The sequence below is a fragment of the Physcomitrium patens genome, chromosome 20, assembly GCF_059467195.1.
Source record: "Physcomitrium patens ecotype Gransden chromosome 20, ASM5946719v1, whole genome shotgun sequence".
Classification (NCBI taxonomy): domain Eukaryota; kingdom Viridiplantae; phylum Streptophyta; class Bryopsida; order Funariales; family Funariaceae; genus Physcomitrium; species Physcomitrium patens.
Window position 1 is genome coordinate 4,888,753 of NC_143429.1, and position 143,508 is coordinate 5,032,260.

A 143,508-nucleotide genomic window follows, 5' to 3' on the forward strand; every position below is an offset into this window, starting at 1 on the left:
CAATTTGTATCTTTCAAATATATGTATTAAAAAGACATTGATATTGTTATTAAATTGTAAAAGTGTTGTCATCCATTTGTGAAACTTTTAAATCAAAATTCAAAAAGTCTCTTATTGCACTTCATAACAAAGTTAATTATTTGCCATAATGTCTAATGATTAATTGAATTGAGCATCAATTTCTTTACATCATATTATAATTTATAGAATCATTGGCTAATAAGTGGAGCATCATCCTACTTGATATTAGTCGCAAATTATTGAAACTATGAAGTATATAATATTATTCATGGATCTTGTTGATTGCAACATATATTGCATCATGCAAAAAATTATACTTGATTGATGAATCTTCAAAACTTTGATCATATGCCATCAAATTTCTCAAGAAGATCAATTATTGGTTCTCTAATACTTAAATGGTGTTGTGTGGTAACACAATTATATTGTAAAATATAAAAAAATATAGATTTTTTTTTATAGAAGAACATAATAAAATGATATAGGAGCAAAATAAAAATAAATGATAAGAAGGAAGTAAAAATTTAATTTCAATATTTTCTTTTTGAAAAAACAAACTTCTACTTAGTTTGTAGGAGCATAAATAAGCCAAATCAAAGTAGATGAGACAATTAATTGATATAGGCATCTTTAAAAGAGAATTAAAAATAGGATTTAGTAAAAAATATCTCAAAATATCAAGAATTGATATTAAGAGAGGTCTGATTGTTAATCAAGGTTAGAATCAAATCTTAATGCATAGAATTATAAAATGATGGTATTATGATACAATTAATTTAAGTGCATCAAAGATATTTAGAAGATAATTATTTTCATTTGTAGAGAGGGAGGAATATAATGCTAATATATTTATAAATTTGAATAGAATTTAAAATATGTAATTATTTCTTTAAATAGATTATATAAGATTTAAAGATATATTTTTTAAAAATAGATATCCAACTCTATAATGGTTTGAGATAAGTATTGAAAGAAGATTAGAATAGGGATTTTTGGCATCAAAGGATTTTTTTTGCTAGGATCAAATTTTGTAGGAGAGAAGAAGAAGAGGGGGGAAGGTTTTGCTAGAAATTTGAGGCAAAAAATTTCAAGTCTAATTTGAGATTTTTGATACCACTAATTAAATTTTCTTCTTTTTGTCTTGAGATTTTGAGAGAAGCTAGATTTCATTGTTAGCTTTTCAATGAATCTAAGCATGCAAGAAGAAAATTTGTGATGAAGGAGATACATACAAATTTGTGGGTAGAGGATTGCCAAAATTTTTGGACAATGACATTCAAGACTAGTTTGAGGTTTTCTATGCCATTTTTTGGATTTTTATCTTTTTGTGTTGAGATTTTGAAGAAAAATAGATCTTATTGTTAGATTTTCAATAAATCATAGTACACAATAAGAAGAATTATGATGAAGGAGATCCAAGCTAACTTGTCGATGGAGGTTTTGAAGGTGTGACTACAGTAAGTAGCAAACTTTTTTTCCTTAGTTTGGCTCTAATTTTTTCCAAAATTTGTTTATTGATTTTAAAAAATTAATTTTTTTAGCTTGATTTAAGCTTAATGAGCTTAACTTTTTATAAATTAAATTAATAATAAGTAGATTATAGATATTTTAATAAGGGATTTGGATTTGAAATTAAAATTAGAAATTAGGTGCATCTTGGCATAAGAAAAAAATAATCTAAAATTTGTACTTAACCTTTGGATAATTTTTTATGTTTAATTTTACTTAAGTGATATTATTCTTTTTACAACCCACTTGCAATCAATGACCTCATGTTTTTTTAAAGAGATTCACTTTCTTAACAATAGCAATTTTGAGATTTTTTGGTTGATTAAAGAATGAATGTTGAAAGCAAATTTATGAAAAGATTTTTGAAAATTGGTTTCATCTACTTAAAAGATATATTAAGTTTTTGAAAGCTTTTCAAAATGAGAAATGTACTTTTTAGTTTTGGATTTTTCGAATTTTATAGCATATATATAAGTAAATATTTTTGTAATTTTTATTGTGCTTGTTTGGAATATTTTCAAAAAAATTGATGTCAATGAAATAATTAAATTGAAGGATATGAGAGTTTTATTGGTTTAAGATCTTAGATACTTGAAAATTAAAGTTAGTGAAGATTTTTATAATCTTGCAAAATCCACCAATTTAATTGAAGCAATAATTGGTAAAGACTATTTAGACTTATTAGCCAATTTATTTCTTACACAACTAGATGCCTGGTGCATTTTGAAGGAAGAATTTATATTATAGAACAACACTATTCTACTATAGGAAAAGTAACATGATTTGATACAAATATTGAAGTAGCTCCAATTATCTCTATATCTTCACTTCTTACTAATCTTATTGCTGTTTATGGTGGTAAATGAGTTGATGCATTACAAACATTAATTCCATCAATTGCTATTGTATTTGTATCATTGCACTCTTCATTTCAATAACCTTTGCCATGATAATTCTAAAAAATAAAAGATGTCTAATATTTCTCAAAACAAATAAAAGAGATGACTTGAAAACAAATAAAATATTAAAAATAATATCAATTTAGAAGAAGATATTCTATAATTTCTAATATGCTTATATCTTATAATGAAAAAAGAATAATCCACTCTTAATAAAAATAAGACAAAGCTTTGATATTATAAGTATATTTTAGTTAATTTATCAAGTATAAGAATTTAAAAGAGATACATAAATAATTAAAATAAGTATTAGAGAGAGATGATAAAATGATAATAGAAAGTATATATATTCAAGAAGAAATTGGAATGGCTATTTTCAAAGACTAATAATCTAAAGACTCTTGAAACTAAATTAGAAGTAAGAAAGGAATTGATAAGAGTAAAAAAGACTTCATTTTAATATCTATATATACTATCTAACTAAGAGCTATATAGCAACATTCTATAGGACCTCCAACACGTACTTTAACTTATAAGGCAAGTTTCTTATATGCATGTTACATGATTAGCATACACCACAAGCTACCAATACGTACAACATGTGGCTAACTTATTGGCTAAGCATTCAACCTATTAATCACTTTTAGATATGTATAAAGATAAAATCGCATCTACAAATATTTTAAGAAGCTTCTCTACAAAATATTATCAAATTTATCTACTTTTATCTACTCCTACCTATTCATATTATCTAGATAACTATTGGCATAAATATATATGTTTGTGATGGATTTTCAATAATAAAGGTAAAAGATAATAATTATTAATGGTATTATTTTTTAAATTTATAATAATTTATATACATTTACAAGGATTTTTTTTCTTTAAAAAAAAGATTAATGTATCTATAAGAGATTTTAAATGTTAGATAAAATCTATTGCAAGATTTTCATCAATGTATTCCTTTTAGCAACACATTCAATTTGCAACAAGTTGTAAATTGGTTCAAATAGTGGTTGAATTTCATCTATAAAATCAATTGCATAACTATAAGATTAGTATTTTGGCAATACATCAATATTATTTTTTTTAAAGATAACTTAATATTTAATATACTATTCTTAGATTCTATTATAACTTTCATTTAAATAAAGGCTAGATATTATAAAAATAAATAATTATATTTTTTTATCTTCAGCAACTTGAAAAAAATGCATTGGCTTTTAGAAATAAAGGACATGATAGTTTGATGTTATAAAAATTAGATCTGAAATTAAACTTTTGTAATTTCTAATAAATATTAAGATTATATAATTTAAAATAAAAAAGCCATTTATCAATAGATTTAAAAGATACTAAATGATATTAAAGAAAATATTAGATATTTAATTTTTTAATGTCACTTTTAATATTTTGGTTTCTTTTATGACATCTCCAGATGCAAGTGGTTATCTATCAATAACTTCTACCAATTGTGGCTATATATATATTTTTTAAATATTAATTTTGTTGTAATACAAGGTTTTTATCTATAAAATATATTGAGACTATCATGTGATATGGCATTGAGTGCCAAATCCCATCAAACATATGTAGTTTAGTTTGGTTCATGGTTTTTCATCTATTGATAGTTTTTTTTTTAATTGACTTTGTTTATATCAACTAGGATTTGAATACTTTGGTGAAAAAAATCCTTGTGAGTGATTTTTGAAAAAGAGAGACCTTGCTGTAAGGATTTGCTTAGCTATAGTAATTTAGCCATTTAATAAAGCTTTAAGGTTTTTTTTTATCTTCACATTTGCATTCTTAAATTTCTTTTTTGTGGTGTGAAAGATTGCTTAATTTAAGTTGGTATAGATTTATTATCTTTTATTTGACAAGAATCTCTTCAATTTTTAATATAGTAAATTAAAATGGATTAGATCAAAAAAAAAAAAAAAAAAAAAAAAAAAAAAAAAACTCTCATCTTCACTATTTTTTAGGTGTTCCTATTTTGGTTTAATTTTTTACTATATTATAGTACTATTGTAATATATGTTGTTTCAAATATCACACATATTAATACATAATGATTGTAGAGCTACAATGTATAGTTACAAAGTGCTGCATAAGAAGATCATAAGAAAGATATAGTTGTAGTATGGAATTACACAAGTACAACTTGCAAAGAAATTGCAAAATTGAAGTTGCAATGGTATAGCAGTAGGTGGATTATTATCTTAATTAGGATTGCAAAAGGCAATAGGGGTCACAAGGTCTTGAATTACAAAAATGATACAACGTCATGGCTGTGAATAATAAAGTGCAACTATAGTGTGGCAAGATTTGGTTGCAATAAGGTAGGCATGGTGGTAGAGTAGCAAGATTGCCTAGATTGAATGTGCAGTACTAAAATTTTGATCACAGTCAAATCTTTATGTAATACAAGACAATAGTGCAAATTTTGTGTTTTTGAATGTTTTTGTGCCAATTATTAGTTACCATAATGCTTCAAATTGATGCATTGACTTAGGTGGTACAAATGCAACATGTGTTGTTGCACAAGAGCTACAATAAAGAAGCATCTTTATACTGTGATATATCTAGCATGACGCACAAATTGAGCTATGGTTGCAGGAAAAATTGAATAAAAAGAAAAAAAAAATAGAGCAGATCCATTATTTTATTATGTGAAGTCTTGCTTGAAAATGCATCAAGAACTTAATTGTAGAAGGTAAAAGAAAATTGCAACAACAAGTCCTAATAATTCTAATAGAATCATATATAAATTGCAAATAAAACGTAATAAATATAATCAAATAATAATGAAATTTAATTAAAATTTCAAATAATAATTAAAAAAATATAAAAAAATCTTAAAAAAATCTTAATTGAATTCTAATCAAATTTTAGACAAATCATAGAAAAATCCTAGACAAATCCTATATAAATCCTAATAAAATCCTAAATAAATCTTAATCAAATCTTAAAAAAATCTTAATAAAATTTTACAAAAGTTATAATTAAATCTTATACAAATCTTAATAAAACTTTAGACAAATCTTAATCAAGTCTTAAATAAATTCTAAAAGAATTCTAATCAAATCCTAAACAAATCTTAATCAAATTTTAGACAAATTTTAGTCAAATCTTAGACAAATTTAAATCAAATCCTAAATAAATCTTAAAAAAATTTCAATCAAAGTCTAATAAAATCATAACAAATCTTAGTCAAATCCTAGACAAATCATAATCAAACCTCCAAAAAATTTAATCAAATTTTAGAAATTTTTTAATAAATTCCTAAACAAATTCTAATAAAATCCTAGACAAATCCAAATCAAATCCTAGATAGTAAATAAATCCTATTGAAAATTAAAACTTTCATAATTAACAATCAAACTATTGATTTCACCTCAAATTTTGCACACCTTTCAAAAACTAAGCTGACAACAAATTTAAACATTTTTAGGAAGATTAAAATTATTAAATAGAAGATAAATCCTAAAATCTACTTTGATATTGACTAGCCTCTTCCTTCAATTTAATTATTGATCTTCTTAAGTCAAAATTTCTTAATTCTACTATTAAATATCTTTCAAAATTTACATATACATTGGAATTTAAGTCTATTACTTACACATATAAATTTATTTTCAATCCAACTAAGAAATTACTAAAATTTTTAGAAATCCTCACTTATCCTTAAAATCCGATTTTTTAAACTTCAATCTACTTGAACTTCAATAATATTTAATTAAATCATTTAATCATAATTAAATTTAAAATATATAGTAAAAACAACTATAATCACAATCCTACAAATTTTCACTTGTAGATCTATGACCAAACTTATAAAATTCCTCCAAATATAAATATTTTATTTTAATTAATTAATTAATTAATTAATTCCACAAAACAAGATTCACCAATAAAATCCTAAATTTATAAAGCTCTTACAAAGTCATTACAAACTTAAATTGCCTAAAATCCAATCTTATAAATATTCTATAAAGTTTTCTGTTAAATTCCATTCTTTGATTTGCAAAACAATTTTGGAGTCACTATAGATACGCAATTTTGTGCCTCAAGGTCTGATTTCGACCATGATCAATAATTAATTTTTTTTTAATATCAATTATTATTTTTTAAGGTAATTTTTGCTAAAATAAACTTCCAACTTCCTTGTATATATGCTCTTATCTATTATTTTTCTAATAAATCTTATTTTACCTTATTTATGGTCCTACAAAATAAATTAGAGTTCACTTTGCTACAATATTTGAAATAAGATCTTTTATAATATAATATTTTTTTTACTTTTTTACTTATTAATTATATTTCATCACAATACCATAGTAGTGAGTAGTGGCATGTGACTTAAGATGTCAATTTGTAGTTACAAAATTCCATAGTTGTAAGAGATGTAGAGTAACAAAGCTACATATGATAACAAATTATACTTTATTTTGACACTCATAGATCCACATGGTCATAAGATTAGCTTGATCATAACTCCATTGAGCTATAATAAAATATCAAAACTTCACTGTTAAGTTTGAAAACTCACTCCAAATATATATAAAGTCCAAATTTGATTATTTTTGAATCAATTTTATATGGAAGAGAATCAAAGAATTTATTTACATGGTATCAAGAATAAGAACTAAATAAAAACAAATAAATAAGTGAGATTCTTTCAAAGAAATATAAAAAAATAGAATAAAAAAGTATATATATTAAAAGAAAATTAGAATGGCTATTACTAAAAGATAAGGAAACTAAAGACACTTGAAACTAGACTTGAAGTAAGAAAGGAATTAACAAAAATCAAGAAGCCTTCACTCTTACTTCTATATAAACTATCTATCTAGAATCTATATGGAAATATTCTATAGGACCTCTAAAAATGTGTTGACTTTGCATAATACATATCTTAACTTGCAAGGCAAGTTTTTTATATGGATGCCACATAATTAGCTTATTTCATAAGTTACCAATACATGTAGCTTATGGTTAGCTTATTAACCAAGTTCTAACCTACTAATCAATTACAAATACATAGAAAGTCAAAACAACATATAAGAAGCTTCTAAGAAGCTTTTTAAAAAGGTATTATAAAATTAATCTACTTTTATTTATTTCTACGTATTCAAATTATCTAAGTAATAATTATAATATATATATATATATATATATATATATATATATATATATATCTCTGTGATATTATCTCTCTTTTTGGAGATAAGTTCCATAAAGAAAGATGATGACATATTGAGGAAGCCTAAGATGCAGCAAATTATATTTGCTATGTACTATGATCTTTTTTCTTTGAAGGTAGTTGATAGGTCCTTTCAATCATTGATAATATCCCATTCTAGGGCGAGAAGACCATCCTATTATTTGATCATTATTGAAACCATTCTAACTTCCTTCAAATAAAATATTTGTAATACTATCAAGAATCATTTCTACCACTAATAAAATTTCTAAACATTGACAATCTTTTCTTAAGTCGTGATATCAAATGCATTGTATCTCATCATTTATTTGAGAAAGAACATACTTTTTTTTTGAAGAACTTCATCCCTATTATATCATCTTGAAGGTTGTAATAATCACAATGTTTCATCTAATAAGTGAGCAAATGATGGCTATTGAGTTGAATTCATTAATTGTTGATTCTCTATCTTTGGTTGTTTAATACTACAATCGTACAAGAACTACAAACAAGGATAAAAGATAGAATGCAATCTTTTCTAAATTATGTTTCTTTAATAATAAAGATTTGATATCCTTAAACTTGATTTTAATAAATATTATTGATAAAAAACTTTGACATTCTTTATTACATTTATAAGATTTTTAACCTAGTCTCATGTATGTTTGCTAATATTGTATCTGTGCCAACAAATAAGATATTTTAACCTATATTGATGATGCCTTGAGTTTAATACTTCTTCCATCTCAAATTTTTGATTATTATCTATTTCTATAGAAGGTGGTATTGTATTATAGTTTGGCTACTATCTAAAAATAATATATATATATATATATATATATATAATATAATTTATTATATAATGTAGTACAAGCCATGTTATTAAATTTAAGTTGGTTACAAAAAATGTTTAGATTATTGCTATAAAGTGGTTAGTTTAAAAATACTATTATTGAAGTTGATTTTATATTAATAATAGTTATATATATATATATATATAGATCTACATTTATTAGATATTGATGATCCTTAGAATCTTATATTGTTTTTTTTATTTGATATTTAGAGCATATATTATATAATTCTTATAACAAAAAAGATTGGAAAAGAATTTTGATAGCAAAAAGAGTAATTAGAGCATCTATATAGATGAATGGAGATGGATGATAAAAATCTCCATTACTATTAGCCAAAAGGTATGCCTAATGAACTTTAAGAAAGTAGCCTAAGGACCTATTAGGAATTAGGATTATTCTTTTGACGCAATTTGAACTTAAGAGGTCAAAATCAAAGAGCTCAAGTTTTTTATTATAGTTTTGGTACAAATTTTGGATGATTTGGAGTTTTTATGAAAAAAATATAGACACTCAGAGTTAAGGTATGGATTTTGTAACTACTATTACTCTTTTCGATATAACATGCACATATAAAATGCAATAAAGAATTAGCAACATAGAATGAAGAGACTACTTTTTTTATTACACTTTTTAAATATTTTTTGATGAATTTTAATCCAGGATAAAAGAAATATAGGAAGTTGAAGTCAGTACTTGCAATCCAAGTACAATAAGTAACTCAATTTACTAGTAGTTGTGTTTTGAGTCATATTTTGAATAATTTGACAAAAATTTAGACTTTTAAAAATATATATTATTATGTTAATAAATTTAATACAAATATTTTGTGGAATTTGAAATTTGGATTTTTGAAATATGGAAAAAATAGTGTTTGAGTACTTGTAACTTAAGGTTTAAAGCATTTTCTAGGATTTCTAAGATGCCAAATGATTTGTAGTAAGTTTATGATTTATTTTTTTATGATAAAGCTTAAGGATAAATTCTATATTATTTAGAAATTTGAAAAAATTTGAATAATTAGATCAAGAGATATAGATTTTTAAAGTTTGGAGAGAAAAAATTCTTTGATGGAAAAAAAATGATTTGAAAGGATTTTGCTATAATTTGAATAGCTTATTTATATTTTTTTGGTCTTATCTACTTTATGTGATATAAATAGTCAAGAAATAGATGCCTTGCTAGTCAGACCATCTCAATTAAGTAGTTTGTAGAGACGACTCCGAGATGAAGACTTGCTTGAACCACAAAGATGTCGAAGGATACCTAGTAATAGGTCATTGGTAATTATATTTGAGGTAAAATCTACCTATAAAAGACATCCAGAAGGAGTGTTTATAAGATAATTCGATAACAAAGATATCAAAGTTCATGCTTGGTCTTAAGTAGAAGACTTCAAATACTATCAATAGTTACAAGGGCCTATGAATCATTTTCCATGCAAAAAATAATTAGAATATATAGAAGATACCATGCAATAGATCTTCAACTTCTTATATATGTATTGACTTGCAGCAACATTGTTTCTCTAAAACCTTGAAGCTAGAGGAGGACGTGATGTCATCGACATATAACTGAAGAAGGTTCTAAGAAGGCTCTTATAGATTTTAGAATATTTTTATAGGTTTTAAGAAGGTTCTAGAAGGTTCTAATAGATGCTTAGAAAATTTGAGAACATCATAGGAGATCCTAGAAGGTTCTCAGAGGCTTTAGATGATTTAGGAAGTTGCCAAAGAAGGATCTCAAGCTTGCTTTGTTTCCAAGCCTCATAAAAACTTATCAAAAAGCTTCCTAGGACCTAGTATATATAAGACTCAAGGTTGAGAGGATCTTCAATCTCAACAAATCACTTCTTGTAGTCTAACCAAGACCTTCTTGCCTTGTATGTAGTTATTGTTCTAATGTTGAGCTAATTCCATTTCTTGATCTTGAATCCTTGTCTTGTATATGGCCCCTAACAACTACTTATACTTAATCTTTGCATGTTGTCATTGCAAAAGTCCACTTTGAATAGATACAAGGTCCCTCTTTGCATTCAAGTTGGATCCAATATGCACAAAACTTTCTTAAATTCTCTTTTGAGTATTTACAAAACTATGTTTGTAATAAACCAACAAACTTAAAGTTTAAAAATGTATAACCCAAGATCTAGTCGTTCAAATAAGCTTAAAATTTAGGAGTACAAAATTTACACCTTTGATCATTGTCACACAAATTCTTAGCTACAGATTTGTTACTAATCGTCTGATATCACCAAAATCTTAGCAGGTATTTTTGTTAGTCAAAACCAAACTGGAAACTTGAAAATTCATATTCCAAGATCCAGCCATTTAAATAAGCTCAAAATTTGGGAAGTAAAAAAATTACATCTTTAATCATCATTACACAAATTTTCAGTTACAAATTTGTTACTGATCATCTAATATCACCAAAATTATAGTAGGTACTTTTGAAAGTCAAAATCCTAGATACTTGAGAATAAATTTTACCATTTCTCTTAAGTCAGAGTCTCATTTGATATGAGATTTTAGACATAGGCTTTTTATGTTATAAGTGACATTTACACAAAAAATGAGCTTTAAATTCGTCTTTAAGCTCAAGTTCTAGCTTAAAACCAAAACCCTCTATTTCTCTAATTTCTTCAAAATCCTAGTTTTAGTTTGCTGGTTTTAACCAACCATATTTCACTCATTCTAGACTCAATCTTATTCATTCTTGAATGTGAAATATTTAGCTTGAAGTCTAGTTTTTAATCTAATTCTTTGATTTCTTGTTAATATCTTAAAACTCCTAATATGCATGGAAAAATGATAGTAGGTATCTAATTAGTAGCTTAAGTTTAAACAAGCATAACTCTATCATCCAAGATCCAATTCATGTGTATTTTCTACCTAAATTCATGTCAAGAAGCTCCTTTCTTTGAATACCTCTTCTCAACTTACAAAAAAAACCTCTCTTCCTTGCTTCCATACTCTCCAAAGAAGTCGTAGCTGAAGTCTTCAAAATCCAAGTCAAAAACTAATAGTTTAAAGTTAAACAAATACCAAAACTAATCCTCCAAGTTAGTACTATTAATGGCATCCAACTAATGCTATTCAAACTCCCATTTTTCTTTAATAAAAAACCTAAATACAACCTCAAAGTCAAAATTCTTTTTACATCTATAAATATAACTCTGAATCTACTAAAACTAAAGATCAAAAAGAAAGTAAAAGGAATAAAAGAATTTTTTAAGGCTAAACCAAAGATAAAATTAGGGTTAAAGATAAAATATAATTTAGCCAAAATTTCAGAAAAGAAAAAAGAAGAAAATAAGAAAACTTTTCCAAAATTATAAAAAAACTAGATTGGTAAGAAGAAAAAAGAACTTAATAAAAGTTCAAAGAAAAGTAAATCAAGTAAGGTTGTCATACATGAATGTGTTTACATCACAACAACAGTATGCTAGATTTTAAGACTTAGCCAATTATGATTAATAAGCAACTTATTCAAAAATTAGATCTCACTCATATAAACTTGGTGCAAGTTATTAAATCGACTCATTAGTTATTTTAGAATGAAAAGATGAATTTAAAGTGATTAAAGTCACAATATATGGTTAGTATTATAGAAATTCTTAGAAAAATAGAAAATTAAAATGTTAGTTGTAGAAATGGAGTCTTAGTAAGTCTTGGAGGTAATTAACTTAATTGATTTAATATTTTTACTTATTATTGAATAATAAGGATTATTTATTAAGATCAATATTTACATTGGCCTTCTACCTATATTTTTTACTTATAAAAAACTATAAATGTTAGTTAATAGTTAAAAAAATCATGAAAAAAAAACCTTATATCTATTTAGTTATTTACATTGAAAGTAAGATTTATAGTAGATTAAATTTATTTTATTATTATAAAAATTTATAAAAATAGAAAATTATAAATACAAAATAATATTAATATTATAAAACTATTTTTAAAAGATTAAGAATTTATTTAGAATTTATTTAAATTTTATTTAGAGAGTAATTTTTAAGACTTTGGTAAAATGATTTTTACTACTTTAGGAGCCATTATGAAGAAATAAAGTAAGAATTGAAGGCCATACAAGATTTTAGAGTAATTGGATATTTTTAAATACCATGATGAAGTCAAAAATATAAAAGTATTGGATCTATTAGTAGAAAATAGGAAGACCAATAGCTAGTATAGTCCTTATAAGAAAAAAGGTGTAGAAATCCCACATGGATCATAGCACTTTGAAGGAAGTTAGAAAGATAAGACTAAGGCCTTATGGCATCTCTTAGAGACCATATATACTATATATAATAATCTATAATAGATAGTAAGAATAACTTAAAAGATTCTCTTTACTTCTTTGATCTAAATGTAATATCACAAGAAGCAATAGTCAATGTAAAGAAATCAAAAACATTTCTCTAAAATTATGAATCCAATTCTCCTCAAAATTCCAAAATAATAAAGAAAAAAATCTTTACAAAGAGATTTTTTTTATAAAAAAATGAAAAAGGCCAAAAATTCTAAATCTTAAATATAATATTTTACTTCTATTTAAAACAAAAAACAAAACAAAACAAAATGGGATCATATGATTTATAGGAGGACTTAAAAAAATTAAGATAGACATTACAATTAATTAGTTATTGGAGGTTCTTTTCATAATGAAAAAGAGCTTTAAAAAAAGCCTTTTTGTTAAGGGCCGCCAAAGATCTAAGGCAAAAATTTAATCTCACGTTAGAGTAATTCAAGTTGTACAAGAAATAAAGGCAATTAAATTAGAAGTGTCTATTTTCATGGATATACATATGTATTTTAGTAAATATCTATATGATTAGGTAGGACTAGATAAAAGTAGATTAATTTCATAATATCTTCTAGAAAAGCTTCTTGTAAGCTTCATGTGAGCTCAAAATTATACACCAAAATTTTAGTTAGTTAATTTTTGGTTTTTTGATAAAATATATTATTATTTATTTATTAATTGTGAGAAAATAGAAGATTCTAGGAAAAATAAAGTGAGTTGTAGTCAAAATATGGTAGAAGAAGATAGAAAGTTATTTTGCTCTTGAAGCCACAAGTGATGGTGAAGGAAGAAACCAAAGAGCTATTTTGTTCTTCAACCATTACTTCCACAACAACAAATCAACTTATTTCCTAAAGTATCTCTTTCAAAAGTTAATATTTCTAAGTTAGTAAAGTTTTGGCTAGTTAAGTTATTAGAAATTAAAAATCTATGCATTGATTGATATCCATGGTGAATGAAAACAACATTATTTAAGATACATGTTTTATAAATTAAGATACTTGTCTTACAAAGTCAACATGTTTTGGAGGTCTTCTAAGGTATCACCACATAGCTCTTTGTTAAGAATATATATGGAGGCAAAAATGAAGCCTTTTTTACTCTTGTTAATATATTTTTAGTCATTAGTCTTGTTTCAAGACTTTATAGTGTTATTATTTTTGGAAATAGCTATTCTAATTCAATACAATATCATCATTGAGTGACATTCTAGTTTTTTTCAGTAACACAAGATTGTATTGAGGAATTTTTTTTTTGAGATTCATGTCCTTGATAATTTGATAAGATTACTAATTTACTATTTTTATCTTATTTTAGAAGTGAGTAGATTATCCCACTTCTATTGTTGTATTTTAAAATTTATAGAATATCTACTTATAAATAAATAATCTTTTTTTTTAATATTAATTTTTTTCTTAAAGAAATTAGATTATTTTTTTTTATAGAAATTTTTATTTGATATTAGAAGTTGCAGATTGTTTTCTTCTAATTTGACTTTTTGAATTTATTTAAGTTTTTTATAGAAGAAAAAGTTATGGATGCTACTCTCAATAAAAGTGAAAATAGATTTGTAACTATTACAGATCTTCATAACCTTATCAACACTCTAAAAGTAGAAATTTTACGTATTTTCAATAAAAATCATAGAAGTACTATTCCTACATCTATAGAAGAAGTTCAATATGGATTATAGCAATTTGAAGGTAGTTAGAAGGATAAGACTAAGGCCTTATGGCCTCTCTTAGAAACCATATATATTACGTGTGAACCTTGGTGAAGCTCAAATCCTTGATTTATAAGCAAGTTATGATTGAGGTAAAATATTTTCACTTAATTCTTTATTTATTTATTTATTATTTTTAAACCTTTATAATTTATTCATAATAACTCGGATTTATATGTTTCTTATACTATTGAAAAGGAAAGAAAATTAAAAGTTTTAAAATAGATTTTTTATTTTTATTTTTTATTTTTTATTAGATAAAAACTCAATGAATAGACTGTGATCAAGTTTTGGATTATGTAATTGCTTGATTTTATTTATTTAATTTATTTTAAATTAGGTCTTTTTTATTATTATTACTTGCTTCCTTCATTTCATACCACCAATTACAAGTAATTCTTAATTGAGGCTATCTTGTAATTTGGATTGAGGGATGAAATTTACCTTCATATTAGAAACCTTATCCTTTCACTATCGTCACTTTATTAGGAGATACAAAATAAGCTACCAACTATACCAAAAAATCTTTGTAATTAATAATTTGCACTAGATTTGAACCACTTTATTCACACTAGTCTCTAAAGTGTACAGTGATTAAAGCCACCAACTATAGTCTTTTAGTAGGTAAATAGGACCTTTATTCATTTGATTTTGGCTTAAATAATTATACTAAAGAAGCATAGATTTGATCAATATGGACTATTGATGATATAAATAAAAAATTCATTCAAATCACATTAGAAGAGACATTAATATCTATATCTCATTTTTTAAGACTAAATAATCCTCTATCTTTAAAATTTTATGCAAGAAACTACAAAGATCCATCTCTTCTCTGAAAAATATATAAAACTTTTCTGCTAATATGAAGGGATATAATTTTTATTGAATATATTGAAAATATAAAATTCTTCTTTCTTACCTACCTATGCCCAATTTATTTGTTAGCATCCTTGAAATGAAAGTATTATCCTTATAAAGCTCTTTGCAAATATTGATACATATTTGACAGTACTATTAGAGGTTGGACTTACTATTTGATGGTGTATTTATATATACATATATATATATATATATATATATATATATATATATATATTAGAATTATATCTAATAAAGCAACCTTATATCAAGATGTTGCTTATGTATCTTAAATAATTACAATCTATTGCCAACTTTCTTGTGATGTCTCCTTCATTAGTGATGAAGATTTGAAGAGATTAGACAATGTTGACTTTTTGATTATTACATAGCTTTATTAAAGTCATTCATGTATCAAAACAGATCAATGGTTAGATGATCTTTAATCCAATTTATTTATAGATTTGATGTAACTTATATAATAGTAGTTTATGCATTAAATGACACCACTTAAAAATATTTTTGAAAATGTACTATCATTGAATGATATTTGAATATGATCATTGGAGTCTTATCAATATATCAACCAATTCCTTGATCTTCCAACCTTTGTAGATGCTATAGCTATAGGCTCTTATATTCATTGACCTTGTTTGATTTGGACCAACTTGGCATTGTCTCACAAGCTTACAAAAATACTTTTTAGAATTAAATAACCTCTTGAATGCCATATTGATAATATCTTAGATGATAATCAAATTTCTTTGATTGCCACTAAGATTGATGAACCTCCTCTTTCCTTAGTTAATAAGATGGAATCACCTTGTAATATATTTCTTATATTTGAAATATTTCTAACATCATTTGTATTTTGAGCATGAAGACATGACATGGTTAAATATTACAATTCACAAACCTATGAAGAACCTAATAAAAATAAAAAGAACCTTGTTATGAGCTTTTTAACTAGTACCATAGCTACTTATGATTTCACTAAAAGACAACATTATTTTTTCTTAAGTCAAGCTATAAACTTTAACACTTTAATATGGATTTTTGGCATATACTATAATATTGAAATGCATTTTCATGACCATATTAGTACTTTGAAGTCAAAGAACAATGGTCAAGGAGCAATAAATCTTAAACTTATTAAGATTGAAGAATTTGAGTCATTTTTTTTGCTTACAGAGACATACAATTGAAAAGCTTCAAGTTTAATAATTCTTTGCAATTTTAGGCAAAGACTTAGAAAAAAAATGCTCAAGAGATTCAATAACAAGTTTTTTTTTGGAAGACATTCTATATTCTACCTATATTTCTAATTCATACAAACATTGTAGTAATGAAGTCCTTTATTTGGCTAAAAGTCAGGATGTTAATAGCATAGGAGTTGTTTCTTCAACAAATTAGCAATTAAAGGTCGTGCTAATATGTAGTCATATTTTATTGGTGAAGAAAAAAACTACAAATTTTGATGATTGGTTGTTGAAGTTAAGGCCACATCTTATTGATGTTAAAGCATAAAAGGTATAAATTTTTATTTACTCTTATTATAATTATTATTAATTTAATTTTAAAGATATTAAAGATTATTAAGGCAAATTTATTCACATCTAATTAGAAGATAATCATCTAATCTTCTAACAACCTTATAACCTTAGTACCTAAAAAATTCTAGTATTTAAGTTTGTTATCAAAAGTTATTAGCTACAGCTTTGATTGAGTTTTCCAATGGTAAGTATACTTGTACTAGAATCATGCCTTCAAAGAAGGATTTTTTTGGTAATTAGAAAAATATGCAAATATGTAGAGATTATTGTTCAATTAATCATAAGATTAAATTTGTTTGATATCCAATGCCAATGCTAAAAGAATTATTTGATGTAGTAGGATTTTTTTGAATATTCAAAAATTTGGATTTAAGATTTAGTTATTATAAATTACCATTATTTCTTGAAAATCAAGTAAAGATAGCATTTTTAAGAGCTAATCAATTCTATCACTGGATGTTTGTTTTGTTTGATTTTAAGAATGCATCAATTGAATATCAATAGATAATGGATCAAGTTTTATTTGGCTTATAATTTATTAGATGCTACATTAATAATATTATTATTTTTAATAGTACTCCATAAGATCATGTGAAGCATTTATAAAGAATATTTGAGCAATCATGGCAATTGATGTTAATACTTGCATCATAAAAAGTATAAATTCTTTCATGAATGGTTACCATATTTATGTCATATGATTAATTTAAGAAGTCTTGGTATACAATAAGCAAAGATAGATGCATTGTATAAAATTTCAATAATAAGTGATGTTTTATGACTTTAGATTTTTTTAAGGTTAGTAAACTACTAAAGATTTGTTAAAAAAATTTAATATCATTGCTAAATCTTTAACTATTCTTATCAATAAAGACCAATCATAGACTTCATGTCATGAGTAAAGACATACATTCTATACATTGAAGCAAAAGTTGGATTCAATTCTAGCACTTAGATGTCTGGATATGAATAGACATTTTTAACTGTACATAGATTAAAGTGCACTAAGATTGAGAGCCATCTTGGTATAAAAGGATTATGTAAGATAAGAATTTATTATTTTATTTATTTTTAGAAGTAATAACAATGTAAAGTCAAATTACTCATTTTATAAAGAAGAAGCTTTGGTAACAATTTGGACCATTGCTTACTTTTTATCTTACTTATATGGTCAATACTTTATATTAGTAATTAACCATCAACTTTTGAAGTGGAAATAAACAAGCTTACTAGCAAGCTTGTAAGATGGACTTTATTGCTTCAAGAATATCACTTTGAAGTTATGCATCAAGTAAATATTATTAATTTGAATATCAATAGACTTTCTTATAATCCATGTTTTTCAAAAAAAGACTTCATTGAAGTTTGGTAGCATAGAGATTGTGATTAAGAGGTGTTCTTTGGATGGCATGCAGTTACATACTTAACTTTAATATCAGATTCTACAACTATAATTCTTGACTAGAATTCAAATGAAGAATTAGATAAGAATCAAGTGATTAGTGATATGTAGAAGATCTTACATTCTTGCACAAGCTTCAATAAAGAATATTTCTTTTAGCTATCTTTAATATGAAAAGAAATAGAATTAATCACCAAATAGTAAGATTTTATTGGAAGAACAATTTTTTATTTTATATGTGGCTTGATGGAATTAGGCACATAGTTCTAAAGCCAAATCAAAGAACCTCTTTAATATAAAAATTATATAAAGAACTTAGATATTTTGAGGTAAGTAAGTCACATTTAATTTTGTATAATAAATATTAGTAGAGTGATATATATCATTAAGTGGCTACATTTTTTTTCAATGTAAAGTATATGATTAAGTTAAACCAAGCTTTAATACCTTATCACCTTAGTTGAAGCCATTACCTATCATGTAATTGTATTATCATTGATCTTTGGACTTTATTAAATTATTTATTATTACTTCATATGGAGCTAATTATATATTGGTGATGGTAGAGCATTTTAGCAAGTAGATTTAATTTATGACTTTACTACAAGATTCTTTAAAATTAATAGCTATGGCTTTTTTTGATCAAGTATTAGTATGTTTTGGAGCACCTATTGAAGACTTAATGATTTAATTGAGTTCTTTGGGAAGTTTAAACCTTTTTGTACTAAAGCTTGAATAGATTATTGTATCACGTTTAGAAATTATCATGAAGGAGATGGTCTTGCAAAGCGAGTTGTTTAGACTATCAAAGATGATTTACAATGTCATATTATAAAATAACTATATATTGAAAATATGAATAAAAATTATATTATGATTTTTATTCTATTATCTTGATTCAATAATAATTCTAGATATTTAAATAAGACTTTCATGAAAGCTTCTTATTTTATTTTTTATTTTAATAGCTAGTAGATTAAAGTTTGGTTAAAAAATTTACCTTTTAGGTTATAAAATATTCTTCTAATGTCTTAAAAAGGCCATAAATTAATAAAAATAAAATATATTAAGTAAATATTTAATATAAGTAATTCTGAAATAAAATAAAAGATAAAAAAGTGCTAAAATGATCCTAAAAAATATTGAATTAATGCCTAAAAGACGACCATTTATGGATCAAGGTCAAAAACAAATCTCTGGCCACTAAAACAGCTGCTTAAGATAAATTAGGAGAGATTTTGGAAATTCAAAAGTTGAATCAAAGAACTTGATTTAAGTTTGTTTTAGAATTATAAAGCTTATTGTATTATTTTAATAGCACAATTAGAAGATATTCAATTATTAGTGCAAGAAAGTATTTGAAGTTAATAATTAAGAATCAAATAGGATTTTTGTAATATTTGAAGCTCTATTTATTAGAATAAAGAGAAATTTGGTGTAGTTTTAATAGACTAATATATCAAGCTATCTACCAATTTGGAATTGAAGTTAATAATTGGAGACAAAAAAATTATTGCTCGAACTTCATCATCAATCTTCAAATTAGTGGTTGAAGAAGACCAATACGGTTCTTTTGTATTTTTTTCATAATTTGTAAGTTAGATTGGATTGAAATTTTTGAACATATAAAAGACATATTGATTTACTAATATGTAAAATTTTATACTAATTAGATGATTAAATCAAGAATTATAGCTTATTGAAGTTCACTACATAGATTAGCATTTGGAAAAAAAATTGGAAGTTACAAAAAAAATCAAATAATAAGACATTAGGATTTGTGTTTACTTGAGGTAATTAAAAAGAATTTTTTTAAGCACTTTTCATTGATTTTAAATTCTTTTTCATTAAAATTTAAATTACTTTTTTTTTAATGGTTGAAACCTATTAAAAAAATTTAGATAATTGCAACATATAACTTCACCTTCTACAGCTAGGTACCTTGTACTTTTTCAAATAAGAAGATTTACAATATAACAACAAAAGTATGGATTATTTTATGGAAACCATTGTAATTGAAACTTCATATTATCTTGGATTACAATAGATTATTGTTTTAATAGATAAGCATCTTTGGCATCATATAGTCCTTATTAATTGGTATATAGATAAGAATCAATTCTACCTAGCTCAATATATGAGAAACTAAAATAAACTTATAGCAAGTTCTTTGATTCAACTAACTTCAATTATAAATTTATATAATCTTGGAATTTGGACTCAATATCTATATGATCTAATAGAATTTTTTAAACAAGCCATGCTTATAGTTATAAAAAACTTATCTATTATTCAATATCGTAATACTTTATAATATACTTGCATTCATAATAGAGCTTATCAACTTCAATTGTAAAGATTCTTCAAAGAAGATTATATATATTTATAACATGAAGTGCCTACAATACTTTATATTAATATGGGGTGCATAATTCTACATGTAAAGGATGTGTTGTCTAGTAGTATTTTGTTGTTGGAAGGCAAGGATGGATAAGAATGTTAGAAGCATTCACAAAATTAAATTCTTTGTCATCTTCTTAATGGTAACTCTATACATCTTAAATTAGCAATTGTACTAATTGATCTTTCTTATTTTGCATGTGGTAAAAAAAAAAAAAAGGTTGCTACCATACTTTTGTATGATCATCTTCAATAATGTGTATTTTGTAGTCTTTTTTGATTGGAGGGGCTTTTAATCAACTAAAGAAGGTACTTGAAGGTGTATTAGGTATATATTTGTATTTGATTTAAATTACATACTTTGTAATTGATTTATATTACTCAATGTGTTGTATATAATGATCTTTATTCACTCAATAGTTGTCACATAATATAGCATTAGATACCAAATTCTATTAAATAGATATAATTTAGTTAGGTTAGTGGTTTTTCATCTATTGATAGTTTTTTCATTAATTGACTTTGTTCATGTCAACTAAGGTGTGAGTACTTAGGTAGAAAAAAATCCTTGACTTAACATTCTTATGAAGTCAAATCTTATGCATGATTTTTGAGAGAGAAAAAATTTATTGTGAAGGTTTGCTTGGCTATGGTGATTTAGCCATTTAGTAAAGCTTTAAGGCTTTTCTTATCTTCATACTTGTTTTCTTGGATTTTTCTTTTATAATGTGATAGATAGCTTAACTTAGTTTGGTATAGATTAATAATCTTTCTTTCAAGATATATCAGGTATATATTTGTATTTGATTTAGATTACATACTTTGTGATTGGTTTATAGTACTCAATGTATTGTATGTTATACTCTTTGTTTACACAACAAAGTACTAATGTCTAAAAGTGCTTGAACTAAAAATATATAATTTGAAGTTGCAATAACTATAAGAAGTTTCAAACATAGTATTATATTTGATGGTAATACAAGACTAATATTTGATAGACTAAAGTTATTCAACTACAAGATCTCTATTAGAATTGGATATATTTGTATTTTGACTTTTTCATATTCAAATTTATATTCTTTATTTTGAATCAAGTTAATTTGATGTAAAAAAATTATATCTTAAAAATTTCTTTTCTATAATATAAATATAATTTATACAATAATGTTGGTCTTTTTTTAAAGTGACAATTGCTTGATTTAATTTTTTTTCTTTAAATATCAACTACTTCATTTAGTTGTATCAATTTACAAAGATTCTAACCTTGATGAATAAGCACTTGAAAACTTATAAGCTATTATGATAACTTGATTTGTTCTCCTCTAACCAAATCTTTATTCTTTTCTTCTTTTAAAAAATCAATTATTACATGCAAGGACTTAAAAAATAAATTATTATAATTAATTTATTTTATATATTAATAAAATAATTTTTTGTTATTATATTTATAATTTATATTATAAATATAATTGAAGAGAGCTTTATCATTCAAATCCACATTACAAATAAGATTTTAAAATTTTGTAATATGATTGATAATTTATTGTGATTCTTATCATAAAAATTAGAATTTTATTTTTGTTGTGAGTCATTCAATTGACTCATTAAGAAATTTATCACAAAAAATGAACTTATGGTGCCTAAAATCATAGATTTAGTGAGTTAATAATAGAATTTTTAGTAGAAATAGAAAATAGATTACTAATAATAGATATATAATCTAGAGTAGAATTTATTAAGATAATTTCCATAACAAATAGATTTTTTATAGCAAACATAAGATGATGGCGAATAGGAGTATTTATCATGGACATATGCATGTAAGCCAGTAATTACATGTATAAATAGATAGAAGTAAGTAAAAGTAGGTAAAACTAAATTAATTCTATAATATTTACTATAGAAGCTTCCTAGAAGCTTTAAAGATATTACTTTGATTTTATAGGTGTCTTTAATTGACTTTTTGGATTAAAAACGTCGTCAACAAGTTGGCCATGTGCCACACATGTTGTTAGCTAAAGACCAAGCTAACTATGTAGTCCACATGTAAAAAAACTTGCCTTGTAAGTCAAGGCATGTATCCTACAAAGTCAACACATATTGGAGGTCCTATAGAACGTTGCCACGTAGTCCCTACTTAGATAGTGTATATAAAGACAAGAGTGAAGCCTTCTTCACTCTTGTCAATTCCTTTCTTGCTTCGAGTCTAGTTTCAAGGGTCTCTAGTTTTCTTGGCTATTGGCAATAGCCATTCTAGTTTCTTTCTTAATATACATATCAAGTTATTTCTATTTTGTCATCTTTCTTTGAGAGAAGTCTCACTTATTTATTTATTTTTATCATATTCTTGTCCTTGACAACTTGACAATAGTAAACTTATAATATTAGAACTTTATCTAATCTTGATTAAGAATAGATTATTCCTTTCTCTTTATAAGATATAAGCATATTAGAAGTTGCGGATTACCCTCTTCTAAATTGATATTGTCTTTAGTATTCTTTTTGTTCTCAGGCCCTTTCTTCTATTTTTCTTGAGCGATATTAGACATCTTCTCTATTTTGAATGTTATTATGGCAGAACTTATTGAAATGAAGAGTGCAATGGCACAAATACAAGAGCAATTGACAGAGTTCATATTTGCAATGCATCAATTCAATTTACCACCACAAAGAGTAATAAGATTGGTAGGAAGTAAAGGTATAGAAATGATTGGAGCTGCTTCAACAACTGCACTAAATCATGTCCCTTTTCCTATGGTGGAACGTCCTTTCAGTGTTAAAAAACTAAGAATTGTCGTATCCGAGAAGTTTGATAGCACCAGATCAAAGTTTAGAGGATTTATCAATTAAGTACAACTTGTGATTGAACTTCAACCTCAAAGCTATTCAATTCCAAGATTACAAGTTAGATTCATTGGTACGCTTCTTTCAAGTTCAGAATTATCATGATTTTCATCTTTTCTTGAACGACGAGATCCAATATTGGATAATCTAAAGGCTTTTTTGGCAAAATTTTGATCCATGTATGGAAAAAATGATGTAATTCATGTTGCAACCAATAAGATCTATATTTGCGACAAGACAAACGATCAGTAACATTGTATGCTTCACAATTTTGACAACTTGCAATTGATATTAAATAAGATGATGCTACACTTATTAGCCAATTTCTCTACAGATTATAATATGAGGTAAAAAAATTAATGCTCAACTTACTTGATCTTCAAACAATGAGTCAAGCAATTGACTTTGCAGTGAAGTGCGACAATCGTCTTTTTGAATTTTGATCTGAGAACCACATAAGTGGACCTCAACGTTATTATAATTCAATGGCAACACCAATATCTCATCAACACATATATTCGGAAGTAGAAGATATGCAAATTGATGCGGTACGTTTCAAACCTCTTATTAAGCAAGAAAAGATTTGTTGTTGTCAAGAAGGATTGTGCTTATATTGTAGAGAATCTAAGCACATTGCTCAGCATTATCTAAAGAAGCAAGGCAACCACAAAATGAGGAGTACGGCGATCAAAGAAGATAGCATGTCGAAAAACGAATTTGTCTAAGTACAATAGGGACTGCGCGGTTGGAACCTTATACAACGCCTAATGAAGGTCCTATCCTCTCCTCAAAATTGTCTCCATATTTTACAATGAATATTATTTTAGGACCTAAACATTACAAAACCTCTGCCTTGCTAGATTCAAGAGCCTCAGCATGTTTCTTAGATGAAGAATTTGCTAAAAGACATAGCATATTTTTAGTGAAGAAAACTAAACCAGTTCATGTAAAACTCATAGATGGTCATCCGTTGTCTTCAAGAGATGTTACTCATAAAATCCTTCCTATAGAAATAGCAACTAAAAGTCATAGTAGCTTTGTAATATTTAATATCATTAGATTTCTTTCTAATCTAATTATTTTAGGTTTATCATGGCTAGAAAAATATAATCCTAAAATAGATTGGACTTCTCATAGTCTTCACTTTTCTGAAAGTATAACTAAGAGCATAATTAATCAAGTAGAAAGTTATAAGTCTAGTATAATTAAACCTATATTTGTAAGTGCAAGTACTTTCTTGCATGCTGCAAAAGAAGGATCACCTTATGTCATTTATGCCACACTTGTTTCTACTGGTGGAAAGACTTCAAGTTTCATTCGAAGCCAATATCAAGATTTTCAAGATGTATTTGAGAAGAAGAATGTGGATACTCTTCCAGAACATCGTTCCTATGACTGCTCAATTGACCTTCAAGAAAGAACACAACCACCATTTGGACCAATCTATAATTTATCTCAAAATGAGTTGGTTGAACTCAAAGAATATATTGAAGAGAATTTGGCCAATAACTTCATATGCCATTCTAAATCTCCAGCAGGAGTTCCAATTTTATTTGTGAAGAAAAAAGACGGATCATTGTGAATATGTGTCGATTATCGAGGACTCAACAAAATCACTATCAAAAATAGGTACCCTCTATCTTTGAGATCTGGACTCCTTAATCAATTGAATCAAGCTAAGATCTATATAAAAATAGATCTACGAAGAGCATACAATCTGGTATGCATCAAAGAAAGAGATTAATAGAAGACTATGTTTCGAACAAGGTATGGACATTTCGAATACAACGTCATACCTTTTGGACTTACAAATGCACGAGCAGCATTCCAACATCTAATGAATGATGTCTTTTGAGAGTTTTTAGATGATTTTGTTGTTTATTACCTAGACGACATCTTAATCTATTCTAAGAACATAGAAGAACATGAATTTCATTTTCGTCATGTATTACAAAAACTAAGAGATGTAGGACTCTATGCCAAGATAGAAAAGTGTGTATTGCATACTACTCAATACGTTCCGGTTTTCTTCCAGGTATTAGCAGTCGACAGTAAGGTTGAAGTGGTGCGAGTGTTTTGTTGTCCTCCTATAGCTACGGTGATTGGAGAATCAAGGTGGAGTTTGATTGCGATTGAGATTCCTATATTACTATTGATCCTCATCGAAGTCATAGAGTCGGTGGTAGCATCAACAGTTCCAATTACAGGATGTCGATGGAGTTCTGACCAAACAACTAGAGCATCACTTCGAAGATAACTGCATTAGCATAAGTTCATCATGCACAGTATAGAGCATAGTTCTGTAGCTATAGAAGGCTATTATCATATATAGGATTAGACTACATATTAGCCACCGAATCTGTCGCTTGTGACGAGTGAGGCTTGTGGATTGCTCAGACCGTCACCTAATAAAAGCTTATTTAAATTAACGTGTACCTAGTCTCAAAGGAATCCTGCTTGCAAGCAATGGTTTTGTGTCCTCATGTTCAATATTATAAATTGCAACAGCGGATCTTTTAAGGGTAGCGGCCGTAGTGACCTCCATTTTTTCGACCAAAGCCTTCTGTAACTGCTTAACTTGCTCGCTCATGCTCGGACGAGATTCTTGACGACTAGTAGCGTGAAGAAGCGCTGGAGTCAAAGTTGGAGAGAATCATGGAGCTGCGGCCCTGGTAAGTTCATTCAGTAGTAGAATAACTCCCAAGTGTGCATGGCAAGTTCATTCAGTAGTAGAATAACTGCTAAGTGTGTATGGTAAGTTCATTCAGTAGTAATGTTGTGTGGCTTGTGATTGCTTGAGAGTGAATTTAATTTGTTAGATTGGTTAAATTCTCTTAACAAGAAGTAGGAGGAATTTTTATTTAATCACTCATAAGTTAATTAGTAGTTGTGAATTAGATGAAATTACTTATTAGGATGGTTTGTTTTATTTTACAATTGGTATGTCATTGAAATTTTTGAATATCAAATAAAAAATTAATCAACAATTATTAGAACATTTAAGTAATTAAATTGTTGTGAATTAGAATATGCTTTTAACTAATTGGGATTTGTTTTAGTTCACATTTGCTATTGTTTCTTAATTTTTCTTACCAATTTTGGCCTAAAATACTTCCAAGAATAAATTTAGATCATATAAGAATAGAAAATTCTAAGCAATAAAAAATACAAATCAAAAAAAAATCATAGATAGAAATGAGCCTATGAATCTAACTTGAATAAATCCATCAAAATATTAAGAAGGATTTAATCTTAAATAGAGCTTAACTTGTTATAAAAATCCCCACAATTTTGATCTTATTCCATTAAACCTCTCTAGTACACTAATCTTTGCATCTTTTATATTTGTAGTAATAAGACTTATTCAATTCATTTGTAAAATTTATCTACTTGTTTCTCTTGATTGCATAAATTCTTAGCATAAAAAATTAAATTTTATTATTAACTTCTTCTATAGCTATAGGAATAATATTTTTATAGTTTATATTAGTAGTATGTGAAATTTCTACTTCACTAGTATTGACAAGCTTGTAAAGATTTGTAATAATTACAAATCTATTCTCATTTTTTTTTCCCTTTTATTTCTATGATAGAAAACTTTAAAAAATCTTTAAATTAAATTAAAAGAAGGTAACTTGTAATCTCTAATATTAAATAAAAATTTCAACAAAGAATAATAATTTACTTTTTTAAAGAAAAAAATGATGTTAAAAAAACAAAAATTATTGGTTCAAAGATGTGTAGTCCAAAATCTTTAAGACACAATAATAAGAAGTCTGATAATCTACTCACTTGTAAAATAAAAAAATAAAAAAAGAGATAATCCACTCACTTATAAAACATAACAATAAGAAGTGAAATAATTCACTTACTTCTAAAACCAAAAAAATATAAAAATTAAAATTCTTATTAGATTTTGAAAGACATAAATTATAAAAAAAATTAAAATAAATATATATATTCTTTTATATAAAATAAAATGAAATAAAATGAAAAACTAAATTAAACTATATTAAATTTTAAAAATTTTAAAAATTAAAATAATAGATATAGAATTGAAATTATAATTGCTATTATCAAATGCATATAGAACTATAAAGTCTTGAACTAAGATAGAGGACAAGAAAGATTTCAACAAGTGTGTAGAAAGCTTCACTCTATATATACTATCTACTAAAGAACTATGTGACAATGTTCTATATGCTATATGACATGAATCAAACTTGTAAGACATATGTCTAATTTGAAGGATAAGTTTTTGACACATGCACCACATTACTAACTTGTAATACAAGAGACTAAATACACAACATATAGCTAATTTGTTAGCCAAGTTATTAACCTATCAACTACTTATAAACATGTATAAAATTTACAAGGCTTCTAGAAAGCTTTCGAAAAAGATATCAATAATTTAACATAATCTTAACTACTTCTATTAAGTTCTACTTACCTAAGTAAATATATTAATCAATATGGCTATTTATTAGACATGTAAAGCTAGTCAATCTATGTGTATTAGTTTTTAAGTTGCACAATTTTTTATGGATGTCATTCTCAATCATTCTAAATTTAATCTTCTATAACATTAATCTTAATAAGTGGTTGCTTTACTAAATTTCTTTTTTTGTTTATTTGTTTTAGATTTAAAGCTTAATATATGTTTTTATATATATATATATATATATATAAGATTAAAAAAATATTAAGATTTTTCTATAAAAAAATAGGCATGTATATTAGATATGTGGTAGCTTCAATAGTGGGAAGTTGAATTTTCATCTTATCATATTGTGCATATATATATATATATATATATATATATATATATATATATTGTATGTAAGAAGCACTCTTAATATATGGAATGGAATAGCAAATTACATTATCAAAACAATTTCACAGATATAAAACAAAATAAAAGAATTGTAAATTAAATTAAGTTTTTATTTCATATTTCTTCTTTTATGTAAATTTTGATTTTTCATGGCTCTTAACTATAGATATAAAAGAATTGTTTTGGAATATTACTCAATAAATTTTATTTTTTTTCACATTAAAAATAAATAAAAATAAAAATTATATTAGAAGTTTATAGATAGAACATTATATAAATAATAATTACTCATTTGTCACTATATTACAGATCATTGAACAAATGTAGATTCATTGTGATTTCATTTTAATTTTAGTTTTTTCTTTCCTTTTTTATAATTTAAAATAAACTGAAATAATTAAATATAAAATAAAACAACTTCAATTTGATATTCTTTTTTTTCTATAAAAAAATATAGATTCATTGCGATTTTTTATTTTTTTAGTTTTAGTTTTTATTTATTTATTTATTTTCTTATAATATAAAATTAATTAAAATAATTAAATATAAAATATACATCTTCAATTTGATACTCCTTTTTTCTTCATTTCAAGCTGTAATATTGTTTCTTGACATTGCAACAATCCAAACTTATGAATTGATTATATATATATATATATATATATATATATATAATTTTTTGTGATGGTTTTTTTCATTAAAAATATAAATCTACATAACATAATATTAAGCTTCTTCTAGCATCCACTATATTTTTGAATTATATATATATATATATATATATTTAAAACTATGGTCACGTTTTTTTTTAATGATTTATTTACAGTGTCAGAAAATTTAACAAGAAAATTCTGAAATTCGATAATGGAAAATTTTCACTAGGTTATTTCTTGGAGAATGGAGTTGTACTTAATGACAGAAAGTAATACCGGTTCGGTATAAGGATGTTATGAAATTCACCCTGCCGGACAACATATAACCCAGTGCAAGGGTAACTTTTCTCTCTTGCGGTAACGTTCGAGCCAGGTCAGCAAGCCAGCTCTGCCAACATGCTGTGCTGGCCGCGTCGTTGTTCATTTTAAAAATATTTAACCGATATGGCGCCTTCAGCTTTGACTCGCAGGACTTGAAAATAGAGAACGTTGAACTGCCTGATTTCAAATCCTTGCCCGGACGGTCCGGTCATCTCCTACCTCTTTCAAATCCATCATTCCCTCACCCTTGCGTCGTCTCGTTTCGCCCCTCCTCACTTTCTCTTCCTGTCGAATCTCTGCGTTTCTACCGTGTCTCGTGAATCCATGGAGCTCCGTTTCTCTCCGACACCGCTTATTTTGCGCGAATCCAACCGTTGTTGAGAGGGTATGAAGGAATTTGGAAGTGGAGCTTTGGTTCGGTGATTCCGGTACACTTTGTGTTCATGATGAAGTTGCTTGGAGGGGATTAGTGAGTGCTTAAGGATGGGCGAGGATAGCTGCGATTGGGATTAGGGTCGCGCGGAATTTTTCTGAAGTGTTTTAGGGAGAAGACACGGCGCGAGGCAAGGAGAACGGGGTATATAAGAAGGGGGGCTATGGGGCGGCCGAAGAAAGCCGCAGTGGTGCGCAGGGCATTGTTAAACAAGGATACTAATTTGCCGGCTCCCACTGAGGTTAAGCCAGTCGAGAATGTTGACGAAGAAGTAAGCGATTTCGAAGAGCAGCTGCGGATTGTGAACCTTGTCTGTAACGCAGTTGACCAGGAAGGTAAACTATCTTTAGTTTTTTCTCTCCCACCCCCCCCTTCTTCCCTCATTGGAGTAGACATTGTATCGTTTTCATTATGTAAGGACGTGGAGGTATGTAGAATTTTTGCTGTATGGAGTTGTTGTTCTCATTTCGACAGTAATTGAGCTCCAGAATGAAAGGGACCATCGTAAATTAGAAACGATTTGCCCCTCTCTTTTTTTCTTGGAATCAAATCAAATTTTCAGATACCGCATTGATTGGTTTTCTGTAGGAAATAGTGAGGGGTGTTAGCCTTTATCCATGTGTTTGAGTTCGAGGAGGCTTCAAAGTTGCATAGGTGAAGCTGGTGTAAGTTCATGGTAACGTTGTGCTAATGAGATTGTAGCGGCCAATGTTTGGAGGAACCGTGTGGTGTAAGGAAGCAGAAGTGTAAAGGGCTTCGAAGTATATCTAATTGCCTATTCTCCTTCAACGAGCAATATATCTAGGTGTTTACAGCGGCTGATGATGCTTTCCTGTTCTGAGGCATCGATACCTCGCGATGACTTTTCGTCGTGCGATGTACTTCCGGAATTTTAGGCTAGCCGCAGGCTGGATAACAAGGTCCGTATGCCCTGGTTACTCTTGCAATCAATGGGCAGTGTGTAGCTTCACAAGATTCGTGACCCTTGAAATTCAAGGGATGCGCTTTTGAGGGTTGCGTCTTTATCACTGCAACATTCACACAAGTGGCGAAATCGTGGGATACATCTCACGTAGCCAATCCTGTTATTGAAGCTGTGCGGTTCTCATTTGGGAAGATGCAATGTGCCACCGGCCTCATGGATCTAAACTATTGTCTGTTTTTAGCTGCAGTTAACACACATTTGAATCATGGTTGACTGTGTGTCTGTATGATCATATTAAGGTTGAGTCTACGTGTACGAGGGAGGGGCACACGATAGTGCAGTGGCATTCCATTTCTCATTTTGGACAAATGATCTAACTCTGAACATTCAACTGGTGACACAGTGGAGTCAAGATCGGCGGCAATCGTAGCCATCGGGGATGGGCACATGGCTAGCGCCACTACTCAACTTCAGTTGATGATGTCCAAGTTTCCCGAGCACATACGCAAAATGCCTTTGAAGAAGTTCTTAAAGCAGCACTGTCCAAACACAATAGCCAACACTCGATCAGATGGAACTGTGTACTTTGATCCTGTGCTGGAGTCAGAACCCTTCCTAATCGGCAGGTTTCAAGCTCCCGGCGGAGGCGTTCTCAACTTCAACAGTCTAAACTTCAATAGTCTTAACTTCAACACCGGTTTTGCATCTGTTCAAAATACTCCGGGCTTTGGTCCATCTAAAACATGTACTACATCAAGTTACCCTTACTGTTTCACGTATGAGTACTTTGTCTATTTTTTCGATACAATACTTTTTAGAAATACGAGGTGTCCCAGTGTATATTTGAGTAAACATGGATGGAACGTGAACAAAATTTGTGGCCCTCTGTGTTTCGTACGTTCATAAGGTAACCTTACTCTCGGTTTCTAAAATTTTAGGTTGATACAGCTTCTAAGGGTGCCTCTTCTGTTTGCAGTGAGAGAGCAAGTTGGAGAAGGTGTCAGCAATGAAATAGCTGGTCAGGTATAGATCCTTTCCTCGCATGTGTTTACTTGGCAGTTCTTTTCGTTGTTAGTACTCAATTGGGTTCAGAAAGTCTTTATAGATAAACACCAATCAAAGGTATTCCCGTTACATATGTACCTACACATTGTGCAGAAGGACATTGAACAACTGAGTTGGGATGAGTTCCTGGCTTCCTATCGAATGCAGTCAGCCATGAAAGGCCCATCTGCCTGGGATACTCCTTCCTTGCGAACACCCGGCATGGTAAGTTTCAGTGGTAACGTTATCGTATCGGTCAAGTAGCGATTGTCATACTAAGAAATATTGAGCCTGCAGAACCGTCTTGAACCTTGTCATCTTATGGTATGTGAACTGGTGACCATATGTTGTCGATTAGTCTAGTTTGATGCTTTCGTTAAACCTCGAAATCAAAGTTGCCCCCAAAATCTTGAACTGAGCCAGATCATCCGTTCATTCAGTGATCTTTGTTAGCCCGGCTTCTGTATGTACACTAAACACTTGCCTGAATTCGTGAGTCTTAACTTAATTGGTCATGGCCATCCGCAGAACTGGAGGGACACTATGATCACTCGAAATTACACTCCCATGACAGAGAAAGTCTTTCCTTCAATGCTGCCATCGCAAACTGGTACGCAGCGAATTATTGTATACTATAAATTAGGGTGTAAGGCGAAGTTCATTTGACCTTACGAATTAGTGTGCCCAAACATGTCTTTTCCAAATTCTTGTGTGTAGGTGCGCAGCTACTTATCTTGTCAAAGAAATTGAATTAAAAGATATCTTAACTATTGACTTTTGTCTGATCAAGTGATGGTTTCCATGATGTGGTAATTGTATCTTGTGATGATTGTTAGAATTGTGACAATGGTATCTGATTTACAGCTACATGTATATATGTGTATAGATTGACAGATAGATTGACAGATAGATTGATACCCTTTTTTGTAAAGAGGTGATTATTGTTTTTCATATCTGAAGACTGTTTTCATGTGTACTTCCTGACATCATAAAGCGTATCTGTTGCCAGGGAAAATGTCAGTGGGAGGAACTAAGCGGAAGGCTCCTACCTCTCGTGGGCTCCGAATGTAGACCATACATCACACTCAAGATCTCGCAGTAGTTCCTAGTATTTTATACCCTCATGTAATGGTAAAAATGCAGACCTGGAGTGCGTACTCAATTATTAATTTACCTGCGCCTTATCTTCTCTAGGTTACGCTGTTTTCATCCATTGTGCCACTGGGTGCTCTTTGGGCTGAATCAGATTTTTAGCTTGAACCAAGTTTCATTGGATTGTGCGAGACTGACGTTTTCTGTTCTCTCAGGATTCTCTGTCTTGATTGAGATATTCAAATTGTTGCGCCTCTTGGAAAATGGATTGAGAGCAGGTCGAAAGAATAAAGGAAACCTCTCCGCTTGGACTTGGTTCTGAAGTTTTCGTCCTCAACGGAATCATGCGTCCTTGTATGTATGTGTATATATATATATATATGAACATATATTGGTTCGCTAATATCGGGCTAATGGTGAAGAGGCAGTGCATCTTTGGTTGTTATACATCAGCTGCTATCGAGGGGAAACAAGCAATCCTTCATGCGTGCAATTCGCAAGGTTGCAATGTCTGTGAACTTTCGCTTGTTTAGATAATGGTCAGAATGCAAGCCTTGAGTGTAACACAGAAGATTTGCGCAGAGAATCTGAAATTCTACGGGACGGTGTGTAGTGCCAAGAACGTGCACATTGTATCCAAATCTGGAAATTTCCCAGGTTAAGATAGTAAGTAACGCAGATGTGTTTTTTTGAGCTATCATGGGACTTCTGCAAGTCTACCTCATTGGGAAGCTTCAGTTGTGAAAACCCAGCTCTTTCAACAGAGGGTAATGTCCTGGGTCCATTGATGGCAAACCGAAGTTATTCGAGACCGCCATCGGCGACAAGGATGAGATTTCCAGCACATGCTTAGATCCGCCGCTAAATTTTGTAGAAATTCTGGGTAGATTCTCCGCGATGGGGCAATTGCTCAGTTGGTCAACGTCCGTAGTTCTTTTCTTCGCCTGTATCAAAACTTACCCTGCGTAATTTCCTTTAGATTCTAGGGGTCGATGTCCTTTTCTTCACCAGCACGGATGCGAAGATATTCCAACTTCACCATATTTGCTGCAGGCGTGGCTATTGGTCTTGTGCACGCTAACGACTGTTTATTCCAGCAACAGTCGGCTGAGACATCGATACACGACGATCAGTCATGTAAGTCTTCAGATACTCCACCCAAGGCGGCCTGAGCTTCAAATATGGCGGTCACCTTCAGGCAAAGATTCAGTTTCGCCGAGATACTAGGATGATGTGGCGATGCATTAAAACAACCGCAACTTTCCGAGGTATACTCTCTTCGGTACATTCAACCCATCAATCCTCCATGGCGCTCCAGTCAAAGCTGCTACTTCAATATGGCATTTCTTCAATGCTTCTGTAACTAGAACAGGAATATGCCTTCAGAAGCAGTCTGGGGGAATCTGCTAGACAGGCTAAGAAGAGCAATAAACCCATGAATATTTGGCTCAGTCGATGAAGTGAAATCACTCCGACCAAGAGCCACTGATCGACCGTTGCGAAACTTGCACCCACATGGTTACCAGCTTGCTCAAGCTCATCAGCATGCAGACGACCACCAAAAAGCTCCACACATGAGAACTCTTTTACGACAACCTCTTCCAACGACATCAATACACTCGCACTCGGCCGGTAACCCATATTTTCACATTACTTCACGGCCTGCAGATTAGTCCAACCAGCAGCACAGGGTTGTGAGCACCCACGCAACAAGACATTCACGGCTTCAATCGCTTGAAAAGAGGTGAAACTAGTTGGTCCGGGAGCGGCCCTGAGCAACTCGCATCTAACCATCACCGACTCCTCGATAAAAGAGTCACCGACTTTGTCGGCCGAATTGGTAATAGATGCTTGGTAAGTATCTTCTATTGTTGATGTATGCCAAGAATCATTATACCCTGTATACGTTAAATATTTTCTTCTTGTGCCACAAAATCATATCAGGTATGTATGGATGTATAATTTATTTAATGGTCTTGATGGTAGTTACAAACATGAACATGTCAACTTGTATAATTTATTCTACTGCTTGAGACTAAACTTGCAATCAAGAAGTTTTATATATATATATATATATATATATAATTTTTATCTAACAAGTAATTAGTTATAATAAAAAATGTGCTTTGTAATTCTCTTCCTTTAACATTGTTATAAGTATAAGTAGTTTGTCTAAAACCGAAACAATAATATACTTTAAAAAAAATTGTTACTTAAGAACATATTCAAAATACAAACAGTATTCATGTTCTTATTCCTAATTTTTTGTTTACATTATAAAATATACATATGTATATTCAAATACATGCATTTTAATGCCAAATATTATGAAATAAAACCAAAAAGCCAAACACTTCATTAAAAGCAAATTCTCAAATGTTCTCAAATTTGAAATAAAATACACTCCTATCAAAAACTGATACATTATTTGTTAGCTATTTTATTTCATTATTATTTATGTCTAATAAGGAAGCAGGCAAAAGTAGTTTTCCAGTACGAAAATACGAAGATACTTGGAATTAACATATTCTCGGTGCATACTTGTATTCCGATTAATTTAACACACTCATTTGCATCAATTTAAATCCTGCATACCAGGAGCACAGTCCGACTTATTTCCACATGACAATACGATTATACAAATTCCAAGGACAACATTAGTACCTCACCTATTTAACTGAGCAAATGTGCAATAACTAAAGGCACCATGAATCTATGTGAATAAAACCAAGGAATCCACCCAGTGGATGAATAACGTGGATGAACCGAACGAATGCGCGAAGGGAATATGTACAAAATCAAAAAGTAAAAGAATGGTATGAAATACACGGATGAAATATATGGATAGATGAATGTACGACGTACATGAACAGAAGAAGCAAGGAGATGAATAAAGTGAATGGGTGTACTCGACGGACGGATGTAGTCGATGAAAACATGGGATGAAGTATCCACAACCCCGCCAGAATGGAGCGCGGGGGCGGGATGCGGGAGGAGAGGGCCGAGGAGGGAGAAGAGGGGGTTCCTGGTGACGAAGATCCCCCCGTCTTCGCCCTCGCCCGCCCTCTTCTTCTCCTGGACCACTCCCCGCACCGTTCGGCGGAGGAGGAGGAGGAGCTCGGGGAGTGGGGGGGTCATTCTTGCCACTCTGCCGAATTTCATGTGCAGTCACCCCGTCTCGTTTCAACTCTCGCTGCTGCGTTGTTCACCTGCCATCCCGTCCCCCCTGCTCACCTCACTCGCCACCTTCTCGCCTCGCCGCTGCTTCTTCACCCACCTCGTCGGGTCGCGTACGCGACTGGGTTCGCGTGTGCGATCTGCTGCATGGTCGATTTGGTGGCGTGGTAGTAGCGGTGGCTGTGACAGTGGCATGATTCTGTCTTGTTGAGGCTCGGTTGATTCTAGTGATTGGAGCGGATTTCCTTTTCTGATGATTGTGTAGACTTTAAATTTTCTGTGATTTTTGATTTTTGGTTTTTTTGGGGGTCGGCTTAAACCCTAGGTCGTTGTGTAGTTTTCTGACCTAGTCCCAAATATTGTCTCTTCCAATTTACATGCTTGAGCGTTTGAGGTTGTCGTTGAGGTGTAGGTAGGTTGTTGATGAGATGAGGGACAGTTGCAAAGAGTGGAGTAGGAATTGGGGTAGGTAGGTCTATTTGAGAGGTTTTTTTGAAGGGGTGAGAAAAGGATGGTTTAGTGGGGTAGGTAGCTTCGATTTCTGCAGCTGGAGTTGGGGATTGCAAACAAGGAGAGTGGTTCTGATTGTGAACGGACGGTTTCGATGGAGGCATATAAAGAATGGGTCCGGCGCAACCGCTTATGGCTTTCCTCTATCGAAAGCCTTGCAAACGTAACAACCTCTCCGTTTCGTCACTTTTATCATGCTTAACGACTTGTATAGCAGTCCGATGTTGCACAAATCTTAGCGTGTATGAATTTGTGACGTTCTGGGCGTTGCGAAACTCTTGGAAACGTCGGTTTCATAATCAACCAGTGTCCGCGATTGATGGATTACTCAGATGTTCGACATTACTGATCATTGCACACGAATATTGAATTGTACTGTACGTTGGTATCGTTAAGCTAACCAGTTGCCGCGGGTTCAAATTTGTGACTGATTTGTAAAACTGGTTTCTGTCGCCCATGCTATTTGGTTCTCCTGATCGTGGCGGACTCTCATTTGTGTTGCTGGGATCTTGATATGCAGACAATGACATGGTTCTTGCCGGAGCGTTTAACTTCTTCGGAACTCGCTCCAGAAGCTTGTATGTTATGCCTCTGAATTGATTAGCTTGTTCATGGTTGGACGGACATTTTTTTCGGGGAGCACACAGTATGGGATCCCTCTATGTCTGGTTGTTCTTGTGATGCTTTTGTTTCAGTGATGATTTTTGAATGAACATCCATGTGAAAGATTCAATCACCTCTGTTGGTTACTCACTCCATTAATCCGAATGGAATGATTGCGGTTGATACAGTGTCTACGATGGTGGGCCTGGTGACGGTCATGAATGAACATATTGTTGCTACGGCTCCGGAAATCTCCTCTACGGAGTTTCAAGTACGACCACCTGAGGATCCGACTTTCCCGTGGCCACTTCTGTTGTCAGTTGTGAAAGAGGTAGAGGTTCTTGTTGAAATGAGTTCAGAACACTTCCTCGGCAGAGACCAGAAATGGACTCCGGTAGCTGTGGTCGAGGCTCTCAAGTAAGCTCGCCCGGATTTTATTTAGAACACTATGCTTTTTTGTTCACCTTCTTGTGATGATATATGATTCCAACTTTAGCTTTTGGATACTGGCATTATGTTTAAGTCATCTTTTACCTGCCCTTTGTTTAGTTTTGATGGAACGCAATATCTATTTTGAGCTGTTTTAAGTTGATGTGTTTTGAAATTCTTGATGAAGGGCTTTCATGCGCCTGCTGGTGCTGCATAAGAGTGGTTACAAAATGCTGATTGATGGAGGCGAAACTCTGAACCGTGAAGAGAAGCCTGAGTCCTCGCACTGTGACGTACTAGGCAAATCTCAAATTCGGGGAGCCACGCCTAGTTCTAGCAATCAACCCAGAGCTATACAAGCTATGAATAAGTATCGAAACAATGTTGGCACTAGGCCTTCTTGGCTTGTAGCTAAACCTGTTGCAACTCCACCACCACCACCGCCAACACAACATTGTAAGTCTCACATTGTTATTCCTTATTTGTTAGGTGCAACTGTAGGAAGGTTAATAGTTTTTACTTTGATAAATGTGCTGGACATTTGAAAGTAGAACTTCAATTTATATTGTCTTTTTGTATTGCAGTTGAGCCCAAATCGTCAGCACCAATAAGAAAATTTAAGATTCTTGGAGAGGTTCTTTTGATTTTGAGGCCTTTCCTGTATGTTATGATGATCCGACGCCATGGATTGCGGTCATGGAGGCCGTGGTTATCAGCATTGGCTATAGATGCAACTGGTATGGCAATTTTGTACGGTTCTACTCTGTTTCCTGACTACGTATTTGGCAACAAATCAATACCCAGATGTGTTCCCTCCAAACAAGAGAAAAATGAGGTAAGTAGGAATTCGAGGTTGTTTTTGCTGATATCTTGGGTGAGGCAGATTATTGTGTGTTGATTTTATGTACATCTATGTGCTGCATTATATGTTAGGCACATATAGTCCTTGTTTTGGAAAGTTCAATTTTGATTGCTTTGATCGCCTTGGATGCTTCATTATTTGTCTTATTTGCAGTCGTCGAATATCTTACAACTGGTCAAAACATTTTGTTATAATGTACTGGGATATCACAGGATTGAATTTCTTCCTTTGCACCGAATGTGGCAGATCACGAGGAGGCAAGTGTTGTGGGCTCTCTATCTTATGCGGAGCCCTTTCTTCGATCTATACACACAGTAAGTCATACACAGGAAGCTTGATTTTACTCTATATAATGTGTAATATTGGAACCTTGATTTCGCATGTCAATTCAATGCGTACAGAGTCTTTCTGGTTGCACATCGCAAAAACAATTTAAGCAAGAAACACCTCCCCTCCCTCTCTTGCGTAACGTGTGGTGCAACTGTTTGGCTTTGCAGTCGGCGTTTGGAACGTGTAGAAAAAACTCTAAAGCCTGTGCCTCTTTTTGGTTCTCTTGCTGGTAAGGCTGCCAATTTGAGACCGTTGAGAAGATTGTCAAATTTGAATAAAGATTTGAATTTGAATTTGAAAAAAAAAATTAATTCGATATCAGGCATCATTGATTTTGTTGATGATAACGCGGTAGATGCTCTGGCTTCCTTACAGTTATACATAAAAGTAATTGTACCCTAAACGATTTAATTTGGCTCTTTTCAGGTAAAGCAGTGGAGCTGATACAAGGTGTCCAAGCTTTTTACACCTACACAGCTGGATCCTGATTGATTTCAAGCTGGCAGGATATTTTTACGTCTGTTTCTCCTGCCTGCTGATCTTCTTGGCTGATTTGAAGTGTTGTAACTACAGTTTTGAAGGGGATGGGGTTTAACTGTTAGTAGTGATCCTTTCGAATGCTACATTACTGGTTATTTGCAGAACTTTCAAGTGCCTGCTGATATGGTGAAATTATCACTTATTACAGTTCGGGCCTTACAATGGGGTGGTGCTGATTAGGATGATGATGCAGTTTAAGGTATTTTTAATCTGTACTTGAGGTTTTTCTGGTTATACATTTGTAACCTAGTATTTTCTGAAGGTGCATGAATGTAAGAAGTATATTGCCTGGGACTGGGAGACTATGTGTAAAGTATAATTGTTAGTAGTTGCTAGTCTTTGTAAAAGACTTGGTCAATCGATTTTCCTTGAGTTGTGTGTTCTTTTCTAATACTGGCACTTGTGACAGGGCATGGGGGAGCTAGCCTTCAAATAGCAAGGTCTAATGAAGTAGGAGGTCATCTACTGCGTATTGTATCATATTTTCCTATCGCCCAACGTAGTGTCGATGTAGTTTTTAGTTTTATAGGGGAAACAACTGTCAACCTGATTTGTCTACACATCTGGTAAAATTTATTTATTATAATTTGGTTAATTGATGATTCAATTCATAAATCGAAATTAATAAGAGGGTTTTTGTCTTCAGTAGCTTTATGTTGTGTGACCATTTGTATCATGGACGCATCCCTATCTTGCTCTATTTAGACATTTGTTGCTTCTTGTCGAGGACTTTCGGGCGTTGAATCATTTGACATTCGCACAATCGCTGAATGTGGACTTATGGTTACTCGAATTATAGCCCTTTTACAGAAATGTAGTTGTGTCTCACTGCCTAGCGTAGCTTTGTGACGTGAGAAACATATTGTGCTTAGTAGGGTATGGTATAGTAGGAAGGCATGAAGTATATTCGGATGATATCTTTTGAGGAATAGGTATGTCTATGCTGATCTGCCAGATGCGGATAGCGTGCGAACTGTCACGGAACCGCTAGTCTAATCACTCAAGATAATCCTCTAAAGCCAAAGCTTGTGTGCATGGACTAACCACTCCAGTAAGCTTGTCAACGGAAACCTCTTTGGAAATACATGAGTGCTAGAATGAACGCCTCACCAGCCAACCAAACATGGGGCGCAATATTCAGTATCTACTTGTACCCAGTAGTTTCAAACAAGGAGAAGCTAGCAGCATGATAATATTCTTTACCAGGCCTTGTCAACTCATCTGAAATACCTTGTATAGATGAGAAGCTGATTCCCAATTTCAAAACAATGACGGTTTAAATAAACTTCAACAGATAATAAACGCCGATCCCATCAATATGAGATGAAAACATAATAACAAGTTTACACAAAGAATGGCTGAATCATGGGGATTGGGTGGTGAATCATATGGGAAAATTTGACAAATGATTTCTCCTGGCAGGCGCTTCCACAAGGTTACTGTTTTTTCCAGGAATGACAATGAACAAACCTAATACAGCCTTTTTCTGCAACTCCGGGTACCACAGTGACAATCCTTCTTCTTCAGATTCCCATGTGAATCATAGACAGAGTTAAGGGCATAGCCATAGTCATACGTCAATTCCTGAAAGGGACTAATGTCACTACCTGCAAAGAGCATCACGTGAGGGAGATCAAGGTCACCGTGATCATAAAGCACACATTGCACGAAAAGGTTTGGCGTACAACTGTGGTTGACAAACCGTGCAACGCCACCAAATTTGCTGGCATCGATAACATACTTCGGAGAACTCAGCTTAAGTGGAGGCATGTCAGAGTCGTCACTGTCAAAGACGTCCGATCGTTGAACTCCCCAGCGTGCCTCATTACCTTGCTTAAAATCCAGGTTGAAGAGGTAGTCATCATCATCAAGCTCATCTGCAGTCTTTGTGTCCATGATCACGCCAGTATATTCGCAAACAAACCCACCGGACGGAATGAAGTCCCATGACCTTACCGCCCAGCCTTTTTTCTCAGTTTTGAAAATCTCGAGGCGGTACCGCAGTCCTTTCTGACAGACCCTGTTATGGCACTCTAGAGAGCATTTGCACCGACTACCGCACTCGTACACAGCTGGCACAGCCCGAATCAAATGTCCATATTGATTGTAGGGCAACATTTTGCCGGAATTCTTAAGCACACAGGAGCACCGATGACCTACGCTGTGACATGAATCACCCTTGCAAGAGCAACCTGTAGAGGAACGCAACGACACGCCTTTGGGATAACGCAGCTTCGTGGTATATTCGAAAGAAGAAGGGGGTCTAGTATCATCCACGGTATTGACAACAGAAACGGGGATTGGTTCCTGCCCTCCTGACAGGTCTTCTATCACCACGCCAGTGCGTATCGACGGTGCCTTGTTCAACTTGCCCACGAAGGAAACCAACCTAGACCCTAGCTCTCTCTGGTTGGGGAGCCGTTCAAGTTTGAACTTGAACACCTTGAAGCCGGATGCTCCCAGTTCTAAGGATTGATCTACGACCTGATACAATCCATCATAAGAATATATCTTCTTAGAAGGGCTTTGGCTGGTTGGAATGTCAGAGTGGCCACGTATCACGCGCACAGGCTGCTTATACTTCAAACTATTCAGGAGGGCAAGGTTTCCTCCCTCTGGTTTCTGGTCCTTCACTTGCCGTCTGTCGGCTTTATTGTTTCCACCGTGTCCAGTGTAAATCATTGTCTCACCATGATCTTCATCGTCTTCGTAGCCGCCAGAGGCTACTATGCTGCACCCAATCTTTTCCTGCCCCACCTCAGTGTAAGCAATGCCTGCTTGCATGGCTCGGTGTAAGCCCAGGACAAATAGCTCAGTTCTATAGAAGAAGAAATCGCCCACAATACTACCTGGAACATGCCCAACTCCTTTCCAGTCAAAGTTCATTTTCTCCTCCTGCATTTTTTTGGTAGCTTCAAGATCTGGTCTAATTCTCTCATTTGACTCTCCCTTCTCCTGCAATTGTTGGTAGAAATGCAAGAGATCAGCATACCTTTTTCGTCTCTGTCGGTATAGCTCAGAATCTAGATCATTGGGTTGAGCTTCGTCATTCAAGGAGGCCTCAAAATTCATCGGCACGTCGATTATAGGTCTATTCAACTGCATTTTTGCTCCATTTTCTCGACCCTGGGCCCTAGAGTAATCTGTCCTGTTCCTACGGGTAGCTGTCAACTGTCCTTGTGAAGGTAAACGGCAGCATCCAGGAGGATAATCCCGCACAGCGACGGTTGATTTATCCCTGTCCATGGTGGTTTATTCCGGTAACCTTAGTTCCCGGAGGCTATGGTCGCTCCAAGATGTGCATAGATTGAATCCAATTCCTTGGAAGCTACAATTGTCGGAGTACACCCGGTCTCAACCAAACTCGTCCTTGATTCCAGAGATATCCCAAAGAGTGGCGTTAGCACAGTTGTTGAAGCCTGCACATTCCTCACGTTATTTAATTCAGATCCACACACACTACCAATCAAACCATGGCTTAAAGCTAATGGAGAAGTGCAACCCAGACTTGAATATGATCTAAAATTTCCTTGCCTGTAACAAAGACCAGCCGACAGCAGCTTAAGCCATAAAAACAGTGAGCTATCAATTCACTTTGCAACAACAAGCTAAGCTGTCCAAATTCGAGGCGGAATATTGAATGTTTAGAATAAAACTGGTCGAACTTGACTTTTACCATACGTATCCATAATTACAGTACTCAACACACTAAACAAACATGTGCTTCCAAGCTGCCACAGCAGCTCACTATCTGCACGAGGTGGGATCAAAGGATCGACACGGTTGACTAATGGTTATTATCATTCATTACATCGCAGCAGCTCATGTTCTGAACCGATGAGTAGCTAAAGGCGGAAATGTAGGAGACAGACCTCCGTGGCCTTGCCAGGACAGCCATGCAAATTTCGTATTATCCACTCAAGAATCCCCTAAATTATGCAAAAAAATTGATGGGGACCAATACCGCGAGGATACTGTTCAGTAAAATACAGACGTCGGTACAGTGACGAGGCCTTCCACAATAATCAGAGTGGCACAGCTTCATGATATCATAACACGCTCTCTTACCTGCCTGAGGTGCATCAACGGCAGCCTACTCACCGTGCTGAACCGGAGAACTAAATAAAAGATAAATACAATGTTAGGGCCTAACCAGAACAAGACATCATCTAAACTCAAAGACGACCTCGCCAGCAACCTTGAATTCGCCGCACGAGCTGCGATACACTCAAGACAATCACCACTACCAGAAGAGCCAAACCTAAGAATACACTCTGAACAAAAAGCACAACTACTCTGTGATAATCAGAACACACAGAGCGTCGGTGATGCTTCGTAGCCTAGACGTGACGAATCAATACCGCTCCCACCCTCCACTAAGAGAAACACCGGAAGATGAAAGGGCTTTCGGCTTTAGATCTTCTAATTCAACCTCTCTCCCACACATCGCCGGCTCACCGCAGCAACTCAAGACGCCATACGGCGTGCACAAGCTCCGCTTCTGTCACTCACTCACTAGACCAAAACCAACGACAGCGGAGCATTGATAGATAGACTCTCCCAAGCCTCCCGTCCCTTTCAACCAACGATCGCAACAAGCCACCAGCCTCCTCCCCTAAAACCTAAGCCCTCGTATTCCGCGTCCTGGCTATTAAACTCGGTGAGGTACCAAAACGCGCGCAAAGACCCTTGAAAAATCTAGCGGAGGAAACAAACACTTACAGACTCTGCCTGTCATCGGCGTACCTCAATCCTCCTGCCCTCCCTCCACACAGCACAATCCTCCTCCGCGGCGGCGCCGTTTCTGTTTGATTTCAACGAAGTAGGACGTGATGGCGGAGACGGTGTATGCACGAAGCTAGATTTGAGTTTTGCTGTTGCCGCAGAGCTCGCATCAGCCATAGCCGAGTCAAATTGCCGCTTCAGAAAACCAATATAAAACGAAAAAAACAAAAAAGTGAACAGTGTGTTAAAAAGTTACTGCTGTCGATTGGCATTTCCAAGAGGACCCTTCGTTTTGATCCAAGATCCACGTCTAGGGTTGAATTTGTGCTTTGCTGAGGTTTTCAAAGATTTGGATTCCATGTTTGTATCTTCTAGAACCAAGGTGTTGAATCATGCTAAGTTGGGAAGCTAAACATGAACATGTGAAAAAGTTTATTACTTTCACTTTTACTACACACTTTCATGGTTTATTTGAAGATTGTTATCTAAAATTTTCCAATGTTAGTATTTGTAGTAGTCTTGTTTATTACAAAAAGTAACAAATGAATAATGCAAAAAACTAGTGGCTATCAAAACTCCTCTAAGAAGTTTCTTACAATTAAGATTTTACTATAGAAGCATCCTACAACTTGGACACTTGATTTGCATGCTTCATGGTTCTTGCATGGTGTCAAGGACATGAATCTTGAAGAAAGAAATCCTCAATATACTCATGTATCGCTCAAAAGAACTAGAAAGTCATTCAAAGATAATATAGTATTAAACTGGAATGACTACTGCAAAGACAAGAAGACTAGAAAGACTTGAAACAAGACTAAAGACTAAAAAGGCATTGGCAAGAGTGAAGAAGGCTTCATTCTAACCTCTATATTTATTCTTAACTAGGAGTTACATGGCCATATCCTATAGGACCTCCAAAACATGTTGACTTTGCAAGACACATATCTTAACTTGCAAGGCATATTTTCTACATGTATGCCACATAATTAGTTTATTCTGCAAACTACCAAAACATGGTTAACTTGTTGACCAAGTTTCTAGCTTATCAATCAATTACAAACACATATAAAGTCAAAGCAACCTCTATGAAGCTTCTAAGAAGCTTATCTAGAAAATATTATAAAATAAATATACTTTTATTTACTTCTATTTAATCATATAGATAAATATTAGAGTATATATGTATGTCCATGACACATAGTCTTCTTCTTAGTAAAGATATATGGAAGTAAAAGTGAGGTTATTCTTAGTCTTATCTATATCTATCTTGTATTCCAAGCTAAGTTAAAAAAATCCCTAATTCTTTGTAATTGACAATAGTTGTTTTAATACTTGTTTATTATATATTGTCAAGGACAAGAACTTGATAAAGACAAATAAACAAGTGAGACTTCTTTCAAAGAAAGATGACAAAATAGAAATAATTCAATATGTATATTAAGAAAGAAACTGAATGGTTATTGTCAAAAGACAAGAAAACTAGAGATCCTTGAAACTAAACTAGAAGCAAAAAAGGAATATATACTATCTAACTAAGAGCTACGTGGCGATGTTTTATAGGACCTCCAATATGTGTTGACTTTGTAGGACACATGCTTTGACTTACAAGGCAAGTTTTTCTACGTGTAGGCCACATAGTTAGCTTGGTCTTCAAGCTAACAACATGTGTGGCACATAGCCAACTTGTTGATTATGTTTCTAATTCAAAAAGTCAATTAAAGACACCTATAAAGTCAAAGCAGTATCTTTGAAGCTTCTAAGAAGTTTCTATGGCAAATATTATAGAATTAACTTACTTTTACCTACTTTTAGTTACTTCTACTTATTTATACATGTAATTACTAGCTTACATGCATATGTCCGTGACATTACCCTCCCTTCTAGAGACGAGTTCCATGAGGAGCAATCATCATATGTTAAAGAAATCTATGATGCGACAAATTGTGTTCGCGACATACTCTGATCTTTGTTCTCTTTGAAAATGATTGATAGGGCCTCTCAACCATCGATAGTGTTCCATATCAGGGCGGGAAGACCACCCAGTTATTTGATTGTTGTTGAGGCTTTCATAACTTCCTTCAAAGAAAACATTTGGAATACTGTCAAGAGTTGTTCCTACCTCTAGTAAAATCACCAAACATCGGGAGTCCCTTCCAAGGTCGTAATACTAAACAGGTTGTATCTCGCCATCTATTCAAGGAAGAACATTGAGTCAAGAATTTCTAATCTTCTTGTCTTTGACAATAGTCATTTTATTCTTAATGTTATATCAACTTTGACCCTTTGATTCTTCATGATTCATATTCTTGACAAATAACCATTCTAATTTCAATTTCATAACTATCTTTGAATAAATATTTACTCATTTCTAGTAACATAAGATTATATTGAATCCTAAGTTTTTTTTGTAATTCATTTCTTTGACAAGGTTTTATACTTGACAAAAAAATATATATATTATTATTATTTTTGAAGCCTTCATTTTTAGAGATAGTATATTATAACAAGATGTCATAAAATAGACTAAACTATCATATTACTATAAGTTAAGATATCTTAGCTAATATCTTGATTTTAAAATTTATAAAATTATATAAATTTTGATTTTTTATTTTTTATGTGATTATTTATATTGGGTTGATATAACTTTTCAATTCTTAGAAAACTTTCTCTTGATATAGGCTCATTATAAATTTAAGAAAGCAATATTATTTATGTCATATATGAAATAAAATTGTATTCTATTTCATTTTTTTAATCTTTAGACATTTGAGTTGATTTTTTTGAATACAAAATCAAATAAATAATTTTTTATTTATTTTATTCAATAAAAGAATTAAAATTTTGTGACTTCTTGCATTTTCTTTTAAGTATGAAGATTTGCTTATTATATTTTTATTAAATATTATAAACATTTGTTTGATATTTTTAATGATTTTTTGTAATTTTTTATACATATTATATTTTTAAAATTATCTAAATATGATTCCAATACTTTAAAATTTTAAATTTATTGTACAAAAATCATAATTTTATCTATTATAAAACATTACAAATAATTTTAAAACTAATCTAAATTTTAAAGAATTATAATTTCATTAACTATTTCATAAATTTTATAATTTTAATTTAAGTCAAACTATTGTATTTAGATAAAAATTGGTATCATCTAAGAGATTATAATATCAATAAAATAACTTAATTTTATAATATTATATATATATGCACATATATAAAATAATATAAGAAGTTGAAATTATTTATATTTTTATGTTATGGTTCTATCAACTTTTAGATTTTTGTGTATTTAAATTCCAAAAGCAAGTTCCTAGGCTTAGTCCACATATACATACTGTCTAATGAATTAACAACTATATGAGTTGTTCATAAGGCAAAGGTTCCAATACCTCTTGTTGGCCTTAGAGGTCTACTTTTCATAAGTTATGTAGTAGAAAGTCAATATTATATAATAGATGAAATGGTTTACATCACAAAAAGTCATTAATCTAAATTTAGCATTCAATAACACCTAAAGGACAATCTATAATGGCTTTTTAATTTCAAAACATATCATTTTGAAAAATTGAATCTTCTCTTAAAAAGTTTTCAATCATTTCATGATAAAAAAAAAAAAAACACCAATTCAAACAAGCAAATTGAAATTTATTAAACATCATTACCATCTTTGTTTGGATCAATACAGATCTCAAGAATTATCCTTCCTAATGCCAAGTGTAGAGATTGGTTCTTAGTGACCATATATTCCAACTTGCTAAACCCAATTATTACCTTATCCTTTGTTGCCTTACAAAAAATAAATAATGACTACAGCCTAAAGGCATTTTCACTAATTGCATATCTACAAAAATCAACAATAAAACTAGAATAGTAAGTTATAACTTTAGGGGCAAGCACAGATTATATACAGTAAACTTCAGAATGAGACACTTTCTGCCACATGCTTCGGAAAACTGTTTGATTGCATGAGAAAAATCCAAGTTTAGATTCAAGTCCCATGGAACTCACTCACTGCAACGTCGTGTTCCACACCCTCCTCCTCCTCCTCCTCATGCCTCCTTCGTCTGTCTGCCTGCCTGCCTGCCTGCCTACCTTCACTCATACCCAGCATTTCACTCTCGCTCTCACTCACATATCCTCTTCTCTTCTGCTGCACTTGAGCTGTGGCATTTCCTGGTGTCACACATTTCTTCTCCTTCCCCGCACGGAGAGTCAGTCCTTACCACATGCCCATCCTCCTCCCTGAGGAGCTGTGCAGTCACTTTCCCTTTCCCCTCCAACAATCCACTCTCCTGCAACAATCCTCCTCATCCCCCCCTTCCCTCCCATGTATTGGTTTCTGGAATGTCGTATGCTTGTGTTCTTGGTGCCGATCTAGCAGATTTAATGTTCCCTGCTACCTCGCCCTTCCCACACACAACACACAAGAAACGAGTTGTGGATCAAAGCATCTGGGTAGACCCAATATCTAAATCCAGCCAAGTCAGCGGCTTATCAATCAAGCCAAGTCAAGCGTGTTGGTGAAACTGCAAAAGCACAATATGTAGACTGCGTGTTCTTTACACCCCTAGAAGCATAACATGTCCTCGCTAAAAAAAAAGTCAGAAGAGCTTTAGGAAGCACCATTTAAACCATCATGTCAATAACAACTTGTAGAACAGACAAACGACCGCAACTGCATTGGCCCACAAAAGAAAGCCCCAACTAAGCGAACTGAGGTCCCCGTCACGCTCAGGTCATGTACAGGTAATAGAAGCGGGATCCTGTAATAATATTGCAGAGTTTCCCGTAACCTTCCGCCATCACAGGCTTCGAGACATCTGTGTTGCCAGGTTTCACATGAACGTCCACAACTAAAATAATAAAATACAACACTGACAAACTCATCATTGCATAATCTGACCATACAGCTAAAACGAGACAGACTCTCTGACTCTGCAGAACTTAAGCAACCATCCTCATCTGACGAAATTCCTGCCGCACACATGGCACACGACAAATTCAGAAAAAAATTCCGAACATTAACCCGACATCCGACTATCCAATGGCGTCCATGACAATTCTACAGTGCAAATTTCCAACCAACAGTTCATCTTATGTGCAATTAACACGACTCCCTCAAGTAAGATGAAACAAGCCTTCCAGTGTTCATACTTTGACGATCTTCTCATGTCCAGCTCTTAACATGGAACCTTCAAGGACTTTAACCATCAAGGACATTAAGACTGAAAATGCCACTTACTTCTACCGTACAATTTCTTTACAGAGTCTATCCTGTTGTTGGCCGACTGTGTAGAGCGGCAGCCTCTGAACGGAGATCCAGGCCAACAGCTCGTGTCTAAAGGTCACCCATGGCCATCACACTACACTACACTACACCACTAATTCAAATAGTAAATGAGCAAAATTCGAGATCAATATGCCTGATAGAAGTCTGGACAGGCCGCTGCGAACAGGAGGAAATGATATGCACGCCTGAGAAACTCTGGCACGCGAGGCGGCATCCATGTGTTCAAAGTGGGCACTCGTATGCTGATTCCTTGGCTGCGAATGCTAGAGAGTCGCCAGCACTAACCTAAAAAATCATTATTATCGTCCATGTTTTGAGATCCTGGTGAGAGCATGTCCCGATCCGACTCCTCCATCATGGCTTTCGCCTCAGCTATCACCGAGGGCTCGTCCTCTGCTGCATATAGAATTCTTTGCACAGCCTTAACAACCTGCACTCCGTGCGAATCCCACAAAAACAACCGTCAAATAGTGTATGATCATCCACCTCTTTCACTCTAACTCGGATGAAATAACGCAAAAATAGTGAGACCGTCACATTTAATAACCGCACAAACAAGCCCTAATGTACTTGTGGGCAACCACGAAACAATAACAGCGCGTGCCACAGAACACCGACCGGTATGTGGCTCAGCTCCGGAGCTTGACATAGAATCTCGATGTCGCGCAGCTTCGTGAAGTAAAAGTCGCGCTCCTTCTCCAGACTCTCCACCGACAGCTTCAGCTCTGTGATCTGCTTCACGTAATCCTCATTTACAGCAGACACCTGAGGAGCAGCCACCCATCCCAACCATTCCACGCCTGAGAATCCCATCTTCACCCAGCCCCCCTAAAACCACACCCTCACTTATTACACATTGTTGCAAGTGATCGCACGCACGAGACAAAGAGGTGAGATCCCATCCGATACCTGCTCCTTGCCAAGATCCTTCATGTGCTTCGCCGCATTCACATTCGTTCCAGCCGAACCACCACCTCTTCCATTTCCATTCATGTTCGGGTTCATGTTCTCAGTGGTCACCCGCCGGGCTGCACCAGAACTCGCCTTCACACTCGCACTGGATGCAGGCTTGTTGCTGCTCTGGCTACTATAGCCCATCCCCAGCGCCCGCCTGTTAGTCTCCTTCCCTCCCTTGCACGCCTCCCTCCTCTCCGCCGCATTATACGCGGAATTCACCTGATTGTCGTTGATCTGATCGCAGTACCGCTTCATCCACTGTAGAAACTCCAGGTTGTCCAGGGGTCGCCCCTTCACCAGCTTGCTCACCTCGATATGCCGCCCGATCTTCAGCTTGTTGAAGACATCCTGCAGCACCTTGTAGTTCTGTATCATCTCATACTCCGACTTCGCGTCGAAGCTAACCTTGTGCATGGATACCATCCCCGGGTGCACCACATCCATCAGCTGGCAGTAAACCGCCCCCGAAGCCGCCTCCTCCACCTTGCTCAGCGACAGCTCTAGCGTGTTATTGACCCAGCTCAAAATCTCGTTGCGACCCACAAAGTAGGCCGCGTCCATCATTCCTATGGTCGTCGCCCCCATGCTCTCAACTTCACAAATACCCCGAAATTCCTAAACCCACACCACCACTTTAACACAGAATCCCCAACCAAGAGCAACCTCTTAACCCAACCCACATACCCACATATGCGATGACCCTGAAACCCAACCCCAGATCACTTCACCCACCACAAACACTCCCCAACTCCCATACAACCACCAACCAACTAAGACTGCGCCACAATGCAGGCCTTCAAGTCTCGACTCAAGATCCCCTCGTCGGTGGGGCAAAACCCGAAACCAGACAAACCAAAACCAAAAAAGAAAAAGAAAAAAAACAAAAACAAAAACAAAACAAAACAAAAAGGGAAGGCAAATTCCAAAAAACTGTAAGACAAGGAGGGATTGGAAAAAAGAGCAGAGCAAGGAGAGCCAACTGCAATACTTTCAATCTACGAGAACAGCATCAACACTAAGACACTCCAAGAAAACAGACACGCTACTACTCTTCAGCCCAAATGCGCGTATTCCTTCACCTCCTCCTCGTTTCTTCGTCTTCTGGTCGCTTACAGAGACACACAGTCACGTAGAGTTCCCGAAGCACAAATGCAAGCAGGGATCAGACATTGGTAGCAATGCAGCAACATCTTCACAAACAGAAGTGGTGAAGGAATATACAATCCCGCCCTGGATACTGCGACGCGATGCGGTGCTGTGCTCTGCAGAGCCCGGGTTTGAATGCAGCGGGCCGGGCGGGGCGGGGGAGGGGCAAGAAGGGCCAGGCCCGGGCCCGCGCTGCCATGCAACGGGGGCTCAACGCTTCGCTCCCTCCCCCGTTCCTCGTTCCCCATCTTGCACTCCTCCTCTTGAACGCGTTCCCCGGATGACTCCCTTGCTTTCGCTTTAAAGTACTCGGACCTTAAGGGGAGAAGGTAAAAGTTGAAGGTTGTTCTGCTTCTCCGGAAATGGCTTATCTCCTTACGCTCATCCTCGTTTTTGCTATGGCACTAACAACAACATGAAACTAATAATAAATTATTGTTATTATCCGGAGTTTTCATACTTAGTTTCTATCTGGGTTTTACTAAATTTACCTGTTGGTTCTTATTTAAACTCTTTTTTTTTCTTTTTCTTTTTTTCTTTTTTTTGTGTATGTGTGTGGTTTCTCCTAGTCCATTTTGATGTGTTATATTTCAAATATATTTGATTCATATGTTGAATTATTTATATTTATATAATAAATTATTTTTTACTTGATATATTTTTATTATTAAAAATAACAGCTTAAACACAGGCATACAATATATATATATATATATATAGTCAAAGAATTGGTGGCTGCCATTGAAATATTCTAATTGGCTAAATTCAAAATGATTTATGATTGAGTAAAATTATTAAACTTTTATTTTTTATGATTTTTTGCAATACTGTTAACCAATACACATTTTTTCTATTTTTAATTTTTTTTAAAAAAATGTTTAGAAAAAATTATGGCAGGGTATTTTTGAATAGTTGAAAAGAATCATTAAAAAGGATAATTTTTAAAATTCAGGTGATCACACATCAAATGAAATTCTTATGAGACCTAAAAACCATTTAGCTTGCTGAACTGGTCTCCTTCTCTGGTGTGTGCGTATATTGTAATATATATATATATATATATATATATGCTAAAAAATAATATTTGATGCGGTGATTAAATGCTACAAAATGAATTTCAATCATTTTCAAATTACAAAACTTTTGTGGGAATTGACAAGGAAATATTTAGGCAACAGTTCAATTTGATGTTAACAACTTTATACTCTTTCTATATTTAGATAATATCTACATTAAAAAACATCAAGAAAAAAATTGTATTATACTTATTAGACAATCCATCAAAGTTGAGTTCATTCTGTAATGGATTTGAAAGTATCCAGTTTTTAGTCCAAATGTTTTTGTTAACAAATATTTAGATTAATTGAACCAACATGGATTAGTTTTCAAAATGTTGAAAAAAAAAAACAAAAAAACAAAAAAAAAAATCATTATATTGAACTTTTGGAAAAAAATGTTAATGGAACTTGTGTATCTTCATTAAATTTACACAAAAGGAAAAAAATGAAATTGCATTCAAAATAAAGTGGTATTTCTGATGAAATTGAGTGCATAACAAGGGTTATAGTTTGATTGTATATATACATTGAAATATTCAAATGCAATTTCTTGTGTGTATATATTCAAGGATTTAATTTTGACACCATTCATAATGCATGATTTAAATTATGGTCTGTAAATGTAATTGTATTTCATGTCGCCTCATTTGAATTGTAGAATGTTTGATTTGATGATTTAACTTGCTAAACAGTTTGAAAAAAAAATTAAATAGAAAAATCAATCGTGATCATCATTATTGTAATAATACATATAAACTTTAGAATTTTCGGTTAGAATTGAATCATTTATTAGAATAATTTGGTAATTTTTTATGAATAAAAATTATGATTTTTACACCCAAAATGTTGATGCATTTTAACTTTGGCTTTTTGACTAAAATATTTCATACACAAGATCATTCAAGTATTACCAAAACAAACAAAAAAAGATTGAGAAGAATTTATCAACATGGAGGAAAAAAGATCTTCAAGAAAGGTTTCCATAGTATCAATTCCAATTCCTAAAGTTGAGAGTTCAATGAAAGATAATAAATCACCATACACGGCTGCTATGGAGCTTGAAAAAGCCCGAGAAGAGGAAAAACAAATATACAAGTTGTTTTTAGAACATGCAAATGTATTGGAGCTTCTCAATACATATGAGCATTTAAAGAATTCAAAGCCTTCACCCACTATTATGAGTGCATGGATGTGGCATTCATGGAGGAAAGAACCAAACAATTTAGAAAGCTTGGAGAAGAATGGTGAAGTAGAAAGAGTAAGAAATAGCAGAAGAGGAGCACTTGAGAAGGTTATGGTTGAAGAAGAACAACAAGAAACAAATTCCAACAAATTTGTTGAAGGAGAAGGAAAGGCTTTTTTAGGGATGAATATTTATTATTTTGGTGGGTTTATGATCATTGCTCAATGTTCTATATATATATATATATAGCATATTATATTATCCTATTTTATATCATTATATTGATATATAGATATGATTTTGAGTGAGAAGATGCCATTTTTAGGTAGTTTCAAGCATGGTTTTTTGCATGGCCATGGTTTATTGAAGTGGAAGTCCAATTTTGGAGAAGATCATTCATACTTAGGGACTTTCTTTTATAATTGCTTGCATGAAAGTGGAAAATATGATTGGGATGGAAATGGCACTTACATTGGCGCGGTATTGTTTCTAATGAGTTTATTTATGTATAAATGAATACTTTTTGTCCTTCATTCATTCATTCATTCTTACATATATATATATATATATATATATGTGTGTGTGTGTGTGTGCGCGCGCATGCAAATAGTAAATTGAGGTGGAAACTGAAGAAACTTGTAGATGCATGTAGATCTTTGATGGATTCCCAAACAAATCAGGTAACATGCGAAAGGGTACTTGTGGAGATGCATATCGTGGAAATTTTGCTCATGGTTTACGAGAGGGATTGGTATTTCCTAACCACATAACAGTTTTGAATACTGCTTCTTCTTATTTTTCCTGTTTTTTCTCTCTTTTTTTTCTTTCAAAACCATTATTTTTACATAAATAAATCCATCAGATATGTCAACCACAAAACAGTTTTTGAAAAGAAAAGAAAAAACATCTATATATATATATATATATATACACATATGTATATAATCAAGTCTCAACTACCAATACATGGTACTTTACGTGTGTGTATACATATATATCCCACTTCAAAGAAATGCTTCAAATTTTCATATTCTTATTTTTAATACATTTTGTTTGACTGCTAAGAATGTACTCTTCCATAAAACACCAGTCTTCTGTATATTATTTGTGCATGAACAAGTGTTTGATTGCTGTTCAAATTCATTTAAATCATATTGTACAGTCTGTTTTGTAACTTACTGTAAGCTTCCCTTAATTTTTTTTTAATTGTATCAATTTAAAAAAGAAAAAAGAAAAAGAAATCAGCTGAGTATCATGTGTGGTAGTATTTATAAATTGGTTTTCAATTCATATGTAGGGTGAAATGACATATAACGATGGGATAAATAGTTTGAATTATATGGGTGAATGGATGCAAGATCAAAAACATGGTCATGGAAGATTTCTATACTTACATTCAACTTATGAAGGGGAATGGAGGCATGGAAAGCATGATGGGATTGGCATCCAAACTCAAATTGTAGACAAAACAAAAAGCAATTGTTTACAGATGCCTGTATATTCTGCTACTGTTTATGAAGGAAGCTGGATCAGAGGCTTTCCACATGGAAGGTTATTTATATATATGTATCAAGAGAGAGATGATGCATTAATTTTCATTTTATATTATCCACAATTGTGAAGAAAATAAAGGATTGTTTACATGAATCATTTTTTTTCTTTTTTTCTTTTTAATTTTTTATGTTACTTGTTGCTATACTATAATGTTACATAAAATAATTCCTCTTAATAGTGGACAATTAGTTTATACTATTTCACATATGATGAATTTTGAAATTTGTAAATGATTGTCCATTTCATAAGAATGAAGAATTTACGTAGTTTGTGAAGTTTTTAAACTCACAAACTTGTACATTCTTAAAGCATTTATGTCAGTAAAATCAACCCAATATATGTTACATTAACATCTAAATTTAATGTGACACAAAAATTATGCTTTGTTTGGTTTTGTCTACAGTGGGAAACAGTTATGGATTTGGGACCAAAACAAGGAGATCCTTGGTGTTTTGCATAATGCCTATATTGGAGGCTTTGAAAATGGAATGAGGTCCAATAGAGGCACTTTTTACTATGCTAATGGTGCAATATATCAAGTATTAAAATTATTTAAAATAGAAAATAGAAAAATTATAAAAATAAAATGTATAATATTTGATAAATTATTGCTCAAAGCAAAAAAAATAATTGTGATACCTGATGATTTGATTAGCATTTTCTGAAGCAATAATTCATTCTGCTTTAAGCCTTTAATATTAAAAAAATATTAAAATATTAAATATATATTTCTTTTGAAGGGATATTGGAAAAATAATTTAAAAAATGGACACGGTTTGTATACATATGAGGATGGAAGATTGAACAAAGTCATTTGTAATTTAGATCACTTTGACATAAACAACAACAAAGATACAATGATTCTAATCAGACATGTGAACATTACTAATAAATTATATATCCTTCATAAAAATTGACCACTGTGTATTTTTTTTTATACCATTAAATTATTCTGGATAATACATAAAATTAAATTCGTATTATTTTATAAAAAAATTATTATATGTAAAGTGTTTAAAAACATAGATTTTTATTGTTAGTGTAAACATTTTCAGGCTTTGGACAATGTCACAAACAACACTGATGACATGGACAGGCTGAAATTAAAATTGTTGTATATAACCCTAAGATTTGCTAATGCCTTTCGAACTACATTCCACAACTACAGGTTAGTAACATTAAATACATGTTTTTTTTTCCTTTTCTATGAAGTATGTTTCAATAAATGAACTATGTTCTCTATTAAAAATCATTTGTATCTTTCTTACGCTAGCAATAAATCATAAGCATGCAAGATTTTCTATGTCTGAGTTGAGTTTTTTGAATATACCAATACTTAGTTTTCTCTCCCATAATAACAATAACAAAGTCACTGTAAACATGTTTATTGAGTTTCTAAACCCCTCAAAGCAACGTTACAATAATTTTTAATTTTAAGTTTGAATAAAGCATTAGATAAACAGCTCATTTGATATCATTTAAAATCCAAAGATTAATATATTAAAAACTAGATGTATTACTACTCTTAATTACATACAAGAATTAACATAGATTTTTTTGCTTTATTATAAAGTCAGTGCTCTAAGCATGCAAGCAAGTGAAAACATCCCACAAGAAAAGCAAGAGCAGGTTGATTCCACACCAACATTTACAAAAGTGAACCAGAATTCTTCTAGGAAATCAAGCCTTTCAAAACGTGATGGAGAAAAGCTTTTGTCTCCTCAACTCCTCTTGCCGGAAAATAAGAACTTAGAACAACAATATTCAAATGAAGGCGGCATACCATGTGAAATTGACCAATCTTTGCTTCTTTTAAATGCCATCTTCAAAAACCATGGTTTGCCCAATTCCACAATTACCAAAGGCTCAGAAAACAACTTTTCTAAAGAGTATTTGGAGCATATAGCAAAGTATGTGCAAAATGAAGGAAGTGATGTCACTTCTATTAGTAGTGGATTTGGTGATGTCAATGACAATTTGTGTAATATTTATAAGAACATGCGCTTGGAAGGCCAATCGTATGCTATGACAGTGGAAAGTTTTTGGCATCTGTGTTATAGTGCTCATGTATGTGTTTGTGTAACATTGTTTGATGAAAAGTAATCAATACTTTAATTCAGTCTTTTTATTTTTTATGTATTTTCTACACAACTTAGTATCATTTTGTGTGAAAAAATAGAGGATTCCCCAATTTAATAATCAAGCTTCAAGTTCATATGAGAGTTTCATAATTTGTGTGTATGAGGAATAAAAGAAACCTATTGTATGATTGTTTTAATTGTTATACTTGTAAATGAGTAAAGCATACACAAAAATTATGTGGGTGTATTACAGATTATGGAACCTGGACTTGGATTAGCTCAAATAGATGTGATAATCTATCCTCCATCAAATGCATGGGATGATGCTTTTGACCTGTATTGCCCGGTAAACTTTTTAAATAATTCACTTTTAGTATTTGAAATCCATTTTTTGATAAATTCATATGAAAATAACTCTACTACACATAATTTAAAACTCATGTAGTTTAAACTACATAAAAATACAAATTCGAAACATATTTGAGATTTTTTCATATGATGTTTTTCAGAAAAGAAAACTGATTCACCAAGAAGTAGTTGAAAATCTAATAAAAATTGGTTTAACCAAATGTTTTGGGTGTGGAATTCAACTTGAGAAGAAGGTATTTAATATAGGTCTCCTAAAGTTTCTTCCAATCAAATCATGGTTTTTCCAGTCTGAATATTAAAATATTATATACAATATTACCTCATAAAATAAATATTGATAATCTAATTTTTTTTATTTTTTGTTTTTTTCTGAAATACAAGTTGCATGAGTTTTTTGAGAGTTGCTTCAATAAAATTGGGAACAACAATGAAGATTCATTATATAAGTTTTCTGTGGACCAACCTACTCAAGCTGTTCTTCTTCAATACAAGCAACATTTCAAAGTTTTATTTGGAAAGTTTATTTTGAAAAGTAAAACAAATGGGTTTTTTATTAAAATTAAGCACATATTTAATTTTTTCTTGGTAAAATTAATATTATTATCATCAACTCTAACTCTAATATCCTACCCATTGTTGTTTTTATTACAATCATTACTAATGCACAAAAATCTTTTTGGTATATTGCACAACTCATTCATCATTTTATTTGTTCAAAAAACTCAAAATTTAAGATATTTCTGATACTAAAAAAAAAAAAAACAAAATTCTACAAATATTCACAAAGCACAAAGTTATAATTGTACCATTTTGTTACACACAAATGCATCAAATCAAATATAACCAACTATTTGATTTAATTATAGTAACCATACCACTATAATGAAGATTTCTATGCATTATTACTTTTTACTAGTTTGGAATGTTATTAAAAAAATACCAACATGCTGTTTCTATTTGGTAGAATGTTGTGTATAATTTTGAAGATCAAAAACATTTAGATGGCAGTGCTCCAAAGGAAAGTAATCCTATTCCACAAAAGCGGCCACCATCTAAAACCGTTGAACAAAAAGTTCATCAAGATGAGAATGTTGCAGATAATAAAACAACTGGATCATATCAAATTTTATTGAAAACAATTTCAGAAACATTGTATCAAATTAAATATCAAGATGGGGATCCAACTTTGTATTTAGAACTTGAAATCAATTTCAAGGAGTTTGAATTGATATTGCTGCAACTTGCAAATTTGGTATGTAAATTTGTTCTACTATTTCAATTACACAATTTGTTGAAGAGATTCCTCATTATTCTTTTAATTCATCACTCATGATTTACTCACTATCTCTCTTTCTATAGACATATATATACACACAAGTTATTATTTTAAAATGTGTATATCATATAATTGTGTCATATGAAAAAAAAAGTCATTGATTGCAAACAAAATTGATTTTCTGGAATTATAGAAACTCGGTCCTTATAAGTACTATGCAAATGAAAGTCCTGTGAAAACAAATGCTGAATTAATACAAAGTTTTATGAATGAAATATCACAATTGTCTCTCAAAGCTAAAGTTTCATTTGAAGACAAAGAACTCTCATCCAAAAAATAAGAAATTTGATTGAATAATAAGGTAAATAATTTATAGTTTGTATTAAGTCTCCTCTCTCTCTCTCTCTCTCACACACACACACACACACATATATATATATATATATATATATATATTTTATATATATATGCATATATATCTTATATCTTAATTTTTTATTCTTTCTCTCTCTATATATAATTGTTTCCATTTCATCATGTTCCAGATTCAAGCTATATCTTGCTATACATATACATACAATCATGCATAAATAAATACATGTTTGTTTTGATCTTATCCTGAAATAGTTTTACAAGGCTATCAAATGCTTTAGGAACATAAGTAAAATATGTGCAATATCAGTACCTTCATTGTAAATATTATGCAAAAAATAAATGACATGTTAAAAAACAACAACATAAATTTCATGAGTATTAAATCTTATAACATTGTTAATGTTTTAATTTAACAATTTGCAGTAGGAATGCCATAAAATATTGCTAGCGAGAAAACATAGATGAAACATGAATCATGTTACAGTTCTTTAAATCCAGTACTTATAGATATAAAGGATAACCATCTAAAATTTAATATAATTACGTCAAAAAAACATATTAAATTCGGCAATGCTATGAGGATGGAATTGCATTAAGTTTATTATATTATATAATCTGATTTTTATTGAAGTTTTTTAGAAACTTTTATGCCACATTGTAAGATTTTCAAATCAAAAACCATTTCAACAAATAAGGACACTGTTTTGAAATTTTATCAGAAAAGTACAACATTCACTATTGTATCTTTTTCAAAGGTTGTGATGTGTTCTAAGCACAGCAAGGACTAAAAAGTACATTTGAACTTTAAAGTAGCCATCATACATGATTACGCATTTTGAATCAATTTATTGGAATTATTATTTTTCCTTATTTATATATGATTGTGTATTGTATCACTGGTTCCACTACAGTCATTTAACAGCTGTGAACAAATTATGATTGTGGAAATAAATCAAAAAACAAGATCACAAGACTAGACTCATCTATATTCACACTGGTAGTTTAAAACATGCTTCAATAAATATCATATTAAAAAAATTACCACTTCTGAGGTTCCCAGATTTTTATGTCTTAATTTAGATTTAAGTTTCTTGTATTTTTTCATTATTTTCAAACAAAAATATAAACCCGTTTCAAAATTTTATATATATATATATATATATATATATGTACATTAAATGCATGTATACTTAAACATAATGCACTTTTTTCTTTTTTTTTCCTTTCCTCTTGACATGGCTGGGGTATACCCAATGCATTGATTGGAAAGGTAAGTCATAATGCATACTTTTCAATTGTAATATTTATAAAACAATGTAATATCTATGTACTTACATACAAGACTTATATTAACTATCACATTAAAAGTATATAAATTTTGTTATTGGCAATCAAAAGAGACAAAAAAAAAAAGAAAAAAAAAAAAGGCTGGCATATGCATTGAATGGCTGATTGCATGCTAGTTTTTGTAGAATAGAAGAGCTTGGCTATGGTCGTAAAGAGGATACAATTTTGGGGTGGAGGGAATTATAAAAACAACAAATGGGTCATATTCTACACTTCCAAAAACTAGCATCTTGGCTTATCATCATCATTATCATCAAAATAATAAATAGTAGTAATATATATCACAAGGAAGAAGGGATACCACAAAGAACTCTAAATGAGACAACCCTACCCCCATCCATGAGAAGGAATAGGACGTAGGGAACCAAATGGGGACACAATATTGCACCCTTGTGGTGCAATATTGTTGTTGCGGCCGTGATGGTGGAGGTGATTGTTTTCATTACCCCCTCCACATCAACCCCCATCCACTATTGTGGTCTTTTTGATGTGAATGTGTTTGAGAATTGATTGGAATCCTTCACCAGCCATTTTTTTGATTTGGGTGGCTCACTCAATGAAAAAGAAACCACTTGATGAAGGAGGAAGAAAAAAAAAAGAAAAAAGAAAAACCATAATGGTTTCATGTGAGTGCATGTATATGTATGTATGTATATGTATATATATATATATGGGGGTTGAGGGCAACGATTGCATGACCAAATGAAATGTAAATCAAAGAAGGAGACATAAAGGATGTAGTGTGTACTAGGCTTGTGGCTTTTTGAAATTTAGATGTGTTTAGTGCTAAATAAAGTTCAATTAAAAAAGGATATATATATATATATATACATAAAAACTAAAATGGTCTTTTTCTTTTTCTTGCAGATTTGGTGAAACACTGAAACATTATGTTAGAAGAAAAATATTTTCGTTCATTTTCAAATACAATTTAAATAGCTATTGTGTGTTTCTCAAAGTTATAAACCCCCTACATTATATATGTTTTATCATGGTCAAGTAGATGTAAGGTAAAAAAATTGAACTGAATTAAAGTTGAAGTGATATTCTTTAAGTATGGATTCAAGTTACATTCATTTTTCAAATTCAAACATCCATTATATAAAAATTCACATGTAACAATAAAAGCACAAGTATAGTTTTTGTTTACTAGTTTGTTGTAATTTAAAATCATGAACATTGAAACCGAATGTAGTTTATAACTTCGTCTTTTTGTAAAATTTCAGATAGAATTTGAAATTTGAAACCTAATCTCTGAAGATGATTATTATTATTTTAGAGTTTAGATTACTGAATATAACATGAAATTGGCAAGTTATGTAATTTCAGAAATAACTCACTTACATAAGATGCCAAATATATATATATATATATATATATATATGAAATATACCAATGTCATTGAAAATAACCATTTGTTTAAACCATTTGTTTTGATTAAAATTCTTGTTACACAACAAGGGATATGATGGATTTAAAAATGCTACATACTATATTGTAATGTAGTCGGAGTTATTATAATTCTATTTTTTCTAAAATTTTGGTGTAAAAAAAATCATAATCGTTTTGTTGAATCTTTATTTTTCCAATAAATCCGTATTTTTTTTGGTATGTTTAATGGTATGTTTCTATATTGATTTTATTTTCAATCATATGATAAATTTTTAGATTTAATTAAATAAAAAAAACATGTATGTGTGTGTGTAATTATGTATGTATATACCTACACACATAAGAAATGATACATGATTCTCTGTGTTATCAACTAACCTTAAAAACAATGCATAATTGCAATGAACTGGACACTGTATTGAATTTACAAGTTGAAGTTTTTATTAAATTGTATTTTATTATTTATTATTTATTTATCTTCTTACATTGAGAATATAATGTGGATACAAATTTTAAGAAATATGTTTGAAACTTAAAATGATACAAAATCTTAGAATTAAAAGTATTGATTGATTTGAAGAACACAAAAAGAACTCATTCACACACACACACACACATGTATATATATATATATATACTAGTGAAATCTTGTGCTGTTGGACACATAAAAGCTATAAAATGATTTGTTGTATGGGTAGTAAATTGGAGATCTTTTTGATGGGTATGTAGGACTTTTTGCTGATTGACAATTTCTTTGATTTTGGCCAATGAGAAGGCTACTTTATGTCTTTGTTTTACACCTAATCTTATAAAAAAGTGTTGTAAACTAAACTAAACAAAGTGAAGTTTAGTTTATATATATATATATATATATATTTAAAATTAACAATTAAATGAATAATTACGTACACACATTTCAACATATTTTCAAATCTAAAGAAAATCACACGTAATGGCTGATTTGAATTGAGGCAACGGGAAGAGTTGTTCGAACTCAGACCACGGAAAAACCAACAGCAGGAAGGGACACCTATATCCGCGGCGGGATGACGTGGAGGATGAAACCTCACAGATGAAGACACCTCCGATGAAGATCCGAGGTGGACACAAATTTGGCGCCAAATTGCAATTGGCGCCCAACGCAACTCCGGTGGTGCCCAGCAATCAGGCCTCGCTCGCTCGCTCGGTCCGTTGCCATCGCCTGCCCGCCCGCTCGCCCGCCCTCCTCGTCCTCATCCTCCGATGCTCGCATTGTCCCCGCCCAAAATCGAAGCTCGTGACTTGGGGTTGGATTGTCGCACCCAATTGTTCAGTTGCGGAAACCCAAGTTGGAATGCGTGAGAGGCTCCGTCGCCCTCGCGGGGAGCTTGTAAGTGTAGTACCGTAGCGTGTGGCGAGGGAGGGTTTTAAAAGCCTGGGGTTGTGGAGGTGGAGGTGAAGGTGAAACATTCCTTTCGCGAGCGACCATGGACATGAATACGGAGAGCAGCGCTGCGTACAAGCGCACGTTCTTGGACTTCCTTGATCCTGATGTGAGCTTCCCTCGTGCTTCCTTGTTGCTGTGGTTGTTGCTGTGATTTTTTTTTTTTTTTTTTTTTTTTTTTTCCTTTTTTTTTGCATGTCTTTCGGGAGTTTGAGTATGTTGAGGTTGAATGCGACCATCTCTGGGCCGTTTTTGGAGTTTGGTTTCGAGTTACATGATTGTTTAAATTTTTGTTTTCGAAGATGTCGGGTCTCGTAGCTGCCAGCTGTTTCGTAGTCACAGCATTGTTTGGTCTAGTCAGATTGGCTACCAAGGGTCGGAACTTCCTCCTCCTCTCTCTCAACATCGTATCTTAGGTTTAAATTGTGTGCAGTCCGTAGACAATCGACAGTGTCAGGGTGGCTGAGCTTACTGTGAACTTAATGCATCCATATGTAGGAAAAGCTTAGCTCGTAATGTATTGACCCACAATCAAGAAAATCATGTCGAGCATCTGGTAGAATAGCGGGGCTAATTTTGCCTGCCGTTTTGTGTCCACGGAAAATGCCTGATCGAGCATGTTGTTTACAGATGGGTCAAGGTGTGTACATGGAGAAAATTCGCAATATGTTCAACACATCTAGGAAACGGCTCCTTGTAGACCTTACCGACCTTCGAAACTTCGACCCCGACCTCACCCGCCGGTACATCCAATGCACAATCATCATTCACATCATCTGTTCTTGTTCATATTATTTTCCAATACATGGAGCACCCACCTCGACATGACTTTCTGTCGATACCAATCACGATTATTTCATCAAGATGTCTGCTTTGCAGTTGTTGTTCTTTACAAGTACAAAGGTGTTGGCATTGATTTGATCGCTTGGCCTACATTGCACAGATTGCTTCAGAGACCTGGTGAAATGATGCAACCATTCACCGAAGCCCTGGATCAAGCAGCTAGGAATGCGAACCCAAAGTACTTAAGTGAAGAAGAGGAGGTCCTCCTTGGTTTCGAGGGTCCGTTTGGGTTTCACAGACTTACTCCACGAGAACTTCTGTCACCCTTTCTGAGCACTATGGTGTCTGTGGAGGGCATTGTTACCAAGTGTGAGTGCCTTTACTGCCTCATTAGATATGCCACGGTCTAAATCTCCTCATGAATACAATCCTACAGATATAATTTTTTCATTTCAAAGTATCATGCTTCATGCTTGATGGGTGCCTCTGATGTCCGAGCATATTTCAACAGCCGCGTTCACACTCCACTTGACTTGTGGTGATCCATGACAGGTTCTCTGGTGAGGCCCAAAGTGGTTAAGAGCGTTCATTTCTGCCCCACCACAGGCGAGTTCTTGAATCGTGAGTATCGGGATATAACTTCTGCGTCTGGCCTTCCAACGGGTTCCGTGTATCCCACTCGGGTAATCCTTTCACCATCTCTATTTTTGACTGCCAGATGTTTATTTTACATATGACATCTTGGTGTTCGTAACCTGCACTGCAGTGATTGGGTCCTTACATGACCGGTAGTTGAATGTAACTAGTATTTGGTATACTTAATCTAAATTATGCATTGGCAGGATGACCAAGGTAACTTGCTAGTAACAGAGTTTGGGCTCTGTAAGTTTCGAGACCACCAGACTATTGCTATTCAAGAAATGCCAGAGAATTCTGCACCTGGTCAGCTGCCACGTTCCATCGACGTCATTGCAGAGGATGATTTGGTGGATGTTTGCAAACCTGGAGATCGAGTTGCCATTGTAGGGATCTTTAAAGCAATCCCTGGTGCTAACAAAGGGAGCATGAATGGCGTGTTCCGGTAATGCATGTCGGTTGTGTGTAACTGGCGCAGTAGTTGTTGTTAGCAGGTGTATTGCTGGCACTGCAGTAGTGCCTGAGTCACGAACATAACATCGAATAGTCAAGTGTCGATCTAGCTCCTTGCTTACTTCTGTGGTCCGAAATATTGGGCGACGTCTGTAAATCTTGGTTCTGGGCAGCTCAGCGGGAATTCCATATCAGGGGTGTTGATTCTTCATAAAACACATACCTGTGTGCAGGACGGTACTGATTGCAAATAACATATGCCAGCTGAACAAAGAAATCAGCGCACCTATTTTTACTGGTGAAGATCTTAGTAACATCAAAAAGATTGGAAAGAGGCAAGATACCTTCGATCTTTTGGCAGAATCGCTTGCACCATCCATTTATGGCCATTCATGGATAAAGAAAGCAGTGGTTTTACAGCTGCTTGGAGGGATGGAGAAAAATTTGAAGAACGGAACTCACATTCGCGGGTATTTCTATCATATCCACCTCTGGTCTTCAAAACTATGATCCAGATTTACTTACTCTAATCTGAATAGAAACTTATTATATAATTGTAGCAAGATTATGCTGCTTTAAATATTGAGATCCATTGATCAGGCGTTTTGAATCCATCTTGAATTGTGGCATGAGATCGTGCTTTATCGATTGCAAGTATGCTCATGGCCGTTTCGCTGCAGAGATGTGAATATGATGATGGTTGGAGACCCCTCGGTGGCCAAGTCACAGCTTCTACGTGCAATCATGAATATCGCTCCGTTAGCTATATCCACTACAGGTCGAGGGTCTTCGGGCGTAGGTCTTACAGCTGCTGTCACCAGTGATCAAGAAACAGGTAAGATATGTACTCCATTCTCCTTAGTTGTAGCCCTAAGGAAGTGATTTCATACTGACGATACTTGGCGGATGGGAGATTATCGTACCATTCTCACAACCTATCAGACTTCAAATTTCTATACAAGTTGGTCTTGTAGATCACATGACTATTCTGAATGTGGTATCTCTACAAACAGGAGAGAGGAGGCTAGAGGCAGGGGCGATGGTTTTAGCCGACCGCGGCATAGTGTGCATTGACGAGTTTGATAAAATGAGTGATCTTGACCGAGTTTCTATCCACGAAGTTATGGAGCAGCAGACTGTTACTATTGCTAAAGCTGGCATTCATGCGTCTCTCAATGCTCGGTGCAGCGTCGTTGCAGCTGCTAATCCTATTTTTGGCTCGGTAAGTGCTAAGTATCTGCTTCGGAGTCAGATATTTACATCCAAATTCACGGATAGCAAAATGTATGTGGAGGGAAAATGTGAATGTATGTTCTGGCATACATGATCTCTGTAGATGCAATTAACACGAAAGTTGATGGTGTACAGTATGATCGATCGCTTACACCGACCAAAAATATTGGACTGCCCGATTCATTGCTGTCACGATTTGACCTGCTTTTCATAGTGCTGGATCAAATGGATCCAGATATTGATCGCCAAATTTCAGAGCACGTGTTGCGGATGCACCGATATCGTTCTGCCGGAGAGGATACAGGTCCTAAATTCGAGACTCATTGCCTTGAACACACTTAAAATATATTGCTTCCTTATATTAGTATCATTTCTTTGCCCAGACTTACCGATTCCATAGTTTCCAATTACTCTGATGAGTATCGCTATACCATTTAATTAGGCATTTGTTTGGAAACCTCAATGCTTTATGAACATGCTTCATGCAGGCATGCCAAGGGGAGCTGACACCAGAGATGAAGACGAAGAAGCAGAACATGCAACAGCAGTATTTGTGAAGTACAATCGCCTGCTTCATGGCGAGAAGAAAGTTACTCGACATACCAAGCGCGATAAACTCACTACTAAATTTTTGAAGAAATACATTCACTATGCTAAGAGCAGAATCATGCCCGTCCTTACAGAAGAGGTATGCTGCACTAACATCAACTCAAGAAACCAGAATGCTGCATCATCCTTAGCCTGCTCTGAGCTCCTTTGGAGTGTCAGGATTTACTAACATATGGATTATGAGAATGATTACTAAAACTGAATTTTGTTCCAGGCTTCGGAGCAAATTGCTCAGACCTATGCTGAAATGCGTAACAACGGCTCAGACAAGGTTATGATCCACTCCTATCAACACCTACTAATGCTCTCTGTGCACTTGCTAGCTTCACTCTTGTGAAAGTGACAAATAGTGAGAATGACAAAATAGACAGATCAGAGAATGTTTTCATCGTAGTAGTAATTTCTTCTTCCTTCGACGATGTTACTAGCATGCCTGGTAAGTGTCGATACTCTGCTTTGACGCGTCTGACTAATATGCTTGGCGATGCAGGGTGTAGGAGGGGGGACACTACCTGTCACTGCTCGAACGCTAGAAACCATCATCCGACTCTCAGCTGCCCATGCAAAACTGAAGTTGAGAAACCAGGTGTCATGTTAGCAGTCCTTATAATCAAGTTTTTCCTCATTAATGCATGTGCTTTGAAGGTTCAGAAAAGCTCTATTTAGCGGTATGCGATGAACGAGCTTTATTTTGGTAGTTCTCCTTTCTGACGCTGGATAGTCGGACTTTCTGTTTTCAGGTTACGAAAGCTGATGTGGATGCAGCACTAGGTGTTATGAACTTTGCGATTTACCACAAGGAGCTCACGGATATGGATGAAAGGGAAGCCGAAAGAGATCGAGAACGAGAGCAAGAAGCTCAGAAGAAGCGCTCGGCAGAGAACAGTGGTGTGGAGACTCATGATAATGCTGATAATGAGGAAGATTTATCAACTGATAACAGGTTCAAAATATCACTTCTAGATATTCGATCTCTGGTGTCTGTTAGTACCTGCTTGTCAAATGGAGTGCTGGTTTTGGATGTGATACTTCAATTGCGTAAGCCAATTATGTAGTGCTTAAACTTCTGCAACATCTTTCAGGAGGACACCAAGGAAAAGGCAAAGGAACACTAGGAGCCAAGGCACTCCGAAGAAGGGAGGGGATGTAGAGATGGAAGATGCAGAGTTCATATCAACAGATGAAAGATTAGGGACAGCTGCTTCCACCAGGTGATACATGTGGCATCCCCTTGACTTTTCTGTGAGTAGGGCTTCTCTGGCCAGGTTATCAATGCGAGCTAGTTATCATGATTGTTTACGATCAAGTGATTTGGGGACTTGCAGGCAAGATGACGGTCTAGACAGTGAAGCTTTTGACAGTGAAGAACAAACAAAGCCTTTGATTGAAGTATCTCCACAGAGGTAAGATTTTAGTGAGTTTTCATTGCTTCAAATCAGAGAATAAAAATTCGATATGAAATGAGGATTTTCTTCACCAAGCATATATTTTTACTGCTACTTTATTCCACTACATCAGTGTAGGATATTATTGAATTCTGGTTTGTTAGGTTGTGATTTGTATACCACGTTTAGGTGGAGAACCTTTTAATGTTGATTAGGAAATGGCTCATTACTTCCCGAAACTATTGGACATTCAAGTTAGATTTTGGTTATTCTCGTGTGACATTGTGGGGCTCTGGTCTCTTCACTTTTGTTATTCGTCATTGAATTAACTATTTTTTCTTTTCTCTTTTATCCCATTTTTCGCTTCTTAGGGAGCTACAATTTCAAAATATGTTCTCCCAACATACAATGACCAACCGCCTGGAGTTTGTCCAATTGTCGGAACTTGCCTCTATTGTGAACGCCAACAATCCCAGACCTTTCTCTGCCGGAGAGATTGAATGTGTCCTGCAGGTACTTGTCGACGAAACCTTCGTGCTGACATTTTTCTTATTTTTTATTTTTAGGAGCATAATTATCAAAATGAACCTCGTCCGAACCCTAAATCATTTCAGTCTGCTATTTTGTTGTGAATCACATACATGCTCCTGGTACGAATCCTGGACATAGTGAAGATTTCATGCTTATATGTAGTGGGAGAAGGCTCCATAAGCATCTTTCCTCACATGCACAATGCCTCTGGTTTGCAGAAAATGCAAGCAGCTAACCGAGTGATGGTTGCTGAAGACAAAGTCCACCTAATTTGAAGGTCGAGCCTAATAAGCCTTCTACAACTTGGTTCAAGCTTCTGTGAGACATTCCCGGTGATTTATCACAGAAAAGCTTTCAACTGAAAAGTGTTTTGCGTTATTGAAGGAAGACCTTGGTCTTTTCTTTGAACATGACTGCTATGATGGATCATGTGTGACTACTATGATGGGTCACTTCCCAGTGCTGCAGAGGACGGCAGTTAGGTATCACATGTCTAAGGCGTGATATTGCTAAGAATAGGGATCATCAAAACCTTGTAGCTTATGGCACACCGCCTATTGTCAGGCTGAATTTTCTGTTCTGTCAAAGTATGAGGATCCTTCTGAGCTTGTTTGACTGAAACAATTTGCACCATCTAGACAGTGTGTACTACAGTAGGAATCTGGAATTGTACATCTTAGAAGTTTATGAAATTTCCACATTTTCAATCTTATCCCAGACTGACTAGTGAGGGTGTTTGTAGGTTAATGAGGAATAAATTGTTTTTTGGGTTGCAGTTGAGTATTAAATTGCAGTTCAAACCATGTAAATTTTTTCTTGCACCTATAGTTTCATGCCCTTGGATGCACATCATTTCGAGAATCCAGAAAAGAGTATCTAAATCCCTATCGTAATATTGGTAAAGTGAAAAAGTGGCTCCACCACTTTGTATGTATAATGCGATAGGTGCGCATTCAATCGGGAGTAGGGGCACTCTGGTTTAACTCTGCAAAGCGCATGCTGACCCGCATAGAATGATTCAAGTATTTCTCAGCGCACCACTTGACACATGTCTCTTCTTGCTTGTCTAAAGACTTCCTCCGAAAACTCTCTACACAGTGGCAGAAGCATTTCTCTACTAAGGAATTGTACATCTTCAAGCTGGAGAACACATGAGAAAACCCAGATCAGGGACGTCGCTGGCAAAAAATTGTACCACTGTGATTTCTTGCAGCAGAAATGGCAAACGAATGACCAGGCAGATAAAAGTATGCAGCAGAATTCCACACATCGCCAGAGAACAGCAGAAAAACAACTAATCAACCCACTTTAGAGTTCCCAAAACCCTATACAAGCCCACAAACTCCCAATCAAGTGCGCCTCCCAACTTCCTCCACCAGAAAGAAGATGCAACCAATCCATCTTAACACGATCGAATGCCGCCAAAACGCAACACTTCAAGCTCAAGCCCACAATACCGAACCTTCAAAACCAAACCATACATTGCGAAGGAAACAAAGAATACAAACGAAGCCGCAGGTTGATAGACCTGTCTCGAACTTGAAGATGGTCGATCATGGTCGACATGCGGTGTTTGTCCTCTTCCGGCAACGCCTCAAAATCGGCCGGTTCCATGGCTGATAGATGCTACGCAACCCCTGGAACGAGAAATGTGGCTATTCAATTGATGTCAAGAATATGGCAGCGATGAACAAATGAATCGACAAATCCAAATTCGGCGCCAGGGCGAACAATAAGCAAGCAAGAGTCGCGTCAATGAAGTACGAAGCGTAAAACTCAACCTCTGACAACCACTTCGACCTCTCTTTGCAAACTTCGCCATCACCCCCTTCGAATCAGGGCTAGGATTAGGTTTAGGGTTAGGGTTTCTTAGGCCGTGGTTATTAAACCCATGTGATACTGTGATGGTGTGCTTGCAGTTTGAGCGTTGAATTGTTAGTTTAGATATAAGGTTTCCAGTAGAGATTTCAGAATACCTTACTATAGTGTCATTTGGAGTTACCTGATTTTGTAAAAATAAATAAATGGAAAAATTCATGGGTTGTGATCAGGTATGTGATATAGTTTATTTTGGGGATCTTGATAAAGTTTTTTATGCCACCTAATTTTTTAGTATATAGTTATTTATGAAAAATTGTTATGGTTTTGTGGAAACAAATGGAATGTGTCATATACTTAACAATGAAATATGGGTAAAAATCATTTATATATCTTGTAAGGAAAGTTGAATTAGCTTGATTGTGTAGTTATTGGTTGGTGAAACTATTGGCAATGTAAACATGCAAAATGTATCACATGTGGCATGTAATTGTATTGTACATGTGGATTACTGTTGTGCAACAAGTGAATTGCAAGTCTATTCATCCACTTGAGCATGTAAAGCATCAAATGTATGTTTTGGAGTGCTTGGAAGAATTTAATGTTTGTATATTAAATATTAAAATTTTATTAAGAATATTCATATAAGTAAAATCGCAATAATTAAAATTAAAATTTTTTTACAAAATAAAATAGGATACTTTTTATTATACTATTTTTAATTTTTTTTATCATGAATAATACTGAGGAGAATTAGTTTTTCAAAAATAAATTTTAACTTTTTTAGTTATATAAATGGAAATATGTAGTTGTGTGCATCTCTCTGTCTGTATGTGTGTGTATATATATATATATATATATATATACACTCTCTGATTCAATGTATTTCATACATACATAACACAATAAAGTTGATCAACACATGGAGATTTTATCAATTGAATATTCTAATTTCAAAACCAGAATTTCACTAATTCTGTAGGATATTGAAGATTCAACTTAAAGCATAATGTCAATGGTGTTAAAATAAAACTTAATGATAAAGACAACATCATATTTCAATAATACCAAATGTATTATCTTATGAATTATTTTACATTAAATATTACACTGACAATTTATATTTTTGATATGCTTGTTAATTGAACAAAGTTCATATAAGTACCATTGATTTACATACACATTTTTTTCAGTTGTATTACAAAAAATATAGAGAAGTTATACAAATTGATGATGACATGATGATATGTATCAGTTACAAAAACCAAATATTTAAAGATAAATTGAGTATGGAATCATAAAACTACTGTTGTTGGCCACAGTAATATGTTTGTAATGTTGTGCACAATTACAATAATAACAAAATGGTTCAAAATGGTATACTATTAAATTCAACTTTGAATTTGAGTGGTCTCTACAGAAGCCATCAATTTTTCATTTTCAAAATCAATGGATTGTGTGTGCATAGAAGATGAAGGTGGTTGAGGAAAGCATGAAGAATTCAATTGTTGTGTAAATGTTTGTCTTGAGCTATTTAATATTGGATCATGTGGCATTGCATTGGGTATACTTGCACTTTCTTCATTAGAAGGATGATGTGCAGTGTTTGGAGGTTGGTATTGTATATCATGACTTGTTGATTTTATGGTTGACACCAAGTTTTGTGTAGATGAAGGATTAGGTATTGTAGATACTTGTGACACCAATTTGATTGATGATTTGGGAGTGGGTGAGTCAATAAGGCTACTTCCGGAATGGAAAGTGGGTGGGAGAGGGGGTGCTTTGTTTTGATTAATAGGCCACAATTGTGTATTATTTGAGTTAACGGGTTGCCAACTTTGTGGAGGCATTTGAGAAGTTGACAAATCCGGGAATTGTTGCAAGGTCCCCATGTTGGGAGCCACAGATTGTGGGCTAGCACAAATTGGGGTTTGCAAGGAGTTGGGTTTGAAAGCCCCATGAAGAGGAGGTTGATACAACAATGGTCTTTGAAGGATTCTATAGTCATTTGTTTGATGGGGCCTAACAATTTGGGCATGGACTACATTTAAGGAATTCATCATTCCTTTTGGAGGGGGCCCATGTATTATTTGGAAGGGTTGGCCTTCCATAGATTGAGAAGGTGGATTAGTAGGAGCATGCATTGTGGTTTGGTAGATTGGTCTCATCATTTGATGCGGATGTATGGCAACTAAGTTAGGACTTCCTACCATTTTTACTGAGTTATATGGTACCAATGGACCATTTTGGTTGCTCCCAATTGTTAGGCTTGGGTTTGAAACATACGTGATTGGTGTCTCCAATTGTGGTGGTTGGCTTGAATTGTTGGGATTCTTTGTGTCATTCCTTGGTGTTGCTCCACAAGGTCCATTTTGTATGGGAGCCATACACATGGGCCTTTGTTGCACACAACCTCCATTGGCAATTCTAATCAACTTTGTTGGTGGTCCTCTTGGTTGAAGCCCCCCATTGTAACAAGCTCCACCCCACACAGGTGGACTCCTTATGTAAACAACTTGTGGCCGATTCAACATTGTGGGTGGTAATAATTGAGGAGGAGATGCAGTGGCACTGTTTGGCATTAAAAATTGCTTGTGGATTGATTGAATTTCATTACTGTTTTGTGGTGCATCTGTACTTGCTAATCCTGCATGTTGAAGTTTTCATTCTAAGATAATAAGCTCCTAAATATGTATCAGTGTTTACAATTATTATTGTTAATTTTGCAGTTCAAGTCATAAGTTATGATATTTTCAACAATCTGTGTGTAGTAGTTCACATGTTAAAATATGAAAATAAGGTATTAATTTAGATAATGGTGTTTAAATCAAAACATTCACCTGGAACACTTGTGTTGGTTGTTGTGGATGAATTAGACACATTAGTGACAAAACCTAATGAACCATTGTTTAATTCTTTCAAGAAATTCATATATTCTGTATCAAGAGTTTGTCCCTGCAAAGAAGGATGACATTGAAAAAGCAAGATGATTAAAATATGTATGAATAAATGATTAAAAGATGGCTTTTGTTTTTTCTAAAGCAGAATGGAAAATTGGTGTTAAATCAACCTGTGTAGTTCCAGGTTTTGATGTCTTTTGCAAGCAATCAATGGATGGATGACCACCATTTCCACATATTGAACAAGCCACCTAATAAGATTTCAATGTGTTCAATATGAGTTGAAAAAAAATAATTAAAGGTAATGTGATTACATACTGTACTGATTTTTTTAATGCAAGCTTTAATTAATTAATTATTTATTTATTTATTTATTTATTTTAAACCTTTTTCTTGGTTACTATGCAAAATTTTAACCACTACATCAGGAATTATTATTTAAAATATCCAATTATGATAAATGGTTTCAGGTATATCTAAATCTGGGTTTGTGGCATTTTAAGATTTTATTAAGTATTAATCTTTAATATTATAAAATGAAGCACACCTTAGACTGAAAAGTGATCAAAGCTTCTTTAGAACATTGCCACTCTTGATGACCCACTTCACCACATATGGAACATATTTTGGGAAAATCTCGCATTGTTCCTATTTTTTAATTTGATTATTGTTATTTTTTCCTCAGAAATATATGCTCCACACATGTGTAGACTATTACACACACACAGAAACACACACACACACACACACACATATATATATATATATATATATATAGACACACATTCTCTCTTGTTTAAATATCACCAACAAAGCACAACACATAATGTTATCTAATGCAGTACCTGAAGGCAGTATTCAGCAAATATCTCTCAATGGAAAATTAAAGTGGATGGTGTTATTTTAGATGCATTTTAAACATGTGCTAGTATTTCCTTTAGATTGAATAAGTTTGTTATTGTTACCATTCATTTCAGCTAGTTCTCGAAGTTGTTTGCGCTTATGCATATTTTGAATTTCCTGCAATAGTGTTACAAAGTACAAAATGGCAAAGTATAAAAATACAGAAAGATTCAACCTGTAAGAAACTTCATCAATACACATACTTATTTATATGGTGGGTGTTGTAGTAAATTATTATTTTGTGTTGAAATCAAAACAAACATTGTCTTACATCAACTGGTGTCAAAAGAGGTTCAATAAGAGCAACAGCTGCATCCACTTTCTCAAAACAATCCGCTGTTATGTGAACATGTAAATCATCATGAACACTTTCCAGATCTTTGTCACGGCGACCTGATATGAGTCGCTAACAATCCCAAGAAAAAAATAAAATAAAATGTAAGTATTTCATATTCCTGTCAATACTAATTTATTTTTAAATTTATTTTTGAATTCTATGATTAAAATCAGGTGTCTCAAAACAATTGATTTACAACAGTGGGGTTTGTTTTTTTCGAAGGGACTGTATAATACCTTTCCTTCTTTAACTGCACCTCTGCCTCGTATGGCTATTTTTGTTCCAGTTTCCTGAAAACAAAATATCATGTGATGTTACATTTTATTTTTCATATGTGTTTCTTTTCAGTCAGGTTTGTAAGATGCAATAACTATTTTAAGATTATCCTTTAATTTTTCATAATATAACTCAATAACATGATACTCAAATAATATTTTTTGTAGACCTGTTCCATGCGCTTTTGGGTGTTTCCTCGTGGGCCAAGAATTAGGCCAATGAAATTGTAGCCAGGATATTTTTTAACCTACAAAGGCATGAGGGCTCTGTGTCAAAAAAATGTTTGATTTCATCTTTGTCCAAAGGATATCTCCACACATTTTACCAACATTTGTGATTGAAACAGAAGCGTATTTCCTATTAATATTTTCATAATTTTTGAAAAAGCAAGGTCCAAACACTAGGTCAAGTGCCCTCAATTATATACTCACAGGAATGAAAAGTTTGGCTTCTTTATAAACAGGTTTGTAACCCACAGGTGGCTTGTACAATGGATTCAATTTCATGCACTCACCTGTACATTTTAATGCTTATTTCAAACCAATCTTAAAACTAGGTATTAAATAGATGGATTTTTTTTTTTTTTTGAATGCAAGAGTTAAAAGTATACACATATAACTTCCATCATATAACTTAAATGCACCAATTTTATTTATTTATTTACTCATTTAACAACCCACAATGCTACTATGCATCATTCATGTGTGACAAGCATTTCATTTAAGGAAATTCAAAATGACTTTGAAGTATGATCTACCAATGGCTTCACGCCTTTCTATTTCAAGTTGCTCACGTCTCCTTCCCTATCACAAGTTCAAAGAGGCAATCAATATTGTACACTTCTTGACTTGTTCTCCTAATCAAGTGATCATACATTGAAATGCATTCCACATAATTATTTGTTATTTGAAGCGTACAATAGAAATAGGTATAGTTGAGTGAGAATTTTTCAATGTGTACAATGGGGATGGAGTTAGTCATAGAATTTGTGGGGAGAAAACATTAAAAAAATCATTGGGTGGGTTTGCACCTCACGGGTGTTGGTTCGTTGGCCGTTAGAGTCATAAATGGGGGGAGGCGATGGAGAACGGGGACCATCCAATGCCTCAATGTCCCAAAAACTTGAATCCAACTGTGTAGCAATTTGCTCCGCTCGAGTCTGCTCAAAACTCGTCCCACCAATACCAGGCATCCATATCACTACATGCCTTCACCTGGATATGAGCATTTTATGTTTTTGTCCCTCTTAGGTAGAACATTGCCACATTCTTTTATACATTGTTCACTCCTTGCATGCCATCCCATAAAAAATAAAAATAAACTTTTTTTGTTTTTTGTTGATTTGTTTGTTTTGTTTTATTATTATTATTATCATTATTAATATTTTCTATTTATAATTTCTAATTTTACTTAGTTTTAATATAGTTACAAAAGAAATTATATATTTTAAAATACTACTGTGTTTACATAAAAAGTTGATAATATTACACTGTGTTGTAAGCAGTTATGATATAATTATTCTGAATTGATATACAACTTCAATAAGATTTTAGGTTCAATTTTTAAAACTCATTATTGGAATACAAGCCAAAAGAAAAGAAAAAAGTTTAGACAGTGAACATATTAATGATGTTAACTGCAACACAGCCAAAGTACCCTGTTGAAAACCAGATCAACTTGTGGAAAAGAGTGGAAACAATTTGCAAGAGGCACATACTTGCAATGCAAGTGCCAAACCCCGCTTGACAATGGGATCCTCCAGCGGATCCGGAGCCCATTGGGTAGCATTCTTGTGCTTTGCAGCGTCCATATCATCCTTTTCGTCCATGCCCTCCTTCTTCACCTTCCTCACAATGGCACCATTCCCTTTAGATGCATCGTTTTGATTCACCGCAACAAGAGCCCCAAACAATTTGTTTTTAGGTATGACAAAAGTTGTGGTGGCTCCATTTGCAAGTTGCAAAGCTTTGGAGCCCATTTTGGTGCTGGCAATTGTGCTGCAATGGACATTGGGTGTGGTCGAAGTGCACTTGGACGAGGCCCCATGAGCTGCCATGAGTGCCGCTGCCGTCTTTCGTGCAGTGGCCGTGGCTGCCGCAACAGTGAGCTCAAAGCTTGACATGGTGGTGCTTGGAGCTATGTCCTCCTTCTGAGCTTCTGCTACATTTTCTCCTTCATGCATGTCCATGTTTTCCATTGCACTGATTCTTCCAATGCTCCTTTGGAAATTCTACAACTTTATGAAGAAATCAAAACCAAAAACCAGAAATTAAATATCAAATTTTGGGCTCCCTTGCATCCTGTTCTTGAAACCCTAAATGACTCCTTTCATTTGATGTAGAACAATTCTCCAATGCAACCCAATAATTTTCATATCTCTAATTCATGTAGAACTTCAATAGCTTAGCAATTGTGGTAGTCATGGATTTGTTTATTTTATTTATTTTTTTACTCAGGTGAAGTATGGTTTGAATATTATGTGACATACTTGGAAAATCAACATGTAGCTTTCATTAATATTATAAATTCTTTTGACACGTTTTTGAAATGAAAGCAAATTACCTGGCACAATGCATTAACTATCCTTAATTAATGTATTTCTATCAACACAGGAATACGTTGCTAAACAAGTTTGAATAGTTTAGCTTAAACATTGTACAATATACTGTTATGGGCTCACATTAAACTCATATAATTGTAACTGTATATTAAAGATACTTATAAACTAATTTCTCATGATTAATGCTGTGTAAAAACATGAACTTTCAATATTATTCCTTTGAACGTAAAGTAAAAACAAAATAAAATATCACTGCAATCAGAATCACTATTAAATATCTGAAAAATTCAAGAAAACATTTATCACAAACAACACAACTATATTCAATTTGTAGCTGCTACTTTATTATATTTTATTTTAGTTTCACAGAAAGTAGTTAGGGTTTGCAAACAAGAATAGATGACTATATTGCAGTGGGATGCGAATTAAAAATAAAGAAAAAGTTCCTCACTTTCAAATTAGTATTCAATGATGGAATTGTTTGTGATCAGTCCCTTCAAACAGCCAGTGCTAATCCTCAAATTTAATGAGAATTTGGTCTGTAAACGACGTAGAAATTTTCAACTGAAAGTGCTAGTGTTCAATGGTTTACACAATTAATTTGCCTTGAGTGCTTCATTGTTGAAACAGTTTAATTTTAAAATGTTGCGTGCTAAACCTAAAATGTCCAAATGCAGAGTGCCGCTCAATACATTTAAATAAATTATTAAAACTTACAAAAATAAAAATAAAAACACTCACATGTGTAGTTGTGTGTACTTATAAAATTAAAAATCTATAAATTAAAATCTATCAAGTATAGTTCAAAATTAAAATTTTGGTTTGTAATCAGATGCAAGTAATAGTAGAGGATTAAAGACGGTCAATTAACTTCTTGGTTTAGAACTCACTTTTAACAAATTATTGTGTCTTCTAAGTAAAAATTTCTTCTGAAGATTTTTCCATTCATATCCTTTTTATGTCTATAGATGTCTATGACAAACAGAATCTAAGTTGTTTTTATTTGTTTTCAATATCACTCAAGACTGTAAGCTGTTTTTATTTAGATTACAGATTACACCTCAGAAAGAAATAAACATAGATTTTGAATTAAGTCAGTTTAAAAATTGAAAATGTTAATCATGGTAATCAAAACTACATGTAAATTAATTGGTAATATTATAGTTTGAAAAAAATTACTGTATCATGAGACCATTAGTGTTGATAATAAATACTAAATAAAATTTAGTTATCTTTGGAGTGTCAATAAAATTATATATATATATATATATATAATATAAATAAAAATTGAAAAATTTATAAAAATTTATCACTGAATAATGAAAAGGCTTGATTTTGGATATTGCCAATGGTTCAATATCAAAAGTTCAATTCTCAAAGTTAAATTCTGAAATCATCAAAAAAATCATTAACTTGGCTTATATTATATATGTATATATATATATATATATATATATATCAAATTTCTACTGACTCTTCACTGAAGCACAATTACTTTTATTACATTCAAGCATCTTATGTATTTCAAACAATGACATCAACTCAAAGTTTCATAATTCAAACTAATGCCACATCCAAACTTTCTGTAGGTGGAAGTAATTCATATTCTCATGTTGTAAAAATTTGATTCTGATTATTATTATTATGATTTCTTTATGTGTATTTTCTAATAAAACATCTTATAAAATAATAATAATCAAAATAAAAACAATGACAACAACCTGAAATAATTTTAAGCATCTATTTGAGTCATTGCAAAACTGCCAACACTAAAGTTTAGCACCAACTCAATTTATTTATGTTACACAGTTTAAGTTGGTGAAAGAATTGTAGTAAACTGAACCTTTTCTAAAAATGCAGAGAAAGTTGAAATCTATCATCCAATCAACCATCACCTCACCTTTTGTTTTTTTCTTTTTTAATTTAAGGAAGGAAATGTGGGGGAGTGTGTACATTATTATGGGACTGAATGACTGATTGAATGAATGAATGAATTTGGATGGACCTGTCATGTTTGCATCTGTTGCATCGTTTTCTCTTTAATTAAAATGAAATGGTGCTTATGTATGTGTTTTTGTATGTATGTATGTATATATATATATATATATGTGTTCGTTTGAGTTTAGTTTTTTATTATTAAAATGTATTAATATCATTAATTAAATAGTGTGTTCACTTATGGTCTATTTTTCTATTTGTCTACCCATTGGAACACCACATCAGTCCAATGAACATGAAATGAAATGTACCCAATTCTCAATATTTGAATTTTTAAAGTATACTGAATTGTGCACACTCCAGTATGATGGGTCCCCCCTCTGATTGATTGCTTGATTGATTGAAATATGTGTATATATATATATATATATGCACACACTAAATTACAAAAAGTGAGTATAGAAGTCAAATGTGGTTGCATATGTTACTTGTTTGACATGTACAAACAACACTTTTTGCAAGATCACCTTGACATTTCATCATTTGTTTACTCAAGCTGTATTTTCACTGACATAGAATCTGAAGTAAGAAAACATGCACCACTCAAAAAAAAACACTGCCTAATAATTGTCAGTAATAAACAAAAAGGTCAGTGGACATGATGGGATTTAGATGATTGTATGAAAGAAAGTATGCATGTACATGCAAAGTTTGCCCTAATGTTGTATTTATAAAATAAAAAATTCCCCAAAAAACTAAAAAAATTATACTGAAATGAAATACTCATGTTGGATTTGGCTTTGTGCAATTGTGTTGGAATTGTAAATAAAATAAAATAAAATAATAATAATAACACAGAGCATTTTTATTTTTATTTTATTCTTTTTGTTTGAGTTATTTTAATCTGCTAATGAAAAAAGTTTTTTTAGATAAAAATCGAATTTATATTGAGTAACTAAATAAATGAGCTCTCTTATCCAACAAGCTGCTCAATATTCATCAACAAAATTAACTTATTTTATTTTTAAATATATATTTTACATTGTAATGGTTCATCAATGAAAACAAAATGTTGTGGCTTCTGCAATATATAATTTGAGCATTCAAATAAATCATAGCCTTATTAATTTCAAAATTATCATCTGTATATTACATGTTTTAATATTTTGATGGTTGTGAACAACATTCCAATCATAATGATAATAGAATAAAAATTTGAAAACATGCTAATCGAATATCTAAAAGTAATCACAAGTATACCCACCAATACAATGGCAATCCAAGGTAAATCTAAAAAATATATAAAGATAAATAAAAATAAACGTAAAAGCATGAAAACATGCACAGCAATAATCATATTGAAAAAAATAGTCATTCTCACAAAATTCAAATATATATATATTTTGCAATCTAATGTGGATCAAACAAAAAAGAAGAAGAAATAAGCAATAAAAAACAGGAAAAGCTAAACAGAAATCACCTGTCATTTTTTTTTTTATAAATTAAAATAAAAATCCTTAATTAGGTATAAATAAACCTTAATACTATCCCATAATACAAGTAATGCTTGCAATTAAAAAATTCTAATTGCAAAACATGTTAGTCTATTGACAATGAAGCCAACCTTCTTACACCAGGAAAAGTCAACAACAACAACTGTGAATGGCAAGTTGAATGCACAACACTGGAAAACAGTACAGCATGGAGCTCCACATCTAATCACATTCATATATATTTATATTTAATCTTATTTATTTATATAAAACTCCACCAACATGACAAGTATGTGGTGGTGTTTTAATTTAAATTAGTTGCAGCACTGTGGAGAAAGGGGGAGAAGGGGATAGAAGTTTATTTCCTATTGAGAACATTAAATGTAGCTGGCACTCTCTATAATATTAACTGTAGTTTGTAGTAAATATTGTAGCTATAGTATTTGGAATGTAGTAAAGAATTTTTTTTATCTTTTCCCCTTCTCTTTGTATACAAGAAACAACCATGTCAATACATAGATAAGAAGCTTTTTCCTTCTATATACTCTCTTGTCTATGTGTGTGCATATTACTTCTAGCTACTTTTGTGTCTCTCTAAACATTTTCAACACCTTATCAACAAAATTGCTCCTATGCATTAGTCTTGGTTCTTAAAAACTTGTGTGCACCTTGGCCTTTATCTTCTCCTTGATTTTTTTCTACATTGCATCACTCTATATCTTGTATTCAGCCTATTGCATTGCATGTCTTACTTGCCTTCACAACCTTATTGTTGAATTGCCACATCCTGCCAAATTGCCATGCCCTACTATTGACTACCATGCTCTGCTATCTGCTGCTACCATCAATCATTGCCACCATAGTTTGCCGCTACCATCCACCACTATTACTATAGTCCACCGTAGATCTTTTATAAAAAAAAAATAAATAAAAATCTCTCCAAATTATTATCATTTTTGATTTCAAGTTTAATTTTTATCATTTTATTTGGTTTTATATTTTTGGATGCATTTTACTCAATTTTTTTTTTACTTGATCTTGTATTTTCTTTATAAATTTATTTATAATGAGTACTTCAACATCATCAACTGCCTCTACTATAGTTCCAAAATCACGAATGCATTCCAACATTTTCAAGCTCTTCTATTTCTACCATTGGATTGTAATAGAAATAATTATTTATTATGAACAAAATGACAAAAGTAAATTTATTTGCAAAACAATTCTTAGATATAATTCTATTTGAAGAATCTCTTACTATAAGTACTTCTATTCCTCTTGCCATTTGTTAGAAAGCACTTCTTTTTCTTCATTGTCATCTTGTATCTACATTGCAATATCAATACTTGAAATTAGAAGATTCAACTAAGCTTTGGAGAGAATCTTAAATCTAGGTTTGATTATCAAAAGACCATTTTCCTTCCATATGCACATCATAATTCGATACATATGTATGTCTTGAATTTTTCAAATTTAAATGCTTTCAACTATAAAATGTATCGTATTGTCTCACAACTACAATTGTGTAGACAAAGCATTTCTAAAGAAGAAATGATTGATAAAGCTCTTTCTATATTTCTTCTAGTATCTGATGTGTTTGCACAACAATATAGGAATATGAAATTTTAGAATTATTTTAAAATCTTATCGAGAAAAAAAATGAGCTACCCTTGCATAATGCCAAAGCTTGTCTTATTGGAACCACAATTCTAGAATTTTATGTACAAAATATTTTAAAGTCTAAAAAAAAATTATATAAATATAAAAAAGGTATTCATAAGCACCAAGGTAATTATGGTTAAAACTAGTTTTGTCTATATAGAAAGAATAAATATTCTACTATTAATTATAGTAGAGAAAAAAAATCAAAGATGCATTCTTGCCATAAATATGGAATGATTGGATATTTAGTACATATATTCCATACTTTAAAATACTTTGTTAAAATGTTCCAAAAAAATAAGAAACTTTGAGTTAAAACTCATGAAGTTTATACCATGGATGCATCCATGGATTCAATTGGTGTTGATGATTTAGAAGCTAATATGAATGATAAAACCTCTAATCATGAATCAAATAATGTGCTCATTGATTCTGCAATAATACATATTATCCTATTGGATGGACAGTTTTTTACTAAAAAATCTTTAACTTGATAAACTATCATGGAGCAAATGTGTTTTGTTTCCAAGAGAGAACAATAATGGTAAAATTACTTGGGAGCTCTATCATAAAATATAAACATGCAATATTTGCACCTTCAGCACTTTGGAGTCTATTCAGCTATTGAGATGTGCATGCTAATAGTTATTACCTTTCAATTACCATTGTAGATAGATGAGAGATTTTGGTTCTTGTATAGAATCATAAAGTTGTTAAAAAAGTTGTGACAAATAGTTTGTTTTGGATTACAATCTAACCTTTCATAATATTTAATTTTGTATTATCTATCAAAGAAAATCAAGTTTTTCTCTCACATGGATGATTGAAACATCCAAGATTTACATTATTTTGGAAGATAATCCTATGTATAATTGGGCATAATTTAAGACCTATAAATATAAATTCTAAAGAATTATGTTATGCATGTATGTGTCACGAATTTAGAATACTGACTGGAAATCTAAACAAGAAGCTCAAGAAGAATCGGTAAGAACTAGATTACTCAATTGAGTACAAGAACTAGATTACTCAATTGAGTACAAGAACAACACTAGAGAGGTGAGCTAGAGCTCCAAGAGGTCTGTTGTCGAGAGTGAGGATCCCCTCAATCTTGGTTCCTATATATACTACAAGCTAGGAAGCTTCTTAAGTAGCTCCTATAAATTAGGAAGCTTTTCAAGCAGCTTCTACAAACTAGGAAGCTTCTCTAGCAGCTTCTACAAACTAGGAAGCTTCTCTAGCAGCTTCTATGAATTAAGAAGCTTCTCAAGCAGCTTCCACGAGCTTGAAAACTTCTCAAGTAGCTTCTACAAACTATAAAGCTTCTCTAAAACCTTTTAAAATCTTCTACAACTTCCTAGTATATGTCCTTGATATTACCTACTCCTTTAGCTTCGAGGTCTCCAAAAAGCACTCCTATTGCGAGTCAATACCAACGTAAGAAGTTGAAAATTTGTCACATAATGTCTGCAATATACTTTAATTATTGTTCATGCGACAAGTAGTTCATTGGTCCTTGTAACCAATGGTAGTGTCTTACGTCTTTGATTTATGACCAAGCATGAACTTTCGTGTCTTCATTGTGAAAATGTTCTGCAAACACTCCTTTGGGAAGATCACTATAGGCAGGTTCTATCTCAAACACAATCATTAGCGACCTGTTTCTAGGTATCCTGCGTCATCTTCATGATACAAGTGGTTCTTCATCTCGGGGTTGTCTTCGTGAAATACTCGGTTGAGAAGACATGATTGATATGCTATCTATCTCTTTGCTATCCATATCAGACCAAAAAAATAAGGATTAAACATAGAAGAATGGACTCAAGTTACAAATTTATAGTCTCTAACTATATCTTTTAGAGGTTCCTTCTCTCCCTTCTTTGTAAGGCCAAAGATTAAGAGGCTTCAAGGAGAAGGGACTTCACTAAAAAACTTTCATCGAAAGAGCTTAGGTTTTTCAGGATAGCATCGATGAAACTCCTGTATTTTTTGCGACGCATTGATAAGTTTTTTCGTTGGTTTCCATGTGCACTCATTGATATCATAGCCGCTCCAATGCAATAAATATTCTAATTTTTCTTATTTATGCCACAAATCTAGTACCTTTTCCACCTCGTATTCCTCGTGGTTCTCAATTTTAATACTAAGTGGCAGACATTACACTCTTCCGAGAAAAGACGATTCTCAATAAGGCTCCAACAAAGAAACATGAAAGACTAGGTGTACCTTCATAGTAGCTGGTAACCTCAAACAGTATGCCACTGGATTGATTTGCTTCTTGATAACAAATGGTCTCAATTTTTAGTAGTTCAACATATCACATACCGGCTTGGTTTTGATATTTCGTCAAAGCAGCCATATTTTATCTCCAATTTTGAAAGTAGGTGCCTGATTTCGAAATTTATCTACGAACGTATTGTAAGCTTCTTGGACAGTTTACAATTGAAGCTTCAACATAATTTGAAGCTCCAATAGTTGTTTCACAAATCCTTCAGTTGTCGGTTTGTTATTGGTTGACGAATTCAACAAATCAAGCTTTGAATGATATCCATAGTTGGAAAAGAATGGTGTTTGTTGAGTCGATGCATGAAAGGTGTTGTTATATACAAACTTGGCTAACGATAGATATGCAGTCCAATCATCTTGCTGATAGTTGATGCTGCATCGTTAATACTGCTCCAAAGTTTGATTCACTCGTTCCGTTTGGCTAATAGTTTGAGGATGGAAAGCCGAAGAAAGCTTGATATCCACCTTCAAAATCTCAAAGAGAGATCTCCAAAACTTTAATACGAATTGGGTTCCTCGATTCGACATGATATCATCTAGTAAACCATGAAATTGATACACACTATCAAAGAAGAACCTTACTACGTCTTTGCTTGATGATGTTTTCTTGCAAGGGACAAAGTCTGCCATCTTTGTAAGCCGATCTACCACAACAAAGATGCTGTCAAATGAATTTGATGGCAGCAGGTCCGTAATGAAGTCCATAGAAACTGAAGACCATGGCCAACGTAGAATAGGCAATGGCTGAAGAAGACTATAAAGATGATGCCAAGGGTTCTTGGATCTTGAACAAATGTCACAGGAGAGGACAAAATCCTTGACATCCTTCCACATTTGGGGCCACCAAAAATCTCAAGAAATAAGTTTCAAGGTCTTATTGAATCCAAAATATCCCGTAGCTAGAAAGTCGTGTCAAGATTGGAAAACTCAAAGTCATGCTGGTCCCTTTGGAATATACAACCACTCATCAAAGTATAAAAGATCTCCTTCCACCTTGAACTTATCATTATTGATACATTGCGTAATATCAAGCGCTACAAAATCTCCAATAGTTGCAATACGTACCTGGTTGAGGAAGTCAGCATCAATTGGTACTATAGCAAAGCAAAGCCTGAATTGTTTCGACTTCAACAATGTTATACACTATTGATCAAACGTTGCTTCTCCAGCCTTTGGTGCTAGATACGATCTCCTTGATAATGCATTGGATAGTCCTTGTTGCTTTCCAAGTAAATAAGTAATAATAAAGTCAAACTTGGATAGCAACATATTCTATCGAGCTTGATGATGATTTAAAACCCGAGCCGACATGAAGTACTCCAAATTCTTGTGATCCCTGTATATGATCACCGGATGCATAATTCCTTCGAGAAAGTGATGCCACTCTTGGAAAGAATCCACTATCGCAAGAAGTTCTTTATCGTAGATCTCATAGTTGATCTCGATAGTAGAATTTTTTTGAGAGTAGAACGCAATCGGATGAAGCTTCTCGTCTGCGCCTATCTATAAAACTACAACTCCCATAGTAAAATCTGAAGCATCGATCTCCAAATAGAAGGCCTTTGTAAAGTCCAGATATACAAAGATTGGAACCATAGTAAATACCGTCTTAAGATCTTGAAATACTTTTTCCACTAGAGGTCCTCATTTGAGTTTGTCTTTATATGTCAACCAAGTAAGCAGAGGAGCAACTTGAAAATAATTCTTGATGAAGATTTGATAGAAGTTTGCAAAGCCAAGAAATTATTCTACATCTCTAATCGTCTTTGGAACTTCCCATGATACGATTGCTTCCACCTTCTTAAGGTCCATCTTCAAGCCTTCCATAGTTGCAATGAATCCCAAAAATTCCATCTCAGTTTGGTTAAACAAGCACTTCTCCAACTTGGAGTAAAGTCCTTGCTCGCAAAGTTTTTCAAGGACCAAACAAATATATTTCTCATGCTCTTCTACGTTCTTGGAAAATATCAAGATATCATCTAGATAGTTGACAACAAAATCGTCAAGGTGCTCCCAAAAGATATCATTTATCATGTGTTGAAAGATCATCGGAGCATTTGTAAGACCAAAAGGTATCACATTATATTCAAAATGGCCATACCTTGTACGAAAAGCTGTCTTCTATTTGTTTCCTTCCTTGATTCGAACGAGGTTGTAAGCTCCCCTTAGATCAATCTTTGTAAAGATCCTTACACGCCCAAGTTGCTTTAAAAGACCTGATATCAAGGGTAATGGATAATGATTCTTCTTTGTCATCTTGTTGACACCTCAATAATCCACGTACATCTGCAGCAAGCCATCTTTCTTCTTCACAAATAAGATTGGTGCCCCAACTCGCGACTTCAAATCACAAATGAAGTTCTTTGCTAGATTCTTGTCAATGTACTTTTACGACTCCGCTAACTCTATCTGCGACAAATTAAAAATTGGACCAAAAAGTGGTTGTATTCCTTCTTGCAAGTCTATGGCACAATCATATGGTCGATGCTCTGGTAGCATGTGGACATTCTTCTTTTGAAACACGTCTTCAAAATCCTTATATTGCTTTGGTATATTTGCTATCAAAATCTTCTCTCCGTTAATTAAGGTTGCATAAATGACAAACGGTATGCCTTCCTTAGACGATGTTACAAATGCTCTTACTCCAATAAATAAGGGTTTTTTGATTCGGGATCTTCTAACATGTTTACATTCGGAATATTCTATAGAAAATGTCATCCTTTGTAACCTCCAATCTATGGATAGGTTATGCATTTCTAACCAAGAAAGACCAAGAATAATAAGATTTGATGGGGTTCTAATAATATTGAAAATAATATAACTACTATGGTCTTTAAACATCACTTCTATAGGTTTTGATTCATGGGTGACACTACCAGACAATAAAGATCGTCCATCTATTACTTCTACGTGAACGGATTTAGATTTTTGTACTAAAAGAATCTTGTGATGTTTAGCAAATTCTACGTCTAAACAATAAGGAGATGCTCCTGAATCTAATAATGCTAAGATTTTTAGTTTCTGAGGGCCAAAAGATAGAGGAATGGTAAACCAAAAGGCAAGCTGAGCTGAAAGAGAAGAACCTGATTGTTGTTGTGGTATTGAATTGTCGAGCCATATAGTCCCTATTGTGGCTAGGCATCTTTGTTTTCCTGAACAAACATGCCTCTAGTCCTGACAATTCATTGATTTTGCTTCTTGGGACAGTTTCCAGCTCTGTGGTCTTCTTCACCGCAATACAAGCATAGTCCTTCCTCCATACATCACTTTTTTTTTTCTTCTAGAGTTAAAAATTTGACATGTACCACGTCAATTTGTATGTCTTCCATCTCTAAATGTGAATTCAGGCTGCTTATTGACATAGTTGGAGCGTGATGAGTCGTATGTTATCTTGAGCGTTGATCTTGGTAACGTTGGAAGAAGCGATTATTGTACTTTATAACTTGGCTAATGGCTTCATTGAGCATTTGTGGATTAAAAAGAGATAATAATAAATCCTTCACGTCGTCCCTCAAGCCTCAATAAAATTGACTCATCAATGCTTCCTCGTCCTAGTTGATGTTGCAAGCTAATTGTCTGAAATCTGATGCATAGACTGACGTGGAGTGTGCCCCTTGTCATAACGACCAAATCTTTGTTGTAGCCCATCGCGCCTTGTCATGTTTACTAAATGCTTCTACAAATGCTTTGAAAAAAGTTTCGAAGATTTTCAAAATTGATGATCTTTTCTCAAACACACGAAGAAACTATGTTAGAGCTTGCACTGTGAGCAAAGTTCCAACCAGTCCAACATGTTGTCGTATGGCATGATTTGCTATTTGAAAATATACTAGATATCTAGCTGTAGAGAGTGTAGCTTAAACCTTTATATGAATCTTATGTTAGCCTCCCAAAACTCCTTTATTTTGTATAAAACTCAAAATATAACAAAACCTCTTCAAAACATATTTTTCCCACAAAGGGTTTTCTTGTCCCAAACTTTAGAAAATCATAACTCTTGATCTAACTATTTAGTTTATCTCAAAATTATAGGATAGGTAGAATTCACCTTTAACTTTTATTTAAAAAAAAAAAAACCAACTGTAAATTCACTGCCAATCTTTTGGCATCTAAGAAATCCTAGTAGATGCTCAAAAACCCTAATTTATAAGCACCTGAACACTATTTTCTTAATATCTCAAGAAACCAATACTCAAATATCATAAAACTTATGCTCAAAGTTTATTAACATAAAGTTATACATTTCTTAAAATTGTGAGCTAAAACCTTATCAAATTGCTCAAGATATAGCTCAAGAGACAATGACTAGCAAATCGGGTTACTTACTACCCTTAGATTGCATGTGCTGACTTCAAAATCTAGTAACTCCTTTACTATAACTTGGAATCCAATAAGCAGAATATAAAAAGTGTTGCCACAAAAGTGCTTTCTTCAGTCGCAGTTGCCGATCCTCAATTGCTATCCATACACGTGCGTTATGCCAAAAAGAGTGACAATAGCTCTCAAATCAACACTTTAACTTTGAGCACTTGTATTTCTTTCATATAAACTCCAAACCATACAAAACTTGCACCAAAATCATAGCCAAAAACCTAAAACTTTTGATCCTAGCCTTCAAAATTCGAATGGCCTTGAGAAATTAACCCTAATCCCAAATATGGCCTCGGGCAACCTCCTCAAAGTCCATTGGTCATGATTTTTGACCAATAGGAATGGAGATTTTCATTATTCATCTCCATTCATCTATATTGGTGCCCTAATTACTCCTTTTACTACCAAAATCCTTCTTCAATCTTTTTTCTTATAAGATTTACATAATTTATGCTCTAAATACCAAATAAAAGAACCAAAAGAAGTTTTCAAAGGTCACCAATGTCTAACAAAGGTGATTCTAAATATTTAGAAGTTACTATCAACCAAAACCAACCTTTAAATCTACTATCAAAAGAAAATTAAAATTATACAAATTTTATAGTAATCTTTTTAAACAACCTCTTTTCGAGGTAATAATCAAATTATATTCTACAACCAACTAAAATCTACTAATATGGCTCTCACGATGTTACTTAATAAATTATATATTAAGTACATAATTACATTATTTTCATATAGTAGCTGAACCACAATACGACAACGTGACTCCTCTATCAAATAGCGTTCGGATTGTAAAGTTGTTATCAATCTAATTTGATTGATAAAACCTCGAAACTTGGAACAAGTACCATCAAACTTATCTGGAAGGCTAATTCGGGATTCTTTTTGTTGTAAGACCAACCGTTCTTGTTGAACTAGAGGCAAAGTTGCTTCTCTTGGTGCTGAAGCTTGAGGTTGGTGAATCCTCAATTGTGCCATCCCAAATGCTCCATCATTATGAAGTCTTGCAATGATTCTTTCAATCTTTGTAGTTCTCTGTGATAACATAGCAAGAGCATTCATAATGGCGTCCAACTTGGACTCCAAACTTTCAGTCATACTAATATCTTGACCTCCGGCCATTCTAAGAGAAGGAAAGAAATGACTCTACAAGAAGGCAGTATTGATTTAGAGGAGGATACTCCACAACCTCTAAAATGCCTTAAAACCTTCAAGAAGAGAGATAATCCACTATCTCCTAGAAAGATAAGACTTTAATATTATAATAGAAAAAATATTAGTTTAGGGGAGGATGATCCGCAACCTCTAAAATGCCAGCACCTTCAAGCAGAGGAATAATCCACACTCTAACAAGAAAGAACTAGCTTTGATATGAAAGATGACTGTAGTCTTGAGAAACTATCAAGAATTTAGAATACTGACTGGAAATCTAAACAAGAAGCTTAAGAAGAATTAGCAAGAACTAGATTAATCAGTTGAGTACAAGAACAACACTAGAGAGGTGAGCTAGAGCTCCAAGAGGTATATTGTTGAGACTAAGGATCCCCTCAATCTCAATTCTTATATATACTACAAGGTAGGAAGCTTCTCAAGCAGCTTCTACAAGCTAGGAAGCTTTTCAAGTAACTTCCACAAGCTTGAAAACTTTTCAAGTAGCTTCTACAAACTACAAAGCTTCTCTAAAACCTTTTAGAATCTTCTACAACTTCCTAGTGTATGTCCTTGACAAAATGTAAAGTAAGATGTTTGCTTGGCCTTCAATTTGAAAACTTCTACAAGAATTACGACCAATGCTTGAATGATTGCATGGTGGTATTTGTAGTCCTATTTATCTAATATCTAGTCTATTTCATTATTTTTTAGTCTTTGTTGATGCATCAAGCAAACAATTACATGTTTCATTATTATCTATCTAAAATATGGTGTTTACCAATCTTATATCTATGTTTATTTTTTTTTGGCACATTTTCTTAATTATCCTATAAAAAAATTACGTATGAACAATGCAAAAGAATTTGCATCAAAGTCTTTTAAAAACTATTATATTACAACAAGGATTAAATTGAAATATTTGATTTTATATAAATATGATCAAAATGGACTTACAAAGTCATTTATAAAATGTATACAATTCATTACCTGCCCACTCCTTCTTCAATCAAATTTACCTGCATCTATGTGGGATCATGCAATTTTGTATGTTGCAATATTAATATGTCTTTGTCATTCTTTTCTTGAAATTATTATACTACAAGAGTTCATTTTAGATCATGTTCCTAATATATCTCACCTACAAGTATTTGGTTGCCGTGCTTGATTTCTAGTACTAGAACCTCAATGATGTATCATTAGAATTCATTGTCAAAAAGGCATATATGTTGGTTTTGATTCACCAAGTAATATTTGGATTGTTGATCTATCAACTAATACATTATTATGTATATATTTTTAAAATTTTCATTTTCAAGAGAATATATTTCTATCTCTTTAAAAAAGAGTATTTAATCAATAAAGAAATAAAATAATTATATTTGGAGTACCAAAAATATTTACAATGAATCTTGTTCTTATAACATCTTTAGCTGAAATTTAAGTTGTCAAGATTTTATATCTAAAATAGACTGGAGATGAAACACTTGATGGATTCAATGATGTGCCTTGGATTACAAGAATCTTCATTAATGAAGCTTAGAATATACTTGCTCAGATTGCAATACCACCAACTAATATTTTTTAGGTTATAACATTAAAAATCAAAATGACTCAAAGACTAAATAAGCAATGACATAAAAAAATAAAAATTGTAACATTTGTTGATTCTAATATTATTTTTGTAGAAGTTCCTAGTAAATCTACAAAACCATCAATTAATGATGATATGTCCATGCAAATTATATCTTCACCTTATGCAATAGAAAATCTTGAAATTAGTAGGAATAAAATCAAATTAAATATAGATTTATCTATTTTATATTCTACTATAAATGACATTTGAAATAGACCATCTATTGCAATAGATGAATCATTTGCATATATGATTGCAAAAGCTCTTTTTTACAAAGAAGAGGATCCTAAACCTCAAACTATCAAAAAAGTAATGCATCACTTTGATTGATTAAAATGGAAAATTGCCAATAAAGAAGAATATGCTTCTTTGTATAAGAGAAAAGTCTTTGGTCCAATTGTGGACACTCTTACATCTTATCTTATGGAATATAAAATGGTATTAATATGTAAGCAAGTTGCTAAGGGTCAAATAAACCAATTTTGTGATCATTGATGTATATATTGATGATCTTAACTTAGTGGATATTAGATCTACATGTATTGTAACTATTAACTTATTTTCCCATGAATTTGAGATGAAAATGTAAAGAAAATCAATTTTCTACATTGATCCTTAGATTATGTATCTCATAGATAATAACATTTCTTTCTATCAACTAACGTATATTAAATTAATCTTGTGGAGATTCAATATAATTGATGCTTATCTATTGTCAATACGAATGGTTAAACATAAACATGATAGTGATAATCCATACCATTCATGCAAGAAAGAGGAAGAAATATTGAAAAACCAATATTCATACCTTGCAGTAATTGAAGCACTTTAATATTTAACTACATCTATAAAAATAGATATTACATTTGTAATTAGTATTTTTACAAGACACAATGTACATCCAATACTACAATATTGGAATACCATCAAACATTCATTATATTATTTAAAAATCATTAGAGACTTGAAATTATACTATACATGATGTACATATCCAAAATTAGTTGGATATTATGATGCAAGACATAAATCTGATATTGTAGCAGTTAAATCTCAAACATGCTAAGCATTCTTAACACATAGAGCTATAATATCATGGAAATCAGTGAAACAAACTAGAATTGCAACTTCATCCAACCATGCAAAAATTATTGTCTTTCATAAAGCATCTAAAAAATATATTTGATTGCAATCAATTGACAAATTTATTTAGACAACTTATAGATTTTCATATGATGATTCTCTAATTATCTTATATAAAGACAATAGCACTTGTGTTATATAGATGTAAGTTGATTTTATTAAAGGTGACAAAACAAAGCATGTTGATGTAAATTATTTTAATTATATCCATGACTTGATTATTAATTAAGCACTTAATTTCAAAAAAATTAAATCTACAAATAACCTTGTTGATCTCCTTATTAAAGCTTTTCCTTTGTGTAACCATTGCCAACTTACTTATGGCATTGGTATGCGATGACTTATTTTTCTTGAGTAAGAAAGTTAATAAATTCTTTAAATAATTTTAAAATAATAATATTGTATTTTTTTTTTTCATCTATGGTTTTGTTCTTGAATACAATAAGGTTTTAATGAGATAGTAGCTATTGATCTTGCAAGATTACAAAAAAATATAGATTATAATTCTATACAAATTTAATGTTATATAAATATTATGACAAACAAAGAAGAGTGTTGAGAGTATTAAATGTAACCGACACTCCATAATATTTACTGTAATTTATAATAAATATTGCAGCTACAGTGTTTGGAATGTAGTGGGAAAAAAATATTTATCTTCATTCCTTTTCTTTATATACAAGAGACAACCACATCAATATACAGATAAGGAGCTCTCTGTCCATCTATACACTCTCTTATCTATGTGTGTGTGCATTACTTCCACCTACTTTTGTGTCTCTCTAAACATTCTCAACATTTCTTATACTTGTTGTCCTAGTATAGATGCAATGAAGTTGTCCCTCCTTCATCAAAATGGATTTGGTACAACCTCCTTCATGATGCACAACAGCAAGTGTATAAGTGTAAGTGTGTGTATGTGTGTGTGTATGTGTGTGTGTATATACATGTGACTGCATGTGTAAAAGAGTGTGTGTGGGGGGGTTAGTGTATTCGATGTGTCCTTTTGCTTGCTTCTTCTTCACTACCATACATAGCCCCCCAGGGGTTCACTCCCATCACTGCTTGTGCTGCTTTTCCTCTTGCCACAAAAATGGTGTGTGTGTGTGCCACCAGGTGCAGCAGCTGGCAAAGCTGCAGACAGGCAAGTACTCTGTGGAAGGAGGAGGAGGTAAAGCCAAAAGGAAAGGGAAGAGGAGGGAGAGGAGGAGGAGGAGGATGTTGGCCATAAATTAGGCATTCCTGGTACACACTCCCCCCCTTCTCCCTCAACTCCTGTTTTAGGATGCCCCACCCTCCATCTCATCCAAACCTGTTGCTTGCTTTTGTCATGGCCATGTTTTGAGGACATTCCCCATTATTGACTTTGTGTGGCAAACCATTTTCAAGACCTGCACATGTTTGGGGGGGGGGGGGGGGGGGACAACAACAAACTAAACAAAATGGCCATATGTTCTGGGGCAGGTTTACAGGTCTGGTGGGCCAACACACAGAAGCTGTGAATGGGAAGACCTAAAGAAATGGCAGAATGTCTGCAGTAGCTAATAACAGCAGAAAAAATCTATATGGGAAACCAACATCAGTTAAGCGACCTGGTAGCTGTAATTGGAAAGGTGTGTGGTGTCTAAAAGGGAGTTTAGTTTTAGTGTCTGGGAATACAACAGTAGTGTGACCTTGTGGCAGGAAGTGTTTTGCTATTCTAGAAGGATTTTCGACGTCTTCAGGGTTGCTGTATCACATCCACTGTTTTATGGCAATGTACACCCACACTCACAGATCTTTTGTTTCAGTGGCACTGTATCAGTGTGGGGGTAAAGCCTTTGGTTCATGTCTTGGTCGCGTCGTCGCAGATTGTACTGGCAGAGCCGACGTTTGGTAGCATTTAAGTCCGCATTAAAACGATCTGACAGAATCGTTCACAATCTGGAAAACAATGATATCTGAAACAGTTTCAGGATCTTGCATATCTGGGGGGGGAGTCACATGTATTGGTGGCAGAGAGAGTACCAGTGTCCTTGTTCGATGGATAATGTCAGTTATCAGTATCTCAAAATATCTGCTGTACGCATGAATTGTAGACTTTCCAACTGCTCTCTCCCATGCTTCACGTTCACACGTGTTTACTAATTGCTGTGTGTGCGTCTGTGTGTGTGCGTGTACTATACGTAATAATTTTGATGATGTAGTGAGCACACTTTGATGTGTGCCTCACATAGATAGTCACACTTATGTTCATGCCATCAATTCATGCAAGTTTCTTGTCGTAGAACTCCGTTCTGGAATCGCGCGAGAGCAACTTTGTTTCTTTCGAAAAGTTATAGAAAAGGGTAGATACCATTATTGTTGTGATTCACAACAGATTGTTCTTATAAGTGTATGACATCATTCACCGCAAGCATCTGGATACTGAAAGAATCAGATAGTTTGATGTGAGGCTGTGTGATCCTACTAGCATACCCTCCGATCTTCCCAAAAATAAAAGTGCTGGCATATACCAGCCGCGTTGATCAGAGTCAGAGACTTCAGGAAAATGTGTCATCTGATGCCAGTTGTTTTCCTCTAGTTGAACGACAGTCCTTGAAGTATCTGAAGCTCTCAAAAAGTGAATGACCGAAATTTGAACTAATGCCTGGATAATTTCTGCAACTGAAGTCTGTAAAATTGACCACCATGGGTGGTACGATACGCCCTATTTCGCCCGCTAAAGCAAGACTGAAAAGGAAACACCAAAAAGATAAGAGGAAGTCTGATGTAAGTATTCAGCAAATAGTAACACTTCGATCTCTGCCAAGTGGGTCTTCGCCATATGTTACATCTACCTAACGTAATGGCTAAAAAAGCTGCATGTTATAGATAGAGCAGAGTCAATGTACAGATACATGAATGAGCCGAACCGCGGAGGCACAGTGCAGTGCCCAGCACAATTCGAAGTAAACAGTTTCTGATCTATTCCTGGGCCAGCTTCAGCGGTATTTCTGTGGCGTTATTTCGCGACCGGGTGTGCAACTTGATGATGCTGGGTCAAGGACGAGGTTGCAAAAGATTGCTTCTTCTTGAGAAAAAATGCGAAAGAAAGCAAAGTCTCATTCTCCTCCACAACCTGCAGCACGTGGCAACTGTGACAACCAAAAGTGGAGAAAAAGAAAGAAAGTAAAGACTAGTCTGAGAGTTGACATGCTTAAAAGTAACTGGAGTTATGCTGGATGTATCATCGAAGTGAATTTGAACATGGAATGTAAGAACGATGTGCTGAAAGACATACCTGGGCAGCAAAATGTTGTGCAACAGCAGGAACAAGCTCCTCCTGGGGCAATACCAATTTATGAGCGATTAAAAATGGAAGGGATTGGTGAGGACACTTAATCCAGAGGAAGACAACAGATGATAAGTACGCACCTAGAAACTGACCTAAGTTACAAACTCTCCATACCTTGCAGCTGCTCGCCACTTCGCGGAGATTATAGACGCGTCTGTACCGTTTTAGGGAGGACGTCTGCTCATGCCACAGAGAGTCGTTAACTTAACACATAGAGCAGATTGAGACAAAGTAAATAGAAACAAACCAAAAACTCAAAATTCGACAACGAGAATTTCAAAAAAAATGCAACACAGTTTTTAACCTCCAGTTTTGAAAGATCGACTTGCAAGGGTCGCCTAGTACTTCTCAAGGAAAGTGGCATTTTTGGCTTCTGCTCATGATCCTGCAGGCCACTCTTGAAAAGTTAGTTGACCATTCAAATGAATGTCCGTGCAGACTTCCATGTGAAGGAATGAAACAACGTTGGGAGTAAAGCTAACCGATGAGCTGTTTTCTATCTGAATCTGACTGGATGCAGTGACGGTTTGATCCTGAGCGGGTAAGCGACCACATCGCTTTCTGTCGCCAAATTCCTGGGCATTCTGCTTCATCAATGCAGAAAACTGATGAAGTTAGAATCGATTCACAAGTAGCTGGAACACTACCCTAGTAAGCAGGGACACAGTTGCGAAATTGCAATGAGCCATTGCATTTCATTGTATGCATTTCCGAGGTAGCACGGAAGATTGCGATGAAAAACAAAAGACAGATAGACTCACTTAAAACACATGACTGGGTGACATTACCTCCCTACAGCTGGGGCACAGGTAAAACGCAGTTGAATCCACTTGGTTGCCTCCACTAATCTCACATTCCACATGCACCCAGCGTCGACAAGTCCGATTGTCGCAGCCTACCCACTGTCGCACAAACATTCAAAGCATCACACAGCTTAAGTACCTGCACTGTATGCACCCATCAAAATACATTGTGGATTTGATAAACGCACAATACTTCACGAAAACGTTCCTGGTATTCTGAAGTAGACGATGAAATTAATTTCACATAACGAAACATACTGCCGACAGCAGGGTCCTTCCAAGTACCTCCTTTCCGTCGAAGCTGTCGGGATCCTTTTCGCGGTATATTTGCACACAGAAGGGACAATACTTGCCCTGATATCCAAAACCTTGCATTAGAGTGCTCCCCTCTTTTAACTAAGCCCGATAATGTAAAGAGAAACAGATCGTCCCAATTTATCGCAGAGGATAGGCCATTCTAATGATAAGATGAGCGAGGGAGACTCTAGTGACAAGCAATTACCTGATCGAAGTTAATCTTGCAGGCATTACACAGAGTGACATGTTTGGGGTCCTTTTGGCTTCCGTAATTCCGTACATGCCACCGACAAGTCCTGCACTCGCACTCTGTGTGTCATGGAATGCCCAATTCCCCGGAAAGACACGACTCAAGGACTGCGTCTTCACAAAACTTCGAATCTACAGTCGAATTCGCAACTCCCAACAGGGTGGAGACATATTCTCCAAAATCACGATTTGAGGTAAGCACCGACATTTAAGCTCTTAAATTTTGACAAAAATTCTAGAAAAATGAACATTCGACTCCCAACAGCAGCCTTGAGTTCCGGAAGGTGCTGATTGCATGCATGAAGAAGATACGCGCACTTCAACCATCTCCACGGCGCACACACTAGAGATCGAAAGCGAGAAAATTGAAGATAGAGGAAGCGTAAGTAAACTCACGGTCCATCCCCGGGGGAAGTGCGCTTGCAATGGGGATTGCAGCAAAGCTGCCTTGAAAACATGACTACAAACCGAATCGAAACAAAACCACCATCTGCGCCGAAAAATTGGCTGGTCGTGAATCCTAGTACCAGAAGACAAGCCTCGATCTTTTCTCACGCAATCATCCCCTCAACCTCACTCACCCACTCAACGCCGACCGCCAATCTCAAAAGCCCTGCATTGTTCCAGCCACTTTCTAGTCAAGCTCCAGCAACAGTAGCAGTTCAAGGGATCCATGCACACGTTCCCAATAAAAAACCTCTCACCCTCACCCCCACATCAACAATGCACTCTCTAGACCCCACTAACCCACAATCATCGCACCCTTTCCACATCACCCATCGCCACCAAAGCTTAAATTCCTGCAAGTTCCTCGACTCAATTCAACGCACCCCTCTCCCCTACCCCTGCACCACCACATTATCAAATTCCTGTCCCAAGTGCACCAAATTACCACCCCACCCCCTCATCGTAAACCAACGCTTCCCATCAGGAAGCCAAAATCCCTCCACGAAATTCAACAGCAGCTGATCACCGCAGTCGACTTACAAGAGCTGAATTTATCACGAGCGGGGTTTAAGCGCTACTCAAGAGAGCAGGAAAAAGACGACGACGACCACCATGACCACGACCACGAGAAGAAAGGGATGACAGAAAGAAAAGGGCTCAAAGAAGAGCGCGCGCACTGAAAAAGGCAGAGGGAGGGAGGGAGCGAGCGAGCGAGCAAGAGAGCGAGGGATGGATGATATGACAGGAACCCGAAAGGCAACCTTTCAAAAAACCCCGAAATAAAACCACACTTCCAACACGGGAACCAACACCCTTATGAGAATCGTCTCGTCGAACAACCCACAAAACCAACAGAAACCAAACGAAAGGAATCAAGGGAGCTGAGTTGGAGGAGACAGAGAGCGAGAGGAGCTTCACATCCACGGCGCTTCTTCTTCTTCTTCTTCTTCGGCGAAGGGGGACGGAGCTATGCGGGCATGGGGGGGGCTATGGGGGCATCAGGGGGGGGGGAGCTATGGAACAATCGTGGCAACAAAGAAGGCCCCAGAAAGCAAACCCTAACATAGAACAGAATAGTATTATTAGTATTATTATTAGTATTAGTAGTAATAGGGGACCACGACCGGACCACGCCGAAAAAGTCCAACCTCGTCCGGATCCACGCCCATTCCGTGGGGGACGCGAACGAACCTCCGTCCCTGACCTACCCTCCCTTCCCGTCCGTCCGTCCGTTCCTCCGCCAGTCATCTAGTTTGTCTCTTCTCATTCCGTCCCTGACTAACTGACATTCTGTAGTTCTGTTCGTTCTTGCATTAATCTGATTCTCTGCGAGTCCACAACCCTGGCTGCTGCAGGATGAACGAAGCTTTAGTTCGTTCGTTTGTTCGTTCGGCCCAGTCTACCGGCTAGTGCCTGCGGTGCAGGTGAGGGGTGGTGGGAAAAGGGAGTGTGGCGGGATGGAGTTAAGAGGAGTGGATTTGTCCTGGTTGTTGATGGGAGAGGCTGGCGAGAGTCAGTCTGATTGCTCCTCCTCCTCTAGTGCTAGTTACAGTGCAACAGTAGTGGCACTTGTAGTGGTAGCAGAGTACTGCTTGTGTCTGCAGCACCACACATATTTACCGCCACCCTTGCTGCTGCTGCTGCTGCTGCTGTGTGTGTGTTATTCTTCATGTCATCACTCTCTTTTTGGTGTTATTTTGGAGGTAGGTCAAGTCTCAAGGGTGTGACCATCACTCAGTACGCTTCCCTAAGGGACAGAGTGTGCGTGGTTAAATATATATATATATATATATATATATTTATATATGTAATAGAAGAAATGTGAGTCCTCTATTGTACCCAAAGCACAATGTAGCACACCCCTCTCACTATGAAAATTCATTTGACTTCCATACCTGTTTCTAAAGACTATATGCATCAGAAAAAACTCTTCAACACAACCCTCCCAGCTCCCAATGCATTGCTCATCTCTCACCATGGTCACATGTAGAGTGTCAACTTTGCTTTTTTATAATTGTAATAGTGTCACCATATCTGCCTAGACATAGAGGATTATTTGTCCGACTTGCTTGTCACGTTTTGGATCATATCTTGTCCAATTAAGATCAAAACCTTTTAATTTGTCAAAAATGATAAATCCCAAGTTATGCCCATAGAGATGCCACTAGGCTCTCATGAAGGATCCATGGGCTAAAGGGCTCATAGGGAAGGGGTGCCCTCAACCAAGGAGGTGACCACAAGGGAAAATTATTGGGGTGATGATGAGGAGGGGTGCAAACTTTCAAAAAGAAGTAATTTGCTTAATTATTGTCCAATGAAAATGCATGTAGCATGTTTTTGCATGTGCAATGTGCAATTTCAGTGGATATCAACAAATATTTCAAGTGTAATTTGGATAATATTAAACAAAGTTATAGCTTTCTAAAAGTTGGTGCCTCTCCTTATTGGTACTTTTCCTTGTTGGTACTCTTTGTAGGACTCTTCCATAAGTTTGGCATGGTTACATCATCATACAGTTTATTATTATTATTGTTTTATAAAAAAAAATTAATATATATTTTGTACAGATTCAATTAAGTGAAAAAATTGGGAATAATATTTAGATTCATTAGCCCACATTTAATATAGTTGAATGAATTATCTAGTTTGCTTTATTTTTTGTATCCTATTGACATGAACATAAAAATTACTTGTTTGTCTAGTTAGATAATTTTGTATGATTTTCTCTTCACGCTGAGAATCTGTTCAAAATTCGAAAAATGTTTCAAACTAAAATTAGTCAAAACATGCTAATTTTCAAAGGTCATGTAAAAGGTTTAAGTATTTATGTCAAGTATAAATTTTTTTAAAAAAAAACAAACAAACAAACAAACAAATAAAAAAAATAAAACACCTTCGATATTAACTTAATCTAAAACATTTATCAACTCTCTCAAAGATATGTGATGACGTAAGTGTGTGAATATATATGTATGTATGTATGTATGTATGTATGTATGTATATATGTATATATAATTTAAAATAAACACACCAAAATTTAAATTATATTTTAATTTAATTTTTAAATGAATTTTATAATTTAATATCATTGTGTACATTATTATCAATATAAAATATATACTTGTTGTAATAGTTTTAACTAGTAAATGTCTTAGAGTTCTATTCTTGCAATCGAAAAAATAAGGGACAAGGAATAGAAATATGTAAAAAAGAACTTAATGTACAATAATGAAAAAATTAACTTATGTAACAATTTATTTAACTGTAGAATTCAAACTTATAATTTCTAAGATTATGACCAAAATTCTTAAGATCACTTGGTCAAACTATCACATTCAGAAATCCATAAGTTTTTACTACCTTATAATTAATTGCATACATCATGATAATAAATAAAATCATGTATCTAGCATCATAATATTAATATACTAATACTTCATTTAATAAAAAATATCATGTGATGCATGTAATCCTTAATAATATTTTGTGGCAAATTGTGTACTAAAACTTCATTGGATATATATATATATATATATATATACATATATATAATATTTCAGAATAAGAGCATAATATTAAAAATATTATCTTTTAGTTTTAATAGAAGTAAAATTTTAAAATTAAAAGATATTAGTAATTCAAAAAAACTAAAAAGACAAGTTTTTTGAAATTCAAAGTGGGTTACATGTGTGAAAACTTGTTTGAAATTGGAAATCAAACCATGTTTAATTCAAAGATGGAATGAAAGTATCAATAATAACACAACATAAATATGAACTGAGTTTTTATTCTTTGAACATTTTATTCTTCTTCTTTTTCCAACATGACCCAATTCTATTGTACAATAAACATGTTCCCAAGCACATAACGGTGATGGAAACTAAATGTTTCATCTCTTTGTCTTTGCTTGTGTGAGTGTTGTCTGAAGATTTCCTTTGGCAAAGCAACCTTGTCCCAGTTTCTGTATATGAATAAATCACACTTATTTTTAGGGTTTGAAAATTTTGAATCACTGTAGTTGTTTCTTCTATGATGGAAAACTACATTCGAAACAAATGTGTGTAAAATATATGTGGGTTAAAAATGTAATTTTTCAAGGAGTCATGCGAGGATATGCAGCTGCCAAGGAAGAAGATTCATTGTAATTTCAAAAATACAATTGCAATCCAGTCCAAAAAGTAAGTTTATTTTGACAGTAATTGTACATGTACATATATATATATATATATATTAAAATCCTATTTGTTGAGTTTCAATGGTACCCTAAAATACTATTTTTAATTATAATTTTTTTTATGTTTGAGAAATGCTTATGAAATCTCATTCAATATATTGATGTTCCAATTCTTTCTAAATTCCAGTTTCAGAAATTTGGTTAAATGATAAATGTATTGTAAAAATTCAAAATTATTTTTAGAAGGACAAGAATGTTTTCTTCCGCATGTGTTAGTCGTAAATTTAATTGTACAGTTGTAAGTCTACATCAAATTAAATTTGTGGAGGTCTTTCGGTCAAACCCTAATTCTTCAATATAAAACTATAATCACTCAAGACTTTTGCATGGAAAATTATAAAACAACTCTGAATAATAATATTATTTCTTTTCTCAACCTTTGAAATGCTGATAAAATTTGAACATAAAGAATTGATGACTCTTGGTTCACCACAAGCACTTTCACAATGATTTACAGCAAATTAATGATTTCAAAAAACTGAATGATAAAAATACACAAATAGAGAAGCTGATTCTGATTTAATAATTCAGAGTTATGAGTTTCAAATTGTAGAAGATTATAAATAAATAAATAAATAAAAATTGTAAAGTACATCGAAAACCAACTTCTTTCACTGATTTTTTATTCATAATTATTTACGCATTAATGAAAACCAACCTTGTGCACAAAATAGAATAAAATTTGTAAATTTCAATTGAAATAAAAAATTATCTGTTTTGAAGTTGCCAGCCGAAGTGGTATTTAATTGAGCCATTCTGCATCTACATTTCACACAATACATATATACACACATATTTATATCAAAATTCATTTTGAAATATATACAAATTATGTGTTTTTCATGTTGTCATTTTTAACGCACAATTTAGAACTTGTCTCTGATTTTTCAAGTCCTATCAACAAAATCATGTATTATTTGTTGCAACCAAAGCCTTAGTGCAATTAATTAAAATGTTGAAGAATAAAATTTAAAATTACGTTTAAATACCTGATAATTGAATTTAATGCAAATATTAAGCAGTTATTTTAATTATTTTCTTTCAAATTCTCAACACAAGCGAGATCAGGTGTAAAGGCAATGGATTTTTTTGAGGCCTTTGAAGTTGCTTTAGAAAAAACTCAACCTGTAAGTAGCTTCTGACATATTCTGTATATATATGTGATTTAAATGCTTTTAATTTAGAGGATTGATCTCATGAATAATTATATTACACCACAACCAATGTATGAAAATCATTTATGAAAATCAGACAGATTTCAGTTTTTAATTTGTTTTATGTACATTCATTGTACAGGAAAGCACAGCCTTTGTCCCCAATGAAAACACTGCAGTCATGAGCAATGAGATGATTTTCACAAGATCAGTTATTGCAAAGGCAGATAGAGAAAAGCATAAATACTCTCCATCTAAACAAATAGCATCATTATACACGTAAGTCTTTGGAAGTAATACATTCATTATAAAAGAGCATCAAATCAAATATACAAAAAATCAACAACTGAGACCAACATGCATACAAGCAATACAATGTTTCTCACAAATAATTATAATATTATTAATGACACATAATACCAAAATTTTGTATCAATGTCATTGTAAAAGCATTTTCATTGATTTGTACTTGTGACAAGTTTTTAATAAACATAAATTGATTTTGATATGATTGTTTGTTTGGTTTGGTTTGATCTGTTTTGTTTTTTGTTTTTTTTTTTTTTTTTGCAGTCCTACAATACAAAAGTATGGTATCATGCCCATCAAAACATACAAACACTATGTTCCTCCAAATGACCCAAAATATGATCACATTGTAACTCCTCTAGATCCATATAGTAAATGGAAACCACAAGATGTTAAGGATGCTATGAAAAAGATCAAACCGTACAAGTATGTGCAGCACATGCCAAGAGAGAAGACCAAAAAGAGAACAATAGAAGAAATAGAAACCCTAAAATCTTCACCTGTTCTGACATCTTTGGAGCTGGATGAAATTACCCCTAATTTGGAATCGAGTTCAAATAAATGCAAATTAGACCACACATCATCTAGTTCTTTGATTCCCAGTGAAGATGATTATCCAAAAAAAGTGGTAATAGTTTTACCTTCTTGGATCATATATATATATATATATATATGTTAGTTTGATCAGTTAACATCAATAGAATAATGTATTCATAATGTCAGATAAGTGATCTTAACTGTGTGACAGTTCAACAATAGAATAGTTAACTTTCTCATTTTAATCACCATGTGTTCTCTTTTCAAATTGCAACTTGGTTATCTCAACTCATGAACCCACAAACCCTAAACTAAATTCAAAGGGTTTAGAATTCTTCAACCAACTCTGAAACCCCTAAATTGTGTTTTTATTTTCCTCTCTCTCTTACTTATTTATTCTTGTTCCGTAGACATTATTCAAAGTAGAGATTTACCTTGCAGGTTTTATTTATGTTTTTTCAAGTTAAAAGCATACAAACCAGAAAAGTGCATTATATATACATCCAAGGAAAATACACTAAAGTGCTATCCTTTAAAAACTGTCTAAAAATGATAGAGGCTTTGGGATGGGTAGTTGAATTGCAGGTGGGAGCCACTTGATTTGTTTGTCCATCAAAGGCCACACCCCCTTTGCAAAGAGACCATGCCCATCCAAGCACCCAACTACAATGGATACCCCAATGCACCCAATGTGGTGCATAGCCCCAGAGCCAAGAGGAAGGCCAAGAGGAAGCCAGGCCTTGTGAGCGAGGGCGAGGGGGTCAAGATGGCTGAGAGTGCAAGGAGGTACATGCAGTGTGTGGAGGGGAGTGTGGACGAGTGCTTCATTGCACCTCTCCAGCCTGCATGGCTCACTCAAGCCACGTGCTATGTGGGTGCCTTCTCGCGCTACATGGTGACTCCCTCTGCTTACCACGACACCATGCTCACTACAGCTGCCGACATCAACCGCGTCTACAAACTTAGCATGCGCAAGGCCATTGTTGATTATGTTCTTGAGGTTGTGTAAATGCCTTTGTATCCTGTGCTTCTACTTTTGGTCTTTGTTATATAATTCTATAATGCATGTGAATTATATAACAATGTGTGTGGTGTGTCTGTAATTGAAATCATGTTTGTGTATGTATGTATGTATGTATGAACCTTGCATTCATCACTATCATGAACAAAGAGGATTTCGTTTTTGGTATTTGTTTTGCTTCTTATTCTTATAGGATGATGAACAAAGGAAAAGTTTACAATTGGAAGGGATAGAGGACATTATGCAACCAATAAGTACTGGCTTTGTTAGAGGTGACAATGTTGTCCTAATTTTGCCTCAATGGTGGCGAGATGCTGTGGCACATTCATCTAATGCACTCTCAAGGATTATGTTCCGGTTGGTTCCTATTTCTTTAGAAATGGAATCCATGTGGAGTAAGAACTATGGAAATCAACTTATGATTGATATAGAAACTCCTGAGATTTATGATCAAATGCCTCTTGATTTGAGGTGGTTTGTTGCTCATCAAAAGAAGCTTGCAAATGACAAAAGGTTTTTTTAACTCCTCCTTTGGATCTAAATTTGTGTGTGAATTTGGATTTGTGATGCTTTTCCAAGAGTTTAGATTACAACTTCAAGTTTTTAATTTTGTGTGAAATCTTACACAATGGCATCTCATGTATGTATGTATATATATATATATATATAATCATACACATAAACACACACAAATGAATGAATGAGATTCAGTTAAATTTTTATTCCTGCATGTGTTTATATTATTAAGTTGAATAAATTAAATAAAATTTTATTGCTAATTTCTAGAGTGAACTTGTGTTAAAGAATTTATTCAAACAAAGCACATAAGCACAATAATTCTGTTCATGGTTTCTTTCTTCTTTCCCCCTGTATATTGGATTGTTTACTTCCTTTTTCCCGCATGGAATTTCGATAATTTTTTGTGATACAGAGAAATCATTCTAAGAAGATGGATACCATGGCTAGCTAATAAATTTGTATATTCCATACCTTTAAATATGGGTGAGAAAGGATTTCATGAAGCTATGGCTAGACAACTAGCCAACCAAATTCGTCGATTGGTTGAAGAATCCATTGTATCTATGGTTAGGTTAGATATTAATTGCTTCAGAAAAGAAATAATAAATTTCAGTTCTCTTAAATATGAATACAAAAGTCGAATTTTACAAGATTCATTATTTAATCTATAACCAGAGAAACAACAAACAAAAAACACAAGATTTCTTTAGTGTTGAAGATAGCATGACATAAGATTCTAAAAAATAAAAACTAGAAAAACAAAATAAAATAAAACGTTTTATTTCTTCTATTTATTTTGGCAGGTTCATAACTTTGTACAAATTTGAACCTAAACCAATTAGTACTGCTAAAGATAAAGAACCTAAGCCCGTGCAGAAAGAATTCTTTTATGGATACAAACCAGAGGTGATAAAGCGTTTGTTTGGGTTTGTTCCCACAATTAAAGAGGGAGCATATTCTTCCAAAGACCATAATTCTCCCCCATTTTATCTTCACTTGAAAAATGATAAGGGCTTATTCAGGTAATTATGTGTTGCATCTCTTGTGACTATCTTAATTGCTAATACATTTTTCATGGAAATTTTTAGAAAATAAAATCGAAAAACAAAACAAAACAATGCAAAATAAATAAAACAAATCAAATCAAACCATGTGAACCATAAACTCATATCTTCACTCAACATAGATAATGCTTGCTAAGCTGACATTGGACTCTGTTTTTGTTTGACTTGTATATATTTGTCAGTGTGGAACCCTCATGGGAAGAAATAGAAGATGAGCTTGTGGGTATCATTGACCATGTTGTGCTCCAATCCGGGGATATTGTTCGAGTTGACCATGGCAAAATTGAACCCTCACGCGCAACCCTCCCACACATAACTCTCGATGATGAAATTGTTGTTGTTGCTAAAGACATCATCAAACAGGTTCACAATTCATTCTATACTATTTGTTTACTTATTGATTTATCATCGTTGTTGCCATTGTGATGCAATTGGTGCTTTGAAGTCATGCCTTGGATAATTTTAATGATTGGGGAGTGTATCATTACAAATAGTTTATTACATATTAAGAAATCCATGTTCAATATAACTCAAAGAGTATTTGTAGATGAGTAAAATTTGAAAGAGATGTGTGTGTGCATTTGTATTTAAAACCAACATGGGTTTTATTATTATTATTATTATTTAATATCCTAAATTTTTATTGGTGATTCAAATAAAGTGTAAATAAAAAAAAATAATGTAGGTTGTACAATCAAATATATCAGGACCCCAAAAGATTATGCATGGTTATAGAGAGTTTTTGGATTTGTTTCAATTGGATGTGAATCAATACATCAAAGAGTTTGGGATGTTAGAACAGCCTCTGTCTGGGTACACGGAGCAAGTGGATGAGTTCCATGGCCGAGCATTGAGTGCTGAAGCGCACTCATTGAATGTTATTGACTGCACCCTTGTCCGCTGCATTGTCACCGACTTCAAGCAAAGCTTCATTGACCATGCCACCTGTATTTGCACTCGCCTAAAAACACAAGTAACATCATTTCAAATAAAAATATATAAACAAATGACAACAATATATATATATATATATATATATATAACCCCTTTCATCCTCTCTTTCCATTTCTACTCACTTGTACCATTTATTGTAATTTTTATTTTTATTTTAAAATCTAATTGAAAGAGAATGTGTGTGTGATATATATATATATATATATATATATTTATTTATATATTTATATCTCTAGGAGTGTGTATGAAAATGCAATCAATGTCAAAATCAATGTTATGTCTTTGTTATGTTGAAACAAGCAAGTAAAATTATTTAAAAAAATAAAAATAAAAATAAAAAATCTCTGATTGATTAAAGTAATAATAATTAAATTCACCAACTATAGTTTAATTTTTTTACATGTAATCTCTCAGGTTTTAGAAATAATGAATAAATCGAATAAAGAGATTTTTAACAGATATAACAACATGGCTGATTTTCTTGCAAGAGACCCCACAAATACAGAAGAAGCAACATCCCTTAAGAAGTATCCTTTTTAATATCAATTCTGTAGTATTGTGAAACTGCATTTGCACCATTAAATTTATATTTTTGTATATAGAAAAAAGGATAGTAAATCATTTGAATAAATAAATAAAAATTAAAAAAGTTAAAATTGTACTTGAATTTTGATTAGGTTTTGGTCAGCAACTCTGAATGATATGGCTCTTTTGGAAAGAATGAGTCAAGAAAACAAAATCAAAGAAGAGTGGCTTGAGGGTGTTCGCTTTCCAATACCAGATATAGACTTTTCTGTAATTGTTGCAAATATGGAATGGCCAAAGCGAATTAGAACAATCCTCAATGTTCATCAAAAGAGGATTCAAGATGAGTATGATTATTATGAACAAGAATTTAAGAAAAAGCGCAATGACTTTCAAAAGCTTTTGAATAGGTGAGATCAATGACAACAATGATAATAATGATAATAATAAGTTGTGTAATTTGATGGTCTATCTTGTGCTTTTGTGATGTTAAGTGAAGGGAATCAAAGCTATGGTGTTTGGTTTTCTAGAGTCATGTTTGAATAGATGTTTTGTATTAGATGCTTTATTGTTGAAATGTTGTCTTAAACATATTTTTTTAAAAAAGAAGTAATAATGATCCATGACACCATTCCTAGTTAATATAATTGTAAAAATGGGGTCTCCATTGATATTATATATGCACTTAATTAATCAAATTTAATCTTTTGTACTTTTGAATTTTTATTTGGTGTATGAGATGCTATGTTACAAGGTTTAAGAAACAAACTAATCATGTCAAAATCAAAACTTCAAACTTTCAATTTTTCAAAATTTTCTGACACATATTTCAATCTACTCTTCTTGAATGTTATGAAGTTATGAAGATCAAATTAAAGAGTTTGACATGTATGGAGATATTGAAAAAGCACCTATGCTGGGAAAAGAAATTCGGGTGTGTAACTAAAATAAAATAAAAATATAGATATTTTGTTATTACATTAAGTTTATAATACTTCCACTTCTTCCAAAAAGAAATACAATTAGATGGCTTATTTCTCAATTATGTCTTTTATCATTGAGTTTGAATACCTAATTTGAATGCCATACTCAAATTTTTGTCTTCTCTTCCCAATTGTATGCAATGCAAGTTAAACATAAATTTAAAATTGAACCAAATACTACTTGTCCATGCTCCATTCACATAAACTCTCATGTATATATATATATATATATATATGTATATGAATGAATGAATGAATGAGAGAGAGGGGGAGAGATCAAAAGTTGTTGTTAGTTGAATATAGATAGTATTGGTTAATGAAGGGGAGATGGGTTTTTGGATAGGGCTTAGATGATAAGCGAAGGGTTGGCCAGTGCAAATGAGGTATCAGACAACATCAATGGCGAGGAATTGTTGTTTGGCATGCCTTTGAGCAAGTTCCCACAGATCCAAGTGTTGTTGTTGGCTGTGGTGCCCTATTTCCAGCTCTGGTCTATTGCTGATACTTTTAAGGAAAGCGAAGAGCATTGGATGACAGCCAAACTCAACTCCCTTGACTCAGAAAAAATTGAAAATGAGGTACACTTCAATCCTTTCCTCCTTAATCCCCCTTTTAGGTTAAAATTAAATGAGAAAGCTTTTCATATATATATATATATATATATATATATGGTCTCATGTGAAAAAAGAAACACTTGAAAAAAATAAATTCAATGTTCTAGAGGTATATTTAGAATTTTTTTGTGTGGGTAATGTTGGTAAGAGTTTATTGTCTAGTATGCCTGGTACTTAACTTGTGTAGACCAAGTAAACAATGTTTGTATGTGACTGTGTGCAGGTTTTTAATTGGTATCGAGTTGTATTCAAATTAGTTCGAACATTTGAAGAGAAATTGCCTGATCCATGTAAAGTTGCAACCATATTAAAGGCCAATCTTGATAGATTTAAAGAGACATTACCTTTGTTTCGGTGTTTATGTAATCCAGGTTTGATCAAATTCAATTAATAATCTATCTAATTTATTTGACGTTTAAGCAAAAAAGAATTTTAAAAAAGAAAATAATATTTTTAATGAAATTGAAACATTTTAAAATATCAAAAAGTAATGTATTTTTTTTTAGCCTGAAAATCACATCGTTGTATCTTTGGATTTTAAAATTAAAGTGTTTAATTTACAGGATTAAGGCCAAGACATTTTGCAAAAATTTCTGAAGTTGTAGGTTTTGAGGTGAAAAATGATGATGCTACACACTTCCGTCAGTTATTGAGATTGAATGTAAGTATTTTACAATATTTTATCATATATATGTATATATATTCAAACATGTGTGTGTGTGTAAAAATAATGTGTTGAAAAAAGTATGTAATGCTTCAAATGAATCCTACTCCATGACATATATGATTGATCAGAGATATTTTATAACTAGATGTGCAAACACTGTGTGATTTCAACCAAACACTTCAAATATCTCCTACAGGTTCATGAACATATTTTTAGATTGGAAGAGATTAGTGAATTTGCAAGCAAAGAATATGCATTGGAAAGAGGGCTTGCTAGTATGGAAAATGATTGGTTGCCCTTAACATTTGAGGTTAGCATTCACACTTTTAGCATGCAATCTAATTAATATATATATATATATATATATATAGGTGTGTGTGTGTGTATAAATTTACAAAATTTAAAAGGACATGTAATTTGGCCTTTTCACAAAGATTTTGCATAGATAATGAATTGTTTAAATTGCAAAGTTTAAAATATCATGTTAATGATGAAAATGAGATATATGTAATGCAGTTTTTATTATATAAAAACACTGGATGCAACATACTCAAAGGAGGCCCTATTGAGGAGGCACAATTATTACTCGATGAACATATTGTAAAAACACAAAATATGTTGGCATCTCCCTTTGCTGCACCATTTGAAGAACATTTAACCAAGTGGTTGAAATCAGTAAGTTTGAATTCAAAAACTCTAAAATCAACTTTTATATATGTGTGTATGTACCCACAAACAAAACCTAGACTTTATTCTCTTTATACCACATCTTGAACAAACCAAAATTTTACTTTTAAAATGACTATAACACACATAAATACACTTTGTATATGCACTTATTTGGCTATGTGTTTTTCTGACATTGATTAAGTTTGATGGAAATTTTACATTGTTTTGTATTTATAGTCACAATATTAATATTAGTAATAATGGAATGCAAGATAGTTTTGGAATATATTCTCACCTGAGAAAATTTGTCCATGTTTTGTTCTAAATATTTCAAAATGCATCACCCATATAATAAACAAAATCTGACACTGCACAATTTTTTGAGACATGATATGCTTGATTTAGTTTTTGTCTTGTGAAGCAAAAAAATCACTTTTTTGTGTATGATTATTCATGTATGATTTACATTCATTGTGGTTTTATTTGGCTTAGTTGGTGTTACTACAAAAACTATTAGTGGAATGGTTACAAGCACAAGCCTCTTGGATGTACCTGGAGCCAATATTTGGATCTCCAGATATTATAGAACAAATGCCCAAAGAAGGATCCCTATTTCATGCCACTAATACAATATTTTGTAAACTTATGAAGGATGCAGAATCTTTCAAGCAAATGATGGATGTATGTCTTCTGACAATCTTAAAACTGACATAATGTGGATGAGAATTCCACAGCAGAATTTGTTTGGTTTTTTGGAAACTTAAAGTTGATTGGGTATATTTTTTCAAAGTGCCACTAGATCAATAAAAATCTTTTAAGCATATGTAACATCAACTTCATTATTTATTGAAATATTTTTGTGTTGGGATATTTTATATATTTATTTTTCTTTTGTTTTTAACAAAAAAAACAGGCATGTGAGCTTCCCAACATTCTTGACATCCTAGTAGGATGCAATGAAAGCCTAGATGTGGTTCAAAAGGGACTCAATCACTATCTTGAAACCAAACGTTTGGCTTTTCCAAGATTTTTTTTCTTATCCAACGATGAGTTATTAGAGATATTGTCAGAAACCAAAGACCCACTTCGAGTTCAACCATTTTTAAAGAAATGTTTTGAAGGAATAAATGCATTGACATTCCAAGAGAACTTGGACATCACTCACATGTGGAGTGTAGAGAAGGAGGTTGTGGAATTCACTAGGAGCACTAATCCAAAGGCTGCAAAAGGCAATGTTGAACGGTGGTTGATTGAAGTTGAACGCATGATGCGGGAAACATTAAAGGTTTGAAGTTCTCTCCAACATGTCTATGCTTTACAATGTTATAGAAACATCCTTTATTTCAACAACACTGTTCTAAATCCTCAAAAAAACTAATAACTAAATAAATATATTTTCCATGTGCCATGTAATAAACATGTAAAATAATTATGGCCAAGAGCAATGAAGATCTATTTTTTTTAGTGTTTTGTTGGTGGTGGTGAACCATTATATTGAACATTACACACCTTTGAGTTGATAAATAGATATTAAAATAAATTCTATTTTAGGTTTGATAATTCCACATCAAAAATTCTAGGTGTTTATACATAATATATAAATTAAGAAATTAGTTCCAATTTGAGATTAGAAATCATGGACTCATTATTTGGAAGTTAGCAAGAATTGGCAACTATTTTTTTTAACATTTTAAATGAATGAGGGATAGAGTTTTTCAAGTTTTTAACATTATGTTAAAAATTACATGTGTACAATCAGGTGGTGGTACAAAAAGCAGTAGCTGACTATGCAATTAAAGAGCGTGGCCAATGGATTCTCATATGGCCTGGTATGATTGTCCTATGTGGCTCACAAATGTATTGGACGAGTGAGCTTGAAGAGGAGGTGGATGTGGATGGTGTCAAAGGACTTGCTCGATATGAAGCAAAATGCACTGCCCAACTCCAAGAACTTGTTCAACTTGTAAGATATTTGGTTCTACATATAAAATCCTTGAACATTCTTAAAATGGGTAACTCATGTGTATGACACAATTTATGAATAGGAAAACATATTATTACAATTACTATGACATCATACTTTACACATGTTTATTGGGTTATGTAACTGAATGTATTTATCCATATATATATATATATATATATAAAAACAACACCATATCATGAATTTTACCCTCATGAAATCTATTGTGTGTGTATATATATATATATATATATGGATGATGAATGATATGCATGAATGTGTTTAGGTTCGTGGAGATTTGACCAATATGGAAAGATTGACCATTGGAGCTCTTGTAACTATTGATGTTCATGCTAGGGATGTTGTTACATTATTGGTGGAACTAGGAATTGACAACAAATTGGATTTTGATTGGCTGAGCCAACTACGATATGCCTTGGAAGATGGAAATGTACACATAGATTGAAATGAATTTTACAGTATCATTATTATTTTATTTTTGGGTGAAAGTATGGTTTTTTAAAATATTAAAATGAGAAGAAATTCATGCATTGCTTTCAGTTCTAAATTTTTAAAATTGGCCAATACTCTTCAGTTAAATCAGTTTTCCTAACATGCACTGCAAAAATTGACTTTGCATGAACTGATAGATTGCTTGCAAAGAAACTCATTCATGCATGAAATTTTAATTACTATTTGTTAGTTTTCTAAAGAAGATATGTAGTTCAAATAGAATGCATTGGGTTACCAAGCTTCTGAATATATTTAATCAAGGCATTGGACAATGAATACTGCCTTTAGTTTACTAAAAGATTTTTTTTTTTGTTTACTAATCAGCAAATTTTTCAAATTGCATTTAATCCTTACACATGAGAGATGCTTGGGTACATGTAGATATTACTGAATTACAAATATGCACAGTAAAAGTCGCTCATAATTTATTTATTTTAATTTTCAAAAAGAAACTACAATAAAACAAAATACAAACAATTGAACAGAGAGAGCAGTTGAATGAGCAAGGAATTGATCTTGTGGATTCATTTAATGAACAAAGTGGTGTTGTAAAGAGTGGATTTGAATGAATAAAAGAGAAAGGGAGTGGGTTAATGAATATAATTCTGAATTGACATGGTGGGGTGGGGCAGTGCCTAGTGAAGATGGTGAATGCATGCCGGAACTACGGGTATGAGTATTTGGGGAACAGCAGTCGCCTTGTTATCACCCCTCTCACAGACAGATGCTACCGCACCCTCATGGGCGCTCTCCACTTGAACCTTGGTGGCGCTCCCGAGGGCCCTGCCGGGACCGGCAAAACTGAAACCACCAAAGACCTTGCAAAGGTCACCACTCTCTCTCACACACATGCACACCCATCTTCATTGATTTTTTTCATTTGCTCATTCATTTACATACAATATATATGTAATTATTTATTCACTCATTCACTTATTCATTCATTTGTGAGAGAGAGTGTGTGTGTGTGTGGTGGATCAGGCTTTGGCAATGCAATGTGTGGTGTTCAATTGCTCAGATGGGTTGGATTACTTGGCGATGGGGAAGTTCTTCAAGGGACTGGCGGCATCGGGAGCATGGGCGTGCTTTGATGAGTTCAACCGCATTGACGTGGAGGTGTTGTCTGTGATTGCACAACAAATCCTGACAATCCAAAGGGCGATCATGGAGAAGGTTTCTCACTTCATGTTTGAAGGGACATACCTGCCGCTCATCCCCACCTGCACCAGCTTCATCACCATGAACCCTGGTTATGCAGGGCGAGCTGAGCTGCCTGATAACCTCAAGGCCTTGTTTCGCACTGTGGCCATGATGGTCCCCAATTATGCCATGATAGGGTATTTATTGGAAAAAAAACTCATTCCTTCCTTCTGTCTCTCATGGGCAGGAAGAGAAAAATAAAAATAAAAATAAAGTATAGTAAAGAAACGAAAAAACATAACAGTTGTATAATTCAACAAAATCATGGGTCTCTTGAATGTTGTGAATTGACCACTTAGAATCATTTTTTAAGTGTGTATGTGTGTGCAATGAACTGAGTATTTGGGTTATTATGATTATTATTATTATTGCATATGTAAATTTGTATAATATTCAGGTATGAACTATGAAATAGAAATAATGTGATAAAGTGGTTACATATATATATATATATATATATATATATAGATAGATAGATAGATATTTATTGAAAATACAAATCAACTAGATGCTTAAAACACTCTGTGTTGTGTCTTGTGTGTTTAGTAAATATTCCTTTATTTATATGTACATAGTTTTCATTTGAAACGAATTCATAATATTCATGAAAAAATATGCCTGTATTGTGTTGGTGATCAATAGTGGAAAATAATTGCAAGTGGTGGGGGTATTTCAATGTTGCTAATATTTTCATTGGGAATTTTGGTTCTTTGAAAGTAGAGGGTGCAGATGATTTGTTGATGCATTGTTTCTGTTGATGCATTCTTGCAGTGAAATAACATTATACTCCTTTGGATATCTTGAAGCACGAGATATGGCAAGGAAACTAGTAGCCACGTATAAACTTTGTAGTGAGCAATTATCATCTCAGGTTATAAATTGGCAAACAAAATTTTAAAAATTTAACATACTATTTTTTATGATATATAATAGTAATAGTAATAAGCTCCAACTTTAGAGGTTCCTACCCTCAGAAAATGATTTGAAACCCTTGTAACAACACTGTTGAAAACATTAACGCCTCCTGGGCATCCCTTAGAAACAATTCATGTGATTTATGGGTGCAAAACTTGGTTAAAATTCTAAAAACTAAAGAAGAAAACCTACATGCTGCATATTCAAAGACTACAAAACCATGTTCAAATGCTACAAGAATAAATAGATTTTTTTCAATCAACTTCATTGTGTCATCAATAATGTTTCTATACAGTGCAAACATTTTAACAACAAATAAAGATAAATAAGAATGTAGACAAAGTTAGAATGCTTATTTTTCAATGGTGGAGTGTTTACATGTGAATAATTGCATGTTTTTCTATATATATATATATATATATATGTATATATGTATACTAACTGCAGTAATTATAATGGTAAAGGATCACTATGATTATGGCATGCGAGCGGTGATAGCTGTGCTAAGGGCAGCAGGAAATCTGAAGCGGAGGTATCGAGACGACGATGAATCTGTTTTGGTTCTCCGTGCAATTCGTGATGTAAACTTACCAAAGTTTCTGTCTCATGACATACCAATGTTTGAAGGCATCATGTCAGATCTCTTCCCAGGAGTGGTACATTCTACAAAACCTCATTCTATTTCCTTTCTCCCCTTTCATCTCTACTTAATGCAATTACTTTGTGATATCTTTAAAGAAAAAGAAAAAAACATTCACAATACCATTTCCTAGTTGCAAAGTAGAATCTAACACTCTATCTTTTGGGTATGAATGTGAGTGCATATATATATATATATATATATCTGTGTGTGTGTGTGTGTGTGTGTATTAAGATTTCAACAATACAAAATCAGCTAGAAAAAAGATAAACAATACATAAAAGTTGTAAAATTAAAAAAAATGCTAACTTGATCTACGTGCATTGGTTTTATTAAAGTTACTACAAGTTGTAATACCATGATCTTCCTCTCAGTTTTGAAAGAATTTCAAAAAGTGGGTTACAAAATAACTAAACATTTAATCAACAAATGTGGTGGCCATGTCTGATAACAGAAATTGCCTCCACCAGACTATGTGAATGTAATGGTTATGATTAATAGGGAGTGTATAAAGTATAATTATCAAAATGGGGAGGTGTTCCTGAAGAAGATCCTCGAGTTATATGAGATGATAATTGTGCGGCATGGCCTTATGCTTGTGGGGTATTCGTTTGGTGCTAAAACAGCTGCTTACAAAGTGCTTGCAGATGCTTTGGGTGGTTTGTTTTCTGAAGGTTTAAACAATGAGAACATAACTAGGTAATTCCTTTTTTTCCAAAAACAAGTTTCCCTTCTCATTCTTCTTCTCCTTCTTAAGACTCAATCTTTTTCTTAATGAAAAAGTTAAAACCCAAACAAATCCTCTATTCATAAATCTATGCAAATATTGATTTGCCTATTTCCACAAGCCTAGTTTATTAGTTCAAGAATTTTGCACAGAAATATATTTCCAAAATTTGACTTCAACCTGCTAGAGTCCTAAGTATAATATTGGCATGTATAATATGATTTCTAGTGATATATCTCCTCCCCCCCCTCTTCTGTCTGTCTCAATTAAAAATGTTTGACTCATGAGACTATGAGAACATGAATCAGGTATGATGTTTTAAACCCCAAATCAGTGACAATGGGTCAATTATATGGCCAATTTGATCCAGTGTCCCACGAATGGACAGATGGAATCCTTGCAGTGACATTCCGCAACATGTCTGTGGATACAACCCCTACACGCCAATGGCTATTATTTGATGGACCTGTTGATGCAATATGGATAGAAAATATGAACACCGTACATTCATCCACTAATATCACATTCATTACTTGTTCAAGTTCTTGTTTCCATTCCTAACTCAAAACTACATTCACTGTCCATTACTACTTGTACCAACTATTTCATTTGAATACATTGCAACTTACATTTCACATTTTTGTTTTCCCCCCTGCTAGTGGATCAATCCTAAACACACCATCTACTATAGGTTCTAGATGACAATAAGAAATTGTGCTTGATGAGTGGAGAAATCATCCAAATGACAAACCATATGAACTTGATATTTGAAGTAAGGAGCATCCTACCTTATCCACATTCTAGGGCACACTATTCATTTTATTAGTTAAAACTACCAACATTACACAAACTTCAAGGGAAAAATAAACTGCTATTATAAGTCAAAGAGAATGTGTCCATTTTTCATGCTTCACATATGGGGTAGTAAACATAGGTACAAGACTTGGCGGCGGCATCACCAGCAACTGTGTCACGGTGTGGGATGATTTACATGGAGCCGGTAGCTATGGGGTGGCGGTGTATCCTTCTCTCATGGCTCCAGAGCCTTCCCCAACTTCTGCAAGACCCATATCGCACCCAAATCCAGAAGCTTGCTGAATGGCTGCTGCCCCCTGCCCTCCGTTGTGTCCAAAAAAACTGCAAAATGACCATTCCCATGCAGGTAGTATCATTTTCTTTGTGGTTTAAGATGTGTGTATATATATATATATATATATATATAGACACACACACTAACTGAAACCCATGCCGTTGGGTATGAAAAAGCTGTTTACTGATGGTAAATCGGAGGTCATTTTGCTGGTTAACGATATCTTTGATTTTGGCCTGATTTCGGCCAATGAGAAGGCTTCTTATGTGTTTGTCTCGTACCAAAGCTTCCTAATTGTGTGTGTGTGTATGTTTATATATGTATATATGTATATATGTATACATTGGATTGATAAAAAAACATATCTTGTTTTGAAACCTCTTCATTACTATGTCAGAGAGTGAGTGTGGAAACCACACTTCAATGCATATATTAAGTGTGATTCAATTGATTGGATTCTTACATAGTAAAACAAAATGTCATTGATTATATGACAGGAACAAAATATGATCACAAGTCTTCTTCGACTAATGATGGCATTGATGGAACCAGAGCTAACTGACAGTAAGAGCTAAATGCATATAATATTAAATGTAACACTCTTGCATGCATGCTTTTTTGACCACGGCTGTTCCACTGCAACTGTGAAGAATCTTTGAACATTGAAATGAAAATGAGTTTTTAGGGTTTAGTGAGCTTAAACATATCATGAATTTACAGGTGAGTATACATGTTTTTATTTTGTTTTGTTTTTGGGTTTTTGGGGTTTTTCTTTTTTCAAGGTGTCCTGCAAATAATATTTAAATGTCTTGTGAATGTTGTGGTTTCTCAGAATCAAAAGCTGATCTATATGATGAGAAAGCAAAAGTTGCTTGGGTTGATTGCATTTTCTTATTTTCAATGGTGTGGACAATTGGAGCATGCACTGATATGCATGAACGTCCTAAGTTTGACACTCTGTTGAAAAAGATGCTGGTGAGCTCTTTTTAATAATAAAAAAATGCAGTTCACGAAGTAGTTAAATACATGTAGCAAACAATAATATTGTAGTAGGTAGTGTTTGAATTTTTATTTTTATTAATTAATAAGACTTTAAAATTTAATCATCTGATTAATGATGTTCCCTACTATAAATGGTGTTGCTAATGTCATCATAGTTTTTGATATTGTCACCACAGCCCTACAAAAATTTCAATCAAAATTTATTTTATTTTTTGTTTTATTCCACCACAATATATATATATCATAGCAATATTAAAAAAATATATTTAAATAAATAAATAAACTAAAAAAAGTATGTCAAGTGGGTGGTGGATTGTGGAGGCACCAACAAAAATTGTGATGGCATTAGCCCTACCCTCTATACAAATATATAGTTGTGAATCACCGTTACAACTCTTTTCAACACTCCATTAAGAATATTTTGGTTATAAAAAAATATTTTGGATATAAAAACTATAAATGGTACATTAATGTATGCTCAAGTATACATTAAACTTCAAGTATATACATGAGCAACATTAATCTACCATTTATACAACAAAATTATTTCGTTCAAAACTAATGGCATTCTACATGGTTAAATAATACATATATATATATATATATATAAATGAACTACAGGTGAATATGCCACCAAGTGAGTACATGCAATGGATTGAAACACCTGCACGCAAGGTCTCAACCCCATTCCCGGATGGGAAATCCGTGTATGATGTGATGTTCAATAAGATGAAGGGGAAATGGGGTCTATGGACTGATTTGGTGGATGAGACCATGGTTCCCTTGGATGCTCACTTTGAAAAAATCATTGTTCAAACACCTGACTCTGCCAAATATACTTTCTTAATGGAGGTCCTTGTTCACCACAACTTGCCCCTTCTATTTGTTGGCCCCACAGGAACTGGCAAAAGTGTGTATGTGAAGCAATATTTGATGAAACTTGATACAGAAAAGTATGGAAAAACACATACTCCCTTGTTCCTCCTTCTTCCCCTCATTTGTAACCCACATGAGGGCAAAAAAAGTGAAAATAAAAATAAAATAAAATCATCTATTCATTGCAAATGATCACATGACATTGAGCTCAAATTTCCCCTACCATTTGATTAGTTGTAATTTAACATAGCCTTCAATGCAGATGGCAATCCATTTTTTTCAATTTTTCAGCCCAAACAAGTGCAAATCAAACTCAGGACATTATAGATGGCAAACTCATCAAGAGGAAGCCGGGCATTTTTGGACCCCAGAAAGGGAAACAGTGTGTGATATTTGTGGATGATTTAAACATGCCAGCCATAGAGAAGTACGGTGCTCAGCCCCCAATTGAACTCCTCCGCCAATGGATGGATCACCAAGGATGGTATTTCATGTCCTCCCTTTCACCACTTATAATTTATGGTGGGTACTTACAAGCAATAAAAGTTATCAACCTATTCATTCATTCAGTCTCCATTTTAAGAATTGTGTTGTTGGGCAGGTATGACCGATATGAGCTTGTGTTCCGCAACATTATTGACATTCAGTTTGTGTCCGCCATGAGCCCACCAGGCGGAGGGCGAAACTCTGTCACAAACCGTTATTTGCGCCACTTCAATGTTGTGTGTGTGAATGCATTCTCCGATCTCACCATGAACAGGTTGTTACTGTATCTATGACTATTGCTAAAGAAGTGTGAAGAAAGAGATTTTTACAACAGAAAATAATAATTATGGATTTTGGATATATATATATATATATATGTGTGTGTGTGTTTTGTAGTGATTTCTTTGTTTTTAAATATGAATTTGGATTGGATTATGTAAATGAATATATGGGTATGGCAGGATATTCCTGTACTTGGTAGACTTTTGGATGAAGCGAGCTCGTTACAATCCAACCATTACAAAGTTACGATCAGCCATGGTGACTGCAACTATTGACATTTATCAAACAGTTCAAGCAGAACTTCTTCCCACTCCTGAGAAATCGCATTACACTTATAATCTCCGTGACATTTCTAAGGTTTTGCCCTTGTTTCACATGTGCTGATATTTAAACTAATCTGAATCTGTTAATCTCATCCATCTTGCTACTATTTTTAATTTTTAATTTTTTTTAAAACATAAATGTATTCCTCTCATTTTCATTGCTGTGTTCATGGTAGTAATGTCATATATATTATGAACTTAAAGATTTTGGTTAATGACAATGTTATTTCCATTTGCAATACAACATTAAAATTCTGATTTTAGAGAGAAATAATAATAATAATAATAATAATAATAGCAATAGAAACAGAATTCCATGTTCCAAATTGAATGAATTTGGAGGTGGAAGTGAAATATCGAATATTTTCCTTTCATCTTATTTATGAACTACCTAAGTACAATCAAATATTACTGTTACTAATGATAGTATATTGAAATTGATCTGACTTTGTTTCAAAGTGAAATTGTATGTTATTTCTTTTATATAGATATTTTTGGGACTGCAATATGCACCCACAGAAATTGGGGATGATTATTACAAAATCATTCGATTGTGGGCCAATGAATGTTTGCGCGTGTTTTATGACCGTTTGATCAACGATAGCGATCGAATGTGGTTTTGTAACTTAGTGGGCGACATGGTAGAGAAGCATTTCAAAGAACGTTTTTCAAAGGTTTATGCCACTTTTGTTCATTCAGAAGTGAAAAGAACTGATTTGACTCCAGCTTTGCTTCAATACCATATAGCAGGAGATTTCATGGTCCCTGGAGCCGAGCCTGCTCTTGTGTGAACTTTCATCCACTCATACATCCATCTATCTGTCCATCACACCTCCATTACATTTAAATGAAATAATATTAAAAAATCTTTAGTGTAATAAGTGTGTGAAATCTAATTTTATTATTATAATTTTTCATTTATGAGTTGTCATTGTAATTTTATATGTTAATGTCACTCAACTTATATTAGTAACAAATATTGGTCTCGTTTTTTCATCATTATCATCCTCATCTATATATATATATATATATATATCAAGTGATTTAAGATCAAGGTAATACTAACATGCCAACTTTGTTGAAGGTTGCAGTACAATGAAATACCAGATGAAACCCTGCTTTTGAAGGTTATGAAAGGATATTTGGAGGATTATAATGAAATGACCAACAACCCCATGAATTTGGTTCTGTTTCAGTTTGCAATTCAACATGTGTCACGGATTTGCCGAGTAATTAAACAACCCAGAGGAAACGTTCTGCTGGTGGGGGTGGGTGGTAGTGGCCGCCAAAGTCTTGCAAGATTAGCAGCATTTATTCAAGGATTTGAAGTATTCCAAGTATGTCCCATGTTTTAAAATTGAAGATGTTATAATATTCCAAGTATGTATGTATAATTCTTAGTTTGATTTTATATATTTACAATAAAAAAAACCTATGGGATGCACTCATTTGACAAGCTTCAATGAAAGTGATGGGTTTGGTTACATAAAGACCAAGAATCCTAAGTTAAGGTTTTGGATTTGAATAGGAGATATAAACCACTGATGACATGGAGTAGTTCTATGTTATGGCTAAACCCATAGAAGTTTATCTAATCTACATTCTAGCAAAGTTTTAAAAGTATTTTTATGTGAAAGAATAAAGTAAAATCTCAAAATATTCATGTAAAAATAAAATAAACGTTGAAGTAGAAGTGATGATTTTGCATAAATATTTTGAGTATGATTCATGCAAAATCATCACTTCTACTTCAATGTTTATTTTGTTTTTGTTTTATATTTAGATTTTTATTTGTGCATGTGACTTATCTTGCTGTGTCAATGGAATATGCAGGTTGAAATATCAAAGAATTTTGGAATGGCGGAGTGGAGGGAGAGCATTGGAATCATGCTTAGAAAAGCTGGGGAGTTGGATAAAAAAACGATGTTCTTATTTGTAGATACACAAATTAAGGTGGAAGGTTTTGTGGAGGACATCAACTCACTTCTTAATACAGGAGAGGTAATTTAAACATGTACCAGTCCGAGTTATCATATTCACTAATTAATTAATGTTTAATGTTTAATCAAACAATTGGACCTTCTTCTCTCTCTCTTTTTACATACAAATGTCTATGAATGAATGAATGAATGATCTTGTAATCTTTTCTAGGTTCCAAATTTATATGAAAGTGGAGATTTGGGAGCAATTTGTGAAGGTGTTCGTCCAAAAGCCAAACGAGCAAAACGTGATGGCTCAAGAATGGAATTGTTTTCTTTCTTTGTTGATGAATGTGCTAAAAATCTTCGGATTGCTCTTGTATGTTATACCAATGAACCATTGTTGTGAATTCATTACTCTTAATCAGTGTACAGTTCTTAATTACTACATGTAAATGTAAACGTGTTCATATTCTGTATTCATTTGAATTATTATTCTTTTGCAAATTAAAGTGGTTGGCAATAAAAAGCTGTTAAACATTTTTTATTCATGAAATATATATTTCTTTTGAAAATACAATATCAGTGTATAGGTAGACATGTACTGATGAATACAAAGTGAAAAAACGAATTCAGGCATTTAGTCCCATTGGTGACGCATTTAGGGATAGACTAAGAAAATTCCCCTCACTTGTAAATTGCACTACAATTGATTGGTTTAGCTCATGGCCAGGCTCGGTACATTACAATTCTCTCTTCATCTATATTGATCATGTCAATAAAATTAATTTTGAACTTGTTTGTACTTATGTGAACAATTTTGTTGTAAACATAATTGATACAATTTTTTAAAAGAAATGTGGTTTTGCAGTATGCCAGAGGTAAAAATTATCAAAATCCAATCAACCTTATATGATTTTCTATTAATGATTCAAAGCTCAGTATGGATTAATTTGTATGTAGGCATTGAAGTCCGTGGCAACCCGATTTTTAGCGGATGTGAATGTGGAGCCAAAACTAATTTGTGAACTTGTGGAGATGGTAGTGTTTTTTCATATGTCCGTTCAGGTAAATTGAATGATAAAAAATGCCCTTTCAAGAGATTGATGTGAAAATAGTAGTGGCACACTAATTCATGTTATCTAAATAAATCTTTGGTTTGTGTGCAGGACTTGGCTGTTGATTATTTTAAAACAGCTCGACGATATTGTTATGTAACTCCCACAAGTTTCCTTGAACTTATATCCTCGTTCAAAGTTTTACTGGACCAAAAACAAGCTGATACATTAACACTGAAAAAACGGTAATAGTTCTCAAAATACTTCAATTGAGTCAGATTTTTATAAATCCACACATATTCTTTTTCTCAAATATAAGAACATATGTATGTATATTATTGAAAGTTAGAAGAATATGTGGTATTTATTACTATCCTCTATGTCCTAAGTGTGAGTTTCATAAATATTTAATTTTAAAAGTATAACCTTCTTGTTTGATTGTGCAGATATGAAATGGGTATTATGAAGCTTGATCAATCAGCAAGTGATGTTAATGCAATGTCACTTGAACTTGAAGGTCTTCAACCAATGCTCTTAAAATCTTCAAATGATGTCATGGAACTCCTCAAGGTTCCAATTTTTTATTTATTTATTTTTATTTTTATTTTTCCCTTCTTGAAACTTTTTTGTCTGATATAGTGGTTTGTAACAACATTCCATCCTCCTCTTAATTTTATATTTTACCTTCTTCAACATTTTCATCAAATGTTGGGGTTCATTGCATTTGCTTCTATTCCCTTGTTCTTTTTGTGAACAATTGTGCAAAAGGTTGATTAAAATGTCATATTCTTGTTGCAAAAACAGGTGATTGACAAAGAAACAAAGGAAGCCAACAAAGTGAAAGCAGTTGTGCTGACAGAAGAAGCAGATGCTAATGTCAAAGCAGAGGCTGCCTCAGCAATTAAGTTAGACACTGAAGCCGAGTTGGCCCTTGTGATGCCCATTTTAGAATCTGCTCTTAGGGTAACAACTATCCATCCCTACTTATCATTTGTTGTGGCATCTATACAACACAATAATAACATTCACCACAACACACTCATCTGTATTAAAATGCATGATATCCAATCCCAAATCTTCTGCAAATATTAAGGGTTTTATTTAGAGTTTTTCCCTTAATTTTTGAGTTTTTTTTAATTCTTTTGGTTGAAACTTGAAAGAGTCATTACATTTGTAAAACCATCCATGAAACAAGGTTGAAAATTCTCTCTCTCTCTCTCTCTCTCTCTCTCTCTGTGTATATATATATATATATATATATATATAAGATTTGAATGGCCAACATATTAGTACAAAGATGTCATCCTTTGGTAATTAGGGGTCAGTGTACACCATATTAATAATTGTTTTGATGTGAATAGGCACTGGACACACTGACAAAGAATGACATATCAGAGCTCAAAGGGATGAAGAGTCCACCAGCAGGTGTGAAACTGGTCATGGAAGCTGTGTGTATAATGAAAAGCATCAAACCCACTCGCATGAAAGACCCTGGTGGCTCTGGAAAGGCATGTTTCTGCCACTCACTTACAAGCCAATGCTAACCTCCCTCATAGAGAAAGTGAGAGGAAGAGTGTAACAATTTAGTTGATATGAATAAAATGTGAGATTTGGACTTCTTGTTCGTATATATATATATATGTATATATTTATACAATAAAATAAAAAACCTGCCTCTGGTATGCTTGCATTTAGAGTGAGAGTCAGTTTTAAAGCATTTTGGAAAATAAATTTTCTTACTCAGTAAAAGGGAAGTTTGATATTACCCCATGACTAAGAAAAATCTTCCATCCAGTTTTTAAATCCAGCTTTGAATCTTTTGGCCATCCTGGAAAGGCCATGTCTGTCTCATCAAACTTTTTGTTTGATTTCATAGTTCAAAACAAAGCTTAGCATAACTTTAAATTTCCACATTATGCTCCATATATATATATATATATATATATAGATACATTAGTCTGCCTATATTTATTTATATATTTGTAGTGTTTTTTTTTTTTTTTTTTTTTTTTTTTTTTTTGTTGTTGTTGTTGCTGTAGTAATGGATCTAATCCCAAGCTTATGTTCACTTTGGGGTGGAAATATCACACTGATTTTTAAAATCGTGGGAAATGACCACAAGGCTATGATTATCAAAATGTGCAGATGATTGAAGACTACTGGGAGAGCTGCAAGAAAATGCTTGCAGACAGTGATTTCTTGAAGAGCTTAAAAGAGTATAACAAAGATGATATACCCCCTGACATCATTCTTCAAATTCGCCAGTATGTCTCCTGCAGCCACTCTGGAGTGCAATTTTACCTTAATTTCCAAGAAAATTTTATGTAGTATTTGTTACATATAAAAATACTTGTGTGTGTGTGTGTGTGTGCAATAAGACAATGGCATTTCTTTGAAAGTATTTATTTACTTGTTACTGTGAAATCCTTCAATTTGAACCCTTAAATCAAAGTAAAAAAGTGATGTTAATTAAATTTCAATATTGAGCAACAGATGAGTGATGTGGGTTCATGAATGAATTAATGAATAGGTATTTGGCAAATCCTGCGTTTGCACCAAGTCTGATTGCCAAGATATCAAAGGCTGCATTTGGATTGTGCTCATGGGTTGGGGCGATAGAGGCATATGACCGAGCAGCCAAAATTGTGGCCCCAAAGGTGGCTGCACTACGAGCTGCAGAGGCTGAATACAATGAGGTTATGGCCCAGCTTGCCATAAAACAGGCCAACCTCAAAGTGGTGTGTATCTCCACTCTTTCCAACCATTTTATGAGTCCTTTAAAATTTATTTGCAATTTTTCTTACCATTTGTCTGGTCTTCTTCATTAAATAAATAAAAAAACAAAGAGGAACCAATGAGTTTTAGATGACTTGATGTGTCATGTACAGATGTAGAACATAGTCATGGAGTATTGTGTCCCCTACATGATCCTATTTTAATTCATTGTTTCATTTTCTCTAATCCTTGAAAATGCACCAAATAAATGTGCAAGATAGAGATCATGCAACCTAATCCTTTTTCAGCCTGATTTCAACCCTGGCCTAAATTCATCCCACATCTTACTTTTTGCCCACAAAGAAAAACATTGCCCAAATCTGCCTGTTTTGAGGCTTTACAGTCAAATTTTTGGATTTGGCAATACACAATCAATCAATAGAACAAGTGATCTTCCATATCACCCAAGTATGTATATATATATATATATATATATAAGAATTTTTGCATTAAATATTCAATTACAATGTTGTTGTTTTTGTGCAGGTGGAGGAAAAATTAGGGGTGTTGGGTGCAGAACTGCAAGGGGCACAGGGGAAGAAGAAGAAGGTGCTGGATGAAGTGGACTTCACCCAGACTAAAATAGACCGTGCCAATCAGCTAATGGCAGGATTGGGAGGGGAGAAGGCAAGATGGATGGGCTCTGCGGAAATGTTTGGCCAAATGTACATTAAACTCACAGGGGACATCCTCCTCTCTGCGGGCATGATTGCTTACTTGGGCACTTTCACTCCTTCATTTCGAGAAAAAATTGTTGTGGTACATACTACAACCCCCCCCCCCCACAACAACAAAATCAACAAAAACCTTCACAATATTCAATAAAAATGAACCATTTTACACATATTCAACTATGATATGCTCCAATATATATGTATACACCAAAAGCTTGTGCTGGTAGGTTATAATTTGAACCCTAAAATCTTGGGGTGCATTCCATTTCTGATCTACCTTTTGGTTTTCAAAAAATTACTAATAGTAGCTGGTATTGTCATTGATGTTTTTACATGTGATGATATAAATGCTACATAAACTACCCAAATGTTTCTTAACGTGATGTGATAGAATAATTAGCAAAGTGATTGACATTTTACACTAGATGTTTTTTTGTTTTTTGCTATGGCAACATGGTCTATTTTTTTGTTTGTTCATTTTTTAAAATCTAAGAATTCATTCATGAATACTGTTATATGAATAAAAATTTGCTCAAGGTTGCACATTTTTTTTTTAATAAAAATGAAGCTAAGACTTAGTTGAAGATGAGTACTCTTTGGATTCACACCCCATACAAATAAACAGCAAACGCTACTATTGCAAAAAATTGTTTCAACACTGAAAACATTCCCTACAATTCTAGCCACCCACGCTTCATAAAAAGCAACAAGTTTCAAAATGTTTAAACAAATAATCCAAAATCTTGAAGAAAGTTCAGATATCTATTAGGGTTTTCCATCCACATCCATGGCCATACAAAATGCATAATCCTCCAAATTGGAACATGAGCATGAAGCAAGTTTAGTGTGGAAAAGTGGAGATGGGTAGATTGATGTAAGCTATTTGTGGTGGTGATAACAAATGTAGGAATGGATGAGGAGCTGCAAGCAACGGAAAATTCCATGTTCGACTAATTTTTCACTCAGTGTGGTGCTTGCGGATCCGGTGAGGATCCGTGCATGGAACATTGCAGGGCTTCCCAAAGACCAGAGCTCAATTGACAATGGAGCCATTGTGTCCAAGTGCCGCCGCTGGCCTCTTATGATTGATCCCCAGGTTTATATTCACACACACACACAAATATATATGGATATATACACACACACACACACACACATATATATATATATATATATATATATGCATATATTTATCCATATAAAAAACAAACTTGTGTAAAACATATGGATGAATGAATGCTCCAGAGTTTGGTTGCATAATATGCAATTCTTTGATGTGTGTGGGGGTGCAGGGCCAGGCCAACAAGTGGATTAAGAATATGGAAGGGGACAAGTTGGTCATCACCAAGCTATCGGACAGCGATTTCCTACGCAAACTTGAAAATGCCATTCAAGTGAATTTTTTTTCATTACATTTGTATTTGAATTATCTAAACACAACTAGCTTGTATGGGGTTTTAGAATTAAGCATTAAAGCATTTGTGGGTTTCTTACATAGACTTTCATTGACACATATATAGGAGAAAATTCTTTTGTTAGTACATTGGGTGTTGGAGCTTTTGTACTTTGTAAACTACATCTACATTGACACACACACACACACACTGTTGGAATATGTCTGTTGGAACATGAGTATGAATCTTGTTAGATTGTGTATACACATGCATATCTTGTATTGATCTATTTTTCATTATTATTATTATTACCATAAGCATTAAGAAAATAACAACAATAATAAATTTAAAGAGTGGGAGTGTTTGATGTTATGTATGTGTGTGTGTGGGGGGGGGATGCATAGTTTGGAAAACCTGTTCTTCTTGAGAATGTGGGTGCTGAACTTGATGTGGCACTCGAGCCATTACTGCTGCGCCAAACATTCAAACAAAGCGGTTCATTGTGCATCCGTCTGGGTGATAGTATTATTGAATATTCAGACCAGTTCCGTTTGTACATCACATCCAAACTGCGGAACCCTCATTACAGTCCAGAGATTTCTGCAAAGGTAAATAAATTGCCTCTCATCTTTGAACACCCCCTCTTGCTGTGAGAAGGAAAAAAGCCAACTCAAGGTTATCAAAACACAACAACCCAACAACCATCTTCAAACATACCTTGTGCCTTAAGTCTTGTGCTTTATAGGCAAACATGTTTAATAAATCTTCAATGTTGTTGTACTTTTACTGACACTAAATCACAACACACCAATTGCACCAAACACTGCATTCCATAAGTACACTCATTTATGTTATGTATATGTCTATATCTAAAATTTGACTCTAAGTGCCATGCAGTGTGGGCTGTGGACTCATTAATTTGTGTTAGTTTCTTGTTTTGTTTGTTTGTTTGTTTTTTTTGTATTTTTAAATAATCTTTTCATTATTCATTTATCTATTTGTTATGTTGGTTGGTTTGTTGTTGTATATGCATTGCAGGTGACAGTGTTAAACTTTATGATCACTCCAGAGGGGCTGATAGATCAGCTGTTAGGGATAGCAGTGGCCAAGGAGCGGCCGGACCTGGAGGCACAGAAGAACCAGCTCATTCTGCAAGGTGCCCAGAACAACAAGATGCTGCAAGAGATTGAAGACAAAACACTTGCCGTGCTCTCCCAGGAGGGCAACATCCTCGAAGATGAAACCGGCATCCAGGTCAGTCCACAATTCTCTGTTTTGACTTATATATATTTATATATATATATATATATATATATATATATGCACACACACACATACACTAATAACCATAAAAAATTCTGGGTGTATAATTGTTTTTGTGTGGTGATCACATGCATTTTGCTTTTACTTTGTTTGTTGCTTGCTTTTTTTTGTAATGCAAGAGTCCCATGTTTGTAATTGGTTTTGAGGCATGTGTAAGCAGTTTTGTATGCCCTTGTTTGTTGAAAATTCCTGATGACAACTCCACCCATCTTGTTTGTATGTGTGTGTGCACTTTATTTGTTTTTCTTCTTTTTTTTCATACAAAGAATAGGGGGAGGGGGGGGGGGTGCTAATTCATGGTTTTAACTATATGGTATTGCAAAGAGTGAATGCACATGTGGACTTAAAAATTATTATGAAAACAAGTATAATAAAGTTTATCAAATGTGGAGAAATAATGCCATGATCAAGACTGAGACTAAACATCAGAGGATTACGCATCAACAGGTTTTGTCTCAATCCAAAATTTTAGGAGAGGATATTCAAGAGAAGCAAAAAGTAGCTGAAGCTACTGAAAAGATTATTGATGCTACCAGAAACTCATATGTGCCTGTTGCAGTCACAGCCACCATTCTATACTTTTGCGTTGCAGGTGACTATCACACACTACCACACTAAAATAAAAAATAAAACAAACAAACAAACAAACAAACAAACAAAAAAAAAACAAAAATCATCACACCATTGTCCAATCCTACAAGACAATCTCTTAGACTTTGCAACATTCATAAATTGACAAAATGCAACTAATCTGTAATTTTTTTAAAGTTTTCCCTTTGTGTGTTGCTACATCACCCAGACACTTTATCATCATCATTATTATTATTATTATTACTTTTAGCAATATATAAATATTAGTGTGGATTTTTATGTTTCAGAAATGTGCAACATTGAGCCCATGTACCAGTACTCGCTGCCATGGTTTGTTGATTTATTTGTGTTCTCAATAGTACATAGTGAGAAATCCAATGTGTTGGAGGAGCGGTTGAAGATCCTCAGCGAGCATTTCATGTACAATTTGTATTGCAACATTTGCCGCTCCTTGTTTGAGAAGGACAAAATCCTCTTCTCCTTTGTCATGGCCATCCGTCTTGAATCTGCTCTTGGGAAGGTTGACATGGAAGAGGTTTGCTCTCAAGGAATTGGATATGCTAACAACTTTAAAACTAAAATTAAAAATGTTTGACATGGGGTTCTTTGCTCCATACATTCTAGGATATTCCTTTATAAGGTGAAAATGATGTGTTTGTGTGCTTTTATATTTATTCATATATATATATATATATATATAGTAAAAACATGGGTCTATTTAACATTCTCATTCATATATATATATATATATATATATATATAATGTTTCTACATATAGTTGTATGGGCAATGCTAAAATAGATTCCATGGTTTTGCAGTTCAATTTCCTTCTAACGGGAGGAATAGTTTTAGAAGCAGAGCCACAAATGCCCCCTTTGCAATGGATCACCAAAAAGATGTGGGGCGAGTTCTTCCGTCTCTCCAAGGTTAACTCACATTGTGCCTTTACTTTTATAAGCTAATAACCACCAAAATAAAATATATTTATAAAAACAAAAGTGTAGATTAATGAAATGTAAAAAAAAATTAATAAAAAAAGGTTGTAAATTACTCTTTGAACATGGAGTCAATGTATAGAATGGGTTTAATTGGATGATTACAAAAGTTGTTTATATGTTCTTTTTTGTGCGCACACATTCTTTTTCATCTTGTGTGTGCATGTCCGGAATCTTTCCAAATTCAGATGTTTCTTTCTCTTATTTTAGTTTATTTTAGTTATTTAAAAAAAATATGTTAAACATTTACCGAACAAACATGATTTTCCTAATTTTAAAAAAATTCGTAGTGTTGTGTTTTTCTCTGGTTCTATTGTGAGTAACATGTAAGTTTGAAATGTTACATGTATCACTAGAATGACATTGAACTTATAATTACAATAAACTAGAATTTGTATAATATGAAAACATCCAATCAAAATCTTATTATTATTAGTAGTAGTAGTATTATAATACAAAAGAGGACACTTAAAGCTTGGAATCTTTTTCAGAATTGAAAAAATTAAAATTGCTGAAATAAAATGCTCTGTTTCACATTGACACCTTTTCATTGAAAAAATAAATTGTTGATCCTTAATAATTCAGTTCTAATCTTATATCGTTTTTGTTGATTTTTGTTGATTTTTGTTGATTTTTTATTTTTTTTATTTTTTATTTTATTTTTTCTTTAATCATTGAATTCAATATACACACACACACATTTGTTTTACAGCACCAAGAATAAAATCATTTTTAAAATAACTAATTTCTCATTTAGCAATGAGTAATGATCTTAAAAGAGTAGAACAATATGATTTAATATCTCTACAAACCACAAAATAATACTAAAATTTTAAATAGAAGATTGTAGATTAATATCTTTTGTGCAAGTTTTTATTATTGATTTTATTTTTCTAAATGCAATCATCACTACTGAATTTTAGATTTTTTTCAAATAAATGAAAGTCTCACGTTGCTTAAGTTTTTATTTATTTATTTATTTATTTTTACAAACAGCATTATCTTTTTTTTGCAAACCATAATTAAGTATCTTTTTGTCCAAGGCATCCTCATCGCAAAGTCATTTTAATCTCCTCACATGTCAAAAGTTTCGACCCAAAATAATATGGAATTAGAGGAGAATAAAAATTAGAGCCATTTGAAGAATTTACTGGATTTTTTTTTTAACCTCCACAAATGAAAGGCTCTAATCAACTTTAAAGTTTTCAAAGGGATTGTGTTCGGGGGTTTCAGTTCTTTAAATTGCAAAAGTCCATTTGAAAATTTCTTCTTTCCATATAATTCTGTATGTATGTGTATAAATATAAATATAGATATATATAAATTATAAGTGTACATTTTCCACAGGCACTGTCGAACTTATAATATTATACTGAAATGTGGTGTATATGAACTTGGTTGAGTTAAACAAGGATTGTAGATCTAAGTTTATTAAAGTATTTACCATAAATGACAGTATTATTATTCAGAAAATTATTAATTTTTTTTTATAAGATTTATAGAAATAAAAATTTCTAATCAACCTTGGGAAGTATGTATTTAACTGGTGGTGGATTGTTGCAATTTGTATAATGCAATAGTGGTAAATAAATATTCCTTCACAAGAAATCGTTCTTCCAGCATTGAAAAAAATTCATAATATAAAACGCCCTTCAAATAAGTATCCACCGCTAATCTGATAGATCTATTTATTCTAACAATGTTTGGTATATTCCTTAAAAGTGCTTCATGTATAATGGGAACACTATGACGTGTGTGTGTTTTTCTTTTCTTTTCTTTTCTTGTTGTAGTTGCTGAAAATTTCTTCAAAGTTCCTTACCTAAGCCTATTGATTTTATATGATAATTTATTTCATAAAAGTAGGTTTGGTTCTCAACAACAACATTTATATTTTTATTAAAAAATTTATTAAAATTGAATATTTTAAAAAGAAAACAGATTGTCATATTAGACAATCACAAATTTCTTACCTCTTTGTATTAATGTATCATAATATTTCTAATAAAAAGTGATTTCTTAAGTTTTAATCTATTGATGGGTTTTTTTTGTAATTCAAATGGGTGTTGATACGTTACTTAAATTTTTGTTCAACTTCCAAAGTCACATAACAGTCATTATGTTTGTTGATGATTACATGTTATGATAAAGCTGATTTATGTTTGTGTTGGTTATTTAATCTTCTTTAATTACTTCAACTTGAGTGTAAAATTTCATTACTCTTGTTTTGAGAGAATGTAAAGCATAACATGCATTGCTGAATGAGCTCATTAATAGTCACTTAAATTAAAAATGTTTAGTAATTAAAATTAAAAAAGCACACTTTGTATGTATTGAAATCATATTTTGCTATGCATTAAATGAGTTCAACTAATCGACTGCTAGAAGATGATAATGTTGTTTGGTGGTTCATATATTAATGAAAGTTATTAATTATGCATTCCTTCTTAATTTTTGTGATAGTCTTGATTTTCTGAGGTTCCATTCGCTTCGCTGTGAAAATTGTCACAGATACGAAATTCTTTTACCAAGTAACTAAGCAACATCAGCTTTCTTTAACGTAAACTAATGAAGCAAAAAAACAACGTTGTTAAACTTTTGCAAAGGTCTCATCAGATATCTGATGATTCATATCTTGATAATCTCGGGACTATAAATCGATCATAATTTGCATACAAAACACCTCTCCTCCTCTATTTCAGAATACAGACACTTTGTTACCATTCTAGAACAAGAAAATAAACTCCATCTAAAATCCAAACTTCATTCTACAACAGTTTAAAGCGTTCAAGGATCTTCACAAGGGAATCGAATCAAACAACGACACATACAGTAAAATATTTGACAGTCCAATGCCTCAGGTATCCAGCACCATTCACCCATTTCAACACACTGAAAAAGCACTAAAAACAATATAATAAGAAAAACACAAAGTTTCCACAACTGGAAGACAACATACAACAGAAGCTGTGGGAGGTGAGATTAATGAAACACTGAAACACTGCAAGTTGATGCACAACAGGAGGAAGAGTGGCCTGAGCCATGGAACAGCAGCTTATCCAAGTTCCAGAAGATCTGTTTACTGCGATGCATTCGACCAGACAAGGTGCTTCCTCTGATCTAACTCCGACACTTTACCCATTCTTGTGAAATACTCAAGTTGATCGACATATTCATATGTGCACACCCACACAAACATACATGTATGTATGTATGTATGTATGTATGTATGTATGTATCTATCTATCTATCTATCTATCTATCTATCTTTCTATCTACATATATAAAAAAAACACAAAGGACGGGATTGAGTGGCGACGATGGGGTGCAGATAGTGCTGGCGGTGAGCAGCTACATAACGGAAGCGATAGGGAAGCAGTTCGTGGAGCCGTTGCCGCTGAATCTAGAAGCTTGCTACAAGGATTCCGGCAGCACGGTGCCCCTAGTATTCATTCTCTCCCCAGGATCCGATCCCATGTCCGCCTTGTTGAAGCTAGCCGCCGACAACGGTGCCAAGCTGCAAACGGTGTCATTGGGACAAGGCCAAGGTCCGGTCGCTCTAGCAATACTGAAGGAGGCAGCCAGCGATGGATCGTGGGTGGCTCTGCAGAACTGCCACTTCGCTAGCTCGTGGATGCCGGCTTTTGAGAAATACTGGGAGCAGGAGCTCACAAGCACCGACAAAGTGCAACCCAGCTTCCGGTTATGGCTCACCAGCTACCCATCGGAGCATTTCCCTGTCGCGGTGCTGCAAAATGCGGTGAAGATGACCAACGAGCCCCCGAATGGACTCAAGGCTAACATGACCGGCAGTTACCTGATGTTTCCGATCTCGGACGCTGATTTCTTCCAAGGTTGCTCGAAGGGTCCCACATGGCGGCGCATGCTCTACGCACTCTGCTTCTTCCACGCTTTTGTGCAGGTCCACCCACTTACTCACACTCACACTCACACCCAACTCACCCACACTGACCCCTAGCAACCTTGCTCGAATTTAGTGTTGTGCTCGCATCTAAAACACCGGAGTATGCTTCTCGCACCGCAAAAATCACCGGCTAAGGAAACTCACATTCTAGACCACCCTAACAGTGAGTGTGTGAGTGTTTTGTGTTCACAACGATTACGTGGGTCATGCATTGCAGGAGCGAAGGAAGTTCGGTCCGTTGGGTTGGAACATTCTGTATGAGTTCAACGAGTCGGACTTGCGGATCAGTGTGCGACAGCTGCGCATGTTCTTAGAAGAATACCCTGACTCTGTAAGGCTCTGAATTGCTCTTAGTTTTCTGGTATAGTTGTTGAGAAACTGGTTGTGAGAATACTGCTTTTAGTCCTTGTGGATGTGTTGGAGAGTGGTGGAAACCTGTGTTTTGCAGCTCATGTGTGTACAGTTTTTGAGTGGGAATTGTGAAGGTTGGGATCTCAAATGTGGTGTGTTGTTTGTAGGTGCCGTATAAGGCGTTGAATTATCTCACTGGTGAATGCAACTATGGAGGACGAGTGACTGATGATCATGATCGCCGAACTTTGGTTACTATCCTTGCATCATTCTATGCTCCGGATATTCTTAACCATGACTTTTCTTTCTCAGAGAGTGGATTGTTTACAGCTCCACCAGATGGTAATATATATATATATATATATATATATATATGTTGTGCTATTCAGTTAATAAACTGTTGAAATATCTAGTTAAGAGTAGAGCCTGTTATTATTAGTATGAATACAAGTGAGGAGCCCTCATAATCATTACTGGATTGATCAGATTTTCTGTCATTAAACAGCATTTCCAGCATAAATCAAACTTATCTTATTGAAATGTTGAAATGTATGCATACAGTAGTTTAATAAGCACAGTAATAAAATGTGCGTGAAAATAAAAGTAAAAAACCGGACCTGTGTGTCAGTCCAGTGTTAATAGTTGCGAAACTAAATATTGTTTTGTAAATATTTTGACTCAGACTGAAACATTGTTTGTTGTATGTATCACAGGGGATTACAATGATTTCCTTGAATTCATTAAAAAATTACCAGCGGCACCTCAACCTGAAGTGTATGGATTCCACAGCAATGCTGACATCACAAAAGAAAACACAGAAGTGAACCGTCTTTTGGCTTCACTGTTGCTTGTAGTTCCGATGGAGGATAACAAAAAGAAAGGGAAAAGGGAGGAGGAAGAAAAAGAAAGAGAAAGAGCAGCAGCAAAAGATAAAGAAAACGAAGCAGTGAGTACTACAAAAGAGGTTAAAGACAAAACAGAGAAAGAAATCGGTCCAATGACATCTGAAGAAGTGATGCAAAGCATATCAATTGATATTCTTCAGAAGTTGCCAAATAATTTTGATATTGAACAAGCTCAGATAAAATACCCAACTACGTATTACCAGTCCATGAACACCGTGTTGTGCCAGGTGAACATTTTACTAGACCACCTCTTGAAATGTGACACGGGTTATATTTAAATATATCAAATTAAAACAAAACTATCTTATTTATGTGTTTTTTAAATGAAAATTTCATTTTTTTACTATAATTCCATGTTGAGATTTAAACATGGAATTATAGTAAAAACTTAAATTACTATTTTCTTGTAAGAATGACAAATGATCTAATTATAAAACTTAAATGAGTCTTTACAAGAAAAATAGTAAAAACTTAAGTGAGTCTTTTCTTATAAGAATGACAAAGTAGTAAACACAAAATCAGATAGTTTCCAACTATTTCAACTTGGAATGATATAATTATGCTGGCTAATAAACACATTGATTGGTCTGTATATTTTTCTATATTTGTATATACATACATACATATAATTTAAAAGATTATAGAAATGGTAATTGTTGGTTAAATTTTTAAAAATGATGTTTCTTACATGAAAGTTTATTTGACAGATTCATGTTCAAAAATCATACACTTATCTAATTCTTAAATAGTGATTATAACTCATAAATGAGAATTACACACATATCATGAGGTTGATGATTGTTACGATGTACCGATCGGGCTGAATGTATCACATGATAAAGTAATTGAAGGCGTTTAATTTCCCCCCCCTTTTTTTTTTGTTTGCTTTCTTTTCAAAAGATTTAAACATGGGACATTTATGTTTCAGGAACTTGAAAGATTTAACAAGTTGTTGACCATCATTCGAAACAGTTTGTTGGAATTACAAAAAGCAGTTAAGGGATTCATTGTTATGAGTGCTGAACTTGAATTGTGTGGGAGGACATTAGTTATTGGACAAGTGCCAACTATGTGGGCCGCCAAATCTTATCCTTCCAAGAAACCTTTAGCCAGTTATATTGCTGACTTAATAGAACGTATTGCATTCCTTCAATCATGGGTCACCAAGGGTGCACCCATCGTTTATTGGTTATCAGCATTCTTTTTCACACAGTCTTTTCTAACTGGAGCCAAGCAAAATTTTGCACGGAGCCACAAAATCCCAATTGATACAGTTGATTTTGAATTTGAGATTCGTGAACATCCGGTAGTTTTTACTTTACATCAATGTTGAGAAAGTAAATTTAATCTATTTGCTTCCTATGGTTGAGAAGATGAATGAACTTGACTTGTAAACGTCGCAATAAGTTTTGATTCTCAATGTGATGATGTTTCATTGTGACTTGTCAAATGGGTTTGTATTGTTAGAGGAAAGTAGGAAACATAAACTTTCAGTTATTTGTTTACCTTTCTATGCATTTATCCTTGTAGACATCAACGTAATTGTGCTTGTAGGACGCTTTGACTGAACCACCTCAAGATGGGGTTTACGTGAAAGGGCTTTACCTAGAAGGAGCAAGATATGATTACACAATTCACGAGCTCGGTGAATCACTTAACAAAATTCTCTTTTCAAAAGTGCCAATAATATGGATGGTTCCTGGTGAGATTAAGAACTTCAAGGCTTATCCACATTATCTGTGTCCATTGTACAAGACAAGTGACAGAAGAGGCATTCTATCCACAACTGGACATTCTACAAATTTTGTCATGGAGGTGAAATTACCTTCCTCAAGACCACAGGCCCACTGGGTCAAACGAGGCGTAGCTATGCTAACCCAGCTTGATACTTGAATAAGATACGAATGGAAGATAGAGGGTTCCATGCAGAATCAAAACCAGATCGGTATTTCCTTAACTTCCAGTGTAATCTGCACTGGATCAGAAAAGTTTCAGATTAAGAAATCTGGATGCACTTCGGATCTACAACTATAATTTTTGAGACATAGAAGAGATAGTGCAGAATTATTTGCTAGGGGATTGTAGTCTGCTCTCTGTGATGATTATAATGTGAATACACCAAGATTAATCCTATGTAAAACTTCAGATTCTACATTTGAGAGAGTACTTTCAGTTTATCTGTGAGCAAGTTTACTGCTACTTGAGTGTGAGATACATGTTCTTTTCACCACAGCTGCAAGATTGTCCTCTTCAATGCAGCAGTTACTTAGGATGGCTTCTTTTACCACACTACGCTATTCCCTAATAAAGCAACTTGCTAGATGTTGACAAACATAGATAGATGATATATGCAACAGGAGGCACTGTTCACGTCATATTTGTGGGGACTAACAGTCTTTGCTTGAAATTCAGAGGCTAAGGCTTTGGACTGCCACCTTAATTCTGGCTGTTACGTACGAGATAGACTTCTTTAGGATCATGGTACTTCAAGAGTTAGTTCCATTCACAAGAATAAGCAACTCACTAGGATATTGTTCTCCTTGTAGTTATTTTTCATGTTTTGGGCATTACCTAGAGCAGGTACTCATCAAGTTGATAGTAGGCAGTGAGGCACTCTTTGTAAGAAAGAAGCAAGAGACTTTGACAAACTGGCATGCTCTTGGACCCAAGGAAATAATTATACCATTTTATTAAGATGGCTGCAGATATCAAGAATACCAACCAAGCACAACTGCTATTTGAGACAAATCAAAGTATCAGAAAAGTCCAATCATGTAACTGTTTCCCACAAATACATCACGGTTTCTGGACAGAGTTACGAACTTGCAAAGGATAGAGAGCATTTTACTTGAACCTTCCCTTCTTAGAAATGAAACAAAACACCCTTCCATGCACAAAGATTTCAACCAACTCATACTATTGAAAGGGCAGGATTGACAAATGGTCAAACAATGAATTAAATATGAAACACCATCAACATTACAGTGACACTCAGCTTCCATTCGCCAATGTTAGGAGCTTTACTGAGACATCACTGAACAGAGTTCAGCACGAGCGTTTTTCACTTCTATCAGTGTGTGGGGTGTGAAAGGTACCGAATTACAAGAAGGAGAAGATTTACCAGTCACACGCCTCACGGGGCTGGCTGCATAGAATAATGGACCCCAACAGTCTGCTCGATTGTACTCAGGATCAGATGAGTGGAAGTGCACCCACACAGTGCTTGCATAGAGTTCTACACACAGCAGGTTAAAGAGAAAGAAGAGTCAGCATGTGAAGGCATAACCAATTCTATAACAACTTGAATGTCCTCATTCTGTTCACATATCTAGTCTAAATAACAGACCATGACGATTGGCAACAATAAAGGTCTCAGTCCAAATTCTAGAATACAACAGGCCGAAATGTGATGAATCAACACATAAGATAAGCATCCCTGATCTTAAATAAATTATGCACGAGTCATCAATAAACATTTTGACTTAGCTAGCTTGGTTGAGTCGTTGTCAACAGCAACGCATCTCTCATCTCTCTAGATATGCAAATACATCCTCTGTTGCATGCAAACAGCTTCATCATTCTAAAGAAATACACTATAATGCAAACAATTTCATGCAAGGCTTAGCATAATAACTGCATAATGCAGAAATGATCACCTGGAAATACATCAAAAAGATCTTTATCTCCGTGACGAATTGCTTCCAGAACCTGCATTCCAATCATCAAAAGAAGATTCGATATTAGAACTGCATGATAAACACCAAAACCATATATGCAGGTTGGGATACCTGGTAACTTTGAGGGCCAGATCAAGCCAACGAAGGAAACATTCAACCCAATACGACCATTCACTACCCAATGAAATCTACCATGTGAACCACAGAGTATATCTAAGGTAATCCTTGCTAAGAATCTTTATGTAATATTTGTACGCCTACCTCAGTACACCACTGCGGCAGGTATACATCAGTTATCACAACTACACAAAAGTCACCTAAAATTGTCGACCACCAAAGCCGACATACATGGAGTGTGCACTTGTTTGGAACTCAAATGGATAGAGAAAGTGATAAATTCCTAATAAGTTGAACTGAGAGGCTTACTCCACTCATCTTCATGATTCACTAACTGCTGAAGCAAAAACAGTGTCACAACGAAGCAAAAAGAAACTGAATACAGACACTACCAGAACATCGTATGCATGCCCGCAGAAATTTACACCAACACCAGCTATTCCATTTCCACAACTTCCGGATTGAAAACTGACCAGAGGCATTTCTCGCTCGAAGATGCTATTTCGAAGAGCGGCTGGTGCAAGAAGGACATGCCCTCCACTGACATGGCAGTGCACATGGAGAGAAATCTGCTCACTTCCTCTCCACTCTGCTACAATTTCATCCCTCATCAGCCGTGTATACCAATCTGCCAACTGTACCAAATTCATCAACATCAATATTGCACTGGCACACACTTCACCGCATCGCTGAAGGGTTCGACAAATAAAAAAAGAAATTGCTTTAGAAAATAACGGGAACGTTGTTACGGATATCTCACAACATGTAAAGTAAATTCTCATCTTACAAGATACGCTACGATTCTTGAAACAGAAAACTATGTATGATGTTTTGCTAGTCCACCTTAAACCTGACAGAGCAACCCCAAAAGCATTCGACTTCATTATTGCACTCACTTGTTGTTGATTAAGAGAGGGGCCGATAGACAAAAGCAAATCTCCTGTAACATCGCTGTGTGTTAAAGTATACTTGCGAGGTAGAATATCCCCCACAGATTTAGCTTTTATATCTTTTGCGTTCCCTTCAAATTTTACAGTCAACTTTGACGGATCGAAATCCTCCGGATTGAATAACCTCGCAACCTTACAAACAGGCATAATTTCGATGGCAACATCAGATCACGGGGAATATAAAATAAGCAAGTGTAACCTCGACCCTTTGTAACAATAGATAAACTTAAGACTCCGAAAGAAGTTGTATCACCAACTAAGAAAAACCAAAACAATAATAAGTTCAGAGTACACGTCACTAAGCTCAGGGTATTTAGGTGTCAGATGGCTACTCTAAAGAACACAAAGCCTCATCTCAATCATCATAAAGTCCAATCATTACCAAGATCAGGCACAAGACCGAGATGACTACAGTTGTTACATAAAACGAGAAGATGAGGTTTTGAGCTTGTTCAGGGCTACATTTACGAGATGAGAGTTGAAAAACAGAGGTTGACAGCGAACATTTGATTTCTCTAAAATTGTGTCCCTAGCTGTACTTCCAGGTGAGAGAATACAATCAGAAAAACTGATATACAAATCAGAGCACGCGTTTTGAAACGGCGCATCTTCGAGGAAAATATTCGTCATTAAGTTTAACCTCTGCGTCCATCCTTGCAGGAAAAGGGCTCGTCTCTCTAAGCCATACCCATCTCTAGCATTGTCAATGCACATGAAATCAAAGAACGTCCTGTCTGTATACATTCATAGCATTAAGCATTCTGCGGTGTAAACTTCGATCTACAAGAGCAAGTTATCAGGCAAACTCTCAAACTATCCGCCCAAATAATCCTAATTGTGGTCCACAT

At 33.5% G+C, this 143,508-nt stretch overlaps 11 protein-coding genes and 1 long non-coding RNA gene across 60 annotated transcripts in view; 6 read left to right on the forward strand and 6 right to left on the reverse strand.

Moving 5' to 3' along the window:
- Positions 1-29,585: 29,585 nt before the first annotated feature.
- On the forward strand, positions 29,586-33,219 carry LOC112273049 (uncharacterized). The gene is made up of 6 exons (XM_024501383.3): positions 29,586-30,156; positions 31,150-31,491; positions 31,723-31,769; positions 31,905-32,015; positions 32,319-32,400; positions 32,800-33,219. Exons 1-6 carry the CDS (start codon positions 29,985-29,987, stop codon positions 32,859-32,861), a joined length of 816 nt encoding a protein of 271 aa, XP_024357151.1. The 5' UTR covers positions 29,586-29,984; the 3' UTR covers positions 32,862-33,219.
- A 2,642-nt stretch (positions 33,220-35,861) lies between these two features.
- LOC112273078 (peroxisome biogenesis protein 16) lies at positions 35,862-39,981 on the forward strand. 4 transcript variants are annotated; one of them, XM_024501438.3, is made up of 10 exons: positions 35,959-36,732; positions 37,090-37,147; positions 37,361-37,589; positions 37,789-38,057; positions 38,186-38,436; positions 38,710-38,777; positions 38,961-39,022; positions 39,220-39,310; positions 39,482-39,532; positions 39,743-39,981. In XM_024501438.3, the coding sequence occupies exons 1-8, from the start codon at positions 36,664-36,666 to the stop codon at positions 39,279-39,281; spliced, it is 1,068 nt and encodes a 355-aa protein (XP_024357206.1). In that variant the 5' UTR covers positions 35,959-36,663; the 3' UTR covers positions 39,282-39,310; positions 39,482-39,532; positions 39,743-39,981. The 4 variants fall into 4 exon arrangements, with proteins under 4 accessions (XP_024357205.1, XP_024357206.1, XP_073385530.1 ...); XM_073529429.2 differs by having other exon boundaries at positions 35,968-36,732; positions 39,436-39,532; XM_024501437.3 differs by having other exon boundaries at positions 35,862-36,732; positions 39,220-39,532.
- Positions 39,982-40,688: 707 nt separating this feature from the next.
- Positions 40,689-44,232, reverse strand: LOC112273076 (histone-lysine N-methyltransferase, H3 lysine-9 specific SUVH4). Of its 3 annotated transcripts, none has more exons than XM_024501433.3 (2): positions 44,080-44,232; positions 40,689-42,752 (listed from the first exon to the last, which is right to left on the reverse strand). In XM_024501433.3, the coding sequence occupies exon 2, from the start codon at positions 42,577-42,579 to the stop codon at positions 40,804-40,806; it is 1,776 nt and encodes a 591-aa protein (XP_024357201.1). In that variant the 5' UTR covers positions 42,580-42,752; positions 44,080-44,232; the 3' UTR covers positions 40,689-40,803. The 3 variants fall into 3 exon arrangements, with proteins under 3 accessions (XP_024357201.1, XP_024357202.1, XP_024357203.1); XM_024501434.3 differs by having other exon boundaries at positions 44,056-44,195; XM_024501435.3 differs by lacking the exon at positions 44,080-44,232 and adding an exon at positions 43,402-44,006.
- A 4,967-nt stretch (positions 44,233-49,199) lies between these two features.
- Positions 49,200-51,568, reverse strand: LOC112272932 (microtubule-associated protein RP/EB family member 1C). The gene is made up of 3 exons (XM_090245371.1): positions 50,276-51,568; positions 49,985-50,131; positions 49,200-49,796 (listed from the first exon to the last, which is right to left on the reverse strand). Exons 1-3 carry the CDS (start codon positions 50,906-50,908, stop codon positions 49,647-49,649), a joined length of 930 nt encoding a protein of 309 aa, XP_090101497.1. The 5' UTR covers positions 50,909-51,568; the 3' UTR covers positions 49,200-49,646.
- Positions 51,569-51,800: 232 nt separating this feature from the next.
- Positions 51,801-62,155, forward strand: LOC112273123 (uncharacterized). 21 transcript variants are annotated; one of them, XR_016499079.1, is made up of 17 exons: positions 51,801-51,962; positions 52,422-52,494; positions 53,423-53,912; positions 54,036-54,190; positions 54,363-54,461; positions 55,008-55,261; positions 55,668-55,803; positions 56,005-56,139; positions 56,320-56,432; positions 56,842-57,331; positions 57,599-57,691; positions 57,855-57,947; positions 58,096-58,299; positions 58,679-58,966; positions 59,184-59,351; positions 59,789-60,362; positions 60,838-61,323. XR_016499079.1 is itself a non-coding variant. In XM_090245366.1 (14 exons), exons 1-13 carry the CDS (start codon positions 53,477-53,479, stop codon positions 59,328-59,330), a joined length of 2,643 nt encoding a protein of 880 aa, XP_090101492.1. In that variant the 5' UTR covers positions 52,024-53,476; the 3' UTR covers positions 59,331-59,351; positions 61,580-62,155. The 21 variants fall into 21 exon arrangements, 3 of the variants coding, with proteins under 3 accessions (XP_090101492.1, XP_024357310.1, XP_073385527.1); XR_016499076.1 differs by having other exon boundaries at positions 51,802-51,962; positions 52,641-53,912; XR_016499072.1 differs by having other exon boundaries at positions 51,804-51,962; positions 52,422-53,912.
- Positions 62,156-63,101: 946 nt separating this feature from the next.
- Positions 63,102-69,869, forward strand: LOC112273523 (DNA replication licensing factor MCM3 homolog 3). The gene is made up of 17 exons (XM_024502416.3): positions 63,102-63,636; positions 64,158-64,270; positions 64,471-64,679; positions 64,863-64,993; positions 65,153-65,391; positions 65,633-65,869; positions 66,080-66,234; positions 66,413-66,621; positions 66,768-66,936; positions 67,121-67,320; positions 67,456-67,512; positions 67,732-67,827; positions 67,982-68,184; positions 68,324-68,452; positions 68,567-68,644; positions 68,998-69,139; positions 69,376-69,869. The coding sequence occupies exons 1-17, from the start codon at positions 63,571-63,573 to the stop codon at positions 69,430-69,432; spliced, it is 2,490 nt and encodes an 829-aa protein (XP_024358184.1). The 5' UTR covers positions 63,102-63,570; the 3' UTR covers positions 69,433-69,869.
- Positions 69,870-69,892: 23 nt separating this feature from the next.
- LOC112273524 (mitochondrial import inner membrane translocase subunit Tim9) lies at positions 69,893-71,080 on the reverse strand. Its single transcript, XM_024502417.3, has 2 exons — positions 70,686-71,080; positions 69,893-70,297 (listed from the first exon to the last, which is right to left on the reverse strand). Exons 1-2 carry the CDS (start codon positions 70,769-70,771, stop codon positions 70,111-70,113), a joined length of 273 nt encoding a protein of 90 aa, XP_024358185.1. The 5' UTR covers positions 70,772-71,080; the 3' UTR covers positions 69,893-70,110.
- Positions 71,081-72,137: 1,057 nt separating this feature from the next.
- LOC112273156 (splicing factor-like protein 1) lies at positions 72,138-79,157 on the reverse strand. Of its 10 annotated transcripts, none has more exons than XM_090245370.1 (14): positions 78,842-79,157; positions 78,403-78,490; positions 77,109-77,627; positions 76,422-76,550; positions 76,149-76,194; positions 75,823-75,905; positions 75,561-75,638; positions 75,352-75,405; positions 75,050-75,184; positions 74,841-74,895; positions 74,423-74,523; positions 74,046-74,126; positions 73,816-73,930; positions 72,138-73,622 (listed from the first exon to the last, which is right to left on the reverse strand). In XM_090245370.1, exons 3-14 carry the CDS (start codon positions 77,586-77,588, stop codon positions 72,367-72,369), a joined length of 2,613 nt encoding a protein of 870 aa, XP_090101496.1. In that variant the 5' UTR covers positions 77,589-77,627; positions 78,403-78,490; positions 78,842-79,157; the 3' UTR covers positions 72,138-72,366. The 10 variants fall into 10 exon arrangements, with proteins under 10 accessions (XP_090101496.1, XP_090101495.1, XP_090101493.1 ...); XM_090245369.1 differs by lacking the exon at positions 78,842-79,157 and adding an exon at positions 77,880-77,953 and having other exon boundaries at positions 78,403-78,830; XM_090245367.1 differs by having other exon boundaries at positions 77,109-78,490.
- A 15,243-nt stretch (positions 79,158-94,400) lies between these two features.
- On the forward strand, positions 94,401-95,369 carry LOC141044622 (uncharacterized). The gene is made up of 3 exons (XR_012216241.2): positions 94,401-94,537; positions 94,749-94,877; positions 95,097-95,369. It is a non-coding gene; the product is annotated as an uncharacterized LOC141044622 (long non-coding RNA).
- A 729-nt stretch (positions 95,370-96,098) lies between these two features.
- On the reverse strand, positions 96,099-99,802 carry LOC112272980 (uncharacterized). 3 transcript variants are annotated; one of them, XM_090245159.1, is made up of 10 exons: positions 99,663-99,802; positions 98,694-98,910; positions 98,254-98,344; positions 98,037-98,105; positions 97,737-97,850; positions 97,431-97,532; positions 97,253-97,333; positions 97,063-97,125; positions 96,895-96,936; positions 96,099-96,732 (listed from the first exon to the last, which is right to left on the reverse strand). In XM_090245159.1, exons 2-10 carry the CDS (start codon positions 98,753-98,755, stop codon positions 96,616-96,618), a joined length of 741 nt encoding a protein of 246 aa, XP_090101285.1. In that variant the 5' UTR covers positions 98,756-98,910; positions 99,663-99,802; the 3' UTR covers positions 96,099-96,615. The 3 variants fall into 3 exon arrangements, with proteins under 3 accessions (XP_090101285.1, XP_090101286.1, XP_024357004.1); XM_090245160.1 differs by having other exon boundaries at positions 99,506-99,696; XM_024501236.3 differs by lacking the exon at positions 99,663-99,802 and adding an exon at positions 99,285-99,635.
- A 2,591-nt stretch (positions 99,803-102,393) lies between these two features.
- LOC112273181 (uncharacterized) lies at positions 102,394-140,100 on the forward strand. 12 transcript variants are annotated; one of them, XM_090245355.1, is made up of 65 exons: positions 102,394-102,923; positions 103,437-103,563; positions 104,002-104,106; positions 104,276-104,412; positions 104,704-105,067; positions 105,551-105,976; positions 106,191-106,510; positions 106,929-107,087; positions 107,320-107,538; positions 107,763-107,943; positions 108,266-108,553; positions 108,949-109,061; positions 109,212-109,469; positions 109,918-109,993; positions 110,393-110,620; positions 110,880-111,027; positions 111,220-111,317; positions 111,520-111,633; positions 111,840-111,998; positions 112,485-112,673; positions 112,906-113,277; positions 113,752-113,955; positions 114,242-114,406; positions 115,101-115,295; positions 115,450-115,805; positions 116,440-116,539; positions 117,048-117,239; positions 117,678-117,922; positions 118,259-118,451; positions 118,642-118,722; positions 118,885-119,112; positions 119,538-119,604; positions 119,873-120,015; positions 120,664-120,995; positions 121,181-121,402; positions 121,520-121,678; positions 121,866-122,043; positions 122,498-122,794; positions 123,101-123,346; positions 123,843-124,010; positions 124,161-124,307; positions 124,565-124,666; positions 124,892-124,996; positions 125,098-125,231; positions 125,433-125,556; positions 125,791-125,949; positions 126,348-126,494; positions 127,132-127,250; positions 127,517-127,724; positions 128,248-128,520; positions 129,343-129,531; positions 129,728-129,829; positions 130,234-130,437; positions 130,868-131,083; positions 131,600-131,744; positions 132,031-132,278; positions 132,562-132,669; positions 135,513-135,596; positions 135,758-135,841; positions 136,067-136,657; positions 136,878-136,991; positions 137,179-137,353; positions 137,725-138,143; positions 138,845-139,222; positions 139,471-140,100. In XM_090245355.1, exons 3-65 carry the CDS (start codon positions 104,059-104,061, stop codon positions 139,807-139,809), a joined length of 12,582 nt encoding a protein of 4,193 aa, XP_090101481.1. In that variant the 5' UTR covers positions 102,394-102,923; positions 103,437-103,563; positions 104,002-104,058; the 3' UTR covers positions 139,810-140,100. The 12 variants fall into 12 exon arrangements, with proteins under 12 accessions (XP_090101481.1, XP_073385498.1, XP_090101482.1 ...); XM_073529397.2 differs by having other exon boundaries at positions 104,039-104,106; XM_090245356.1 differs by having other exon boundaries at positions 104,048-104,106.
- Positions 140,101-140,849: 749 nt separating this feature from the next.
- Positions 140,850-143,508, reverse strand: part of LOC112273408 (protein STAY-GREEN homolog, chloroplastic) — a 4,087-nt gene continuing 1,428 nt past the window's right edge. Inside the window, exons 2-5 of one of the 2 annotated variants that reach the window (XM_024502138.3) lie at positions 142,607-142,792; positions 142,184-142,345; positions 141,573-141,624; positions 140,850-141,151 (exon numbers count right to left, since the gene is read on the reverse strand). In XM_024502138.3, coding sequence (XP_024357906.1) covers positions 140,937-141,151; positions 141,573-141,624; positions 142,184-142,345; positions 142,607-142,792 — 615 coding nt within the window. In that variant the 3' untranslated portion in view covers positions 140,850-140,936. Of the gene's footprint in view, positions 141,470-141,572; positions 141,625-142,183; positions 142,346-142,606; positions 142,793-143,508 lie in introns of both variants that reach the window. The other variant, XM_024502140.3, reaches the window with a different exon arrangement.

Excerpts from the sequence above, each read along its gene's own strand:
- LOC112273049 (XM_024501383.3), top strand. The coding sequence starts at position 29,985 with ATGGGGCGGCCGAAGAAAGCCGCAGTGGTGCGCAGGGCATTGTTAAAC. Across the intron at positions 30,157-31,149 it reads TAACGCAGTTGACCAGGAAG|TGGAGTCAAGATCGGCGGCA; the intron begins GTAAACTATCTT and ends CTGGTGACACAG. Across the intron at positions 31,770-31,904 it reads GCAATGAAATAGCTGGTCAG|AAGGACATTGAACAACTGAG; the intron begins GTATAGATCCTT and ends CACATTGTGCAG.
- LOC112273078 (XM_024501437.3), top strand. The coding sequence starts at position 36,664 with ATGGAGGCATATAAAGAATGGGTCCGGCGCAACCGCTTATGGCTTTCC. Across the intron at positions 36,733-37,089 it reads CTATCGAAAGCCTTGCAAAC|ACAATGACATGGTTCTTGCC; the intron begins GTAACAACCTCT and ends CTTGATATGCAG. Across the intron at positions 37,148-37,360 it reads GGAACTCGCTCCAGAAGCTT|TGTCTACGATGGTGGGCCTG; the intron begins GTATGTTATGCC and ends CGGTTGATACAG.
- LOC112273076 (XM_024501433.3), bottom strand. The coding sequence starts at position 42,579 with ATGGACAGGGATAAATCAACCGTCGCTGTGCGGGATTATCCTCCTGGA.
- LOC112272932 (XM_090245371.1), bottom strand. The coding sequence starts at position 50,908 with ATGGGGGCGACGACCATAGGAATGATGGACGCGGCCTACTTTGTGGGT. Across the intron at positions 50,132-50,275 it reads AGGATCTTGGCAAGGAGCAG|GTGTCTGCTGTAAATGAGGA; the intron begins GTATCGGATGGG and ends GCTGCTCCTCAG. Across the intron at positions 49,797-49,984 it reads CGGAGCTGAGCCACATACCG|GTTGTTAAGGCTGTGCAAAG; the intron begins GTCGGTGTTCTG and ends CACGGAGTGCAG.
- LOC112273123 (XM_090245366.1), top strand. The coding sequence starts at position 53,477 with ATGGAGGAAAAAAGATCTTCAAGAAAGGTTTCCATAGTATCAATTCCA. Across the intron at positions 54,191-54,362 it reads ATGGCACTTACATTGGCGCG|ATCTTTGATGGATTCCCAAA; the intron begins GTATTGTTTCTA and ends AGATGCATGTAG. Across the intron at positions 58,967-59,183 it reads TGCTGCAACTTGCAAATTTG|AAACTCGGTCCTTATAAGTA; the intron begins GTATGTAAATTT and ends CTGGAATTATAG.
- LOC112273523 (XM_024502416.3), top strand. The coding sequence starts at position 63,571 with ATGGACATGAATACGGAGAGCAGCGCTGCGTACAAGCGCACGTTCTTG. Across the intron at positions 65,392-65,632 it reads AGCATGAATGGCGTGTTCCG|GACGGTACTGATTGCAAATA; the intron begins GTAATGCATGTC and ends ACCTGTGTGCAG. Across the intron at positions 68,185-68,323 it reads GATTTATCAACTGATAACAG|GAGGACACCAAGGAAAAGGC; the intron begins GTTCAAAATATC and ends AACATCTTTCAG.
- LOC112273524 (XM_024502417.3), bottom strand. The coding sequence starts at position 70,771 with ATGGAACCGGCCGATTTTGAGGCGTTGCCGGAAGAGGACAAACACCGC. Across the intron at positions 70,298-70,685 it reads CATCTTCAAGTTCGAGACAG|CTTGAAGATGTACAATTCCT; the intron begins GTCTATCAACCT and ends TGTGTTCTCCAG.
- LOC112273156 (XM_090245370.1), bottom strand. The coding sequence starts at position 77,588 with ATGGAAAACATGGACATGCATGAAGGAGAAAATGTAGCAGAAGCTCAG. Across the intron at positions 74,127-74,422 it reads TGATCACTTTTCAGTCTAAG|GTGGCTTGTTCAATATGTGG; the intron begins GTGTGCTTCATT and ends AAATCTTATTAG. Across the intron at positions 73,931-74,045 it reads CAAAACCTGGAACTACACAG|GGACAAACTCTTGATACAGA; the intron begins GTTGATTTAACA and ends CCTTCTTTGCAG.
- LOC112272980 (XM_090245159.1), bottom strand. The coding sequence starts at position 98,755 with ATGTTTTCAAGGCAGCTTTGCTGCAATCCCCATTGCAAGCGCACTTCC. Across the intron at positions 97,126-97,252 it reads TCGATCTTTCAAAACTGGAG|ACGTCCTCCCTAAAACGGTA; the intron begins GTTAAAAACTGT and ends TGGCATGAGCAG. Across the intron at positions 96,733-96,894 it reads CACAACATTTTGCTGCCCAG|GTTGTGGAGGAGAATGAGAC; the intron begins GTATGTCTTTCA and ends CACGTGCTGCAG.
- LOC112273181 (XM_090245355.1), top strand. The coding sequence starts at position 104,059 with ATGGATTTTTTTGAGGCCTTTGAAGTTGCTTTAGAAAAAACTCAACCT. Across the intron at positions 128,521-129,342 it reads TTCGAGAAAAAATTGTTGTG|GAATGGATGAGGAGCTGCAA; the intron begins GTACATACTACA and ends TAACAAATGTAG. Across the intron at positions 129,532-129,727 it reads CTCTTATGATTGATCCCCAG|GGCCAGGCCAACAAGTGGAT; the intron begins GTTTATATTCAC and ends GTGGGGGTGCAG.